Source organism: Desarmillaria tabescens (genome assembly GCF_030435595.1).
Source record: "Desarmillaria tabescens strain CCBAS 213 chromosome Unknown EV420scaffold_29, whole genome shotgun sequence".
Taxonomy (NCBI): domain Eukaryota; kingdom Fungi; phylum Basidiomycota; class Agaricomycetes; order Agaricales; family Physalacriaceae; genus Desarmillaria; species Desarmillaria tabescens.
In genome coordinates this window covers 1-129092 of record NW_026848328.1, presented here as the reverse complement: position 1 = coordinate 129092, position 129092 = coordinate 1, and the positions used below count along the sequence as shown (strand labels likewise).

Below are 129092 nucleotides of genomic sequence, written 5' to 3'. Positions count from 1 at the left end.
CTTCTATGGAGAAACCAGACAACGGGCTATCGGCTAGGTCGGTTATAAGCGATGGAACACTGCGAGATAGTCAGCTGGCCCAGCCGTGATACAGGTATTGACTTACCCGCCCAAAGAGATTACACCCTCTTCCTTACACAATCTGTAGTCGTGTTGTTGAATACGCTTCCACCTCAAAGTACAGTGGACAAATTAACCTTACAGCTACGAAAACCAGTGTTAAAAAGATGGTAAAAATGGTGATGAAGTCAGAGATCACCTTCTGCTACATTCCATTTTCTCATTAAGATAATCTTCGTTCCATAAAAGGCACCGGTGAGCTGAGGATAGATCAACTCCTGGTTACTTGGATATGAACTTTGCCTTACAGTCGCGCTGGTCCCAGTGGCATGGAACAGTGGTGATGGAAGTAAGATACCATTATTCGTGCCTGACGCGAGCGTAGAAGGGATTGGCACGCCTCGTCGAATGTAGTCTCTTCCGATGGTGGAGGCTAACTAACGATACAAATATAAGTGCAGGCATAGCACACAAAAGATGGACCACACGTTGAACATAAACGTCAGGAATGCTCGTTGTGTACTCAAGACGCCCTCTGCAATAAATGGATCAATAGAGCCATGGACAGATAAATCAAAGAAACCGCACTAGGTAGGCCAGTGGTTCCCGACGTAAAGATAATCGTCGCGTTATCCTCCGGTACAATGTGTGGATCGTCGCGTAGTATTTCTCCTGGATCCTTATGATACTTGAGGAATACTTTGCTCCAAACGTCCATGCCTTCCCAGTGGCCTTTTCCCTCGTGATCCTCAAGAACAAGATATCCGGACGCGCCTGAAGCGCGTTTAAGATCAGCGGCTATTGGCTCGATCTGCTCCGCCCTCTCGGGATCGAGGATGATCAATGTACATTTCGTAAGTGTGATACAATGCCTGAGGGCGTCCAATGGCAGCCACCTGTTGTGCGGATCAGAACACCAACTCTAGGAGCATATGAATACAGATCTTACGCATTCACAAGAGCAGTGACAGCGCCCAGAAGGTCTGCATTGCAATCTTCAGATCTCCATTTGTCGAAGAGTAACAGTAAAACGCACGGCAAGCCCAAAACACAACGTAGTAACTGGGAAGGTTTCGAGAACAAATGACGACGCGATCACCTGCATTGGAGATGAGTAGACTAGCGGTACCGAAAAGCGGCTGGACTTCCTTACCCTTCTTAACACCGTAAACATCTTTAAACATGGCCGCGGATTTAACAGCCATTTCTGACATCTGCTGGAAGGTATAGCGCTCCTTCTCGTATACGACACAGGTTTTGCCGGCATGCTCTTTGGTCGAATATAAGAAGAGTGCTCGTACGGAGGGCCAGAGATTCTTCCAAACTTTCAATACTCTCCCATCGACAACCTATGCCGTATTCAAACCATGCTCAGGTACGCTAAAATGCTAGCAGCTCACCTGTGTTTCAATTTCGAGCGGACTTCCGGGTGCTGTGAGTATTTTGTCGGCTAGTGAATGTAGTGTTCGAATCAGCGTGTAGATATCCTGGCAGGATAGATGTACCTTCCTGTATAGAGCAGCGCGGCGTCCAGAGCGTTGTATCTGTCATGGACGTGGGATGAAGGTTCTGAGACCGGGTATCAAGAAACCGAAGTTGACGGATCAGCAGACCAATGTTCTCAATGCAATTATTGAACTAGTATTATTGGGTATTAGTTCAATGCGATATGTCATCAGCGGATATGTCAAGTACCCGAAGCAATTGCCCTCCGTCTTGTTTCGTCATCCAATTTTACGTTGAAAGACATGGGAGATTCGGGCTTCTCATGGCACTGACAGTCAGACGCGGTTCGGTTTCTCGTAGGTATTCACCTACATATTTGCGTATGTCAGCGGGTATCTCTAGTATATAAGGTTGTAGATTTTGTAGTTAGTCCCCGGGCCCATGTTGTGTTTGTCACAGATGTAACTTCTTGCCACTCACTTTGTTTGGGAACGGCCCCGCCATTCTAACAAGACATGCCGATAGGAAATATATGGAACAGAGGGGCAGTGTCACCGCATGCTGTATCCCCAATGATCATGGTCCAGGTTCAAGCCGCTGAATTTTCATTTTCACGTTCAACGATCGTCCATTTTGAGGACGGGAAGTCACGTGAGCTATGATGCTGATTCCCGTCCTTTCCTGATTCGTACCAGCGACGCGTCTGACGCGCCTAACTGCGCACTAATTTGATAATTAGACGCGTTCACGCTTCACGATTGCTTTGATTACGCTTTGATATAATCCAATTGTCCGTTGTCGAGGGTTTTTCAATTTTATTCCCATGTCAGATGTGAACATTTCCGATGCTCAGCCAAAAATGCGTGCAACTACCTCTTTGAAACCGCTTCAAAGCCGTCAGTAACTTCCTTTGGACCTGAAATTGTCTCCACTTTGTCTCCGAATCGTTTGAGTTCACACAGGATCAGAATTTGAAGTTGAATGCTGATTACACGGACTTTGACCTCGCACTCACTGGGACGATCATCGCGGTAGGACTAGCAAACTCTAATATTGTAAATTGCAAACGAGTGGACAGATACCTCGAGACGGTAGCTATAAGTGATGGCCTGCTTTGATGGCTCCCGGCATAGCGCAGAGAGGTCCATCTCAAAGTCCAGTCTCGCTGTGCGGCGATCAAGGAACAGTCTGATAGAGTGGCAAAAGCGAGTTCCAAAAATCCTCGATCAGAAAACCGTCGTAGCCTCCCTGCCGGCTCCCCAACGACGCATAACAAAAAGATGGTATGTACAATACGATAGGGTTAGAAAAATACATATGGTTCATGCGCGGTGTTTGAAAGGCTCGGTCAGGATGGGATATCCTATGTACATGAGAGACGTCGGTTACTTCGCATCGAAACTCGCAGTACTAGCAGCCTCATCATGATGGCGATGATTCTTTCGGAAGAAACCTTAAGTCCGTCTTCAGTAGTGAAAATTTGAAACTCACTAACACCAAGTTCATAGTCTGCCAAAACTTCAATCTCGGTTTCTCGCTTGATTACAATGTGTTGCGGTTTCTAATACAAACAAGTGAGAAAGATAGCGTGACATAGAATCGACGGGGCTTACCGAACTATTCGCACTCGAAGTGAGGCCAGGAAGGGTCCGCCGTTCAACAGAAGTTGCGTCCAGGCTCACGGCCGCCATGAAGGATTCACCTTCTTGTTGTCCTCGAATTTTGAAACGCGCATTTAGGCTGAAAAGATCTATTAGTCATTGACATTCTAACCAATGCGATCGATGAACGAGACTGACGTTGCCAAAAAAGAGTTGGTGTACACTGTTAAGACATTAGTAACGAAGAGATGTTATAGTCATAACAAGACGTACAACGGCCCAAAAGAATGTAAAATGTAATATACAGAAAAGTGTCCGGACACACTAGGACCTGTCGACGAGTTAGTTGTTAGCTTGAAGATGAGGAACAAGTACGCACCAATACGAGGGACGTTATCGCACATATGCTACTCCTAATTGAGCACCTGTACAGCAAGTCTCATCGATTGATTGACTTACCTAGTAAGCAGGCCACTGTTGAGAGAAAAAAGAATAAGTTGGTTCATCATTGCGTCTGTTCTAAAACGGGCCTAAGTAAGATGTGAGAGATGCACCCGAATCGTCGTACCTTCTGAATCCGGACTTGGATCGCTGAAGTAGATAAATAAGTGATATAGTGATACACATATCGCCTGCTGCCCCGACAGCATTCATAGATCGTGACAGGACCTATATGCTTCTTGTCAATTAATCTGGATGATCTGCATAAATCCACACGAACTGTAAGTTTAGATGGAATCTCTGCCACAAGCTTGACGGACCACCTGCAAAGCGTTTCAGCGACAGGCGACATTAAGAGCGTGTTACACCTACCCTCGCACGAAGTATGCTGCGTAGGCGAAAGTGTGAGAGACGAAACGTAAAAGACGAAAAAGCTGCTGACCGACAGTAACTCCGAATTCTCCTAAAACAAGTGACCCCTACCGAAATGCTAGTCAGCCGGGTGTTGGTCAACGGTGAATTCGAAGCACGTACGAGGAATAACGTTATTGGGATATTTCTTCGACTCACTATCGATGTAATCAGGAAAGAATACGTCAAGACCAGGGGGAAAAAATTACAAATATATACTCGATACGTGAAGAAACTGCGAATAGAACTCAGAAAGAGAGAACACGGGGAAAGTATGAAAACATACGATTGTACTATCAGTGCAATAAGGCCCTGTAGATACGTTAATATCAAGATGTCAGGTAAGTTTGAAATGACATACGGAAGGGGCGACTTGAGCCTGCAATGGAGCATAAATCGATTACCATGCCAGACATGAGTATCTGAGAGCGTACCAGTAGACTCCTACCATGATATTATTAGCACAGTACAAATCAGGTTCAGAATCAGGTGTGCTCACCACTCAACAACTCCGAGGTTGGCGGGGTCATAGTAATGAACGACTAGATACTCATATAGAGTATGCGTAACAAATACTTGTTGCACGGTGTCGAGGAGACTGGAAGTATGATAAGAAATGGAATATAGATCGCAGAGAAATTATTCATACAAGACTATCACGACCTGGAAAATATAAGTTCTTGACACGCGTTCGATCACAATTCGCGCTCACCATGACTTTCAACCTCGGGTCATCCGTCTTCCTATACATCTGCGAGGGGATTGGCAGAGGCGATGGTTGAGAAGCACGTGTACGCACACTGAAGTACTGTGAATGGGACCACCCCTGTGAGAAAATGCGAAAAAATTGGAACAAGCCTCATACCTCGTATGTCTGCATGCAAGACACACCCCATAGCCTAGAAATCGCGATGAGCAAGTGAAAGACTGCTCGAATAGCGGATACATACACTGCAGCCAAGCTTCGTCACCATTTAACAAATCAGCATTTACTTCCGAAAAGAAGTACGTTCAAAGCTTACATGGTGCCAATCATCAATGCGCCCATCTATACAATCATCGTTAGTAAGAAATCGATGCTTGAGATGCGAATCGACTCACCGTGGTGTGTAGAGTAGGACCCTCTACTGAGGAGCTCATCGTTGGACTGTAGGCGAGAGGTGGAAGAGCTGGGGAAGCAAAAGGCAATGCGCCACCGCCAGGACCGGTATTTCATTGTTCGTATTACATGTACTTTATTTCTCGGGCACGCTTCAGGAAGCTTCGACCGTGGAAAGTTTCGAAATCGTTTCGCTTGGAAATTACGAGCAATCATAACGAAACGAGGCGATTCTTGACAGGATCCAGCGGTATTCGCATTGATCTGTGTTTGCGCGCGTATTGGGCCGGAATCAGTATAATACTGGGGTGTAATTTTAATCCCGTGGCCTTTGCCTGTGCCGCCGAGATGCATTAGCTCCGAATCTCAAAAGTTACCCTGCACTGCGGGCGAGGAGGTGGCGTGGCATCCATGTGGGTGGAGGAGGACCTTGAACGGATACCCATTTAACCTGTCAAATGACCCTTGAGTTACAAGAGTAATCAGCAAATCAGCCAGTTTTTTTAGCAAGAAAACAATCATGCAAAAGATGACAAGAGTACCCAACAATACGGTCCCGGCCAGGGTCAAGCTGTCACTCTCGGCAAATGGCGATATTGATGTCATAGCTTTCCTTATGTGGAGATCGGGCCGGCTGCCGTGTGGCCTGGACCTGGCCCTGGTTCCGTTCAACGCACCACTGCTTTCAAAGTTCAAACAGTTGAGCTTCGACGTCGTGCCAGTGATTTGTTGGCACGCCACCTCCTTGTAGAGGAACCCGGTGAACCTACACGTGCGCAGAAGGCACCGTTGCCATGATCTTAACAGTGATCCACTGTCCCTTTTGAACAGGAAGAGTATTCTCGTCTGTGTCCAACACAGCGGTCAGGAACTACTTCATTCCACGCTTCATTTTAATGACCGATTGATTCTAGATGACTGGATTGCCGACTTCTGTTAGCGCCGGCTAACCTCCAAACCGACCCGGCGGGTGAATTTTCTGGTATCCTAATCTAACAGAGTATCTAGGGCAAAACGTCGAACGAGACCCTTTCAAAGGAGAAAGCATGAGCATGTCTTGCTATCCGGGGACGAAGATTTCTATCAGACGGACTTCACCATTTTTCAATTTTAAATCTTTTTGATACCGACGAGAGGTCAAATGGTCTCTCGGTCGATAAAGGAGACTTTAAAAACTTTAAGACGATAGCATCCAGCTTCGGTACCTCTTAGTTGTCCTAACGAAATGGACGCCCCTCTTCTCATTTCACTTGTTCTCTTCGTTTACTTGGTCTATGCCTATTGTCGCAAGCAACGCGCTCTCTTGCCTCCCGGACCTCCTGGTCTTCCGTTTCTCGGTAATGCTCTCGACATGGCCGTAAAATATCCTTGGCTAAAATACGCTGAGTGGGGTCGGCAGTATGGTAGGCCACTTTAACAGACATATTAATTCGTGCTCACCTATTATTCATCCAGGCGATGTCATCTACCTCAATGCCGTGGGGCAGTCGATTATCGTGTTAAACACAGCCAAGGCAGTTTTTGCTCTGCTTGATCAGCGCGGCGGCATCTATTCAGATAGGCCGCGTCTGGTGATGGGCGGAGAGCTGTAAGCGAATCATTAAACGTACCAGACATATTTTTGACACCTGTAAACTGCACAGTGCCGGATACGTCCACAGTGTACCTCTCTGCCCTTATGGCACACGTCTACGGGAGTACAGGAAACTTATCCTTGAAGTAGTCGGACCCCGAAAGGTGCAGCAGTGGCGGCCTATCGAGGAAGAGAAGACAAGGATATTTCTCGGAGCCCTCCTGGAATCCCCGGAAAAATTCCGTGACCATATCCGACAGTAAGGGCTCTCTTGTTAACGCGACTTTTTAGTTCTAAAGTCATTTGTAGTCATATCGCCTCCATAACTTTCCTCATATCACATGGTTACAACGTTAGACCTGAGGATGACCCACTTGTCGAACTTGCCGATCGCGGTGATCAAGGGTTTTCGGAGTCTACCACTACCGGCGCATTTCTGGTCGACTCCTTCCCTATCAGTAAGTCCTATCAAATCCATCTCATTGGATGACTAAATGATGACGTTGATTCGCAGTGCTTTACCTTCCTCGATGGTTGGGCTTCAATTGGATGAAGAAGGCCGAGAAGTTCCACAAAGATATGGAGGAACTCCGAGATATACCTTACAACTCCGTCAAGGAGCAGGTGGTTAGTACTCTCACTACGTCTTTATCGTAACGTTAGTGACCGACTGAACGTCATTTAATTAAGGTCAAAGGGACAGCCATCCCATCCTTTACCGCCAATCTTATCCAACGATACAAAAATCCAACTCCGTACCAGGAAGACGTTAACAAGTGGGTCACGACTGGATTCTATTCTGGTAAGATTTCCGTGATCTCCTCGGCGCAGGCGTCCTAAGCTGACCACACATACAATTATAGCCGGTGCTGACACAGTAAGCAGACCCTATCTGTCTCTTTTCGATTGTAGCTGATCGGCAAATGGCTGCAGACCGTATCATCGCTATGCTCATTTTTCCTATATATGATGCTCTTCCCAGATAAGCAAAAGAAAGCACAGGAAGAGATCTCACGCGTAGTCGGGTCCGCACGATTGCCTGATTTCAACGATCGTGAAAGCTTGCCTTACGTTGATTCCTTGCTGAAGGAAGTTCATCGATTGAACCCGGTTGGACCTCTGGCAGTACCGCACAAGTCGACCAAAGATGATTCCTACAACGTACGTCTCAAAAATTATATTATCTTCGGTTCATATTCTGACGAACCCATTTAGGGCTACCTGATTCCCTCTGGCTCTGTCGTTCTGCCTAACACCTGGTACGTACCGCCAATCAAGAAGTTCTTAATTTCGGCTGACGATTTTCTGTAGGGCCGTAATGCACGATCCAGACACTTATCCTTCTCCCTTTGAATTCCTTCCCGAAAGATATCTGGAGCCCCACAATGACGCCAAGGGCATCAATCCAGATCCTCGCAAATTCGCTTTCGGATACGGGCGCAGGTCAGTGCTATTCGTGGCTCCGAATAGGAAAACTTACCAAGAAATCTGTTTATAGAATCTGTCCTAGACAACATCTCGCAGACGATGAATTCTATATCACTGTTGCCGCTGTGCTCTTCGTGTTCAACGTTCTTCCGGAGTCTGACAAGGACCAAGTTAGGCTTCCCGATTGGTCTCGCAGTGAAGGGTACCTCTCATCTACTATTTCGTGCGGTTTACATGTCTACCAGCTTTTCGCTTTCCTCACGAGTCATGATAGGCATCCTGATCCCTTTAATTGTCGTATTATACCACGTTCGCGTGAGGCCGAGCTACTGATCCGTGCAGGCGACCCTTCAAGACAGTAAATTATGACGCATTCTGTACTTTTCCATTTTATCGTTGTTACTTGGATAATATTTCGTTCGTGTATTGTTAATTAGTTACCCACCTATACCCGGCCTTGAGGCTATATAATTCGCTGTTCAATATATTACTAGTTACTGGAAGGGAACGACGATAATCTGAACAAGACGTGCGACCTTTTGAACACGTCGTTTTCATTATCAATGGTGATGGAAGCGTGGAATTCATGGCTGATCAGATACCCCGCAAGGTTCTAATTAACAAGAAACAAATGCCTTGCGATCATCAAATGTCGAGTGGCGGCTCCATGTTGCATGGACATAAATCATGATTCAATGTTCTGTCTCTTCATCGCTTGCTCACACTGGCGTTCAGCAGGAAAAGGAGAATTCTCAGCAGCCAAATGCAAGCGCCATTAGGATGTACGAGCACAGAGATGGGTCTTGCGTTACCGCACGTCGTCTTCAGCGTGCCTTTCTCCGCTGATTCACACCGGTTCACACCCCCACACTCAATCGCGAATCGAGCAAACTTTAAAGAGTTTCCGGCATCTAAGCCACCCTGCATGGGAGGCCGAGAAGAACCTTCGACGGGCCAATGACAAGCAAGTGATACTGGAACACAATTGCCTCATTCACATAGGAAAGATATTCCGGTGGAAGCAAGGGTTAACGTTCATGTCCAAGTGGACAGCGATGATGCCCCGGACAGAATCTCGAGCGTTCAAACAACAAGATTCAAGAAAAGGGTCTCTTGGACTGCTTTCCCAGTCCAAATCATCCCCACACCAACTGGACGTTCAGCACGTTCGGGCTCATTGACGTTAAGCGCCCCTTATCTTGAAGCCAATCCCACGGTTCCGGGAGGTGCATCTTCCCATCAGCTAACAAAGAAAGCGTCGCCACCGGGATGGCAAACAATTTCGCGTCCTGCTTTAACAGTGTTATCGAAGCAACGATGTCATCTTAGTACCCTCAAAAGAATTCCAGACTGACCGATAAAAATTGCCAAACCTTGCGGAAAAAATATACAGGCGTCAGAAAGTTTTTCAGAGTTTTATATATAGGACCGCCCCGGACTGGCCCGCCGCGTATCAATATTTACTAAACATTCTTGAAAAGAATGTGAAGATGCTCAGTCGAGGTAGTAGTAGAAGCCATCCAGCGAATTCAAGATTCAATGAGCGATTTTGAATCGTGTTACTTTGACCAGCCCGAAACCCATAGGGAAGGGTACAGGTATGGATTACCATCGACACTGCAATGCCAAGTGAATTCGTAATGAACAGAATCTAGATCGAACTCATCAAAGAAATCACACCAAGAAAAGTAAAATTTCAGCCGAATTTCTAATTGTCCAAAACTAAATAAGAAACTGGTGGGATACCATATATAGGTATGCGCCCTCTCCCGCCCCAAGGCGGGATGGAGCGGGATTCCTATATATGGGTTTTTCCTGGTTTTGGAATTAGTTTCTGACCAACAAAAACTCGGCTGAAATTTTACTTTTTTTGGTGTGAATGGATTGAAACAGTTCGTAGCGGTGGCGAATATGCGCCGGGACAAAGAGAAGCCATTGTTGATTCTCCAATGCAGATTTCGGATCCGCACTTGTCCATCCTTTTAAGAAGCCAAATCATGGCACATCGTTCCGTTAAATTTCTCCGAGGTAAACAAAGCACGTCCTGCGCTTGGGAGGGGAACAAAATCGAGCGTCCTGCAGACCAGCCTGACGGGTGGGCTACGTTGCCCGCCATAGACGCACTGATACGCGACAAAGATGTTTCGCATACTTACCAGTCGAGCACAAGGGCACGACGGCCTCGGTCTCCCTTATGTCTCGGAGACCACCACTGCGCGTAAAACGTCGCCGACATGTTTTTTTTTCACGCCCTCGTTAACGCCTGCAAAATACAAGAGAATCCTGGACAATGTCGTTAGCATCGAGTCGCGGAACATCTGTAATCCAGATAGCGTACATACAAGGTTGACATCCGAAACGCTCGAACGAATTTGTAAACTGCAGTCGCTGGGGCATAGAAACAAGCTCTTCTCACTCTGTCAGTTCTTTCGACGGCGTTCTCGTTACACGTACACATACATATTCTGGAAAAGCTTCATGATCATACTTGCTAGGTCCCAATCAGGACACGATATGGTTTATGCGGGCCAAGGATATGTCGAATGTAAGTTCTGACATATGTCATGTCGATTCTGAATATGCGACTGGGCATGATATATCGCATACTGGGAAGTCCGACGGGACATTTCGAAAAAGGGCTATTCATCAGATCGGATATGTCGCACGCATCGAAACCGACAAGGTCGGGTACAGCTTCCAGGGGATGAGGAAGTCGTCAAAATGGAACGAGATGATTGGCCCGTAGACGATGTCGAACCTGACGACCGGCTCTTATGCGGCACAAAACAATCTCAGAGCATACGCGAAATCGATGAATTGCTTGTCCGCATTGGCGCGTTCGATGCCCTCGTAGAGGACAGATATCGCTAGACAATTGTGCCCACAACTACGGTCAAAAGAAATCCCGTCGAAGGGCTCTTTCGATTCAATCCTCACCATCTGGCATGAACGCGATGATCGTTCCAAAGCGCAACCACGTTAATGTCGGGCTAAGCTCGTCGGGTGGCTGGCGATGATCCCGTAATACCCTACATCCGTCAATGTCTAAAAAGGCGCAGCCAGTCACGGTCAACGGGAGTTCCTAGTCCGATTTGCAGTGTGACACGCCCGCCGTCTGTCAAGAGCTTCCTCCAGACGGATGGTGGCGATGAGCGTCTCCTTGACTATAGCTGAGCTTATTTGGTTTCGAGGGTGGGGAGAAGCTTGGAAGTCATCACGAAGTGATGCTTTGAAGTGTCCTCAATGAGTTTGCCGATGATAGGGGACCAAAGACGGGTCTGACAAGCTCTTTTAGACAGCATCGCCAAGACCGTACACCTGAGTGTCTACGCCTGGATCGATACCACTGGTGGATTCCGTGAAGACTTGATGTTTTCGATACGATCATGATTTGCACATCTCTTGAAGAGAGAGTACTATGGCGCGTGTATATCCTTATGAGAGAGATGAGTATTGCGCGTAAAAGATTCGACAGTCGATAATGGTACGAAACCAGAAGACGTTGAACTCATCAGTACATTTCCAGCTTCTACGTCGGTCGCATCTTAGTATCTGGTGAGCATTAACCCTAACCCCAGTCCGGCCTTGGCTCGAGATTCCATAAAAGGATTGTGGGAAGTTCGTCGCTGTCATAACTAGGGCTTCGCACCGTACCGTATACGGTATACGGCCGTATAGCCACGGTACAGTGACGGGCGACGGCTGATCCGTAACCGTACCGTCAATGCTCTTAGAACTAGGTTGACGGTACGGTACGGGTATATAGACGGCCGTGCCGGTCGTCAATACGGCCGTTGAATAATACATACCTGATATTTGGGGCTTCGGAGCAGCTCCAGGTCCTGCCATGGGCACGTCGTCATCTGCATCGTGATAAAAATTGAATTTCGAGGGGGATTTCAAGTTTCCATTGGCATCGAGGGCACACTGATCTGTCATGATGCTCAAAATGTGGTTGTAAGTCTGCGAAAAAAGGACTATTATATACTCTTTCGTGAACTCCTCTGGCTTAAAATTCAGCAGTATTTGACAGGTGCACAGGCCAGCGGGGGGCAAATTATTGCGCAATATGTGTGGGTAGTCAAACTCAAAGGATGAAACAGTAGTAGAATAGAGGCAGCAGAAGCAGGAAATAGAAAGTATTCTATGCTGGTAAGGGTTAGAGCTTGAGTAGAGCGAGTGAAAGAAGATCGGGTGGTAGCGCTGAAGAGCTTGCGGTGCCAGCACATCGTGGTACGATGTTAAGTGTATGGCAAACGCGTGTACAGTGTGATCTGATGACAGTTATTTTTAGATACATACACGGCCGTCGATTTCCGTATGACGGCCGTGTTTATACGGTTGCTAACGGTATACGGGATGTCCGTATACCGTCCGTCTCTGGGCAAGTTATTTCGCCAGACGGAACGGGCACGGTACCCGTATGACGGCACCCGTATAACCGTACTATACGGTGACGGTGCGAAGCCCTAGTCATAACGGTAGTTCGACATCCAAGTCATTGTCCAGATGCCGGAAAGCTCACCCTCCGTTGACATTCTCGTTTCGTCCTTCTTGAAATCCCAGAAGATGTTTATTCGTACTCTGAAATACCTGACTCAACGTGTCGTAGACGTCGGGCCATCGACAGCCGTACCCATACTCACCCCTATATGCGACCTCGCCGCTAGGTTCGATAACTGTATACGACGCGTGACGGACCTCTTCTGTTCTCTGATATTACGCGCACAATGCTGCATAGCAACAGAAGAAAGTGGAGAATTACCCCCAAGCGAATATTTTCGCGAGTTGCTTTCTGTCTCCCAACAGGCAAGATACCAACTGGTCCCGGACATTGAGGGAACCCTAGTAGATATCCAGCCGGTTCTCGAGTCCAAGTTGCGTGGTAGACATGGCCTCGAACACTTTCTTCGCCTTTTCAAGCGATTTCCGGGCTGCTGGTCCGGGCGGATTGACCTTTTGGATGACATCCCGGACATTATGTCCTTCCTCCGTGGTTTATGTAGGACGATCGCGGATTGTTTCAGGGATTTCGAACGCTATGCGTGCGCCATGAGAGCCCGTTTTCTGGACGCGGATTGGGTGGCCAGGCACCAAGACCGCCCGGACTTGATTTGGTGCTTGGATGGCACCGCCCAGTTTGTGATGGAATCGTTATTTCCTATGTCCGGGTATGACAAGCTGATGCGATTCCTCCCAGAGTACGTCTTTCTGAGTTCCAGCACTTTTTAACTGTCTTTCTGAAGGGCATATACTAGCACGCGTAGCTTCTGGGAGAGGTTGTAGAGTTCTTGAGCGATAGGACTAGTGCGGCCTTTGGATTCCAAGGAAGGTTTACTTTACGGGCTCATTGCTAGAACCATGAACTACGGGCGAATCGACATAAATGGCGGGATCTCGTAAGGCCAACGTCGATATACCAGGAGCTTCGTGTTTACACTTTGGGACGGTGGTGGTGGATAGCGATAGCAAAACGCCCCCGTGGTAGATCGAATAGCCTGAAGACGCAGCGGGAGACTTTCGTGTTGGTGCTATGCTGACAAAATGACGCATCGCCCAACGTAGGAAGCGAGTCATGACACGTACCTGTAATGTAATGGCGAAGATACGTCAATGACGCTGTTCCCGGCGCAGCTCCTTCAGTTCAATCTGAATCTGTCGCGCGGTAGCGATGGCAGTCTTGGTGAGATTAAATTTCTGCTTCGACCAGGTAGTCGTAGTAGCCGTAGACGGATTCGTGATTTCGCGCGTGAGAGAAAGTCATGGTAGTGGAAGGGTCGCTCAAGAATTATACGCGGAGTCTTCTATCAAAATCAAGCTAGTCAACCAAAAATCAAAAGCACGAAAGGCAGTAACGTACCAAGAAGCTATGTGACGACACCCGCGACCACACGCGCCATGCAGGAGCGGGTTAAGTATCCTGGCAGACGACAAAGGACACTAGGACATTCGTTCTCGGCGGTATCCTCAATACGGCTTGCATCCGCAGGCCCATATCGAAGTCCCGAAGAGGAATTGCCGGTGATAGTACGAATCGAAACGCACTTCCAGTGTTGATATTCGGCTCGATATACTCGTACGCGTGAGACGCAATAAACAAAGTATATTCTGTGTGCGAAAGTACAGGGACTGTCTTCTGATGAGACAAGAAGAGTCCGGATAAGTACTAGGGTGAATTTTGCGGGGCATCCATCGAGATAGGTGCTCCCTGAGCAATCTGCTATATGCATAGAACGAGGAGGGGAGGGCCTCTACTGTGCTTTTAACAAGATCAATTTTGCCTTTACTTGAAGAGCAGTCGAACGTACATGGACGAAGTTAACTGACGAACCAATACACGCGCGCATACTAGGCCTCTGGTCGGTTGGAACTCTTAAATCTTGAGGTGACGTTGAGCGACAAAAGAACACGGTAGAATCAAGCAACGCACCTGTAGCACTTCAGATTCCCAGCGAACAGTTTTAGTACCACCACCCTCCCACTATCGTCCTACGAACACAAGGCATTTTTTAAGATCAATCTCGTCGTTTATTTCGTGATAGAACTGAGCTAAGGGTGATGGGAGACCCGACAAAAACTTGTAATGTGTTGCAATTACGGTGTTCTTTATGACCCCAGAGTTGTGTAGTTGTTCGACGTTGCTGTTGTCGACGAGTAGGCTTATGCTGAAGTGCAAGGTAGTAGCAGAGTGAGGTGAGCGCGTGTCGTGCTGAAGGAAACGCGACAGAGTTGAGGAGAAACTTTGTGGTACTGGTAAGAGCGAAAAAGGGAAATCAGTGAATTTCGAATCGCATCACCCGAAATTCGCAAATTCCTTCCATGCTCAGTGGGATTTTCATATTACTCTTGGCTTGCTTCAAGCATCAAACGATACCACACCATCCTAGGCTAAGAGCTTGGGAAATGTTTCCTATCCCTCTCTCGCCGTCCTCCTTTCCCACTCTCTCTGGGCTATTTCCCGTAACTGCGTTTTGATAATCTTCCCAGAGGACGTATGATCTGCAGCTTAATCTTCGATACAAAAACATCTTCAATGAAGCAATAAACATCTTCAATGAGGCAATACAGTACTCACCGAAATCATGATCATATATAATAATCATCACCGGAACGGCAAATTCAGGTACCCTGCACAAATGATTCATGTTGAGGAGAGTCAAAAGGGTGAGTATACTCACAGTTTCTTGGCAGTCACCATAAGCTTCTCCTCATTGATTAATCCATCATACCCAGGCTTGAGGGTAACCAACGCTACAGGCAACTCCCCCACATGCTCGTCAGGTACGCCAACCACCGCCGTTTCCAATACACCCGGTTCGGTGTACAGGGCGTTCTCGACGCAAACGGAATCCTATGTATTCGTTCGTTACTGAGATATCTATAAAGTATTCCACTGGCAAGGGAACTCACTACGTTATAACCATCCCTAATGATGATATCTTTGATCCTGTCCGTGATATACACATAACCGTCTTCGTCTATTCGTCCCAGATCACCAGTCATCAGCCATCCATCTTGAGTCATGACCTACATCAAAGCTTAGTCGCCACAGACAATCTGAGCACCTGTAAGTAAGTAAGGAATTTCACCTGATCAGTAGCAGCTGCAATGAACGTGAGCCTGTCTACCAGTGAAATATATGACCTCCAAACCAACCTTTATCACCATAATACCCTTTCATCACATTCGGACCACGAAGCCAAATCTCTCCTACTGCTCCAGCCGGAACTTTGACGCCATCTTTCATTATCAGAATCTCACCGACAGGGAACACTAAGCCGCTGCAGTCGAAACAGCTTAGATACAAGAGAAATGGAACAGAACGGACTCGGACTCGCCAGCTATCTGGCCGAGCGTCGTAATCCGGTCCACCTAGGAACAGATCAGCCTGAGGACGACGTTGTTTGAGAGAGAATATTCTCACCGAAGCCTATTGTGGTAGCATTCGTCTCCGTTAGACCATATGTTTGGAATCTAAGTACAAGATGACAAAAGTTAGTGCCGATTACTGGAGTGAAAGTTGGGACGCACTCACATGGTGGCGAGGGGAAAGGCCTGTTTAAACATCTGAAGGTGAGACGCTGCAGCGGGTGAACCTCCATATATGATGCGTTTTATCGACATTCTAGATATCGTGCTCTCAGCGAGCTCTCTAATGACTGAGGTCATGCTGCAACACTGTTAAACGATGTGGACAATGAAAACCTAAGCACGAACCCGCTCAATTGAGTGATATTTTCCGTTTTACAGAGTCTAGGATGAAGTATCAGTTAGTTACCATAAGCCATACTGAATGAAATGCACTCCGCAGCTGCAAATATCGAGTGGGAATGAGAACTTGAAACACAAGCAAAGTCAATTCTTGCCTTCACGCGTGTTCCATGCGCGTGTTAGAACAACCTTATATCCTTGAAGAGTGCCCACCATCTGAAGACGGGTGAACATTATGTCGTTACAATTCCAACTGCCGGTCTTACAGTCGAGAGAATTGAAGGGGTCTGCGATAGCATTCTTGGAATCAACAAACCTTCCTGAGGACCTGCGCTAGGTGTCGGAGGGAACGGCTCCCCTCGTCGAAGACAGTCTCTCCCTATCAACAAAACCGCCTAATACAATTCATGAGAGGAACGAAATGCTTCACAGAAAAGAGGACATACATTGAAAAGGGGAGTCAACAGTGCACGTTGCGAGCTCAAGACACCCTCTTAAGCAGAGCACAGAAATTGATAAACAGCACAAGTCGCCGATCCAACGAAATCTACGTACTTGGTAAGCCAGTGGTCCCCGACGTGAAAGTAATTATCGCATCATCTTCCGGTGAGATTTGAAGATCGTCACTGAGCACATTTCCGGGATCTTTGTTGTATCCGGAGAAGACTGTACCCCAAACGTCCATACTTTCCCAGTGACCCTTACCCTCGTGATCCTCGAGTACGAGATATCCTGATGCAAGCTTAAGCTCGGCACCAATTCGTTCGGCTCGCTCGGGGTCGAGGACGATCAGTGTGCACTTTGTGAGCGTAATACAGTGTCGGAGCGGTTCCAATGGCATTAATCTTTTGGTAGGATCAGAGAATGAACAAGGAAAGCATGTGGCAAGTTGATTTCACATGTTCACAAGAGCGGTGACAGCACCCAGAAGGTCTGTGTTATAGGATCGAGACCTCGTTATTGATTGAGATGGAAGATGGGACGCACGGCAAGCCCAAAATACAACCAAGTAGTTTGGACAATTTCGAGAGCAGATCGTTATTCGGTCACCTGCGTTGAGAGTGAGTAGTTGGTGGCGCCAAAATGATAGAGTACCTTTACCTTTCTTAACGCCGTAAACATCTCTGAAGATGGCCGCACATTTTACTGCCTTGTCCAGTATCTCCCTGAAGGTGTGACGTTCTCCCTCGTATACTACGTAGGTTTTGTCAGCGTGCTTCCCAGTCGAATGTAAAAAGAATAGTCGCAGGGATGGCCAGAGGTTCTTCCAGACCTTCAGGTCCCTCCCGTCGATGATCTATGTCCACATTTAGACCTTGACGGAGAGCGGAGCAGCACCAAGTACGCACACGAGTTTCAATTTCGAGCAGGCTTCCTGTTCCTGTCAGTATCCTATCAGCTGGCATTTTCTCAAATTAGCATGCAGATGTCCTGGAGATTTAGCAGTACGCTCACCTTGCTCGATAGAGCAGTGGGGAGTCCATGTTTTGCTGTCCGACATGATGGATGTCGATGAGGAACGGTCACGGCCATCTCAGGGAGGGCCACTTATAGCCTAGTCAAGCAGATTGATGAGAAAGTTCTCGTGGAACGTATATATATCTGCCACTCGTGCATCAACGCTCAGTGACAGCCGCACCAGAGTCGCTTTACCAAACACCAGGTATCAACGGGAGTTTCTGTAGGGACATGTGGATCCGGTCTCAGGACTAGAGATATTCAAATTAATAGTACGTGTTTGTTGAGAACCGAATTGCTTTACGGTACAAGGGAGATACAACTGATCAAGGCATCATATTTTTCAACCAATATTGGTGATATAACGGCTTCACCTTATCGACATGGACCACCTGTGTTACAGGATCACCGAGCTCGCTGTCCGGCTCGTGGAAGTTCACCATCTCAAAATCCACCATTACCATCTGCATATCCTCACAGTATGCCTCGGAGAGCAACGGACATCCGTCTGTCGAGCAGAACGGCCCTTGGTGGCGCCTGGGACGTAATATCATGTTCCTAGGTTGCATATCTACCTGTTCGACCCCCAATGCGTAAATGTCGAAATAAAGCCGGAGGGCGGCGTCGATCAGGGCGTCCTTGTGCGTGCTACACAGTGCCCCTGATTTTTCCCGAGGAACGAGGTCCCGGATGTCCCTGCCTTGGATGTACTCCAACAAGATGACGTTGACGGTTCTGTTGCGCTGAGCGGGTAGGGGAGCTATGAAGTGCCCGTAGAAATGCGGAACCTTTATGCTGTAAAGACTCTTGAGATGTTGGTATGCGTGTGTCTCCCGCGAGACGTATAGATCGAGCAAGATGAAGGGATCGAAGTACTCTGCCTCTTCGGAGTCGAAATAAACGGGGTCGTAGATTTTTGCGACCATGGTCGATGGGTATCCGGTGGCGTTGGGTGAAGAACCCTGGACATGAGCTGTCCAGACATGGGCGATACGGTGAGTGCTGGAGATGAGCCGCTTATCGAGGACAAGGGAAACCTTAGCGGACGTGGTCGGAGGAATGGGAACTCGGCGAGCTAGGGAGGCATCGAGGCGGTCTGCAATCTGGGTCATGACCAACGCGTCTTTCGCGTAGAAGCCCCGGTCATTTTCGGGACAATCTGGTGGCGGATGAGGATATAGCTGCAGGGAGGCGCCAGGGAAGTACGTGCTCTCTAGACTTGGGACGGCGTTGGAGGTTGACATTGGAATGACTGCAGGACCCCGACTGCAGCCGTGCCGGCCGGCCGCCAATACCGAGAGCGGCATATCGGCATCAGACATCCTCAACATTAACGCCATCACCTTCAATAGCTTCCTTGGGAGCAACCTTGACGGTGACGACATTGGTCGACTTTGCGTGTGTGGATCTTTGCTTTGACACTGTTGATGGCAGCCGCATATCCGGCATCTCTTGCGCACCAACTGCACCTAGTAACCGAGGACGTCAAGGCAGTCGTAGGACACACACCATCTCACAGGTGCATGGGCACCATTAGACTTGAGTGTTCCACTCCGCCACCCGTCAAAGCCTCGCATCTATTATCCTCACGCATATCGTGGCTTGTATAACGCCTCAAATGCTGGGAGTACTGGGTCATTGCGGACAGAGAGACGGAGGGATCAATTCGAATACGACGCAGAGGCGTATCAATTCATAGGCCATACCCTCGCAAAGACGCTGGAGGCAGACAGCATTTCCTTCGATGACTATGAGCCTCAGACGTGGTAGACTCGCTGGGGAAAATTCCTGCCGTGCGAATTTATGCTGGTCTTTGTCGCCTGCTCGTTTGCATCCTGGAAGAGGACAGCAGAGACTCGAAAGCAGGTAAAGCAGCGTTCATCGGTGATGTCGTTTTTTGTAGTGGTTTGGTGGCGTTGGGGATTTTGTCATATTGGTAATACACGAAGAGAAGAAAGTGGTGAGTACTCTATATTATTCCTGCATATCTTCTCTGATTTCGATGCTCAGATCTCAACCATCCTCTATTGCCGTGGTCTATTGTACGTGCCATCTACCTTACCTGTATCCTCTGCTCTAAGTTTCCTTCAGTGTACATATCTAGAAGCCTCTGTATTCGCCGCTGTTGCTGTATTGTGGACACCGCTATATGCTTCGTGTTGACTGCTCGAAACATGAACCATATACGTCCGCATCCCTCTTAAACGCCGAAGAATCCAACTATTTCGCTCAAAATGGTCTGCTGCCTGTCGATTTCACCAGGGACCCCAGCAGTCCGACGTTCGTAAACCTTGCATTGACATTATGTGGAAGACGACTGTTTACGTCCATCGTTCGAGTACCAACACTACCCTTATCGATCCAAGATTCCTGTGGAAGTATTTCAGAGTCTATATCCATCCCCTTCTTTGTACTTTTCATCATCTTTGTGATTACCGCTTGACCTCCCCCAATTGTTTATAGATGCCAAGTACATCAAGCTCGGATGTAAGGAAGCTCCCTCCTGCGTAATCTCTATCTCACTTCCCTCCAGCTAGGGTTGTCCCATACGAAGGAACTCATCGCCTCGGCTTTGAGCCCAGCAAATGATTATATTGGTGTTGCACCCCAGTTCATGCGAGACGAGATAAAAAAGCCAAAGCTGTAATTAATCGGTCCTTGATTGAGACCGTTAACTTTCCCGTCTACGGACCGGAAGACCTTACGATCGACTCATGCTTTCCATCAGCCATCGAGCGTCTTTCAAGTAAACATAGGCGTCACATCGTGATTGTTTGCCTCAATCTCCAGTATATGGGCCGCTGATCATACCGGAGAAGTTTTGGTATATCTCATTATGTGCAACGACTTTCCATCTCTTGACCGTCGTCCCTTCCCCTAGCTTGGATGGATACAACATGGGCTGAAGATCCACAACAGCTTCTATGACGGTATATTTTGGCCCGATGGACCGGGGTACGCCAGGCTTCCGCTGTAATCTGAAGGCGTAGTCTGAATAATACGTTCACAGGCCCTAGTATGTTGGATCTATCCTCGATGCAGATTCTTTCATTCTGACGTTAAACTGGTAGTATATGGACCCGCGAACGAATGGAGAAGGTTAATGCTGCTGACGGGAATAATTCGTTCACGTATTCCGCATTAACAACCGTGCCACAGTCTCACTTTCGCAGACCGACACTGCTTTCCCAGTCCATGTCTCTTCCCCTATCGAGCACTGATTCCACCACCGCGAGTGCCACTTCAGCTTCCACCTTTACACAGAGGGAAAGTTCGTCAAAATCTCCCAGTGCGAGGAGCCCAGTCGATGCACCCGACGAACACTCGGGAGAGTTGCCTGTAGTGTTGGTGGCCTGGATATGACAGATTAGTCGATGAGGAGAAAAAATTGTGAGTGTACCCACGCTCCGCCCGTTCTGGCCCTTAAAGTAATTGGTCTGGAAAGGCTACCCAAATATGCCGTTCCAGCGATGATTATTCTGTATGATCGTATATTTGGTGAGTGTTGTATTGGGTCGCTGAAGATGAATATGAATCGAAGAGACCACACGTCTTCTGGGAAGATTATCAAAGCACCGTTAAGGGTCATAGCCCAGAAGGAGTGAGAAAGGAGGACGGAGGAAAGAATAGGGTAGATACAGCACAACTCAAGTCAGTGCCATGTCGTTAGATGCTTGCGAATGAATTATATTCGAGATGTCGACATTTTTAGGTGTTTAATTCCATACCTTTGTATCCCCCTCAAATGCAATTTCTTTCCTACATCATATGCCCTCGTCTCTTTTCACTCCCTGCGAAGAGCCTCTACTCTACGAGACGCACTCAACGGTGTAATCGGTGTAATTAGAATATGAGCGACGGCGTCACCAACTTGCTTGCACAGCCACATCACTCACTGGTCTTTTTTTAACCACCACCGTGTCAATCAATATGAGCTAGAAATTGCCTGCACAGCCACATCACTCGTCTTTTCTTAACCGCCACATGTCAGTCAGTCGTGCTCTCCACCTAGTACCTTTGTGCCGCGTGGGTCTCAGTGCCACTACACCATATCTTTCCTGTGAGCGGTCTCTAAGTAAGGTCGAATGATGGAGGAACGTGAAATTGATGAAGATGGAACAGGAATTGGGATCAGGTCGGTGAGTATGCTAGCTACCTGGAACGCGAGAGATAGCTAATTAGGAATAGGCACTGTGACTACGTGTATCTTCGTCTGAACTGGTACCCCACATCTCTGGCCATGAATTCGAATGTGTTTCCGGAGTTCAATGCCGAGGCTGGAATCTGACTGCGGGAGAGAAAGGTTCGTTAAATAGAACATTTAAATGCTAATTTTGGTATTGTCAGACTATTGAAATACACCGCCGCATCCTGTCTATACATATGAGATGTGATCCTTGTCACAGCCTACAGGCCCTGGCCTAACCCCGAGTCAGCCCCAAGCCTTGTAGGGTTTCAAGGCGGGCTCGGGGGGTCTGAATTCGAAAGCCAGGCCCAAGCCCGCCCCTGTAAATCAATAAATTATTGGCAGCTCCGAGTCCATGGAGGCAATAAGTTTCAGAAGCCCCCAAATATCCGATGAAGACGTTCATTAGTGCCAGCATATATAATATTTTCGACCTTTTGTCGGTTGTCTGGATGTACTGAGGACCATTCAACGGAGGGTGCGATAGCTCTGGACTCGGTGTCTGACTCGCCTTCCAGACGGCTCTTCTCAACCACAGAGTATATATACTCCACTTCATGGTCCCAAGACGATACTTTTATCAATCATGGCGAATGCTAAAACACAAACCCCGCGCTGCTCTATCGAGGAAGGTGAGCTTACTGACAAAAAAAACGCCAGCATATTCGTATGCTAATTTGACTAGCCGACAGAATACTCACAGGACCAGGAAGTTTGCTCGAAATTGAAACTCGAGTCAGTGCTCTGAGCTGCCGTCTACTCTTTGAAGGTCTAAATGCAATTTAGGTCATTGACGGGAGGGTCTTGAAAGTCTGGAAGAATCTCTGGCCATCCTTGCGAGACCTCTTCTTGCACTCGACCAAGGAGCACGCGGACAAAATCTATATAGTATACGAGAAAGAGCGTCACACCTACCAGGAGGTATTAGAGAAGGCGGTCAAATGTTCTGCCATTTTGAGAGATGTTTATGGTATTAAGAAAGGTAAGGACATCCTGTTGTTTTTTTTTTAGTAAAACCACCTACTCACTCACTTTCGGGGTAGGGGATCGAGTAACCATCTGCTCTCGAAATTGTCCGACTTACTTGATCGTGTTTTGGGCTTGCCGTGCGTTGCATCTCACGTCTGCTTCAAAACTGAGGACTCAGTCTTGTAACAGATCTCCTGGGTGCCGTCACCGCTCTTGTGACCATGTAAAATTTGCTTCTGTATGCCTTTCATTGGTCGTTTGCTGATCGTACCAAAAGGTGGCTGCCATTGGAGCCGCTCCGACACTGTATAATGCTTACAAAGTGCTCACTGATCATCCTTGATACCGAGCGAGCTGACATGGTCGAACCGATTGGTGCTGAGCTTAGGCTCGCATGTGGTGCGTCAAGATGTCTCGTCCTCGAGGATCACGAGGGGAAAGGCCATTGGGAAGGCATGGACGTTTGGAGTAGAGTCTTCTCCGAATACGATGGAGATATTGGCTCGGTGCTTCAGGACGATCCTCAAATTTCACCTGAAGATAACGCAATGATTATCTTTACGTCGGGGACCACTGGCTTACCAAGTACGTAGTAGCTGAACCTGTTGCACAGCTCATCAGTGACGTTGTTCGTTCAAGAGGGTGTCTTGAGCACACATCGTGCATTCTTGACTACGTTATTTGATGTATGTCTTCTTTTCTATGAACTATTTCGTTGAGCTTGTAAATTGTACTAGATAGCTTTGTTGACAGGGAGAGACCGCCTTCGACGAGGCGAACCACTCCTTCAGGTACCAAGTACAGGTCCTCAGGAAGGTTTCCTGTTTCCAGGGGTGCTGTCACAGGCTTCTTTCAACCTCGCGACTGTAAGACTGGCAGCCGACATGGTAACGAATCAATATTCACCCGTTTTCAGATGCACTGTGCTGTTCAAGGATTCAAGGTCGTTTTAACACGCACATGGAATGTACCTCAAGGCAAGAATCGACTTTGTTCGTGTTTAAAGGTCTCATTCTTACTCAATACTTGCAGCTGCGGAGTAATTCCATCCATTTGATTTGGTACAGCTTTCTTGCCTGCTAACTGATACTTCATTCTAGACTGTGTAAAACAGAGAATATCGTTCGGCTCGGCGGGTGCGTATCTATGTTTTCATGCTTGCGTTAGTTAACGGTGTTGCAGTCCACCTTTAACCATCAGACAGCTCGCTGAGAGCGCGATATCCAATACTTCGATAAAAAGCATATTATATGGAGGTAACCCCATTGCACCGTCTCACTTTCAAAGATTTAGACAAGCATTTCCTCTCGCCACCGTGTAAGTGCGCCCCAACCTGGCCAGTAGTCGGCACTTACTCGGGTTGTCTTGTAGCTTTCAAATGTATGGTCTAACTGAGACGAATTGCGCCGCGGTAGGATTCGGTGAGGAAATTCTTTCGTAAACAGATTATAGCAGAGGCCTGATCTGCTCCCAGGTGGACCGGATTACGATGCGAGGCCAGATAGCTGGTGAGTCTGTTTGTTCTGTTTCTCTCATCCTTAAACTGTTTCAATTGCAGTGGTTTCGTGCTTCCTGTTAATGAGATTCTGATAATGAAAGATGGTGCTAAGGCTGCGCCGGGAGTGGTGGGAGAGATTTGGCTGCACGGTCCAAATGTGATGAAAGGGTATTTCGGCGACGGAGGTTGGTCTTAAGATCATTTATCTCACTGGTACACAGGCTTACACTTTTGGACAACGGTTGCAGCTGCTACTGATCGGGTGGGATCCCTTATTTACAGGTGCCTGTGGCGACTGAACTTTGATCCAGGTCCTTACTAAAGACGGATGGCTGATGACCGGTGATCTTGGACGAATTGATGAAGGTGGTTATGTTTCCATCACGGACAGGATCAAAGATATCATCATCAGGGGTGGGTATAACGTTGTGAGTGCCATTGTAGTACGTTATACAACTCTCAGTGATGAGTGAATTCATAGGATTCGGTTTTCGTCGAGAATGCCCTGTACACCGAACCGGGTGTATTGGAAGCAGCAATCGTTGGCGTACCTGACGAGTATGTGGGGGAGTTGCCTGTAGCGTTGGTGACCCTCAAGTCCGGGTATGGTGGATTAGTCGATGAGGAGAAACTCACGGCGACTACCGAGAGACTGTAAGTGTATCCATCTTCTGGATCTAGCTTTCCTCAAAGTAATCTGTCTGGAAAGGTTACCCAAGTATGCTGTTCCGGCGATGATTATTCTGTATGATCGTGGATTTGGTGAGTGCTGTATTGTTTAACTGACGACGGTTCTGAATCAGAGATTGGGCACAGATCACACAGATTCTGGGAAGATTGTCAAAGGGCCGTTAAAGGTCATAGCCCAGAGGGAGTGGGCAAGGAGGTCGGGGAAAGAATAGACTAACCTTCTCGTTATGAAATACTTAGAGCAGTGCTGTTCGTTCGGCGACTGCGAATACATTATATGCGGCTTTAACGAAGTATGAATGGTAAACATCGTCGTACAGTATATAGCATTTTATAAGTAACCTAAACAATCAAAGCTTGCCAAAAATGATATGTTAGTATCTGCTCTTGACTCCTTATTGGAAGGATTGAACTTACTTGTATTTCATCCAGAATCTATAACAGGACTGGCGACACCAGGCCTCAACCGACGCCCTCGAAATCGTACCTCCTCACCAAACGGTGATCTCATCAGAAGAGCGCGCCAGGCGTGGCAAGAATCCGGGGATGTCCAATCCAGCTAGGCGCATACCCGAAGAGCCGGTGGGTTCACCCACCACGACACCACCTGGTCGACATGGCTCAACCTTTCACAGCATCGTTGCCATGCCTCACATGAGACTGTCGATCCTGGCCTGTCTGCCAGGATACTCACCCCGCCTCTGCAGAACCAACGACATGCTCATACGATCCTAAGCATGGCGAAAGAACGTGTGGTCGCGGGTTTTTCGCGTCCCTACGAACCTTCCGGATATGCTACAGCCTTTCGTGGTTTTGATTTTCGGTTAACTGGCTTGATCGGTCTGAGACTTGGACAAGACTGCATACGACTATGTACATTGTCGAGCGATATACAATCGAACTGTTACAGCGGGCTTTGTGATGGAAAAACTTGTGATAGCGAAGGTAGCAATGTAGCGAGTCTTCAAAGGCTGATATACAAGAGCAGAGCGAAACCATACTTCAGGTGAACACTTTGTCAGGCCTGTGCGTTTCATTGGTTCTCCATTTCCTCCCCTAAGCGAGATGAGAGAAAAGTTGTTGAAGGAGATGAATCCACATACCTTCCTAGACTGAGTTTTGGTCAACATCGGTTGAAATTTGCATCGCTCTGCGTCTTGGTCCACCAGAGCTAAGTTGGTCTTGGCAAGTTCAGCTGCATCATATCGGTACTAGTCAAATAGATGTCGGTTAGGATATCAAAAAAGACATACTTGGTGAGAGTTGGATGCTTGACTCTTTCCAGATGGAGTCTATCAACCCTTCGACCGCTGCTCGATGTCGTCGAGCGATGCGGACTTAACTTTCAAGAGCGATGGTGCTATCGTGTACTCCGCTGGCTGTGGGAGCTTGGGCTGTAAAAGCCAGAATGAAGTTGCTCATCGGTCCTGTCTGGTGGTGCCCTGATATGCAGCTGGAATATACCGGAAGTTTCATGGACGCTGAGGAAAGCGGAGACATAGTAGTGATTTGAGAGCCTTGCGAGAGACAGCGTCTCAGAGAGGACCTGTGGAACGTGAGAACGTGCCAGTTTAGGTCTCTGTATACCTGAAATTTTCAGCAGAGAGTCTGAGCGACGCGGGTGAGCAATGGGCATCCGTCTGTCGAGTAGAGCAGCCCTTGGTGGCGCCTGGGACGTAATATCACGTTCCTGGGCTGCATGTCTACCTTTGCGATCCCCAATGCATAGATGTCGAAATAAAGTCGGAGGGTGGCGTCGATGAGAGTGTCCTTGTGTGTGCTACATAGCGCCCCTGATATTTCCCGAGGAACGAGGTCGCGGATGTCCCTGCCGTGGATGTACTCCAACAAGATGATGTTGACAGTTCTACTGTGCTGAGCGTGTAGGGGAGCTACAAAATTCCCATAGAAATGCGGAACCTTCGTCCCGTAAAGCCACTTTAGACGTTGGTATGCTTGTGTCTCCCGCGAGACGAAGAAATCGAGGAAACTGAAGGGATCAAAGTACTGTGCCTCTCCGAAATAAACGGGATCGTAGATTTTTGCGATCATGATCGATGGGTATACGGTGGCATTGGGTGAAGAATTGTGGACATGAGCTGTCCAGACATGGGCGATACGATGGGTACTGGAGAGAAGTCGCTTATCGAGGACGATGGAAACATTAGCGGATATGGTAGGAACTCGGCGAGCTATGGAGGCATCCATGCGATCTGCAATTTGGATCACGACCAACGCGTCCTTCGGGTAGAAACCCCGGTCATTTTCAGGACAGTCTAGTGGCGAGTGAGGATACAGCTGCAGGGAGGCCCCGGGAAAGTATGTGCTCTCCAAGCTTGGGACTGCCGTTGAGGGTGACATTGAAATGACAGGCTGCTGGACGCCGACTACAGCCGTGCCGGCCGGCTGCTCATGCTGGGAGCGGCATATCGGCATCGGACATTGTCGGCAGTCGGCTTTTATACCCATCACCCTCGTTGGCAGCGGGCTGCACCACCTTTACGGCGACGACATTGGTCGACTTTGCGTGCGCGGACCTTGCTTAGATTCGACTGCATTGCTATGATACCAGTTTATGCCGCCGGCATATCCAGCGTCTCTTGCAAACCAACTGAAGCCAGTACCTGAGGACGTCGAGGGAAGCATACCATACACACCGTCACCGGTCACCGTCGGACACGACTTTCACCGCGAATCGTTACATTCCCAGGCATCAGAATCCCACCCACCCGTTTCTGCTGTTGTGCCACGTTCACCCGCTCCTGCTGAAACGCTCGCATCCATTACTCTCACGCGTATTGTGGCCCCTCGTTCGACGCCTCAAATGCTGGGAGTACAAGGTCACTGCTGACATCTAACGTATGACGGAGAGGCGGGAGCGTCAGTAATGGTAACTCAAATACGACGTAGAGGCATATTAGCTCACAGGCTATACCCTTGCAAAGATGCTGGAAGCAGGCAGTATTCTCTTCGACGATGACGGCGAGCCTTAGACCCGCTGGCCTGTTCCGTTGGGCGCCGTTTGCAGGATAGCAGAAACTTGAAAGCAGCATTGGCCTCCCTGGTCGGTAATGTTGTTTCTTGTAGTGCTTTGGTGATCATCTTGGTGTTGGGGGTTTTTCCGTATTAGCAATACGCGAGGAGAGGAAAGTGGTGAGCACTCTTTATTATTCCTGCGTATCTTCTCTGATTTCAATGCCCATATTTCAACTATTCTTTATCGTTGTGATCTATTGTACGTGCCATCTATCTTACCTGCATGCTTTTCTCTAAGTTTCCTTCAGCGTACATATCTAGAAACCTCTGTATTCGCCACTGTTGCTGTGTTGTGGACACTCCTAAATGCTTCGTGTTGACTGCTTGAAACATGAACCATACACGTCCACATCCCTGGGAAACGCTGGAGAGTCAAACTATTTCGCACAACATGATCTACTGCCTGCCGGATTCCACCGAGGAACCCAGCAGTCCAACATTCGTAAATCCTGCATCGACATTATGTAGAGGACGACCATTTACGACCATATCTTTCATCGTTCGAGTACCAACACTACCCTTATCGATCCAAGATACCTGTGGAAATACTCCAGAGTCTATATCCATCCCCTTCTTTGTACTTTTAATCGCCATTGAGATTACCGCTTGACCTCCCCAATTGTTTATAGGTGCTAAGTATCTCAAGCTCGGATGTAAGGAAGCTCCCTCCTGCGTGATCTCTATCTCACCTCACTTCAACTAGAGTTGTCGCATATGAAGGAATTCATCACCTCGACTTTGAGCCTAACAAATGATTACACTGGCGTTGCACCCCAGTTTGTGCGAGACGAGAAGCTGTAAATAATCGGTCCTTCCTTGAGACCGTTAACTTCCCCGTCTACGGACTGAAAGACCTTATGATCGACTCATGCTTTCCATCAGCCATCGAGCGCCTTTCAAATAAACAGAGGCGTCGCATCGTGATTGTTTTGCCTCAATCTCCGGTATATAGACCGTTGATCATGCCAGAGAAGGTTTGGTATATCTCATTACGTGCAACGACTTTCCATCTCTTGATCGTCGTCCCTGCTCTTCCCTTCCCCTAGCTTGGATGGATACAGCATGGACTGAAGATCCACAATAGCTTCTATGATGCAATATTTTGGGCCGACGGACCGTGGTATGCCACGTTCCGCTGTGATTTGAAGATTTGAATTTTACACTCACAGGCCCTAGTATGTTCGATCTCTATCCCCAATCCAGTTCCTCCATTCCGACGTTAAACTGGTAGTACGTGGTGCCGCGAACAAATGAAAAAGACTAATGCTGCTGATGGGAATAATTTGTTCACGCAATGTACATCGACAACTGTGAATATAACCAGTAACTCGCTGTCAACACCGATGTCACTTTCGCAATTGACCCCACATTCCAAGTCCACGTCGCTTCCCTGTCAAGCACTGATTCCACCACCACGAGCGCCACTTCACTTCCACCTTTACAGTAACACAGAGAGAAAGCTCGTCACAATCTCCCAATGCGAGGAGTCCATTTTTGTCGAGAATGCCCCCTGTACACCGAACTGGGTGTATTGGAAATGGCGGTAGTCGGTGCACCCGACGAACACTTGGGGGAGTCGCCTTTAGCGTTCGTGACTCTCAAGCCTGGATATGGCGGATTATTCGATGAGGAGAAAACGAAATTGTGAGTGTACCTACGCTCCGCCCGTTCTGACCCTTAAAGTAATCGGTCTAGAAAGGTTACCTAGATATCCTGTTCCGGCGATGATTGTTCTGCATGATCGTGGATTTGGTGAGTGTTGTATTGGTTAACTGAAGATGAATTTGAATCGAAGATTGGGGCACAGATCACAGGTCTTCTGGGAAGATTATCAGAGCACCGTTAAGGGTCATAGCCCAGAGGGAGTAGGAAAGGAGGACGGAAGGAAAGAATAGGGTAGATTCAGCACCGCTCAAGTCGGTGCCATATCGTGAGATGCTTGCGAATATATTTTATTCGAGATGTCGACAACTTCCAGGTGATTAATTCCCTACCTTTGTACCCCCCTCAAATACAATTTTATCCCGACATGATATGCCCTTGTCTCTTCTCACTCCCTACGAAGAGTTTTTCTTCGGCGAGACACACTCAACAGTGTTAGAATGGTAATGGTGGTGGTGTTACCGGCGCCAGGTCCCAATAAGGAACGGCCGAGTAGTGTTTCGATGACGTGACTTGGCGCAGCTCGGCGCGACTTCATTCGGCTTCGGCTTCAACGGCTTCACCAAGTCATAATTTTTGATAGCTTTGAAGCCAAGTTGCCGTCACGCCGCTCCAGCCGGTCAAGCTATGACTTCATGCATTTCCTTTAAATGGCTCATCAGTAGATTTTCAGGTAACGTAATATTCCAGAAATTTTCGGAGAAACTGCGGGAAAAATTAAAGTCGACCTAAAATACAGTTATTGACAGGTCATTGCAACACCATCAGTCACTGAAACAGTTGATTTAGCCTCCTTCTCCCCAGTTCCGCTGCCTGACAGTGTTGCATAATCGGAGACATAGATATTATGGATTTTTAGTGATTTTTTGGGAATTTTAGCGCTACTGCTGACCCCGTGAAAAATCGAACAGTGATGCAAATTTGGCAGGGGTTTGCCACGTGGTCATTTACCAGTCAATGAAACACCGTAAATTACGGATATCTCAATACTAGATGCTTTGATCCAGTTCATACTTTGTATGGACATCACTGAGTAATATTAAAAATTTTGTGGCTACTTTATTTGAGGAAAAAGACAATGTGTGGTGGATGGGACAAAAAATATTTTTCGGCATTCCAATGACCGGTAAATAACTGTAGCATTTCGGTATTTTTTACTCAAGTCGAAGCTCGGGCAACTTCAAGTCGCGCTAAGCCGCGCCGAGCCGGTACTGTGGTGTGACTTTGCCGAAGTCATTCGGCAACATCGGCGTGACTTCGTTCGGCTTGACTGGCGTGGCGCGCGGCTTTAAGCCGAGTCATCGAAACACTACGGCCGAGTCCACAGCCCTGACATGGCGAACCATGCCGCGCTGTGGCTGCAAAGGCTCATACCATTGTAATCACACTGTTGAGTGCGTCTCGCGGAGTAGAGACTCTTCGCAGGGTACACGATTGAATGAAAAGTGATGGAGATGAGCACAATCGAACATGGAGAACCAGTTAGCATTGGTGTACACCTCGAAAATCCGGTGCGGTGTATGACTCTTTAATAAGAATCAGTGCCATCCAAAAGGAGGAGCGTTATGAAATGGCTCATGAGACATGTGCATCAACAATGACAGTGAAAGAACATGTGAACAAATGTGAAACGCGTAACGGGAGAGTGAGACATGGTCCATGGACCATGAGGTGTATGGAAGGTCAGCAGCAATGAGAAGATATCAAGCACAATGGGAGCATACGAAACAAAGAACCACAAACTGCAGGAACGAAACACAAGCATCGTGTGCGCACAACAAACGAGGCCCGTTGTTTCGCTCAAGCCTTAGCCCATATGAAACGGAAACTAAGAACAGCGAAACAGGCAAGCTCCTTCGAGAAAGAGACTGCCTGCGAACGAAACACCGAGTATCACCAGATTGGTGACATCCTTCACGAAGGACACCACCAGCGGACGTAACCACCGAGTACACAGGTGAGATCTTTCGGAAAGGATCTCATCTGTGGACGTAACCACTGCACAGGCGAAATCCTTCGCAAAGGACTCCATCTGCGGACGTAACATGGTTATGAGCCAGCGTCACGGTGTCGTCAAATTGTCTGCACAGCCACAATCACTCGTCTTTTCTTAACCATCAAGTCAGTCGTGCTGTTCACCTAGTACCTTTGTGCTGCGCGAGTCTCAGTGCCCCTACACAATATTCTTCCTGTGAGCGGTTGCTATGCAAGGTCGAATAATGGAGGAACGCCAAATTAATGAAGATGGAGCAGGAATTGGGATCAGGTCGGTGAGTATGCTAGCTACCTGGGAACGTGAGAGATAGCTAATCGGGAATAAGCGCTGTGCCTACGGTGGATCTTTGTCTGAACTGTCACCCCACATCTCTGACCATGATTTTGAACGCATTTCCCGAACTCAGTGCCGAGGCTGGAATCCGATTGCGGGAGACAAAGGTTCGTTAGATAGAACATTCCAGTGCTAATTCTGGTATTGTTAGACGATTTTAATGCACCGCCACATTTTTGCCGACGAGTATGAGATGTGTTCCTTGTTACGCTGCGGCCCTAGTCTAACCCCGAGTCAGGCCCAAACCCTGTATGGTTTCAAGGCGGGCTCGGGGTTCGGAATTCGAAAGCCAGGCCCAAGCCCGCACCTGTAAATCACTAAATTATTGGCGGCTCCGAGTCCATGGAGGCAATAAGTTTCAGAAGCCCCCAAATATCCGGTGAGGACGTTCATTAATGCCAGCATAGATAACATTTTCGACCTTTTGTCGGTTGTCTGGATGCATTGAAGACCATTCAACAGAATGTGCGATAGCTCTGGACACGGTGTCTGACTCGCCTTCCGGACGGCTCTTCTCAACCACAGAGTATATATACTTGACGCCATGGTCCCTAGACGGTACTCTTATCAATCATGACGGATGCTAAAACACAAACCCCGCGCTGCTCTATCGAAGAAGGTGAGCTTACTGACAAAAAAAGCCAGAACATTCGCATGCTAATTTGACTAGCCGACAGAATACTCACAGGACCCGGAAGTTCGCTCGAAATCGAAACTCGAGTCAGTGTTCTGAGCTGCCATCTACTCTTTGAAGGTCTAAATGCAATATAGGTCATTGACGGGAGGGTCCTGAAAGTATGGAAGAATCTCTGGCCATCCATGCGGCACCTCTTCTTGCACTCGACCACGGAGCACGCCGACAAAGTCTATATAGTATACGGGAAAGAGCGTTACACCTATCAGGAGGTATTAGAGAAGGCGGTCAAATGTTCTGCCATTTTGAGAGATGTTTATGGCATCAAGAAAGGTAAGGATATCCTGTTGTTTTTTTTTTAGTTAAACCACCTGCTTACTCGCTTTCGGGGAAGGGGATCGAGTAACAATCTGCTCTCGAAATTGTCCGACTTACGTGGTCGTGTTTTGGGCTTGCCGTGCGTTGCATCTCATGTCTGCTTCAAAACCGAGGACTCAATCTTGTAACAGATCTTCTGGGTGCCGTCACCGCTCTTGTGCACATGTAAAATTTGCTTCTGCATGCCTTTCATTCTTCGTTTTCTGATCGTACCAAAGGTGGCTACCAGTGGAGCCGCTCCGACACTGTATAACGCTTACAAAATGCTCACTGATCATCCTTGACACCGAGCGAGCTGACATGGTCGAACCGATTAGTGCTGAGCTTAGGCTCGCATGCGGTGCATCAGGATGTCTCGTCCTCGAGGATCACGAAGGGAAAGGCCATTGGGAAGGCATGGACGTTTGGAGTAGAGTCTTCTCCGAATACGATGGAGACATTAGCGAGGTGCTGAATTGCGATCCTCAAATTTCACCTGAAGATAACGCAATGATTATCTTTACGTCGGGAACCACTGGCTTACCAAGTACGTAGTAGCTGAACCTGTTTCACAGATCATCAATGACGTTGTTCGTTCTAGAGGGTGTCTTGAGCACACATCGTGCATTCTTGACTCCGTTATTTGATGTATGTCCTCTTTTCTATGAACTATTTCGTTGAGCTTATAAATTGTACTAGATACCTTTGTTTACAGGGAGAGACTGCCTTCGACGAGGCGAACCACTCCTTCAGGCACCTAGTACAGGTCCTCAGGAAGGTTTCCTGTTTCCAGGGATGCTGTCACAGGCTTCTTTCATTCTCGCGACTGTAAGACTGGCAGCCGACATGGTAACGAATCAATATTCACCCGTTTTCAGATGCACTGTGCTGTTCAAGGATTCAAGGTCGTTTTAACACGCACATGGAATGTACCTGAAGGCAAGAATCGACTTTGTTCTTGTTTAAAGGTCTCATTCTTACTCAATACTTGCAGCTGCGGAGTAATTCCATCCATTTGATTTGGCACAGCTTTCTTGCCTGCTAACTGATATTTCATTCTAGACTGTGTAAAACAGAGAATATCGTTCGGCTCGGCGGGTGCGTATCTATGTTTTCGTGCTTGCGTTAGTTAACGATGTTGCAGTCCACCTTTAACCATCAGAGAGCTCGCTGAGAGCGCGATATCCAACATTTCAATAAAAAGCATATTATATGGAGGTAACCCAACTGCACCGTCTCACTTTCAAAGATTTAGACAAGCATTTCCTCTCGCCACCATGTAAGTGCGTCCCAGCGTGTCCAGTAGTCGGCACTTACTCGGGTTATCTTGTAGCTTCCACCTATATGGTCTAACTGAGACGAATTCCGCCGGGGTAGGTTTCGGTGAGGAAATTCTTTCATAAACAGATTACAGCAGAGGCCTGATCTGCTCCCCAGGTGGACCGGATTACGATGCGAGGCCAGATAGCTGGTGAGTCTGTTTGTTCTATTTCTCTCATCCTTAAACTGTTTCAATTTGCAGTGGTTTCGTGGTTCCTGTCAACGAGATTCTGATACTGCAAGATGGTGCTAAAGCTGCGCCAGGAGTGGTGGGAGAGATTTGGCTTCGCGGTCCGAATGTGATGAAAGGGTATTACGGCGACGAAGGTTGGTCCCAAGATCGTTTATCTCACTGGTACACAGGCTTACATGTTCGGACAATGGCTGAAGTTGCTACCAATCGGGTGGGATCCCTTATTTATAGGTGCTTGTGGCCACTGAACTTTGATCTAGGTCCTTACTAAAGACGGATGGTTGATGACCGGCGATCTTGGACGAATTGATGAAGGTGGTTACGTTTACATCACGGACAGGATCAAAGATATCATCATCAGGGGTGGTTATAACGTTGTGAGTGCCATTATAGTATGTTATACAACTCTCCGTGATGGGCGAATTCATAGGATTCCGTTTTCGTCGAGAATGCCCTGTACACCGAACCGGGTGTATTGGAAGCAGCAATCGTTGGCGTACCTGACGAGTATGCGGGGGAATTGCCCGTCGCATTGGTGACCCTCAAGTCTGGGTATGGTGGATTAGTCGATGAGGAGAAACTTACGGCGACTGCCGAGAAGCTGTAAGTGTATCCATCTTCTGGATCTAGCTTTCCTCAAAGTAATCTGTCTGGAAAGGTTACCCAAATATGCTGTTCCGGTGATGATTATTCTGTATAATCATGGATTTGGTAGGTGTGGTATTGCTCAACTGAAGATGATTCTGAATCAGAGATTGGGCACAGATCACACGGCTTCTGGGAAGATTATCAAAGGGCCGTTAAAGGTCATAGCCCAGAGGGAGTGGGCAAGGAGGTCGAGGAAAGAATAGACTAACCTTCAAGTTATGAAATACATAGAGCGGTGCTGTTCGTTCCGCGCCTGTGAATACATTATATGCGGCTTTAACGAAGTATGAATGGTAAACATCGTCGTACAGCATACAAGGTAACCTAAACAATCAAAACTTGCCAAAATGATGTGTTAGAATCTGTCCTTGACTCTCAGTTGGAAGGATTGAACTTACCTGTTTGTTATCCAGATTATACAACAGGACTGGCGACACCAGGCCTCAACCGACGCCCTCGAAATCGTACCTCCTCACCAATCGGTGATCTCATCAGCAGAGCGCGCCAGGCATGGCAAGGATCCGGGGACGTTCAATTCAGTTAGGCGCGTACCCGAAGAGCCGGCGGGTTCACTCACCACGACACGACCTGGTCGACATGGCTCAACCTTTCACGGCATCGTTGCCATGCCTCACATGAGACTGTCGATCCTGGCCTGTCTTGCCAGGATACTCACCCCGCCCCTGCAGAACCAACGACATGCTCATACGGTACTAAGCATGGCGAAAGAACGTGTGATCGCGGGTGTCCACGCTTCACGTCCCTACGTACCTTCCGGTTGTGCTAAAGCCTTCCGTGGTTTTGATTTTTGGTTGACTGGCTTGATCGGTCTGAGACTTGGACAAGGGGCTGTGCATATGACTGTTTAATATAGATGAGCGATGTAAAGTCGAATTATTACAGCTGGCTTTGTGATGGAAAAACTTGTGATAGCGAAGGTAGCAATGTAGCGAGTCTTCAAAGGCTGATATACAAGAGCAGAGCGGAACCGTACTTCAGGTGAACACTTTGTCAGGCCTGTGCATTTCATTGGTTCTCCATTTCCTTCCCTAAGCGAGATGAGAGAAAAGTCATTGCAGGAGATGAATCCACATACCTTCCTAGACTGTGTTCTCGTCAACATCGGTCGAGATTTGCATTGCTCTGCGCCCATAGAAATGCGGAACCTTCGTCCTGTAAAGACGTTTTAGACGTTGGTATGCCTGTGTCTCCCGCGAGATGAATAAATCGAGGAAACTAAAGGGATCAAAGTACTGCGCCTCTCCGAAATAAACGGGATCATAGATTTTTACGATCATGGTCGATGGGTATCCGGTAGCGCTGGGTGAAGAATCTTGGATATGAGCTGTCCAGACATAGGCAATACGTTCAGTACTGGAGAGAAGTCGCTTATCGAGGACGATAGAAACATTAGTGGACATAGTCGGAGGAATGGGAACTCGGTGAGCTATGGAGGCATCAAGGTGATCTACAATCTGGGTCATGAACGCGTCCTTTGGTAGATGCCCCGGTCATCTTCAGGATAATATGGTGGCGGATGAGCATACAGCTCCAGGGAGACCCCGGGAAAGTGTGTACTCTCCAAGCTTGGGACTGCCGTTGAGGGAAAATGACAGACTGCTGGACGCCGACTACAGCCATGCCGGCCGGCTGATAATAGGTACGGCATATCGGTATCGGACATTGTCGGCAGTTGGCAGCGGTCTGCACCACTTTTACGGCAACGACATTGGTCGACTTTGCGTGCACGGACCTTGCTTAGATTCGACTGCACTGCTATGATATCACAGCGTCTCTTGCAAACCAACTGAACCAAGTACCTGAGGGCGTACACGCTGCCGCCGGTCAACGCTGGATTCACCGAAAATCGTCACATTCCCAGGGATCAGAATCTCACCCACCTGTTTCTGCTGCTGTCCCACGTTCATCTGCTTCCTTCCACCATCCGTCAAGCACACGCATCCATTATCTTCACGCGTATCGTGGCTCCTTGTTCGATGCCTGTCACGCCTCAAATACTGGGAGTACAAGGCCATTGATGGCATCCAGCGGGTGACGGAGACGCGGAAGCGTCAGTAATGGCAACTCAAATACGACGCAGAGGCATATTCACTCACAGGTTATACCCTCGCAAATATGCTGGAAGTGGGCAGTATTTTCTTCGACGACAACGATCCTCAGACCCGATTGCCGGCTCCGTTGGGCGCTGTTTGCATCCCCGAAGAGGATAACAGAGACTTGGAAGTAGGCGAAGCAGCATTGGCCGCGCTGGTTGGTGGGATTCGTTTTTTGCAGTGCTTTGATGATTATCTTGGCGTTGATGGTTTTGTCGTATTGACAATACGCGAGGAGAAGAAAGTGGTAAGTACTCTTTATTATTCCTGCATATCTTTTCTGACCCTGATGTTCAGTGTGTTCAGATTCAGCCATTTTTATTGTTGTAATCTATTGTACGTATCATCTATCTCACTCGCAATTTTTCCTTTCCTCTAATTTTCCTTTACAACTATCTCTCCCCTTCCAGTTCTCTTCGATCTCTCATTCCTGGCTCCTCGTCTGCTTGCGCAAGACCATATAGATAGCGGATCAGACTGGTATACGAATGCCGTGGGGGGAGACGCCGTGTAAGACTACTTGTGCTTCCACTCTTTGTTAGAACTTAACTTTTTGCCAGGCTGAACGCACAAGAGCCTCTATGGCGCTAGATTCCGGGCAGATGGATGCCACGCTTCCGTTGTGATCTGAAGACATAGTCTGAATCTTACATCCACAAGTTCTAGTATGTTGGATCTATCTTCGGTGCAGTTTCCTCCATTCTGACGTTAAACTGGTAGTACATTGTCCCGCGAACAAATGAAGAACGTCAATGCTGCTGACGGGAATAATTCGTTCACGCATTGTGCATGGACAACCGTGAATATAACCAGTAGCTCGCAGTCTCACTTTCGCAAACTAACGCTGCTTTCCCGGTCCACGTCGCTTCCCTTGTCAAGCACTGGTTCCACCACCGCGCGCGCTACTTCAGCTTCCACCCTTACACACAGAGAAAGTTCGTCATAATCTCCCAGTGCGAGGAGTCCAGTCGGTGCACCAGACGAACGCTTGGGGAGTTGCCTGTAGCGTCGGTGACTCTCGAGCCTGGATACGACGGATTTGTCGACGAGGAGAAAACTCATGGTGCACTACAGAGAAATTGTGAGTGTACCTACGCTCCGCCCGTCCTGGCCCTCAAAGTAATCGGTCTAGAAATGCTCCCTAAATATGCCTCTCTGGCGATGATTATTCTGCATGATCGTGTATTTGGTGAGTGCTGTATGGTCAACTGAAGACAGATTTGAATTGAAGATTGGGGCACAGATCATCTTCTGGGAAGATTACCAAAGCGCCGTAGCCCAGAGGGAGTGGGAATGGAGTATGGAGGAAAGAATAGGGTAGATACGCCACTACTGAAGTCTGTGCCGTGTCGTTAGATGCTTGCGAATAAATTCTATTCGCGATGTCGACATTTTCCAGGTGTTTAATTCTATACCTTTGTACCCCTCAAATACAATTTATCCCGACATGATATGCCCTTGTCTCTTCTCACTCCCTGCGAAGAGCCTCTACTCTGCGAGACGCACTCAACAGTGCGTTAGAAATTAGAATGGTCTGAGCCAGGGTGTCGCCAAATTGCCTGCACAGCCACATCATTCGTCTTTTCTTAACCACCATGTCGGTCAGTCTCGCTCTTCACCTAGTACCTTTGTGCTGCGCGAGTCTCAGTGTCCCTACACTATCTTCTTCCTGTGAGCGGTTGCTATGCAAGGTCGAATAATGGAGGAACGCGAAATTGTTGAAGGAATTGGGATCAGGCCGGTGAGTATGTTAGCCTTCCGGGAACGTGAGAGACGGTTAACTAGAAATAGGCACTGTGACTACGTGTATCTTTATCTGAACTGTCATCCCACATCTTTGACCATGATTTTGAATGCGTTTCCTGAAGTCAATGCCGAGGCTAGAATCTGATTGCAGGAGAGAAAGGTTCGTTAGATAGGACGTTTGAATACTAATTCTGGTATTGTTAGATGATTTCAATACACCGCCATATTTTTGTCGACAATATGAGATGCGTTCCTTGTTACAGGCCCTGCCCTAACCCCGAGTCAGGCCTAAGCCTTGTAGGGTTTCAAGATAGGCTCGGGGGGTCTGAATTCGAAAAGCCAGGCTCATGCCCGCCCCTGTAAATCAATGAATTATTGGCAGCTCCGAGTCTATGGAAGCGATAAGTATCAGAAGGCCCCAAACATCCGATGAGGGCGTTCGTTAGTGCCAACATATATAATATTTTCGACCTTTTGTCGGTTGTCTGGATGCACTGAGGACTATTCGATGGAGGGCGCGATGGTGTTGGACTCGGTGTCTTTCCGGGCGGCTCTTCTCAACCACAGAGTATACATACTCTACTTCATGGTTCACAGATGGTAGTTTTAATCACTCATGACGGACGCTAAAACACAAACCCCGTGCTGCTCTATCGAGGAAGGTGAGCTTACTGTCAAAAAAAAAGCCAGGACATTCGCATGCTAATTTGACTAGCCGACAGAATACTCACGGGACCCAGAAGTTTGCTCGAAATTGAAACTCGAGTCAGTACTTTCAGCTGCCATCTACTCCTTCAAGGTCTAAACGCAATACAGGTCGTTGACGGGAGGGTCCTGAAAGTCTGGAAGAATCTCTGGCCATCCATGCGGCACCTCTTCTTGCACTCGACCAAGGAGCACGCGGACAAAATCTATATAGTATACGAAAAAGAGCGTCACACCTACCAGGAGGTATTAGAGAAGGCAGTCAAGTGCTCCGCCATTTTGAGAGATGTTTACGGCATTAAGAAAGGTAAGGATATTCTGTTGTTTTTTTAGTTGAACCACCTACTTACTCACTTTCGGGGTAGGGGATCGAGTAACCATCTGCTCTCGAAATTGTCCTACTTACTTAGTCGTGTTTTGGGCTTGTCGTGCGTTGCATCTCACGTCTAATTTAAAACTAAGGACTCAATCCCGTAACAGATCTCTTGGGTGCTGTCACCGCTCTTGTGAACATGTAACATTTGCTTCCATGTTCAGTCTTCGTTTTCTGATCATACCAAAAGGTGGTTGCCATTGGAGCCGCTCCGACACTGTATAACGCTTACAAAATGCTCACTGATCATCCTTGACACCGAGCGAGCTGACATGATCGAACCGATCGGTGCTGAGCTTAGGCTCGCATGTGGTGCGTCAAGATGTCTCGTCCTCGAGGATCACGAGGGGAGAGGTCATTGGGAAGGTATGGACGTTTGGAGTAGAGTCTTCTCCGAATACGATGGAGATATTGGCGAGGTCCTGAATGACGATCCTCAAATTTCACCTGAAGATAACGCAATGATTACCTTCACATCGGGGACCACTGGCTTACCAAGTACGTCGTACTAAGCTGAACCTGTTGCACAGCTCATCCATCATGACATTGTTCGTTCAAGAGGGTGTCTTGAGCACACAACGTGCATTCTTGACTCCGTTATTTGATGTATGTCCACTTTTCTGTGAACTATTTTATTCAGCTTATAAATCGTACTAGTTAGCTTTGTTGATAGGGAGAGACTGCCTTCGACGAGGCGAACCACTCCTTCAGGCACCTAGTACAGGTCCTCAGGAAGGTTTCCTGTTTCCAGGGATGTTGTCACAGACTCCTTTCATCCTCACGATTGTAAGACTGACGGCGGATATGGTAACGAATCAGTATTTACCTGTTTTCAGATGCATAGTGCTGTTCAAGGGTTCAAGGTGATTTTAACACGCACATGGAATGTACATGAAGGCAAGAATCGATTTTGCTCGTGTTTAAAGGTCTCATTCTTACTCAATACTTGCAGTTGCAGAGTAATTCTATCTGTTTCATTCAGTACAGCTTTCTTACTGCTGACTGATACTTCATTCTAGACTGTGTAATACGGAGAATATCGTTCGGCTCGGCGGGTGCGTATCTATGTTTTCGTGCTCGCGTTAGTTAACGGTGTTGCAGTTCACCTTTTATCGTCAGAGAGCTCGCTGAGAGCGCGATGTCTAAAAATTCGATAAAAAGCATATCATATGGAGGTACCCCCATTGCACCGTCTCACTTTCAAAGATTTAGACAAGCATTTCCTCTCGCCACCATGTAAGTGCACCCCAGCCGGTCCAGTAGTTGGCGCTCATTCGGGTTATCTTGTAGGTTTCAAATATATGGTCTTACCGAGACGAATGCCGCCGCGGTAGGCTTCGGTAAGGAAATTCTTTCTTAAACAGATTACAGCAGAGGCCTGATCTGCTCTCCAGGTGGACCGGATTACGACGCGAGGCCAGATAGCTGGTGAGTCTGTTTGTTCTATTTCTCTCGTATTTAAACTGTTTCGATTGCAGTGGTTTCGTGGCTTCTGTCAATGAGATTCTTATAATGAAAGATGGTGCTAAAGCTGCGCCAGGAGTGGTGGGAGAGATTTGGCTTCGCGGTCCAAATGTGATGAAAGGGTACTACGGCGACAAAGGTTGGTCCCAAGATCGTTTATCTCACTGGTACACAGGCTTACACTTTTGGAAAACGGCTACAGCTACTACTGATCAGGTGGGATCCCTTATTTACAGGTGCTTGTGGCGACTGAACTTTTGATTCAGGTCCTGACTAAAGACGGATGGTTGATGACCGGTGATCTTGGACGAATTGATGAAGGTGGTTATGTCTACATCACGGACAGGATCAAAGATATCATCATCAGGGCTAGTTATAATGTTGTGAGTACCATTGCAATGCGTTATACATCTCTCAGTGATGAGCGAATTCATAGGATTCGGTTTTCGTCGAGAATGCCCTGTACACCGAACCGGGTGTATTGGAAGCAGCAGTAGTTGGCGTACCTGACGAGTATGTGGGGGAGTTGCCTGTAGCGTTGGTGACCCTCAAGTCCGGGTATGGTGGATTAGTCGATGAGGAGAAACTCACAGCGACTGCCGAGAAGCTGTAAGTGTATCCATCTTCTGGATCTAGCTTTCCTCAAAGTAATCTGTCTGGAAAGGTTACCCAAATATGCTGTTCCGGTGATGATTATTCTGTATGATCGTGGATTTGGTGAGTACGGTATTGCTCAACTGATGAGGTTCTGAATCAGAGATTGGACACAGATCACACAGCTTCTGGGAAGATTGTCAAAGGGCCGTTAAAGGTCATAGCCCAGAGGGAGTGGGCAAGGAGGTCGAGGAAGGAATAGGCCAACTGAAATAATTGGGGGTCAGGAATGTATTTCTATATAATTATGTTTCCGCACACTGGGAACCGCTGGTAGACGAGAGAAGACACTTCAAGTGGAGTGTTCGGCGATAACATCAGTCACCTCATACATTGTTCGTGTCGAAGCCCGAACAGCCTAGTCACATGCTACCGAAGAGTCTTGAGTCCGGCGTCTAAATAACCGTTTTTATAGTTCAACGTGTTAGAGGTGTCCTTCTATTGCAGCTATCATGACGAGCACGGCAACCTGGACCCCACGCTGCTCTGTGGATGAAGGTATGTCTACCCTACCAATGCAGGAGCTTGCTGATGTGTAATAGCGGACAAAATAATCACAAGGTCAGGAAGTCTATTTGAGATTGAGAATCGTGTGAGTGTTCAGCATTTCAGCATTGTGGCTTGCTTTGGATGTGATATAGGTCGTCGATGGGAGGGCCTTGAAAGTCTGGAAGAATCTCTGGCCATCCGCACGAGAGTTCTTCTTGAAATGGACCAAGAAGCACGCCGACAAAACTTATGTGGTATACGAGAAACAGCGCTTCTCCTTCCAGGAAATGCTAGAAATGGCTGTTAAATGTGCGGCCATGTTTAGAGATGTTTACGGTGTTAAAAAGGGTAAGTTAACGTCGAGTCGCTTTTTCAGTGCTACAACCCACCTCCAACTTACAGGTGATCGAGTCGTTATCTGCTCTCGAAATCTTCCAAGTTACTACGTCGTGTTTTGGGCTTGTCGTATGTTTTGCAACCATGCTTCAACAAAATTGAGATACTGAATTCTGCAACGCAGACCTTCTCGGTGCTGTAACTGCTCTCGTGAATGCGTACAATCCGAACTTGCTTCCGATGTTTCACGTCCTGATCCACCCAATAGGTGTCTATCTATAGACCGCCTCAGACGCTGCATCATGCTCACAAAATGCAGGCTGGTCATCTTTGATCCCGAGCGAGCCGATGATATCGAACCGATCGCTGCTGACATTAAGCGCGTGTCGGGCATTGAGGGATACCTGGTCCTTGAGGATCACGAAGGCAAAGGCCGCTGGGAAGGCATGGACGTTTGGAGCAAAGTATTCCTCCAGTGCCATAAGGATCCAGGAGAAATACTGCGTGACAATCCTCACATTGTTCCAGAGGATAATGCAACGATCATATTTACGTCGGGAACTACTGGCCTACCAAGTAGGTTTCATCAATTCATCCGGTCACGAAGGAGTCCTGATTTACTTTTTCTTGTAGAGGGTGTTCTAAGTTCACAGCGCGCATTCCTGACTCTCGTGTTAACTGTATGGTGTATATTCTCAGGGCGGTTCAGGTGGTTCTCATGGATTTTCTATAGTCAATGTCTTTGACTGCAAGGGGTCGTATTCGGCGAGGCGAACCATTCCCTCCATTACCTGTTTCAGGTCCTCAGAAGGGAGCTCTGATTTCATCGCCATTGTTCTACATCAGCGGAATCACTCTGAGCGTAAAGCAGCTTCTCACTGCTACCATGAGCAAGGGCTGATGTATTCTTAGCTTCTTGGTACTTGTTTCGGACTCAAACTTATTTTGATGCGGAAATGGAATGCACACGAAGGTGAGGATTGGTTCTATTTTGATCTGGATGGACCTTGTTACATCTATTTTCCCAGCTATAAGGTAACTTGTATCCGTCCCGTGCATGGAAGGTGCTTTACAAATTAATGCTTTCAGACTTTGCAGAGAAGAGAACATTGTCTTGACAGGAAGGTCTGTCTTTTTTTCCCTTGTTTCTTGCGACTCCTGCTGACCATCATGAGCATCTCAGTGCACCATCACTTCTGATTGATCTCCTCGATAGCCCGTCATCAGGTCTAACCTTGGAGAACGTTGGCATCGCAGGTGCCCCAGTCTCACCGACTCTTCTCCAGAGAACAAAGGAGGCTTTCCCCCTTGCAACAATGTGGATTCTTTAGTACGATCTGTTCTATCTTGGTCACTGATTTTGCCATTTCGTAGAAGACATTTGTACGCTCTCACTGAGACCAATGCCACATCGGTATCATTCGGTGGGAATTTCCTTTCAAAGCATCTTGTTGGGTTACCTGATGACGTCCTAGATGGGCCGGATTTTCTCGCCAAGCCAGATAGCTGGTGCAGTCCAAGTATACTGCCTTTCCTGTATCATTAAGCTAATCTGTTCCAGCGGTTTTGTATCTCCGGTCAACGAGATTTTAATAATGAAAGGCCATGTCAGAGCTGCTCCGGGGGAGGTGGGAGAGGTGTGGCTCCGTGGTCCCAACGTGATGAAAGGGTATTATGAAGATCAAGGTTCTGTCATATTCTGTTTGTTGCGGACCTGTGCCGATGATCATGATGCTACACAGCCGCTACTGACAGGGTATACAAAATGCGTATCCCTAGTATCTTTTCCAGCGACTCATTTTCGATCAAGGTACTCACCAAAGATGGATGGCTGATGACCGGTGATCTTGGCTACGTCGATGAAGAAGGGTATGTCTACATTAAAGACAGGATTGAAGACATGATATTCCGTGCCGGGGAGAGCATTGTGAGTAGCCTGTTATATCTTGCTATAACGAGCCAACCGTATGCAGGACCCTATTTCCGTGGAGAACGCCCTGTACACCGAACCAGCTGTTCTCGAAGCAGCTGCAGTGAGCGTACCCGATGATAGGCTGTGCCAGCTAGTGACGGCATTGGTCACCCTCAAACCTGGGTATCACGGAAAGATCAGCGAGAAAAAACTTTTGGAGACTGCGAGGAAACTGTGGGTGATATTCTCCGAATTGAGTTGCAGTTCCTCAGCCTATGAGTAGGTTACCACAGTCCGCCGTCCCGGTAATGATTATTTTGAAGGATGGGGAGTTTGGTGAGTCCTTATATATTTAAAACGCGCACATTCTAAAATGTAGGCAGATCATACGCCTTCTGGCAAGATAATCAAGGTACAGTTAAGGGCAATAGCGCAGGAAGAGTGGGTACGCAGAAAGAAGGAAAATACGCAGATAGACGAAGCGAAGTCCACGTTGTAAGATTGCAACGCGTAGCCCAATTGTAGTCCGTCATCAAGGCGAACATGTCATTCGAGAAGCAGAAATCTTTTAGATGAATTGGTACTACTGAACAGAGCGGCTCGGCAGAGAAAAGCTGTGTGGTCAGCTAAGGTTCTATGAAAGCACCTCATTTCATTCAACATCTCGACGCGGTTCGATACGACGACGAGGCCTAAGAAGCTTGGTTGGGAACAACACTAAAATGATATGTTAATACCTGTTCTTGACTCTTAATTGGAAGGACTGAACTTACCTGTTTGTTATCCAGATTATACAACAGGACTGGCGACACCAGGCCTCAACCAATGCCCTCGAAATCGTACTTCCTCACCAAACGGTGATCTTATCAGAAGAGCGCGCCAGGCGTGGCAAGAATCTGGGGATGTCCAATCCAGCTAGGCGCATATCCGAAGAGCCGGCGGGTTCACCCACCACGACACCACCTGGTCGACATGGCTCAACCTTTCATGGCATCGTTGCCATGCCTCACATGAGACTGTCGATCCTGGCCTGTCTTGCCAGGATACTCACCCCGCCCCTGCAGAACCAACGACATGCTCATACGGTACTAAGCATGGTGAAAGAACGTGTGGTCGCGGGTGTCTACGCTTCGCGTCCCCACGTAGTTTCTGGATATTCTACAGCCTTTCGTAATTTTTGATTTTTGCTCGACTAGCTTGATCGGCCTGAGACCTGGAGAAGGAGCTGTGCAAATGACTGCCTATTAGACGAGCGATATAAATTCGAATTGTTACAGGAGGATTTGTAGAGGAAAAACTTAGGATAGCGGATAGCGATGTAGCAAGTGTTCAAAGGCTAAGGTACAGGAAAGATCCTTGCTTCAGGTGAACACTTTGTCGGGTCTATGCATTTCATCTTTTCTCCATTTCCTTCCCTAAGCCAGATGAGAGAAAAGTAACTGCAGGAGATGAATTCATGTACCTTCCTAGACTGAGTTCTGATAAGTATTGGTCGAGATGTGCATCGCTCTGCGTCTTGGTCTACCAGAGCTTTGGTCTTGGCAAGTTCAGCTGTACGAGGACCAGTCAGAGAGACGTCGGTTAAGATATCAAAACAGACGTACTTGGTGAGAGTTGGATGCTGGACTCTTTCCAGACGGAATCTATCAATCCTTCGACCGCTGCTTGGTGTCGTCGAGCGATGCGGACTTGACTTTCAAGGGCGATGGTGCTATTGCGTAATCCATCGGCTGCGGCAGCTTGTGCTGTAGAAGCCGGAATGAAGTCGCTCATAGGTGTTGTCTGGTGGAGTCCTGAGATGCAGTTGGTATCTACCGGACGTTCCATGGACGCTGAGGAAAGCAGAGACATAATCGAGACCAGTAGTCGTTTGAGAGCAAGGGAGACCTGGCGAGAGACAGCGTCTCATAAAGGAGCTGTGGAGCAGAATAATGCGCTCATTTTGGTTTCGGTATACCTGAAATTTTCAACAGTCTTGGTGACGCGTTGGAAGTGGTATTAGCACCCAAATTTCCGAGGTCACCATCTGCTACGTGAACGAGGCATTGCTTGGGAATCGTGTACAGAGCCATACTCTAAGAGAAAGGTAGAGAGTAGAATGCCATTGTCTGGTAGCTGTCGTCGCTGCCAAGGCCGGTGTCGGAATCGTTCCTGCGAGGTCGTCGGCGTCGTAGTCGTTTGCGATGATGTCATATGGGTCGTGACTCGCTACACGCGTCATTTTAGTGAGCACGTGACGCTAACCTTTCTTCTCCGGAACGGCCAGCATCATTGAGCAAGAAGCGCCTAAAGGCGTATCATTTCATCGAAATAATTGCTGAAATCTGTCTGCGCACTCGGAATGACAGACAGAGCCACAGATCACCATTCAGATCAATCCTCGTAGCCAAGGATTCCAATGGAACTTCCGGAATCAGTCGTCGATATATACGGCAGGTTATTTTCTAGACGATATCTACCGTGTTGTTTGTTAATTTTTTTTTTTCGATAGATATCTACCGCTTCCCACCTCGCTTCTATGATGTGTGCACAACAGCGTGTCTGTACTTTAATCTACTTCCTCGCTCTTGTCGTCGTCAGATTCCTCGGATATCCAGGCACTCATCATGCACCCTACAACACGGACCGTCGTCGGGTTATTGTGTGAATAAGGTCCCCGGCGGCGTTCTGACCGAGTCCAGGGTATATAACAGGGGGGAATGAAGCCTTAGATAGGCGCCTGGTGGGTCTGCGGCCTGTTGAATGTATTCCGCAGCTCATATGGCTGATGCGGCGAGCGCACAAAAATGCGTCCCAGGGAAAGGAAACTCTTTCAGCCTTAGCGCGGTCTGCAATTAATTTCTGGTAGGGCTTGAATACACTCATTTTTGCAGTACAACTTAATTTTTTATAGAGGGGTGTCTATGACAGAACTTTTACACTCCCAGGTCATTTGGATAAATATGCTGCAGTCATTCCGACTGAGATGGTGGCCGCACTGAATGCGCTGAGCCCGAGCCTTGCTAGTCCAGGCCGTAGCTAAGGTACGGTGTCTTCGTTCCACTAGAAAGGCACCACGTCGAAACTGTCCGACACCCCGAGCGGCTCATCTCAATTGCCGGTTTTGTATAAGTGCTCAACGAAGCTCCTCAAGTGGTTGTCTCTCACCCATCATGGCGGACGCAGAAACCTGGACCCCATGCTGTTCTATCGAGGAAGGTGAATTTATTCGCAATATTCTAGAAAATTGACATGCTGATTCGCACTAGCCGATAGAATACTGACACATACCGGGGGCTTGCTCGAAATTGAAACTCGCGTGAGTATCCGGAGCTGATTTATAGCTTTTCAATATCTGAACGCGATATAGATCGTTGACGGGGGAGTTCTGAAAGTCTGGAAGAATCTCTGGCCGTCTCTGCGACTATTCTTCCTCCACTCGACCAAGAAATACGCAGACAAAACCTACATAGTATACGAGAAAGAGCGTTATACCTTCCGGGAAATCTTAGACAAGTCAGTCAGATGTGCGGCCATTTTCAGAGATGTTTACGGTGTTAAGAAAGGTAAGGGTATCTTACTGTTTTCCAGTGCGCCAGCCACTCACTTTCGGTATAGGGGATCGAGTAGCTATCTGCTCTCGAAATTGTCCTACTTACTTGATCGTGTTTTGGGCTTGCCGTGCGTTCCATCTCCTTGCGTCTCATTTAAAGTCAAGGACTTGATCTTGTAACAGATCTTCTGGGAGCTGTAACTGCCCTTGTAGACATGTAAGATTTGCTTTCATATGGTTTACATCATTCAAATTCTGATCCTACCAAAAGATCGCAGCCGTTAGAGTTGCTAGGATACTGTATCACGCTCACAAGATGTGCACTGATCGTCCTTGACCCCGAGCGAGCCGACATGATCGAACCGATTGTTGCTGAGTTGAGTCTCGCATCTGACGCGTCAGGATACCTCGTACTCGAGGATCACAAGGGAAAAGGCTATTGGGAAGGTATGGACGTTTGGAGTTCAGTCTCCTCCGGATACAATAAAGAACCCGGGGATGTACTGAGTGACGACCCTCAAATCTTGCCTGAAGATAACGCGTCAATTACCTTTACGTCGGGGACCACTGGCTTACCAAGTACGTAGGTTTCGTTAGATCGGTTGCACAGTTTATTAATTTCTTCGCTTGTTCAAGAGGGCGTCTTGAGCTCGCAGCGTGCATTCTTGACGCCTATCTTCAATGTATGGTGTTATCTTCTATGGCATTTGGAGTTGATCTTATGGATCTTATTAGGTTTTTTCTTTGGCAGGAAGAGATTGTTTTCGACGAGGCGAACCGTTCCCTCCGATACCTGATACAGGTCCCCAAGAAGGCACCCTGATTCCAAGGTCACTATGCAATGCTACTGCATTCAATACGGCTGTAAGACAGTTGATGCCGGAATAAATCGATATTCACCCGTCGTCAGATGTTCGGTACTTCACAAGGATTAAAACTTGTTTTAACGCGGACATGGAATATCGATGAAGGCAAGCATCGGCTTTAACGTCTTCATGTCCATTCACACTCAACCCTTGCAGCCGTAGAGTAATACAATTCGTTTCATACCGTGCGGCGGCGATACTAAGGAATTGATCATTCTAGATTGTACAAAACGGAAAATATCACTCGGCTAAGCAGGCACTTATCTATCTTCTTTTGGTCCGCCTCATTGCTAACCGTGTTGTAGTACTTCCTCGATCGTTAGAGAACTCGTTGATAGTCCATTATCCGAGATCTCGATAAAGACCATTGCATATGGAGGTACCTCTATGGCGGCATCTCACTTTCAGAGGCTGAAACAAGCCTTTCCCCTTGCCACATTGTGAATGTATTACTCATATTACTCAGGAATTGGTACTAACGTGAATTTCCTTGTAGCATACAAGTTTATGGTCTTACTGAGAATGGCGGCAGCGCGGTAGGCTTCGGTGAGAAAATCCCTTGAGCTTAAACTGCAGAGGCTTGATCCGCTCCTAGCTGGACCGGACTTTTCTGCGAGGCCTAATAGTTGGTGAATCCGCTCGTTTGATGTCTCGCATCTTGGCTGATTCGATTCTAGCGGTTTCGTGTCGCCTGTCAATGAGATCCTGATAATGAAGGATGGTGTCAAGGTTGCGCCTGGAGCGGTGGGAGAGATTTGGTTGCGCGGTCCGAATGTGATGAAAGGATATTATGACGATAGCGGTTGGTTACAAAGTCGTTTATGTTGCGGATATAGGCTTACGGTACGACACTCCAGCTGCTACTGATAAGGTGAGTGAGAGGTACCTTTCAGGTGTCCGTCGGCTACTGAACTTTTATCTAGGTCCTTACTAAGGATGGATGGCTACTAACCGGTGACCTAGGACGAATGGACGAATACGGTTATGTTTACATTAATGATAGGAGAGAAGATATCATCATTTGTGGCGGGAATAACGTAGTGAGTATTGATTATGTACGTTACGTGTGCCTCAATGTTGAACGAATTCTTTAGGAATCCATTTTTGTCGAGAACGCCCTGTATACCGAACCGGGTGTATTGGAAACGGCGGTAGTCGGCGTGCCTGATGAACACTTGGGAGAGTTGCCTGTGGCACTGGTTACCCTCAAGCCTAGATATCATGGATTAGTCAACGAGGAGAAACTCAGGGCGACTGCCAAGAAACTGTGAGTGTACCTTTCGTCTGGCAGTTCTGGCTCTCAAAGTAACACGTCTGGGAAGGCTACCCAAATACGCTGTTCCGGTGATGATTATTTTGTATGATCGCGGTTTCGGTTAGTAGTTTATTGCTTAAATCGAGATGTTTTTGAATTGAAGTTCGGGGCGTAGATCACACATCTTCTGGGAAGATTATCAAAGCACCACTACGGGATGTAGCCAAGAGGGAGTGGGCAAGGAGGTCGGGGAAAGAGCAGTCAAATCTCCGGGCTACACGATAAGGAGCGCTGTGGAAGTTCCATGTATATGGACCAGCCTGCACAACAAAGTATGAATGGGAGGCGTAGTGAACGTAAAATTTAAAGGGTAGTGGATTCCTATGGGGGTACTATCATGAACTTGCGGTCAAGGTCTAATTAAACTCCCGAGGTACGAAGGATGTGTCCTGCCTAGTAATCCGGCAGTACAGGGATCGGTCATCACAGGCATCGATGGTGGGCTTGGACGCACCCAACAATGACGCCGTAACTTTTTCTCGATTATTCCGATTGCTTTCGGATTCTTTTCGGTCGAAAATTCTTAGATCTCGTTCAAATTGATCGAAATAGTACAGGACTCGGAACTGCTACTTGACACTAAACAGTTGCATACGCAATCTTAGACTTCCAGATAAGGTACAAGTAATCTCCACCTCTATTCTCGTTAATGTCGCTGGTCATATCATCATACCCAAGCGATCTGATGTGCTCCCTCGTGGAGTATTTGCTAGAACGGAATAGCGCAAGCTGGTAGATCTTCTTGGAGTTGCGTTCATCTTTTACGGGGACAAGGTACCGGTAGTCACCACCCGCGTCTTTAGCGAGATCATCATGGCCAGCCCAGGCCGAGCTTTGAATGATAACATCGAAAAAGGTTGCCGCCTCACGAATGTCGTAAGTGTACACAGGGACAAGGCTGACATACCTGGAAAAGATAGGTTGACCATCAATTGTTTCTGTCATGTGACAAAGTACACTTACTTTCCCTTGAAACCGGCGTTGATATCATCATTTCCTCCGGAATACTCTCGGACTCTCTCCTCAGGCTTTCCGGAAGGCTGATCAGAGTAGACGACCTACAGGCAGTCAGTGGCTGTTCAGAGAAAGACCATCGTGCTAACCTTGACGTCCTTGATAAATTCTTGCTCTTCAATGACGACATCGATATCGACGATCTTGACTTCACTGCCCCTATCGGGGTTTGTACTGACGACATCACTCTTCAAGTCGACTCCGGCGGCACTGAACCACTGCTGGTACAAAATTAGCTTGCTGTATGGGCCAATCTCGACTAGCAAGGCATGAGCCACAATCCCAAGCAGAAGACAGTTATACGTACAACTTCTCTCGAACGTGCTCTTGGTTTCGTACGTCTCATCTGTCTGGTTTTTCGTTGTGCTCTCCATCAAATCGTTGATCTCTTTCGAACTCTCGTACTCCGCGGAGACGGAAGCAGAGACAGGGCCGTAGGATACACCCGCCTCTGATTTGATCTCCCCTCTCTCTATAGCCTTCTTCGTCTCGCTACTGACGTCTTGCCTAAAAGTACTGGAGGTGTAGGACGTCAATTTCTCCAGGGTATATTTTTCGGTGATTTTCCCTAAAACGCAATATATGGAACGTTCACGGGTGGCTGGCTTGGGCACATACCGTTGTTCTGGCTGTTGTCGTACTCCCAGACGAGCCTCCAGTAGATTTTTCCTTGAACTGTGATGGTATAACGGTTGGGGGCCATATTTCTCGTGATGCTGAAGGAACGATTGATGTGAACAGTAGAGTTGTTTGCGATGGAGACAAGCCAATAAATTGCGCGGTATTTATACAATTTCTTGCTGCGTGGACGAATACTAAATGTAAATTGCCTTCTCTCTCCCAAGCTACGGCAGATACGTGTGTTGGTCCCACTCCACTTCAATTCCATCCGTCAGTCTTGTCGTCGATTTCCTTGGAGCAGGAATGAATGGCTGCAGCCTTCTCTATGGCCACCCGTATCCGAGAGCTATTACGACAATTACCTGAGCATGACCCCAGTTGCGAATCACAGCGGCGTACCTAATGAAGGTTAAAGACAGAACTTGAATCGACGTGAAGAATGTACATATAATTGAACACTGCAGCCTTCTGCTTCTTACTTCTGCTATTCAAAACGATTTGGCAGTCACGCGTCACAGAGCCCTTTGACGTGCCGAAATTTGGTGGATGTCACTGGCCACAACAGGCCCTGACGAAATGATCCCTCCGTGATGACCAATTTTGGTAGGATTTTGGACCCAGAATTAGTCGAAAATGATGAAAATTTCTGTGTCACGGAGCATTTTTCTGCTTGCCGAATCCATTTTTTTGGGGCCTTTTTCTTCGTCAGCCTGGTCACAGTCACCCTAACTGTCTGTCGAACCGTTTTGAATACTACAGTACTCCACGGCCGCTCAGTGTCCGATAGCTATTACGACGATTACCTGATCATGAGTAAGCGGGCTTGGCCCCAGTCACGATTCACAGGTACCTCAACGAGAGAACACGAATTGACGAGAAGAATACACATATAATTGAAACTCGTGCATTCGTCAGAACATAACCATGGATCATACGATTGTACCACGTTACATAAATGAATATCCCTCATTCAAAATGTCCACTCCTGCCTGTCCGATTCATCTGGTGCTCAAATGGTCCTACAAGATGGTGCATTCCATGCCGTTGGTTTGTCAGAACTGGCTTTCAGGATGGCTACCATTGGTGCTTTCAGAGGAGCTTATCATCCTGCCAAACCCGTCGTCCTTGAACCAATTATGAACGTTGAGGTTATCACACCAGCAGAGTTCTTGGTTACGGGAAGAGAGTTAGTGTAGTAGTAGTAGTCGCACTGGCAACGGTCCCTGTCAAGGGAACGGCCAATGTTTTCTATGCCGTTGTTGACAAACAGGTCAACATCGTAGACCGCGAAGAACTCATGCCGCTGTAAGCATCGTTGGTTTTCCGGACCAAACACATCTCACGTCGGAGTTGGATGACTCCGAAGAGACAGGATATAGATGTGATAGAAGTGAGCGTTCTTTGGAATAAGTCAGAAAAAGATGCCAACAGAAGGATAGCATATATTCTGAACTAATTTTGAACGGCATACAAATAGACATTCCATCAGATCAACGTGTATTCAATATTCACGATTCCGCAACGTCAAATTTGCATCGGCCTTAAGCGAATTCCACATATCACATGGACAACCTATGAACGGGGTACTAGCCTGAATTGTGAAGTTCCTCAGTTATTTCGGGGCGGTGTCTAAGGTCAGTCTTCCCTGTCCCATAGCCCATTCATCCAGTCTTTGAATTGAACAGGAAATTGTGGGGCTCCTTTTCTCCCTTCTCAACTTTACTGTCTTTACGTTCGATCACTTTCTTTAGTTGAAACTCCCTCGTTCTATTCTTGCTTGATAGGTGTCGGAGGCCTGCAAGTACTGGCTGAAATCTGTCTGTTTGCCAAGTCATCTTGCTGCACTGGACTTGCCCACCATTGTGCACGTAAGTAGCAAGCGGCTTCGTCAAAGGGTTTATTGCGTACCGAGTACTCCTCTTGCTTACTTCTGGCCTCATCTACTAAATTGTGTCGCAAGATGCTTTCGGAGTCGCCCCTAACAAAGCAGCGATACTTTTTTTTGCTTTGTCTATTATTCTCAGCGGTGAAACGTTGTTTTGATACCATCTTGACTGGAGGTAGAATGATTCGACCATTACCTCATCGTGGGATTCCCCACAGCCTTGTTTAACCAACCTCTGCCACAGAAATTATTGTAAAAGAGGTATCGGTATAGACTGACGGCTCCTCTTCCTCCCATTTAACCACCACAGGTACCAGCCCACTATCCTTTTCCCCACGTTCCTCTCCCGTTCCTTCTTCCAATCATCCAGCGTCATCTGACGGCGCTGTCATAGCCAGTCGGGGTTTGACTCAGATTTCATCTCAGGGAGTGATTTTGATTTGTTTGGTGGAGGAGAATAGTTAAGACCGGATGCGGACGATGGGAATGAAGACGAAGAAATGTATGATAACGGCATCTTGGTTGATATAAGGACTCGGACCTGGTGAGGCACATTAGGTGAGGGGGTCATCACAGGCGACGGCGATTTACGACACATCTAGGGGTTCTGCATCCGGTTCTTTCGTCTTCTTTCTTCGATTCACGAATGGCTGGCTCGACTACCGGAACATTATATGCGAGCAGTGCAAAATTCCCATTGGGAGTTCGGTGCCTAGTGTAGAACCAGGCGATTCTCTAGCTTGCTGACTTCGTTTTGGTAGTGAAGGTTGTCGGGGAGCTTCGAGCGTAGTGGTCATCGTCGAGACGTTGCGGTAGTGTACTCTCGCCAGTTTGACTAGGTGACGCTGAGTGTGATTTTTTGGCTGTCCTTGCTTGGGAAAAGGAGGGCACGGACGTGTGCCAGAGATGGGTACGTGCGATAAGCCTGCCGTCGGCGGAAAATTGAAGGCCAGGCTCTCTGTCTCTGGACTCAATAAATCCGATGTGGAGCCAGGTGATTCTGCCTTCGCCTCAAGAGTGACAATGGTACTGGTGGAGTCGGTACGGAATCATGAATCAAAGATAAGGTTGTCGAATCTTCATTTCTGAGAATCAGAGACTTTAAGGACAGTTTTTACGAAGTCATCTGTAGGGCTCAAGGGTGATTGGCGATATTGGCGCTCGTGCTTGGCCTTTCCTCATTTGATTGGTACTACTCCTTCTTGTGTTCCTTCTCCACCGACAAGACCTCCCTCGTCACTTCCTTTTGCTTCTGCTTCCTTGTCCTGGTACAACCTCGACGCCACCTCGCTCTCTCGTCCTCGTCTTGAATCCGAACTAGAGGACGTAGATTGCCAGGCTTCCAATCATTTCTGTGCATTGCTTCGAGTGCACAGCCCATCCTACCGTTGCATGCGCATGTCATGAACGCTCCCTTCAAGGTGTCGACCCTTCTGTTCCTCGCCGCCATGTATGGGTGGGCGTCGTCCCATTCCTATACTAGCACTATCTCATCTCCGGTGTTTAGCTGTTGGATAGCATACACGCCCCATCCCCCGTCCTTGTTTGGCAAATGTTTTGGCATTAGGATAACAGCCTGAGCAAATCCAGCGGACGTCATTTCCCGCAAGCCTTGCACACCGCAATCGTCATACTAGTCATCATGTGAGGGGATGAGATGAACAAATACCATCGGGACCGGCGCGTATGCATACCCGTTGAGCGGATCTCTGACGTACGATCGGGCACTTGCGACCTTGAGAGAAGGGATAAGAAATGTCCCTGGACCGACGCGATGGGCGGTATGCAACGTATATACCGGTGGAACGGCGGAGTCTGGCGGGGAAGGCAACTGTCAGAGGTATATAAGGTGGGTCGGATGCCGCTGGGGGCTAGAATATGGTGTAGGCGACAAGTTGGGGGGTTCTCCAAGGCGCCCAGAGTTTTAAGCATCGTAGTGGATATAGTATCCTACTAGTACTATCAAATGAAAATGTTGGCCTTGGTTGTTAGTTGCACAAGTATTAAAACAGTAACTCACCCGACCGAAGAATCAATCAAATCAGGTCCATGCGGTACTGTACGGTCACAGTGAGAATAGACCTGAACTTCAAGGTAGAGGAAAGAGATGACTACTAAAGTCGTTATCAACAAGCAAATCTCGGCACTGGCGCGGAGGTTGGAAAAGGCAGTTCAGGTCGAGAAAAGCGTACTGTCAATCGCGATGGGAAGAGGATAGCGAGAACCAGATGCTCTTGCCAACATCGAGCACAGTGAGAATACATCGAGCCAGACAGAGCCCAGTCGCGATCATGATCTCGACACGGAGCCCTTGCCCAACACTCACGAGCTGAGGGAGTGTAAGTACCCGGGAGTGTAGTGCAGAATATTTCAATGAAGCAGTCTATATTGATATTTTTAAATTGATTATATCTGGAGGAACCAACAGGCTCACCTTGGCAGCGGTAATTGCCCCGCGCTCCTCCTGTGCATGCGCGGCAACCTAAACCCAGTTCTACACCCTCCCGGCCTCCAAAATCCATCCTTCTAATCTTCAGGGACTGCATCCATGCATATCGTCACATAAGTATAAATCCCGGATGCTAGATTCCTTAACTCGATCGCAAGGAAGGGAGCGTAGCGGTGCCGCTGGCAACACTATTGATAGCAAGAGAGACGACGTGAGATATAAGGAGCAGAGAAACAACAACGAGGCAACACACAATGTTCGACTGTTTATCGATATCCACCTTCCCTCGACTTCCCAGAGTTCGGATACTGCCCAATGACATGTTAGTCCATGATAACACAGTGAACATAGGCGCTGTACCTTGGAGAAGGAGACTCATCCTACCAAGTAAGGAATTTTCAGCGCTATTCCCACTTGAATACTCCCTCCCAATAATCACCTCCTCATCCCGTCCAAGTCCAATTCGAGAGTCCTCAGCTTGAGTAAGAATGACTCCAGCCGTGCTGTGGAGTGATATAACGTGCCCATTTTGGTGTCGGTAAATCTGAAATTTTCAACAGAGTCAGAGTGACGCGTTGAAAGTAGTATTGGTACCCGAATTTCCGAGGTCGCTATCTGCTAAGTGAAAGCGGGGCATTGCTTGGGAATTGTGTACGTGTCATGCTTGAAAAGAAAATTGCAGACCTAAAGGCCATCTTTTGGTGTTGTTTCTGCCAAGGTCGGCGTCGGAATCGATAGGCCAGTCATGACGGTCGTGTCATCGGTTGTGATGACGTCAGAAGGGTCGCCACGGTAGCTACGCGATCACGTGAGCACCTTGTGCTTGGACCACGACTATCTTTACGCCTTCCATCTGCCTTATCCTTCTAGCTCACAGTGACGGTACGTACTGCTCCTTATTTCTCGAAATAACCGCTAAAGTCCGTCTGTGCACTCGGAAGATTCACAGATCACCATTCAGATCGATCCTCGCAGTCTCGGATTGAAATGGAACTTCCGGAATCAGTCGTCGGTATACACGGTAGGTTATTTTTTAGACGATATCTTCCATGCTGTTTGTTACATTTTCTCGATAGATATCTACTGTTTCCCAACTCGCTTCTATGACGTGCGCGAACTGCGTACCTTCGTACTTCAATCTACTTCCTCACCCTCATCGTCATCAGATTCCTCGAGTCTATCCAGAAAAATGCCATGCATCCTACAACGCGGATCATCGTCGGGCTATTGTGTGGATGAGATGGTCAGCGGCCTTTTAACCGAGTCCAGGGTGTATAACAGGGGTGAATGAAGCCTTAGATAGGGCGCCTGGTGGGTCTGCGGCCTGCTGTACGGATTCTGCAGCTCGTATGGATGATGCGGTCTTTGAAAACCTCGAAACCATATGTCCAGCGCACGAAAATGCGTCCCGGGGCAAGGAAATTTTTTCCGCCTTAGCGTGGCCAGCAATTCATCTTTGGTAGGGCTTGAATGCACTCGTTTTTGCAGTACGGATTAATTTTTTATACATCGACGGGCTCTTATGACAGGGTTATTATACTGCCAGTCCATGTAGGTAAATATGCTGCAGCCATTCCGAGATGGCAGCCGCACTGAATGCGCTGAGCCCGAGCCTTGCCAGCCCAGGCCGTAGCTAAGGTACAGTGTCTTCGTTCCACTAGAAAAGCACCACGTCGAAATTGTCCTACACCCCGAGCGGTTCATCTCAATTACCGGTCTCATATAAATACTGAATGGCCCCCCTCAGGTGGTGGTTTTTTATCCATCATGGTGGATGCAGAAACTTGGACCCCGTGCTGTTCTATCGAGGAAGGTAAGTTTATTCGCAATATGCTAGAATATTGACATGCTGATTCGCACTAGCCGATAGGATACTGACACGAACCGGGAGCTTGCTCGAAACTGAAACTCGCGTGAGTATCTGGAGCTGATATATACCTTTTCAATATCTGAACGCGATATAGATCATCGGCGGGAGAGTCCTGAATGTTTGGAAGAATCTCTGGCCGTCTCTGCGACTATTCTTTCTGCACTCGACCAAGAAGTACGCCGACAGAACCTACATAGTATACCAGACAGAGTGTTATACCTTCCGGGAAATACTAGACAAGGCAGTCAGATGTGCGGTCATCTTAAGAGATGTTTACGGTGTTAAGAAAGGTAAGGACATTCTGTTGTTATTCGGTGCGTTAGCCCCTCACCTTCAGTATAGGGGATCGAGTAGCCATCTGCTCTCGAAATTGTCCAACTTAATCGTGTTTTGGGCTTGCCGTGCGTTCCATCTCCTTGCGTCTGATCTAAGGTCAAAGACTCAATCTTGTAGCAGATCTTCTGGGAGCTGTAACTGCCCTCGTGGACACGTAAGATCTGCTCTCACGTGGTTCAAATCGTTCTCATTCTGATCCTATCAAAAGATCGCAACCGTTAGAGTTGCTAAGATACTGTATCATGCTTACAAGATGTGCACTGATCGTCCTTGACCCCGAGCGAGCGGACATGATCGAACCGGTTACCGCTGAGCTGAGTCTCGCATCTGGGGCATCAGGATGTCTCGTACTCGAGAATCATGAGGGACAAGGCCATTGGGAAGGTGTGGACGTTTGGAATGCAGTTTCCTCCGGATACAACAGGGCGGAGCATAGATCACTCGTCTTCTGGGAAGATTATCAAAGCACTGCTACGGGATGTAGCCAAGAACGAATGGGCAAAGAGGTCGAGGAAAGAACAATCAAATTTTCGAGCTACACGATAAGGTAGCGCTGTGTCGTTCGATGCTATCATATGTACCAACCTGTAGGTATGAACAAAGTATGAATGGGAGGCATAGTAAACGTCAAATTTCAACGGTCGTAGACTCCTATGGGGTACTATTATGAGCTCGCAGTCAAGGTCTAATTAAACTTCCGGCGTCCGAAGGATGTGTCCCGCCTAGTAAAATAGAAGGACGACTTGCAACGGTGTTGAGCGAATGTCGACTTCCGACTACGATAACATACTACCACGGGAAAGAGGTGAAAGACGATGCAGACAGGGCATACATCGTTGGAGTCACCACTTGGGATTGCGACTTTGAATGCTCCTTGTTGGTACGAGTAGATATATTTACACCGTCCGGGGATCAACAACGCACTGTGCTATCGGATTGCCTGTTTTATGCTTCGTTTTGAATTGGCCACGGCACTTCGGTTGCATAAACTGAGAATGGAACAAAGGAGGAGCACATAATTTAGGACAGTTTTTCCACTCTCAGTGGTCCTCCTTTTCGCTGCGCCGACTGAGTCCTTACATTTGTTCTCCCATCTTTAACTGGATGCACAAAAACACTGAGTCTGAATTTGCTTGATCTTAGTTTAGAAAACCACGACGGCGTATGCTACGTGACCGGAACATCACCTCCGACTCTGGCAAGTCGTTTTTTCGAATTATCATCTACTCGCAGAACTCGTGTATGCGTCGTACCGGTGTGACTGTCCATAACAAGAGACGACGGCACGGACCTGGTGACAGGAGCGAGGGGGGGTCTTCGTGGCACTCAATCCGGAGAAGAGACACCGGAAATCAGAAAAAGCGAAATCATTCCGTAGTTGTGGGCGCTATGGGAAGACGGCATCAGGAAAAAGCCTTTTGCTACGTATCTGCCACTCAGGTATACATAGTCTATGTATATCCGGTAGTGGCTGTAGCAGGTGCTCAGTAGTACGTAGCAGTACATAGTGCTCCATATGCACTGGTGGGGACTACATAGATAGCAGTATCCTTGAGCAGGAGCTACAGAATACTACCATCATGGCCGGTATTTATGAAGTTTCTTCAGACCTTTTGATAATGAAAGCAGACAATGGTTGCCATGTCGGCTATCGGACTGGAGGAAGTTGTTTATCAGACCACAGCCGGGAGCAGAGGATTGGTCAATGAAGCTTGTAGTGGATGTTTGACCTATGCCCCATAACATACGGAGCAGTTACGATGGACTCTATCTAGCTAAGTCCATTTGAAACTCCGATTGTGCACGTGCATAATCAACAAGATCACGCCATCGGATTTCGATCAAATCCAACCAACCTTTCTTCCTTTCCTCCATTTCCACGCACTCTTCCCCCTTTACTCTTTCCTCATTTGTGGTTCTATCTTCTTTTCTCTTAGCGATGCAGCTAGCTGATCGATACTTGATGAATCTCCGTACAGAATTTGTGCTCCTTGGATCCATAAGCATGTCACACAGTTAGGCTTTGAAGATCATAGCTACTTTTCAACGTGCGTGCCCTTTCTCTGACACGCTCTGACATGGCTTGTATTTCAGGCAGCAACATCTGGGTAGGATGTCCTGTACTAAAGGTTGCTGGTAAGTGCCTCAACCATAATGCCATGCGTCGTCGCTGATTTCGTGCTTTTCATAGGAATCTTGTTCTATCGATGTCTTGGACTGGAACGTACGTACCTTGAACCGTTTTAGCATTGATTGTTCTCATCATTGTCTCCAGGGTTCAAACAAGCCATAGATGCCCAACGGCTGTAAGTGTAATGGTACCAAAGATCGGTGTCTCACATCGCCCAAGAACCGGCCATCATCACCCCCATCCCCGAAGCCTCCCCCAGCAAACCCGCACCATCGTAAGTTGTTCTGCCGAGCTTTTATTGACCGCTACTCATGCCTCTGTCGGTAGAATGAAAGCCTACTTTATGATGGCGGGATGGATCGAGATGGTACTTACATAGTTCGGCTGGGAATCAGAAGTTGTAAGTGGTCTAGTGCAGGTGACATTGTATACCAGTGTAGTAGCTAGTTCCAATCTATCGATTTGCATCGTCTTATGGGCTGTATTCACCAGAGTATATCTTGGTATGTAAGGATACAGTCGCAATACGGTAGCTTCAGTGAGGTGCTATCATCCGCTACAGGCTGCTACGTACTCTGAGTGGTCCGCTACAAGCCACTACATATGGGGGACTGTGCTACGGCGCTACCTGTGCTACATAGCCTACGTACCACAATGTAGCGAAGTGGGTTTTTCCTGATGGGGAATGACTGCCCGTTTCTGGAATCACAGACAAAAATAACAAAAGTATCCCAATCTGAGGATTGTAATTTGTCAATGAAGAAACGAAATAAGTCGAGGAAGTCTTGCTAGCAATGAGGAAGGTACTTGATAGTATGAGTACTAGAGTTTAGATGCAAGCAGGAAAGTTTGTTTCTACCATGTATGCTTACTTACGTAAATCAAGATGGCGATGCCGTGTGGCTGTACCACCCTTGCTTCTCAACGATGACCGTCGTCAACGTATGCACTTTTTCTAACCACCATGAAAGGCCAATTATCTGTCACAAAAAGGAGAATGACTCGTGCCTGCGATAGGTGCCGTGCCAGGAAAAGTAAAAAATTTCTGGACCTTTTTGTGTTGGGCTGTTTCTAACGGATATTCCTTCTAGTAAAATGTATAATCTGTTCGCTTCAAGCCAGATGATAGAGACGGCTGATTCTTGGAGGTTTAGGTTATGATATTGCTGAGCAAGGAAACCGCTGCTTAAATTGCATAGTACTTGGTGCAGAGTGCACGTATATGGCTCCGACGATGGTTCATTTCCCCGTTACTACTGCGAAAGGCTGAAACTTATCATAGCCCTCTTACAGAGACGGGGTCCGAAGTCTATGTTAGTTTTGTGTCACAACTCCCATCGTATAGACACTGATTTCAGTATTCCCAGGCAACACTCGACTGTATTACCACGACGAAAATACAATGCTAGGTGGGACAACTATAAACCAAGTGAATCCGTAATATACAGCTGATTCCTGATCAGCTACGTGGTAGACCTAGAACGACGTGCCGAGCAATTGGAGCGTATGCTCAAAGAGGTTCGGAAAATTACACCTACCCCACGACCTTTCTCAATCATCATAGCACAATCCGGATATCCTTCTGCCTGAAGGAACAAAAAGATATGTGCCGGGAGGTTCGTCTCGACATGCAAGTCTTGTGTCCGAGATTTCCGAGCTTGACGATGACTTTACGCGCTTGGACCTTGGGGAGGAAATGAAGAATCTGTCGTTGGAACACAGCAAGGCTCTCAGCGAGAGGTGTTTCGGACCCTCAAGTGCTTTAGCGCTTTTCATGAGTGCCCTTTCTACCAAAAAGAAGTTGGTCGGCAATTTGAATGCGATGCAACTACAAGACTATTCCGATTTATGTCCTGTGCGTCCTGCTTTATCGGCAAGTCACCCTTTCGCTAACCAATCTTAATGACTAGTGGGAGCGTGCTACGGCTGACGCCGAAACCATTAAACATGTTTTTCCTGACAACGATCTTATTACAAGCCTGGTCGCCATATATTTCGAACAGATCCATCCGATTCTTCCAATCATGCATCGACCCACATTCACGAGAGACGTCGCCGACGGTTTACATCTGCGGGATGAGAATTTCGGTGCTACGCCTACTTTCCGTTCTGGCTGTTGCGTCGCGTCATTCGGACGACCCAAGGGTATTGGCCGATCCCAGTTCGAGGCTTTCTGCAGGATGGAGATTCATCGAGACTGATTCCTATCTCCAAGAAGGTAATACTGCGACCTCCATCCTTGAATGATATTCAGCAGACTGTCGTAAGTCTATCTCATTTCACTTCTCATTCAAGCTCAAGATACTTTCGGAAGCTTGGGGCGATATACTTTCTAGGAACTTCTGCTCCCGATTATAGCTGGACGCCAATTGGGCTCGGGACTACGCTACGCAGTAGAAATTGGCCTGCATAGGAAGAAGCCCCAGGGATACGAGCCAACAATCGACGACGAACTCAAGAAGCGATCCTTTTGGTATTTTTACCCTCCTTTGTTTTGCTGGGGCATTGATTATAACTATATGCACTAGGGCGCTTGTCACGCTTGAGAGACTGTTTAGTCTATTCGACGGGTTGCCTATCATGATGCAAGAGGAAGAGTACGTAGTTTTGGGATATCCTATTGCGTCTACTGAATATACTTTGGCATAGTCTCGACTTGGAGCTACCAGTTGAATGTGACGACGAATACTGGGATATCCGTCCAAATGGAGCAGTACGGTTTTTCCAACCGGCCAACAAACCTTCCATAATCAGTTATTTCAATGCGCAAATACGGTTAAGCGGGATAATGTCAATTGTCGCGAGGAACTTGTATTCTATCAAGAAAAGCCGAGACATGTGGGGTCTTACCAGAAAGGATGAGCAGCGCATCGTTTCTGACATAGACTCTTCCATGAATGCTTGGATGAACTCCGTCCCCGACCATTGTAGGCCTTCCATTATGTCAGTCCAACATTTCCCTGACTATTTCATTAGTACGTTGGGATCCCGACAACGACAATATGCTGTTCTTGTATCAATCATCAGTTCTTTATAGCCACTACTATATGCTGCAGATCAATATACATCGACCCTTTCTACGCTCTGGCTCTTCCCTGTCTACGCCGTCCCTCGTTATGTCTACAATGGCAGCCAGATCTCATTCTCGAATCCTACAAGTTCATCTGACGAGAATAAAGATTATCTCACCCTACATTCTGGTGAGTTGAACATCTCTACCTCGCTATCCGTTAACGAGAAGTCGGTTTAGACGATAGCCTTCATGTCTGGTGCTGTACTGGCCATGAACATCTGGAGTAGGAAGCGGGCGGGCTATCCCCCAAACGCAGAAGACCTGAACGGTTATAAACAATGCCTAGATACCTTCATAAATGCATCCGACAGGTGCGTATGCGTCTATTTCGTGCCATGAATAAATTGACGTCTGTTGATAGGTGGTATATTGCGGGTTGCTCACTGTGAGTAGCCGTTTCGAAGTATCACATTTGCGTCAGGGTGACTACAAGGGGACTTCTAGGGGAATGTTCAAGGACTTGGCCTCCTCTGAGACGGCCAGCATTTTAGAAGGCATGTCTATTCACGCTTTACGCCTTCAAGAAACCACCACCCCTGTGCCAGCCCCCGCTTTGGACTCGTATTGGGCTATACCTGATGCTCCACCTGAATTAGTTCAGCAATATGGTACTGGTGGCCTTCCTTCCTTTGGTCTAAATCTTCGCTAACAAGAGCCCGCTTCTACAGATCCAGCGTACTTGAATGACTCTTTACCAACCGGCACAGGCCTACCCTTATACCGGACGAATGACAACCCATCGGGTTCGTCCCAGCCGTTAGTTCTCGATATTTCGGAATCAGAGATGCCTGGCGGGCTAGAAGCCATCAATATGTGGACTTCTGCACCTCCAGGATTTGGGTGAGCAGTCGCAGTCTTCTCGGGCGTCCGTTTGCTGATATGTGGACTTGTAGCTTTGCGGCATGGGACACATACATTACCAACATGGGTTTCGAGAATAGACACTCTTAGTCATTTCGAGTTCTGTAGCAATGCTAGTGAACAAGTCGGTGTTCATTGCAAAATATATACTTGGCCTGTATCTTAAACGATTCCTGAAGAGAAGGATGTAAGCGAGAGTACACAAAATGTGAGGGATTGAACATACTCGGAGTGTCGGCATCGTAGGTGCCTAGAATTCACATTAATGAATACTTCGGAGCCTACATATCAGGGAAAGAAACGAGATCTGTAGGAAAGACAGTTCCGTCACCTGAGACTTCGACCTGGATACAACCAAGGTAAACCAGAACTCCTTCATACCTAGTTAGACCGAAAGCACAGTTGTAAATAGACCCAAGATATTCGTATGCTGTCTGGAAGTAGCACCATCGACCGGAGTATCCTGAAAGTCTGGAATAACTTGAAGGAAGTGAGTGACGATGCAGGGCCTAAGCACACATTCCATGGCGTCTGCAATATTAGGCTTCAAAAGACTGAAAGAATGAATACAGAGGCCTACATCCGAGCAGGGATCGGTGGTAACCGAAGCGAATCATATCGGCTTCTCCCGGCTGTTTCGCAGCCACACGAGCACGTGAATAGCTTTGTGCCCGTACCACAACGTCGACAATTCGTACCGTCCTCCATCCATCCAACAACGATATCCATTAAATTGTTATTTTCCATTAGTACCGTTTCAATATGGTGGACGAATGCTTCTGTCCTATTTTACGCCCAGACGGAGACCGTCATCCACAATTCCGAGTCCCATAATGCCAGCTATAGGTCACGTCCTAAACATCGAAGTATGCCTCTTCTAGCGTCACCAGACTGTATTCACTAGGTAAGGCTATATCTGAAGATCACTGCTATGTCGTTCATTCGCTTGAGATTGACGTATTTCAGGCACACGCCTCGTTTAATTCTATCACAACCGACGAAGTTTTTCATTCCAGCTTATCCGTGAAATAAAAATTTCGGCGGCTATCGGCTCTGGTGTTACTTGTGCGTATGAATTTCCAGAAAAGATTTGCCCGCCAAGTAGGCTCCAGGTGCACTTGCTTTAGGGAATCGTAGCTTTCAGTTCGTCCCTGTAGTGTGGTTATCAGATGCTTGAGCCCATAACCCTTATAGCAGTGATCACACGACAAGACATCATCGGACTATGCGGGCCGGCAGTCCCAATTGTCGTTTTTTATCCACGACTTCTCCTTGGCTTCTTTCACGTACTCCAACTTCCATGGCATCGATTCGCATCGATATCGAGCGTATTATCTCTCCCGTAGACCCCCGCATCTACTCAGGCTTCACTGAGCATATGGGCCGATGCATCTACGGTGGGATCTATGAGCCTGACAATCAGCACGGTCTCGCAGATCCCAAAACAGGCTTCAGAAAAGACGTTATGGCCGTTTTGAAGGACCTCAAGATTCCCATCGTCAGGTACCCCGGAGGGTATGCCACCGACTTTGCTGTTAACCATGTTTCTCTTTGATCATGCTCTCCAGAAACTTTGTGAGCAGTTACCGATGGCAAGATGGTGTCGGACCCAAGGAGCTCAGACCGCGTCGTCCCGAACTGGCGTGGTTGTCGGAAGAGAGCAATCTCTTTGGAACCGACGAGTTTATCGACTTCTGTCGTGAGCTCGGGACGGAGCCCTTCATATGCCTCAATATGGGAACAGGAACATTGGAGGATGCCCTAGCATGGCTCGAATATTGCAACAGGCGGGTTTCATTTAAATTCCCACCTCTTTCTATCTTTTAACCCGTCACAAATAGCTCAGCCGATACTTACTATGCTAATCTGAGGCGCAAGAACGGCCATGAAAAACCTTACAATGTGAAATACTGGGCGCTCGGTAAGCTCCCGATAGGCTCCTTTTATTTCATGCTTTGATCATCCCTTCTTCAGGCAACGAGGTTTGGGGCCCATGGCAAAGCAAGTATTGTCTCGCGTAGGTGGAAGCTATGCTTACGCGACTCTCACAGTCGGTCAGCAAGAATCGCAGGACTATGCCAAGAAAGCGTACCAGTGGGCAAAGGCTCTTAAACTCCTGGATCCTACCATCAAACTCGTCTCTTGCGGCGGTACCGTACTGCACTATGTCGCGTAGATGGATGTACTCATACGCTGATTCAGAAACTGGATATGCTGACTGGGATCGTGTGACCCTCCGCAAGTTAGCCCCCGTCGTCGATTTTCATTCCATACATAGTGAGAATCTGGTATTTGTTTCAATTCACTCTCACTGAAATACAGATATACAGTATATACCGTCAGCGAAGGCAAACACGCAGTTAATGTGATTGGTCGTACGTATGGTGTTTTGCCTGACATTGCTGTTACTGACCCCTGGTATAGCTGCAGCTGCAGAAAAAGCGCTAGATATCACCCGGTCGCTCATCGATCTGGCCAAGATCGAGGCAGAGTTAGAAAAGGACCTAACTGTGTAAACCTAGCTGTCTTTTTTCCAATTTCCTCTACTGATTATTGTCTACAAGTTGCTTTGATGAATGGAACGTCTGGTAAGAACAGTTGACGCCCTGATCTGGCTGGTTGCTCACGATTACACTAGGGATCCAGTTCGCGGTAAGCCGCCCCTCCTTGCCAACCGGCTCATCCTGGTTTCCGCTGATACGGCCTCTGTCTAGCCCCGGGAGAGAAGGGTGCCGAAGAACATTATGACCTTTCTGATGCCATCGCTGTAGCATCATGGCTGAATGTATTCGTCCGGAAAGCGGATATCGTGAAGATTGCGTGTATCGCACAGTAAGACCTCCCCCTTGCGACGAACTGATGATTGACTGCTTTGCAGGTCAGTCAATGTCATTTCTCCAGTAGGTTTAGTGCCAAGCTAGGTTCCTTATCGTTAAATTGCTTCTTATCTAGATCATCACCTCTCCCCAAGGGCTCTTCAAGCAGGTCAGTCGCATCATTAAAACTTCTCCCATCTTACGTTATTTCTAGACGACCTACTATCCACTTCACCTGTTCACCAATCTCATGCGGGGAGCTTCTCTTGCGGTGCATGTAAACTCGCCCGTGTACACTGGCCCCACCGTGCCGACATGGATCAAACAACTAGACACCCACACGCCCGATACGGCCAAGTTGACCAAATACATCGACGTGAGTGCGGTGTATGTGGAAGAGAGCAAGGAGGTCCGGATCGCGGTAGTCAACCGGCACGAAAGTGAAGACTTTACGGTACCCATCATCTTCGCGCAGCTGGTTGGGGAGAAGAAGGTGAAGGTCTATGAAGTCTGGAGTCCGCAGTTGGGCGACAGGAATGGTTTCGAGGGGGAGAAGGTTAGTACTATTCAGAAGGAAGTATATTGGGAAGGAAGCTATGTCTTCAAGAGGCATTCGTTCCAAGGTAGGCTCCTGAGGTTGTTCTGGGGCGCTCTCTGACATGATTCGTTCTTCTAGTGTTAGTATTCAAGTTGACTTAGGATAACAGTGCCGGTCGGTGTATGGTTCTTCCTGTAACTTGGCATCTGTTTGTTCCTCGTTGCTCTGACCTAGATTGACCTACCTAAGAACACGTTCGTATCAAAGATCTACAAAGTCATTGACATGTTTTCCAGACCTTTCTACCCTGGTCATCGCACTAACCCTTAACGTCCACATGCATGCAGAGCTGCGGACACGAAGTCGCTCTCTGTGCCGTTTCAACCTAGACATTCCAAAGAAGCACGGGATCCAAGCACCACCTTTACTAGGAGATTGATATCTCCTTCTTGCCTTCCGCCGGGATTCCAACGCCTGTAACTGATGACGGACAAACTGCGGGAAAATACTACTGACATCAACCCCCACAATCTCCCCACACGCAGGGACATTCGCGTTCTCATGACCCCATTTTAACAACCAAGCGGACCGCCTCATCCCGGTAAGTCTACAAAAACATGCATAGTGTATTTTTTGCTGAGCTTTCCCTCAACTTTCACGAACATGATTATAACGCTCTCACCGAAGTGGTATACTTGGCTTTGTGGGCTATTTGCTAGTGAGTCTGTTCACTGCTGGGTGAAGGCTTAGACACTTATTCGTCCTAGGTCTGGGCAGTATCATCTTTGGATACGACCTTGGTGTCATCGCAGGAGTGTTGGCAGCAACAGATTTTGCTGTATGATTTTGGTCGTCCTATCGATTGTATTTTCTAATGTGGTTAAGGACACTATGGGTTCACGATTCGGGAATGAAGGTTTGAAGGGTTTGATAACGAGCATATTCGGTTCGTGTTCTAACCTTCGACCGCGTCGATCTGTCTGTTAACTACTCGCCTCTTTTACCAGTGCTGGGGTGGTGCGTGCTCTTGGCACTACATCGGATGTCGAATATTTGAACCTGTGACTAGCTTCTTCGGCATGTTCCCCGTCGCGTATGCCGCAGACATGCTTGGACGTCGCAAGACAATTCTCCTCGGCGGCCTTATATATATGTCAGCTCCTCTTCTTTAACTTCGCTTCTATAGCACTAAGCCGAGGTCTTTTAGTCTTGGCGGGACTCTCCAAACCTCCGCCCCGAACATGGATATGATGCTTACTGGTCGGTTCTTTGCCGGTACGTCGCAGTGATTTCGTTGGCTTTGTCGTAGGGAGTTCAACTTGCCAGGCTTTGGTTCTGGAATCATGTCGGATTTGGCGCCATTATATCAGGTAGCACGGTTCTCTTGTTTGTTTGCATCCGCGCTCACTGGCTTTGTGAAGGCCGAGATTGCTCACCCCAGTATTCGAGGTCGGCTCACTACTTTACAACAGGCAAGCGCGACTTACGGACACTGGAGTGTACAGACTAACTTTTCTGATAGTTCATGTTGGGAATTGGAGGTATGGCGCTTTTTCATTATCCTGGCCGCGTAGTTATGAACCCGTGTAGCATTCGTCGCTTCTTGGGTGGTAAGTCTTCCTTCCCCGGTGCCTAACCTAGCTAATAATCGTAGACCTACGGGACCGCCCAAGGACTTCCCGGTACACAGTCGGAATGGAGGATCCCTTTAGGAATTCAAGTGAGACAGTATCCATTGACTTGTACTCCATCAATTCATGAGAGATACGATGTAGATTATTCCAGCTATTCCTTTGGTCGCGTTCGTCATGCTCTTCCCCGAATCGTGAGTGGCAGTCACCATCATTTTGTGCACACATATTGAAAATGTCGAAAATATCTATCTAGACCTCGGTGGCTTGCCGAGAAGGGTCGTATGGAAGAAGGTAGGAAACTGATCCATTTACCATTTCGTTCGCTCATGATATACAGCCAGGATCTGTTTAGCTCGTCTGCACGCCCATGGAGATGTTAACGACCCGTTCATCACTGCCCAAATGGAGGACATCAGAGCTGATATACATAAGGCACAAGATATTGGGGAGTCTACGTATGAGCGTCTTCTCTGTGTATGTGTTAAGTCGTTTACTGATTTCTTACAGGTGGTCCGAGCTATTCACCGTTCCTAGCAACTTCCGGCGCTTAAGTCTGGGGTACATTCTGCAGTTCTCCGTTCAGATGACGGGTGTTAGCGTGATTCAATACTACTCGACCACTGTGAGTATAGATTTTATTTTTCATACAAGTTTCGATCATTCATTGTCCTTCTAGATTTTCACGACGGTAGATTCCCAACTTGCCTCTTTGTCATCTCTCCGCTTGATCTTTCCTTACTAGATGGGTTTCTCCTCAACGCGCATTCTTCTCTTTCAATCCGTCAATAGTATTATAGCACTTATCGGAGAAGCTTGCTGTGTGCTCTGGGTGGATCACTTTGGGCGACGAAGGCCGCTCATCGTAGGCAATATCGCTTCGGGACTATCTTTCGTCGTTGGCTGTGTCTTAATGGCTCGATATCCTGGTTCTGTTAATAAGTGAGTCTTTCTATATTGTATTTTGAGTCTGTGTGTCTAATGACTCGTTAGTAACGCGGTATGTATACTTCTTCTATGTCAAAACCCAGGATTCTGAAATGTGTATGACCTATTTTTAGGCCCATTATGTGAGTTTTTGTGTCCTCAACATTTGACGCGTCTGACACTCTCCTAGATATTTATTAGTACGTGGTTTCTTTCTAATTTCGTTCATCTTTCCTACGAATCTTTTCGCAGTAACGTATGATCTTTCAGCCGCATTTGAGCAAAACGGCCCTAACAGTGCCTACCAGGACCTGGATCTTCAATTTCTTCTTCAGTTCCTGCATCGGACCGCTATCTTGGGCGTACCCCGTCGAAATATAGTGCGTTTCCTTCTTGAATGTGATATCAGACTCAATGATATAATTCAGTTCGACACGAACGCGTGCAAAGGCAACAGCACTGACGAGTTCTTCTTCATGGCTTTCAAACTTGTAAGCGCAAGATATGCTCTAAGATTTTCTGCGCTTAGTTGCCCTCTAAGCTTCATTGCTGAAGTTACTCCTAAAGCGTTTAGTGCAATCGGCTGGAAGTAAGTCTCTTGCTCTTATTCACATGACACGGTTTTAATGTTTCCATTAGATACTGTACGTTTACCGTCTATATCGTCCTCCGCCGGTATCTTCACGACGATATTAGACCTGGTCTTTGCCATCTGCAGTCACACCAAGTACAAGTTTCATCATGCCGTTAGTGATCCTTACTGACGAAATTAGTGCCTTGTGTATTTGGGCATTCTACCCCGTAAGTCACCATCTCGTCTACCATGTTCAAACCCACTTACTAAGGGTTACACATAGGAAACAAGCGGGCGCCGACTCGAAGAAATGGACGCTCTCTTCGAGGACTCTCCCCTCTTCGTACCGGGAAGCGAATACACCAAGGTCTGCGATAGACATGCAGCAGAGAACGATCTTCGTGCAGGTAAGCTTGTTGCACTGTTCGAAGCCATGAAATGCTGATGCTGTCAAAGGCAACTTTGTTCCGGGTGAGCTTACGGGAAGAGAGGCATCGGGAAAGGGGGACGAAGAGTCAGCTGAACATTACGAGAAAACGGCATAATCGTTGATGGTGAATTTTCTAATAACCTTTCATGTAAGTAATCGGAGGGAGCTTTAACTATCAACATGTCCATCGCCTACATTCGGCATGTCTTGAATTCAAACGGAGCGTGGAAGCCGTCTAATGCCGGATTCTCGGCATCTTTCCGGTCAGCCGCGGCATTTCCCACTTCGGAAATCATCGGCGACTCTTGTCCTTTACCAACCTTGACTGCGATGGACTCGTCACCTCAGCCCATAGGGAGTGGCAGCTTCGGGTCTGTATACATGATCCTCTCTTCTCTCGTTGCTTTCAAGGAGGTTCAGCTGGAATCAAATGCAGCCCAACTCCACGCTGAGTTCGAGGCCCTTGAACAAATCTACAAAACCTGCCAAAGTTCCGACGCTTTATTTTCTCTGCCCCGCCCACTTGCATACAAAGACGCACAAAAATTTCGGGCACTAGCATACCGTTCTCCTCGAACAGGACATCCCCGCCCCCTTGTAGCATCTGCCTCGTTCGCTGCATTCGAGCGGCCTACGTATGCAATGGATCGTATCCAGGCTTTATCTACAGAAGTAGCTGCTCGTATTCGTTCACAATTTTATCCCTCTGGCGTACCTGCTAAAGGCCCACTGTTGTTTCGACTCTACTTCGGGAAAGATTTTACGGACAATAGACCGTCCCGGTTTATCAACACGTCTCACTTCTTTCTCGACGTAGCACGCTACCGCCAGCTCGCCAGCTCCGAAGGGGGCACTGCTGGTGATCTTCCGAGCACAGAAATTGTTGCAGAAGCTATGGGCAACATGCTAGGGCGTATTCACATTTGCGGAGGCTACGACGCCCGTGATATTGAGTTTGTACTTGGTGGGAACGGCTTCTCTGGATTTGCGTTCTATGTCATCGACTTCAATCAGGTTCGTACTTCTATTGATACTCACGTGGACTCGCATTAATACCTAGTTATAAGATGCGAAAATGGAAATCTGTTAATGAGCTCGTCGATGCGCACATCGCGAATGATCCATATTTTCCTGTAGCACGAAGGGGTGAACAAGTATACGAGGCTTTCAGGAGCGGCTATCGCGCAGCCTACGCTACGCGACTAGACATTGCTGATGAGTTTCTTTCTCAACTCGAGGCTCTGCAAGATACGGATGGTCGACAAGCGCCTCCTTGACATACTCCAGTGTTAGGCGGAGAAAAATCAACCAGGTCATAGTTTCTGTTGTAACCCAGATGCAACGATGCAATAACGGATATCTTTGAACGACGTTCGGTGCGCATCAATTGTAAAGTTATTCTTTCTGACGAAAATCTAAGGGAAGCGCATTTTGGCCTAGTACCATCATCATTCTTGGTGAGACGTCGACCCATCAACTGGACCTACCCAACCGCTGCTGAACCAGTTATCAGTTTACCTTGCCGCCTGAGGGCCTAATGTGAAGCTCTTGTCGAGGATTGCCTATTGAGCAGTCTTAATCGCAAGGCGTCAGCAGAAGTTCTCAGCTTGCCTCTCCTAGAATTGTTCCTAAATCGCCACCTGCAACCACAATTCTTTTCTGAATTTGAAAAAGCCGGGCGGTGAATTCCTCTTTGGGACCTGGCAGTGATATTCGATTTGCATCCGCGGATGCTTTCTCTCACAGCGTTGAAGACACTATCAAGAGGGGATAAAAATATGGTGCGATCAAATCTAAACTCAAGAATGATATGTTAATATCTGCTCTTGACTCTTAATTGGAAGGATTGAACTTACTTGTTTGTTATCCAGATTATACAACAGGACTGGCGATACCAGGCCTCAACCAACACCCTCGAAATCGTACCTCCTCACCAAACGGTGATCTCATCAGCAGAGCGCGCCAGGCGTGGCAAGAATCCGGGGATGTCCAATCTAGCTAGGCGCATACCCGAACATACCCGAAGAGCCGGTGGGTTCACCCACCACGACACCACCTGGTCGACATGGCTCAACCTTTCACAGCATCGTTGTCATGCCTCACATGAGACTGTCGATCCTGACCTGTCTGCCAGGATACTCACCCCGCCCCTGTAGAACCAACGACATGCTCATACGGTACTATGCATGGCGAAAGAACGTGTGGTCGCGGGTGTCCACGCTTCGCGTCCCTACGAACCTTCTGGATATACTACAGCCTTTCGTAGTTTTGATTTTTGGTTGACTGACTTGATCGGTCTGAGACTTGGATAAGAAGCTGTGCCGCTGCGCACAACTTTTGAATTTTAGTATTTTATTTATCATTGTTGGATCAGGGTGAGAGTTTGGAGTGTAAGAGTACTGGATGGCTCTAGTTGCGGAACTGTGGAGTATTGTGATACTTCAATAGAAACAGCTACTTTCTCGGCTCTTGTCTTCTTGTGTTTGAGGCGAGTAGCATTTGCAGTGCGGGCCGCTCTCCGAAGGTCTGCTATCGTCCAGATCAAGATTGACTAAATATTAGGTGCACCTTTACGCTTTGACTTTCCGGAGGAAGTGGAGATCGACCGGTATTCTGAGATAAGCCAAGCCAGCAGGGAGGTACGAGCGGATGGCTTATCGGAGGAAGAATAGGCAGACGGCGAAGCCCTTAGATATACACTGCCACAAATAAGCTGTTACAATGTTTTTTTTTTTTTTTTTTTGGTGGAGCCTTATGAATCCCACAACTAACAACGTTAGTCTGAGGTTCAAGCTGGTTTTTGAGGAGTTTCACCTCTATTTTAGAGCCACCCCAGGGAAATGCATTACGCACTTTGTGTGGGGCTCCCATCTTGTTTATGATATGGTATACCCACTAAAACCCTGGGTTGCCTTATCCAATTGTCAGGCAACTTCTCTTCATTTTCTAAACACCCACTCCATGTGTGGAGTACTATTTTAGAGTTTAGATTATGTTTTCCATTTTTCTGTACTTTTACTATTTGGCAGTCTAGTGATAGTCATTGATTGATGCAGGATACCCAGCGGTTATGGATTTCTACTTTAGAGTGCCATTTTGTTTCATCATCTTGTTTGCTAATTCTCCATTCACAGCGAAGTCTCCATATTAGAGCAGCAGATTCTGATATTAGAATATGGTATAACCTGTTTTTTCCATGTAGGGGTTGGTTGTTTTTGTTTCGAAATTGTGCAAGACCGCAAGCAAGGATTTTTCCATATGAGATTTGTGGCCATTTGTTTCCAGTTTTTTCCCATAGTTGTTCACATAGTTTCCAGATGATATCTTGTGTTGGAATCTGTCTGCAATCTATTAAAATGTGTTCGAGTGACTCATCTGCTGTACATTTAATGCATGTTGCTCGATATGTATAGTTGGGGATGTTGTCCCAGTATTTTCCACATTTGTATGCATTGTGTATATTTTTCCATAAGAAGTTTTGTATGGTTTTTGTTATGTCTTTATTTTTTATTGATAGCCATATACGTTTATCTGTTGGTAGGTGGCCGCTAAGGTCATTTGCAGCATATCGGGCTATTTCAAGATTAATCATAGTTGATTTACGTTCTTTTGTTATTTTTTGTTGGCAGATTGTTTTATATGCAATTGCTTGTGTTAGACAGGATAGTTTTGCACCTTGAAGGTTCAGATATATAGGTGTTTGTAGATTTATCTTAGGGTTATCTATCCTTTGTTGTCCTATTGTTGCTAATTTATCTGCTTCATTGTTTCCAATATTGTTTGCATGTCCTTTTATCCATTCAAAAAGTGTATCTGAACCTCTGTGTCATAACCATGCAACTACTCTTTTGATTTCATAGGCATTTTCAACTCCAACCCATCCTTTATCTTCAAAGTATGAGAGTGAGTTGGTAATAGCATTTATTGTATATTTGGAGTCTGTTCCTATTTTTAGTTGATATGTCTTTGGAGTTTTACATGCTGTATATTCTACAGCATATAGTTCACCTGTTTGATTACTTTGATTAAGACCTGGGACTCTACATGCTATATTCATATTGTTGTCCTTGTTGAACCAGATTCCACTTCCTGCTTGAGCATTTATATCACCATTTAATTGGCATCCACCATCTGTGTATGCTGTTATAATATTGTCTTTAGTTTGGTTTGTTTTACATGTTTCAGACAGGTTGTCTTCTGTAGTTGTAAATATACATAGTGCATCATGTATGTTATTTGATGTTGGTAGTTCATGTTTAAAGATTTTTATAGTATTACTGTTTTCATCTTGTGTGTTCCCATTTGAGCCTATTTTAATTTGTTGTCTATTCTTGTTCTGAGGATTCCAATGTGCTGGTAGATCATTTAAGAGCTTTTTAGCTGTTACAATGTTACAATTAAAGAACCGCCTGCGCTAACTTAAGCTGTTTCTTTGGGGCAGTGCTACACTCGTCCTCTTCTCGCTGTCTGACTCCCTCTGGCCAGTATTAGGCCACTTTCCTTCTTTCTTTCGTTCCACCCACCTACTCCCTAGGACCCTACAGTGTTCGGTACACCAGATTCAGCTTCCTCTCGCCCTTCTGGTTCCCGGGCGCTCAAGACTTGGGTCCGCCGCGTCGTATTTAGGTTTCTGTCTCGTCGGACCGCGTCCTTACCGACTGACTCGCACTTCGAGTTGGTTTCTCCTTCTCTGACACCAACCCAAGGAAACTCGCGGCCTTTTCCAGGCCTTGTCTTTTGACAACCACTCAAATACATGTCAGTATTTGGGTGGCCTTCTCATTGCCATACTAAATACGTAGCCAGCTAATCTACCTTATGCACGATTTTTCTACTATCATTGCTCACCCTTCATCCAACCAAGATTAGGATCGCTCTGAAATAATTGTCGACGAAAACATCGGTATGTCATCGGATAGACGTTTTTGCTTTATAGAATCTATTCAAGATCGACAAGCTAAGAGGGAGGAGAGTGAGAAAAGAGACAAAATGAGGAACAAAGCCAGAAAGGAGGCATTGCTAGCAGCTCGCAAACAGCATATTCTTCCCCTAGTTACCATCTCCGCTCTCTCTGAGACCGGACAAGCGGAATCATCGATTAAAGTTCCAAAACAGATGACGTACACCGCACGAAGACCTGTCATACCGACCTCCGTTGCATCCATTCCCTGTGCGAGCCTAGGCACTACTAAGCTCTTAGATCGCCTCAACGCTACCCTTGGAACCTCATACACCTTGGACACCCCATCCCTGTCCTCTCTTCTCGAATCCTGCATCTCGAATGACTACGACTTCGGTACTGCATACGCCCGACTCCGTCCACAATGGCTCCGCGACCTGATGACTATGCAGGATGAACTACGCACCCAAGAAGCTCGGGATCGAGAGATGCGGGAAAAGGCCCTTGTTGGTAAACGGATCCTCACCCCGTTCATGCCACCTCGACGCGTCTGGGATCTGTACAGTAATCGGGTGGTGCCGCTGTGGATTATCCGCGGGCAGCCATGGGCAATATCGCATGCTTGGATGGACATTACGGATCGCATCAACGTGCAGACACCCATCAACGGATACGAATGGCCCGTACCCATTCCGAAAGACACCAGCCTGGAACTCATTCGGATCGAGATGCTGAATTTAGGAGCAGAGTATGTGTGGTTGGATGTTCTCTGTTTGAGACAGCAAGGCGGGCCCAGGGAGGATCTGCGTGCGGATGAATGGAAGCTCGACGTGCCAACTATCGGACACGTGTATCACCAAAACCAGATGGTGGTGTACTACTATAGTGGTCTGGGGAGGGCTTTCAGTTTGAAGGCAGGCGACTTGGATAGTCGTCGTTGTTGGTTTAATCGAGCGTGGACGTTGCAGGAGATCAGCGAGAATAGCATTATTGGCGGGGATACGGATGACGGTCCGCTGAAAGCCATGCCGATTGACGAGGATGGGAATTTTGTGGACGAGGGTAGTGCTGAGGTTTTACAAGCAACTGGGGTCCTTGAAAGACATTGCGCAAGAGGTCTATAACGTGTTTAACACGCTGGCGCACATGCGAAATCGGGCATCGGAGGGTGCTATAGATAAGATTGCCGGGATGGCCTTCCTTCTGCGGTCGAAGACGATACCAGCCTATTACGAGACGCAAACTGTGGAGGATGCCTGGACCGAACTGGTGAATGCGATGAGGGAGCAGTATCGGGGGGATATGCTCTTCTTGTATCCTGCACCTGGGAACGGGAACAGAATGTGGAGACCGTCGTGGGATCAGATCTTAAATATGGAGCTTCCGTCAACAGGCGGCATCTATCTGTACGAGGAGGTTATGCGACTTGACGCGACGGACGCCGACTGGCACTATGGATACTGCATTGAAAAGGTCCTATGTGCGGGGACTGGCTGCGGGAAACTCAAAAGGGGCCACACGACGGGGGGAGATGTGTGTCAAAGACGATACTGGACAGAGTCATACGTTCGAAATCGTCGCCTCCCACCAATACCCTATACCTGAAGACTCGTATACATTGATAACCGGTGCATTCACACAAATGGAGCACTGGGTAGTTGGACGAAGACTGCCATTTTGGAGGATCGAGAAAGTGTCAGTGTTTAGAATATCAGACCAAAAGGAATCACGGCGGTTGAAAGAGCTGGGAGTAATTGACGTTCAACATAGGTCAAATAACTACTTTGTTTGATGCTCACCTTAGAAACACGATGACTGATACCTATTATGACCCAGCTTTGGGACCTTGGGGGGGACACTTTGAATTGGTAAACTCGAACCTTGCGAAATATCTAGGTCTGGATGAGTTTTCCGAATAACAGCAGTCAATATACACACCTGACCCGCTTCTCTCCCAGACAAAGAATCATCAAGACGGTACAAATTATATGCCAAAACTCCCTGACAATGTATCGACGCTCCTGGGTCACGCGAATGAAGCAGCTGCATCGCGGCTTTAAAAGGGCGAGGTTGTCTTGATTGAGTGTAACAAGCAGCTTCACTTCTACATCATGCTTGGAGTGATATTTCTGGTGAACTCTGCGAGGTCTTGATGATGTCTTCGACACGGTGATATGCGTATTTCTTGAAGGAGAGGAACGGACAGGTTGTTGTTACACGTACAAGCATCGCGCGCCTAAAAGACTCGACATTCGACCCGGTATAAACCAAAAAAAAGAGCAATTAACTCACTAGTCACTCCAGCAGTTTGTCAGTCGGATTTTCTTCGTATTTTCGACCAGCGTGATCTCGAACTGTTGTTAAGGCCACCAAGCGCTCTTTTAAAATTCCCGCCCAAAGTGATGAAAGATGAAATGAAATTGGAAAGAGCGTCATAGAATGCTACTTGGTACTTCGAACCCTAAGAAGCAAATCTCCTAGAGGCCAGCTCAAAAGAGAAACTGCAGTGTCATAATCGCCGACAAGAAGTCCTCAGACACTCCATATCTGACATCTATAGATGGGTTCAGAAACAGATATTAGGCAGAGGATAAATGGACGTACACTCGCTTCCGACTCTTCCTGCTAGTCCTGGATGTACTTCGGGTGAACATCGATCATCGACATAGAGGCAAAAGGATCCGGGACATCGAGATATAAAGCGCTTTCTGGACGCCAAACTTCTACACTGCTATCGTACTCCTTCGTGAATTCATCGCGGGTATCATCGGTTTGAACAGGCTATGAAAGAAGGACGAGTTAGACTCGATTGCACACCTTGAGAACAGAACAGACCACATCTGACTTGCTCGCACCGCGACTCAGCTTCGTGCGGACAGAAGAGAATAGCTTCTCAGAGAGCGTAGCATTTGCTGGGCCAAGAGGATGCGAATGGTAATCACTATAATATCCTTGAACAATCGGGGTGTCCGGATACGTCTTGACTCTGACGGAGCAGAAACAATTGTCTTCGATGGACTTGGACTTGTTAGGACCGACGTATTTGGGTATGCATCGTTTGTGACGGGAGCAGTAAAAGATATGCTCCGCCAGCCACGTACGCTTCCTGGGAGGAGCCACGTTCTCAAGGCTGGTAAACACGACGAACTTGATGCCATGAACACGTTGTTCATTCAAAAGCCAAGTCTGGAAATCCTCGATGGATGCCCATTCTCTCTCGTAGAGGCCGGGACAGTGCCTCTTGTCGTAGTCGAACCCTCTGCTGTTGCTTTTGCCTCGAATTTTCTCGACGGGATGTTTCGACATGTTGGGAAGACTGGGAGGACATATTGAACAAGCTGGGCTTGTGGAACAGCAAGACAGGGCAGCTTTGAGGACAGTCGAAGGTGGCATCGCGTTTCAGCTGAAGACAGCAGGTTCTGTGTTGGACTCGGATTGCAAAGAACGTGGTTGGGAGAAGGTTATTGGGCGAGCTTCAAGCTACGCGATGAGATGGAGGAAAGAATGAAAAGGTACTGAAGAATCGTCGAAACGTCTGTCACTTATATACACGCCTGCAGAGGAGATTACGGCAGATACAAAGGATTTGCTGGTGCTTGGAGCTGAATCGAAACCCTTTGTTGGCCATTGTTGGCTAGCACTCATCGTATTTTCATGCTATGAGGAAGAATCGGAACAAGAATAGATCCCATGTGCGGTAACGTGCACAGCACAATGACAGTAATTTCACCCACGGAACTGAGCGTCGCTAGCAGCAAGTCACATTCAGTTGCCAAAGCAGTTCGACCAGCACGTACAAGATAGACAATAGCCCTGGCCTGTCGCCGTCGCTGATAGCTTCGTGCAAGATAAATATGCAATTACTTGAATAAGGATGAATTTCTGTAGGCATGAACACTGAGAAGGAACAAAATCGTTAGTGTGACTGTGGATGCTCGTAGAGCTTTTGACACAGGCATGTCCATTCTAGAGAGTTACGGGCATCGTGAGTGACAGAACTAAAAGAGGAAGGGGTCGTGGGAAAGTATGTCAGATTCATCCATTGGCGGCCTCTGCGGCCCGGTTCCGCTTTTCTTCCTTGACATCTTCCATCTTCCCGGGGCTTCAGTTTCAACACGTCAAGGTGAGTGCTGAAGCACTAATAATAAAGTCAATAGCTTATGAGCCTTACTCTAGGGAAATAACTGGAATTGTCGCAAAAGAGAAAAAGGTCAGCAACCAAGTTAATAGTAGTTCCATCAACAAGTGTGTATCGTCGTTTGTTTATCATATACTATTTAAGTAGTGCCCTCCAGGCGAAGCGCGGGCACCCCCTCCACACATAAGACAAATAAGATCACTCAGCTTGACTTGGCCCAAAGGCATGTCAGTCGTCCTACCGACGCTACAATTGTAACTCATTCAAGGCCAGATAGTTTTTCTACCCCAATGGGCACCAAAAATCATTCTATCAAAGAAGGTGCGCTCATTCACTGACGCGTATCGCTTGCTAATAAGAAAATATCCAGTGGATCAAATACTCACAGCACCTGGAAGTCTTCTCGAGATTGAAACTCGCGTAAGTGTAGCCTACTTAGTTGTAGCACCACGCCTGAATATCCGCACTTCAGGTAGTTGATGGCCGGATCTCGAAGGTGTGGAAGAATCTCTGGCCCTCGATAAGAGTGTTCTTCTTGCAGTCGATGAAAAAACATGCCGACAAGACATATGTAGTGTTTGAGGAAGAACGGTACACCTTCCAGGAGATACTCGATAAGGCAGTGAAGTGCGCTGCCATCTTTAGAGATGTTTACAAAGTCAAAAAGGGTGCGTCAACTAAGCAACTGTGGAGTCGCACCCAGATTCATTTCATATGCAGGTGATCGTGTAGTAATCTGCTCTCGAAATTTCCCGAGTTACTACATTGTCTTTTGGGCTTGCCGTACGTCGATATCTAGGCTTATAGGAGGCGTATTAAAGCCCTATCTCAGATCTTCTTAGTGCTGTAACTGCACTCGTGAACGCGTAAGACTTTTGGTATGTGTTTACACAGTTTTCTTACTCGTATGCATGATAGGTGGCTACCACTTGGGCCGCTTCAACACTGCATCACGCTCACAAAGTGCTCGTTGATAATCCTAGACCCCGAGCGAGCTGATAGGATCGAACCGATTGCCGCCGATCTTAAGCACAGCTCAGGCACGTCAGGATACTTCGTTATTCAAGACCATGAGGGCAAAGGGGTTTGGGAGGGCATGGACACCTGGAGTACAACGTTTTCCCAGTACGACAAAGACCCTAACGGAATACTGCAAGACGATCCCCAAATGTCGCCTGACGATGATGCGATGATCATCTTTACGTCGGGAACCACTGGCCTTCCGAGTACGTCTTGTCGAATTTCCTGTATACGAGCTCGTTAATTACATCGTTTGCTACAGAGGGTGCACTAAGCACGCAGCGCGCACTTCTGAGCACCCTTTTCAGTGTATGATTTACATCCGTGAAGTACGGTCCCATTTTCACAGATACTCGATAGAGAGCTGCTATGGTTGCAAGAGACCTCATTCGACGAGGCACGCCTTACCCGCCTCCGCAGCCTGCTTCGGGTCCGCAGAAGAGTATCTTGCTTCCAACACCTCTGTTCCATGTCACCGGAATGAGGATGAGCGTAAGGCGGTCTTTCCTCCTAAATGTACTACAGCCAAAGCTGATCTGTGTTCAGTTTACCGGCACTTCTCAGGGATCTAAGCTAGTTTTAATGCGTAAATGGAACGTAGAAGAAGGTAACGAATGGTCCCATGACAGTATTATTGTCCTTTTGACTCTTCTTTGTCTCAGCTATCAAGTAATTGTTTGTATTCATCCCCGAACTGTTGTTAATGCAGTTTGCTTAGATTGTGCAGAGCAGAGGGTGTAACCTCTTTGGGCGGGTTCGCGTCTGTCTGCTGATTTTGGCTTCCGCTAACATGCCCGCAGTGTACCCTCAACCATAAGCGATCTTACCGACAGCCCCTTATCCGGGTTCCCTATAGAAAGTATCACATTCGGAGGTGCACCAGTAGCACCGTCTCTGGTCAAGAGATCGAAAAAAAGCATTTCCCCATGCGGTATTGTATGTGTTCCGACAAGTTGCTTCTATATATAGGGCTCGACTAATGTTTGTTCTGCTCAGTGGACAGGCGTATGGTCTCACTGAGACCAACGCTGCCTCGGTAGGAGTCGGTGAGAACCATTTTCCCTACCTGCTCTTATCCAAAGCCTGAATTTTGTCGTAGTTGGACCCAATTATACCGCAAAGCTGGATAGCTGGTGACGCGCTGCTCTCCCTCTCTAATGTCCTTCTTGCGAGCTCACAAAACTTCCAGCGGGTTCATTCTCCCTCCAAATGACATTCTGATCATGAAAAATGATGTCAAGGCAGCCCCGAGAGAGCTGGGAGAAATATGGCTCCGTGGTCCGAACGTGATGAAAGAGTACTTTGGAGATCAAGGTTTGTTCCATGTCGGTTGTTCAATTTCATGGAGCACACTGGCTTATTGCGTTGTCGCAGCTGCTACCGACAAGGTAGGACATATCTTGCTTGTGCGCGTTCGGGGACTGATCTCCGGCAAGGTTCTTACAAAGGATGGGTGGTTCAAGACTGGTGACCTAGGTTGCATTGACGAAGAAGGTTACGTCTACATAAAAGACAGGATCAAGGACATCATTATCCGTGGCGGAGAGAACGTCGTGAGTGCTAGTGATCGTGAATGCCTTCGATTATTAACGATGGATACGAAGGACTCCACTTCCGTCGAGAATGCATTATACACTGAGCCGGGCGTACTGGAAGCAGCAGCGGTAGGCGTACCCGACGAACGGCTGGGAGAATTGGTGACCGCGCTGGTTACCATCAAGCCTGGATATCATGGAAGAGTCAACGAGAAGAAACTTTTGGCGATCGCAGAAAAGCTGTACGCGTGTCATTTATTTCATGTTCGGCTCGAGTATATGACACTAACACGCGGGTAGGTTACCCAAGTTTGCTGTTCCGGTGATGATCGTTTTGCACGATGGGGAGTTTGGTATGTTCTTTTTGATGCTATATCAAGATATGTGTGAGATTGAAGAACATGAAAAAAGACCATACGCCCTCTGGCAAGCCAGTCAAGCCGCACCTGCGACAGATAGTGAAAAGGGAGTGGGAGCGGAGAACGAGGCAAGCAAGGGGTTTTGATGGGGAAAAGTCCAAACTATAGGATAGGGTAATACCCGTAATAGGTCGACACTCTGGATTCAGTGATAGGTCGAAATGACACTCTTTGCTACCTTCGAACCGTAGTATCATAGGGTCTAAGAGACGCAGTGCTGATCATGATCGGCAGCATGAAGCAACAATTGGTCCGGTACGTATACATTCACGGCTTTTCTACCGAGCCCGGACTCCAATTTAAAACAATGGGCGTATCCAACAGGTGGAACAGGGGATGACGTTAATAACAATAGCATTTGAAATCGCCGAGTTTGAAGGTGTCTGATGTGGAGCCCAACTGCCTCGTGGCACGCTACCTGGCTGGCATCGAATCTGGTGCACAACACATACTTACCGAGCAGGGGAAGTTGCCACCCTATATTATACCTATGCGTTGTACTCAAAGGGGAGGATAAGCTGCATATTTGCCTCAATAGATATAAAGTCGACAATGACATGGTCAGCGCGTCCGTAGGTTCGTAATATTTGTTTCGCAAATCGGAAGACACAACGTTTAGATTCTATCAGGGAGGATACCTATCTTCCAGACATGTATTCGACCGTGCCATGTAATACTACCTAATTATAAGGTCATCATAACAACTCCCAGCGCCAGATCCCCCCTGGAGTTTCCTTCAAACAGGCACGATTCAACCATACACAGCGAGCACAGTCCACGGAGTAACCACAATAGGAATAGCACAAGACGTCGGCGGCCTTACACGTAGAGCAGGCATATTTATACTAGGGATCTCTATCAAAACGAGGCCATCAAAGCAACACAAACTACAGACCGGATGACCGCAAGCCTCGACCAGAAAATTTTCACGGAAGTAGGCGCCATGGATCTTGAGGATGGACCCGTAGTCCTGCTCAACAGGGATACAACCGCGGATCATCTTGCGTGGAACTTTTGCAGGAACGAGCTTGCCATGGTAAGTCCTGCCACCGAGGCCCAAGGTATCAATCTCCTGCGAGGGTTCTTCCTTCCCCTCCCCTTCAATATCCTCTTCTTCATCCGTCACGGTAGCATTCTGTACCGCCTGTCCCTTATCAAAAGTATTACAGCGGTGAGGACGAGGGATATTGGCACGTGAGATCAGACATACCTCGGTGAGAGCCGACCCGATTGTCTTCTCGTCATTGTTTAGTTCTCCGTCGGCCGATCCTTCTGAGTACATCTCAGTCTCCTCATAAGCACCTTTATGCTCCGAGGATACATTGAACAGGCGCTAAGCAATACGTCAGTCAGCGACAAACAGGAAGGAATTATACCGTACAGTCATTTCGTTATAATCTTGCTGTAAGTTATCTACAGCCCTACGCCAGCTTTCAGGGTCAAGTCGTCGAGATGCATTGCACAACACGTTGGACCAGTTCATGGCCTCGCTGTAAGAATTGTTGTCACAATACCCAGTAGCCATGATAGCATCCTGATTGAAACCGTTATTAGCGCAAAAAAAAAAGAAGTTATTGAGAAGTTACAGGGTCACCCACATAAGTATGATTCCCATACCGAGTGCATTCTTCACGTTTTAGGCCTTTATCGCTGGCTTCAGCAAGCTGAAAGGTGATCTCCTTCATACAGTCAGTTAGGAGGATTGTTTGGGTTTTGGGCATCATAGATAAACAGAGGGATAAGGGAAAGGGATGCGAGAGGAACGGAGCAGAACTAAGTTATGGGAACAAAAGCTCAACCATTCAAGCGGAAAGCAAGGAAAACGAATCGATGCGCCCCCAATATGTAGTGCATGTCCCGGCTTCACAATCTGGGAAAGAAACATTCCAAGAAGTTCGACTCTCCATTTTGACAGGGCACACCTACCGATATTCCCGTAGATCACCATGCCCGTTCAGGTCCAGCCTAGGATGGCCTAGGATTGTACCAGAGGTCCAGATGCGGCGAATTCGCTATCGGTAAATCTGCATTTAATGAAGGTCCGGAAATGCTTCCAACATCCACTCGAGTGGCAGATGCTTCTGTAAGGTTTTATGTCTACAAATTTGCAGTCAATACAAGTCGATGCTACTCCAAACACACAAAGAACCGGTACCTGTTCAAGTTCGCTGACTCGGATGCGTGTATTGGAACGGAATGCCAGGATTGTCCCTTACGAAGTCAGAACGTGCTTTCCATATGCACCATTCGTTCGAAAAGATGAATATTCTTCAGCGATAGCAGCCTTCCGAGGCATGTGGTCTGACTGGGACCTTGACGGCTACAATGAAAATGTAAGTAATTTAATATTTGCCCTGGTCACAGGTCAGAAAAGCGCAAGGAGGGAAGATACGGGACCCGTACGATAGATCGACATCAAAGAATACACAAAAAATGGCAACACCACCGGCAAAGAGCAGTGTCGCACGATATCTCCTCGGTATTTGCATGTCCATGGGAGCAGGAATATCCAATTGGCGAAGTGCTTCATATAAATTGTCTGGAATGCGTCCACCAAGAATAGAGCATGAAACAGTAGTAGGAGCGGCATGGAAACAGCAGGAGAAATGAGAAACTGGACGAAGGGTAACCAAGGTGTCCGCAGCATCCGCCATTTAAATACAAGCACCGATGCCAACTACCCAGCAATGCCGCTTTAGCATCTCCGGGAAAGGCTTATGTTGCTGCTTCCAGATATCCAGCATGTCGTATACTTGAACAGACAACACAGAAACACAAAGGAATAGTGAAAACCGTCTGCCGAGTGCGACGCCGGTAGCTTCTGGTCTTCAACTTATATAGGCGTTGTCAATGCTAGAACGCGAGAGAAGGACTCGGACTCGGACTCGGTGAGGACCATTGTTCAAGGGTGTTGCGCATAGCTGAGTTTAGTGCTGTGCGAGAGCAAGACTTGGACTTGCAGGAAAAGAAACACATATGACCGTATTATGACGTTGGCTTCATCGCAAAGGACTTGGTATCAAAGGAGTGTTCGGTTTCGTCCTCCTTCGTTCTTGAAAGAGAGAATGAATAGCATTGATAGTGCGTATGGTAATAACGACGATATCGTGCAAATGTAGGCCTGCAATGGAGTCAATTTGAGTAGTATATATGCACCGAGAAGCAACTTAGCGTCGAGCGAAAAGAATCGCGACAAAATACGTTCCTCCTCTAGCTGATCCAAGATGGCTTTCAGTTGTTCTATATATTGGGCATGTATGGTCCTAGCTGTCTGGTTAGCGATGAATGTAGAAAGCTAGAGAGCCAGTGAAAAGTACTACGTACCTCGTTCATAACTTAACACGAGTGGAAGACCATGGTTATGGCTGGAATGAGCAGACACGAGAATATTTAGAGAGACGACCGATGTGCGTGTTCCTAAAGACGTCTATGTGGACAGGGCACAAAGGCGGCGTAGCCTCCAGGCACAAAGGACCAGAGACGCCGACGTCTGACTGACAATGTACTATCTTCAGCGACCCTTTGCTCTTCATGCCTCAGGATGCAATTTGACGCCTTCCGCAAAGTTGAATTCACCGCTCCTTCGAGTGAGAACACATCTGTGAGTGGGTATTCTCTTTTGTGAGAGGGGGGATTGAGGGGAGCGTATGATTGCGTATGAGAACCCATTTCTGGGGCTATCTGAATATAGTTACTTAAATCAATCCTTCACATTGTAGGGGCCTTAGCTCAGTGGTAGAGCGTGTGATTCCAGTTTTCGGATGTCCACAAGGTCGTGCGTTCAACTCGCTCAGGCCTCAAGTTTTTGTACGTGGATGGGCCAGCATATCTATTTTTCACAAGGACTGAGACTCACTACTCACCACTAGTGAGTCCTGGCCGGAGATCAGGCACCAGATTTCCCAATGTGCATGTTGTCTTCTCTGGGTGATGTAAATACCAAAATCTTACACGGATGCCCAAGGTTGCATTGTGAGTGTAGGATGTCACTCTTCTTCACCTCTTCAGGCTTCGAACCGAGTGTATGGTTTGCGAGAACCTAAGCATAAAGTCCTAATACTCATGGTGAAACCCCTGGCACGCATGCCGTTGAATGTTCAACTGGTCATAGCAGCGGCCAATTGATGTTTACCATGATACGGTTCGGCGTATTCAACACGATATCTCATTCTCTTTCAATTGTATGACCTTGCCAAAGAGTCATGGAGCACTTCCATGATGTGGCCTTCTTCATTGATCTTGTATTTCATTGTTTCCGTCGATCACCATCTCAGGTTCTTGTCAATTAATTATCAACCTGCGACGCACACGCGATGGTCAATATGCCACCATTACTTTTGTTCCTTTTTTAACTGTTGACTCAAAGTGTCGCGGAAAATCCCCACTTCCCACATTTCCACCCATGTCTACAACACAGCGAACCGCGTACAGTATTGTTTTCGACAGGGAACTCGAACTTCGCCCCTTCCAATCCAACTTCCCGGAGCTTCTCATCTCTAGCGACAGCAATTTACGGCGCATATTGTGGCAGCTCAACAGCGGAGAACTCCCCGATGTCGACTGTTTTCAACTCCCCGTCATGCTGAAGCACGCGCAATTCTCCGACGTGGACCAGATGATGCACCTGCTCTCCCACTTCAAGTCCTTCGAGAGGCTCTCCATCAGCCGAGTGGTCTTTGACGCCAATCCTAATTCAAGCAGCGTCTGACACCCCCTCGATGGAATCAAGCACCTCTGTGTGGATTACAGGGACTCCTGTACTATCTCTCGCCACAGCCTGATTCGACTTCTTCAATGCTTGCCGGACCTCACTTCCCTGGCATTCCGTAATGTCATCTTTCCACCGCGCTACACCGTCTCGTACTCGGACGACGACACACTCCCGCTCTCGCAACGAGCCCAACCAAGAAAAATCTCTATCAGCACTGTCCACCCCATCAATTTTCGGTCTACCCTCACGTGTATCTGTGACACGCTCAACCTCCAGGGCCTCCGACAACTTCAACTCAAAGTGGAATCCTCTGCGTCCAGCGATGAGTACAACAGCTGCAGGGGGTTGTTCGAACTCTCGGAGCTCCTTAAAGGGAGTGAAGGTCTTCAGTCGTTGGACATTGGGTTTCACATGGATGGTGAGCCGATATTTTGTCATCATGGCTAGCAACTTGACCGAGCATAGATCATCTCAACAAATACTTAACCAAGCCTGACAAACTTGGTTTTCTCCGGGTGAGCATACACTCCAAGGCTTCATGCTCCCAACAGCTCCAGTGGCTCCGCTATTCGCTTCAACGAAGCTCTCGGAGAAACAAGACCGTCAAGATACAGCTTGCACGAAGACAGTCCCTCCAAGATTTCGAGGAATTCTATGACGATTGGTTCGACTTGGCCAGGGAGACGACAGCGACGATAGAAATTCCGTTCCCGGTGCAAGGCGAGGCGAGGGAAATGATCAAGGGTTATCTAGCGAGAGGATTTAAGAAGAGCAGATACACGGAAAATCAGGTTCGTGTGGGGTGGCTGTCGAGCTTCCACATTCAGGTGCTCCCTCAATCTTAGTGATGTTCGTCGGATAAATTCATTGTCGAATTCCATATCGGATTAAATTGGATGATCAAATCGTGTGGATACATTGGAGGTAGCCATTGTAAGCCCACCGTCACAAGAACTACTATAGGAACATTTAGCCTTGACGTTCAGTCCGGAAGTTGGATGTACGTACAGCGTTGTTCACTTGACCGTAGGCTCTTGCTTCCTCTCGGTCCGACTCCTAGCCTGAAGTACATTCCCAACGTTTCCGGAACTGCTTCGTCCCGCGAACTCCAAGAAACAGATCCGAATACCCACCCGTGCACAAGATGACCACCGGAAAAGGTAGCTCGAAGCAAAACACTGTTGGCAAGGGGGAGCAGCACCCATCTCTTGTAATAGTGATAAAGGAGGCGCGCGGGGGAGTTGTTGGTAAGTCTGTCTGTTACGTCCTGTTTGGTGGTACCGTAATATTCATTGGCAGCGACGAATCGATTATCTTCCCGTCAGAGTTTCTAGAGGCGGGATTTCTGGTGTGGTTCTTTCGTTCGTGACTGATGTTGGGGTTGTGAAGGTTATCGAGGAGCCTTGACAAGCAAAGATTGGTCGCTGTCAGGTCTTGGCGGCGGTGGATTTCGAGTCTGGTCAGTTTGGATAGGCGGCATTGAGGCCGACTATTTTTGTGTGAGAAAAGGAGGTCATGGAGGTGCGTCGGGTGGGGGCATCTGATGAACTAGCCGGATAAATTAACCGACAGCCAGCCTATGAAAGCCTGCAGTTGACACATCCGAATCAGACCACCTCAAGTCGGCGAGACTGATGAAGTAGAGAGCAAATCATAGGTCGAAGGTAATGATGTAGAATCTTCTCTGCTGCGGATCGGAGAAGTTAACGAAAACTTTGCGAATGCATCTGGCGGCAGCGACGCTGGAACACGGCATCAAAGCTTGTTCTTTCGTCATCTTTGACCCTCCTCGTTCCAACCGTTGCTCCGCTGGCACGACCTCCTTATCTTCCTTTCAACATTGCCCTCGAGCGCGCGACCCATTCTATCATTGCTTGCACATTATGAACGATCCCCCCAGGGCATCGGCAGCTTCGAGTTTCGTAGTGTTGGTAGCGGGTGTAGCACTAAGTGAAAATGCTAGGTTTTAGCCACACAAGCACCAGAAAGGCGATCCACTGGAAGAAATTTATCAGGTCAAAGCGTGCTCCCTCCGCAGCTCAGATATGGATTTGAGTTCCTCAGTATATGGAACGAACCCGGCCGAGAACGATGGCTATAGAAAGCTGGAGATAAATGAATACCGACACAGGCCAACGAAAACTACTATAGACGCACCTGGTTCGTCTTTCCAGGATCCCGCATAACTGAATACCGGCTAATGGCTTTCATAGTGACAAGATGAGGAGACGTGTTGCGCTGAGCGGAGTCGACGTCGCACTGTGAGGTCGCAACCATTCAAGTGACTCTCTCATAGAGCCCTGCTGTTGCTGCGAGCGAGAACGAGAACGCTATCGTGACTCGGGTGTGTCGGATGTGTGCCAACTGGATGCGGTCAGGGATCGACGCGTCCAATCATGCCAGCCAAACAACTTGAAATAAACCCGGACGTAACAACGGCCATCATCGGGGCGCCCGGGGAATGCATCTAAGATACCGTATCTTCACCTTTAACCCTTTGCTCCACGCTTCGAGCTCGTTTACTTCTCACTGGGACCACCCGTCCGTGCGCAATAGCCATGGCAAATGAGGGAGGGTTAGTTCATTTCATTCTTCTGTATTTTCTGCGTTCATACGTCCTTACAGGAATCGCCGGACCCTTTTCATCCGTGGTTAGTGTCATTCTACTCTTATGTGCTTAATCCAACGTTTCAAGTGTTGTATAGACATCGAAATCGTTACGATTGCACCCACAGAAGAATCAAGGTTTCGTTTGAAAATCATCGCAGGCAATATTAAGCGAAAGACGAAAATAATCAAGATGAACAGAGACGACGTCATGCCAAAGTGGACCATAAACATGAAGCTGTAAGTTGCATACGCATACACTCCCGTCCTGGTAGACGAATCATGGTGGTAGTGACCTCAACTCACAAACTGTGGTTTCATGGAGGCTATATGGTCGTCGGAGACTACGTTTCGAGGTCCTCGGCAGCGTCGAGAAGACGCTTGGCGAGCTGCTTGAAGGGAGAGATACAAGTGCGTGCGGTGTTCATTGCTTTGCTCTTATATATACTGATTTTTCTCTACAGGTACTGAGATACATCTATTCAATGGATCTTCTGAGGTCGCAGTCCTCAAAATAACCGGCTCAGAAAGCGCCAAGACAATCATGGACCAACTCGTCCCGAGCATCAAGAAACCCTCAGAAAATTCCAAGTACCTAGACAACATTGACGCTCTGCAGAAGGTGTTCGGTGCTGCGAAGCAGATGGTCGATGCTCTTGCGGGGGTAGGTAATACTTGACAAGTCGATTTGTATGGCTTGACGAGCCTTTTCCCAAGGTGCATCCCGCAGCTACCATCGCTTGGGGATTTCTGTCTGTTGGATTCGAGGTGCGTTGTCAATGGTGTTCCTAGCGCGCGATATTTTGACGGCATATATGCAGGCAGTGAAGAACCAACGCGACGCGAAACAAGCAATACTCAATCTTTACACCGAAATGATATCAGTCTACGAAGAGGCCAGCAAGGACAGTGTCTTGCAGCAACGCGACGGTCTATATGGAACGTATAGTTCCTTGTTCAAGCAGACCATCGAGTGCGCCATTTTCATTGAAGGCTATGCAAAGAAGAGTGGGATAGGTGTGTTTTTGAGTCTCAGTTCTCTTATGATGGATAACTCACGACTCTTTCAGAGCATCTTTTCACGATGGACCTATCGGGCCAAGCTGAAAATTTTCGTCAGGCCTTCATCGACCTGAAAGGCCAGCTGAGTATGGGATTCGCAAGGGAATCAGCCATTGTTACTCTCGGTGTCCAGGAGCTTGTGAACATTCAGAGTGCGCCGTTCTTCAACTGCAATCAGTTATAAGCACTGACGATTGAGGCCTTTAGTTATGAGAGATCGATTGCAAGATCTCCGACCACCTCAAGAACTGGGGCCAAAGTCGCGTTGTATGCCCGGAACGCGTGTTGAGACAATCAACGCGATGATGTCATGGATTGCCCAGTGTAACGGCGGGACAATGTGGTGCAAAGGATTGGCGGGGACGGGGAAGAGCTCTTTGATGGGAACCCTCCACGACTTGCTCACTGCGGACATCGGGGGACGGAGTCGGCTTGTAGCCTTCATTCGCTACGACCGTATCGAGTATTCAGATGCCAGCAAGCTAATCAGCAGCATCGCATATGCCTTGGGAATGTTCGATGACCGCATCGGGATGGCAATCTCCAAAGTTATCCAGACATCGCGATCGGTGCCGACCATGTTAGACCTGTCTGCTCAGTTTCGGCTTCTACTTCGTGATCCGCTTGAATCCCTCCCTAGTCTTGTTGATGAAGGTCCCCTGGTAGTCATCATCGATGGATTGGATGAGTGCGATGCATCTAGTGAAATGTTAGATGTACTCGCCGAGGGATTTGGTCCGAAACTTCCCTTCATGCGGCTCATTGTTTCCAGCCGACCGATTCATCGCATAGCTACGGTGTTCGAGGAACGGGATTGCATATCCATGCTCCATTTAGATACCTCCTCAGAGGATGTAAACCGTGATATTCAGTTCTACCTGGAAATCCAATTTGCAAGTATACACGAGGATGCGTTTCAGGAGAAGTGTAAAAAGCTGGATGCCATCAATAAACTGACGGCACGGGCGAGCGGTTTATTCATTTGGGCTGCAACTGTTGCGAAATTCATCCTTGCATTTCCAGGGATATCAAGGCTTCAGGCTCTCCTAGCCACGGATATCCCTAGTGATGCGACCGAGGCTCTAACATTCTTATATCGCACTGCTTTGAATACTCTCTCGTCTGAAATCCCGGGTACCAATGCGGACATTAAAAAGTGTGTGCGTGATGTTCTCGGCGCTGTGCTGGCAGCCGAGACGCCTCCAGGGATGACAGAGGAAATCCTTGATAACATTGTCCTAGACCAAGGCAGCCCTCCGTCGCATCGCATCGTGTCTATGCTAGGAAGTATAATCAGTCCTGAAACTGAGGACTCGCCCATCCGACTCATACACAAATCCCTCGATGATTTCTTACAGGATCGGAGCCGATGTGGGGACGATTGGTTCGTTGATGTCACTTTGCACCGCATGGCACTAGCCAAACGGTGTCTGACTTCATTGACGCCTTTTCTTCTGGAGTGGTCCAAAATCAATACACATAGCTTGGATATCATCGCTGTACCAGAGTATATTTCCCGATATGCATTGTTTGGAGCGTTGTGGCATATTAACGTCTTCGACAAGACTGGCTTAGAACTCTTCGCTTCCTTTTTCCGTCGCCACTTTCTTCCTTGGTTGGATGTACATCTATGTATTGGATCTGATTCTGTCCTTCAAAACATGGCGATGTTGCTGAACTGGTCTAACGTACGTGGCATGAAAGTGAGCTTTATTTCCCGAACTAAATCACCTTGGTCCTAGCAATTTGACGGCATTGAGCCACGCACTTTATTCTACCACGCTTATCTGTTTGCGTACAGAGCAATAGAGGACGGAGGGCGATCTAGGTTAGGACCATCATATGTTTACACTCGCGCGATGTGTCTTTCACCGTCGAGTAATGTCATTCGCAAGGCCTGGGATTTAGAGCAGTCCAATGCTTTGGGTGAACCTGTGTTCCCCGACAGAGAGCGCCTTCTCTCTTGCATGATAGGTGGCCAGCATCTCCACTATTACACTCTTCCAGACTCCAACACTCTCATGACCTTAAGTACCTCATCATCATCCGTATTCATCCAGCAATGGGAGATCGATACGGGACGACAGAAATCATCGCCAGACGTGCACCATATTATTCAAACTCCATTTTTCAATAATTCCGAGTCTTATACCGTCTACACGGATGGACGGTTAGTACTTTTGTTTGAAAAAGAAACTTTGACACCTCCGCCGACATCAGAATGGATAATGCTACCCCAAATCCCTAACTATGCTTCACAGGGGACCATCGGTACTGCTTCATGGCGTTACATCGGTCTCTTTGACTCCCGAACTCAAACGTTCAAAACGTACCTGTTGTCGTTGCCTAACACTGAGGCCATCTCAAACGAAGTATACGACAATGGCATTGTCCTTACACATAACGCTGGATTTTTTATGAAGATTACCGTCTGTCAAGAGGACAACTTTGCGTGGACATCAATTCCGGCATATCGACGATTACAAATTAATCGAGATGGATCAACAATTCTGTTGAGGCACCATGATGACACTATACAACTATACGATGCACGGACAGGTGCTGCTGTCTTTGACTCCCTTCACAGTGATAAATACCTGGTTGGTGTCTCTGATGATGGCACAAAAACTGTGCTTCGTAGCACGGAGGCTGATAATGTGGTGAGCATCCTCGACATGGCTCTGGGTGGGAAGGTCCTTGCTGTATTAGGCGACATAGGGAGTAAGGTCTGGTTCCTTGGAGAGTCAAAGATTGCCTATAAAGTCCGCCAATGCTTAATTGTTCAAAGTCTGGTGACAGGTAACATTCTGTTCTGCCATGGCATTTCCAAATCTTCCGAGGAGCTACATTATTCTGTACACGCTACACTAGATGGAACGAGAGTCGTCAGTCATGGACGTGGTACATGCATGGTATGGGATGTCGAAGACTTATAGTATATCAGTACCTATTTTTAACAGTGTATACATTTTAATTTTTGATCGGATGTTCACAAAGATTTGGAAATTTTGAAAGGAAAATCATCATTAGCACCGTTCGTTCTTGTTGACGCCATCCATCACTAAACACCGGTGGTACAGTATACAGCTGAAAGTTACATCAACAATACAGTCAACCTCCGCTAGGAAGAATAACTGCAGTTAACGATGAGTATAGCTATCAGTATCGGGATTCAGACCTCGGTATAGGTATTATCCTCAATGATGGCTCCTCTTTCTCTCGCCTACTACAACAGGTGTTGACCCATCCCCATTCCGTTTTCTTCTTCTCTCGCACACTGCAGACCAGTGAAGGTCGTCATCAACACTTCGCGGTTGTAGACTCTCATCAGTGATTAGGTGACGCTGAACGTGATTTTTTCGCAGTCTTCACTTTGGCAAAGGAGGTCGCAGACGTACACTGGAGATGGGCGCATGCGATGAACTTGCTGTCGTGGAGAATCGACGGATATCGAGTGAGATCGTGCATTGCTTTTGGGTGCGCGGTCCTCCTCTAGTACACACCCTTCCCTCCCGAAAGACACACGAATCGAATAGTCTGCGGTTGGAAAGTCTGCCGGTCCTGAATGAAATCAGGCGTGCATTATAACGACGGGTTTTGCCCTCTTCTTAATTCAAGCTGTATCCCATCCCACATGCGGGGCTAGAGAGCAGCTTAAAGTTATTTTCCCCCGGCGTGACGGCAAAGATGAACTTGATTCGCAGTGGGTTCATGGACCACTGCTCTCTTCCCGCAAAATGGTTGAAGATGGGAGAAGTAGGTACATCGGTGGAGTTGGTGACAAGTTTGGCGTGTTAACCTTCAGTGGAAAGTCAAAATATAATCTCTGGCGCCAGCGACGGAACAGAAATGGGAGAGGGTGGATCCCGGCTGGTTCATGATATCATGATAGTCGAAAGTACTGGGGAGACTCGGAGTGGGTGAAGTTAGCCGCCTGAAACATATTGGGTTACGTGCAAGCACGTTAAGAGTTCGGCAGGCGGTAAACTCGGGCCAACATCAAGAACATACTAAGACAGACGAGCTCCGGCTGCTAGGCCGTGATAATAGTTCCGACGCAGAGCAGCCTATATTCATCAGTCCAAGTAGTAGGGGCCGAGCGTCGACAGCTAAAGACTTTGAACAACACAAGCTATGTTTTATCTGCTTTTTAGATCAGTTGTATCTGGAGGGATCAACAGGCTTACCTTGGCAGCGGGGATTACAAGGGTACATACCCCCGACACGGTTTCCAGTCAATTTCCTCCTGCGTGCACAATGGCTCACATGTCGACCCACAGTCAACCCGCCTAAGCCTCGAGAGAAGCGTCAGCGTCAGTCGTGATGCGAGTTCAAATCCCGAAGCTGGATTCCTGGCTTCAATCGCAAGGCGAACGACCCTGAATCCACAAAAGTAACCGTGTTCCGTCTCGATGACGAGCTTGAGAAAGTGTGGGAGACAAGGAGAGGAGAAATTGCAACTAACTCACCATGTTCAACTGTATCCAGTTACCCTCGACGAGTACCGAATCCTGGAGTTCCGGAGCGCTACACAAAGACGTGTTATCTCGCGAAAACACAGTGAAAATAGGCAACGTACCCTGGAAAACGCGGTTTGGATTACACCAAGGTAACGGCCATGATGGTGGCATCCAGTTGTTAGGTGTTTCGTGCCAAGCGAGGGATTTCCAACGTTATCCCAGTTTGATTACTCCCTCCCCATCATCACCTCCTCATCCCGTCCACACATGACGATTCGCATCCAATTCGGACTCCTCGACACAGGTAGACCCTTGGCAGCGATGGGCTCTCGTCAGTTTGAATAAGTGGCGTTAAGGGCGATTTCGGTGGCATAAAGGAGCCGCAGAGGTGTGTCATTGATGAACTGGTCGCTGTCGACGGGGAATCAACGGATGTGCGCTTGAATGGCTCTGCGCTGTGTCCAGCGTCGAACCAGGTGGTTTTTGTCCTCCCTTGAAAGCGCTGGTGGTACAGGCGGAGTTGTGCATCGAAGGAAACGTTGTCGAACTTTCCCTCCTGAGAATCGGGAACATTAACGACAGTTTTGCGACAGCGCATTGGCATCCTTACTTGGCCTTCCCTCATCTTTGGCGGTACTATCTCTCATTGTTTCGTCCTGTTCTCAATGACAAGATCCCCTTTGCTTCCTGTCAGAATCGCCCTTGAGTCGTACGATCGCATGTGCAAGTGCTCTGACGCCTTTCAGTAGCACGGTATACGGAGTGAGTCCAGTATCGACCTGGACAGTGATAGCTGTAGAGAACTGGAGGTAATGAGCACTGGCACAGATCAAGAAAAACTACTATGCACCTGATTCGTCTTTCCTCCTGCAGCGAACGCGGACATGTGGTGCTGAGCAGAGTCGCTGAGAGTCACTATTCGAGGCCATTCTGCAACTTGCTTGCGAGCAGGCTGAAATCGCGAGTTTCTTTCATTCTGACGAAGGAAAATAGATAAGGTCAGTCTCGACGCGTCAAAACTAACGTGATTGGACCAAACAAACAAGTCGGGCCTTCCGGACCTGACTTCGTTCCACAATGACGACCATCATCTTCTAACCAACAACTTAGGGTACCTGGGGAACATACTGTACTGCCGCTTTTACTTTTCACTCCGACCGTGGCGAAAGATAAAAAACAATCAAGCTATATAGACAGAGCCAGTATCATGTCAAAGTGGACGATAAACATGAACCTGCAAATTGCATACACACCTAGTTCATCTTCGTCTGTCTTATACTTGCAGAGGCGATCTCGACCACCAAACTAACTATGGTTTCATGGAAGCTTTACGGTCGTCGTAGGCTGCGCTTCGAGGTCCTTGGCAGTATCCTGAAGACGTTGATTTTTATAAGGACTGATGTAAAGGTTCTTTTGAGTTCGTCGTTATACCCAGCTCACACAACTCCAAGACACTCATGACCTATCTCATCCCAAACATCAAGAAACCCCCAGAAAACTCAAATCTAGATGCCAAGTTTCTAGGTAACTTGAAGATTGACGCTACGCCACGTAGAATGCATTCGATGATCAAACTTCTCGCAGGGGTAAGTCATATTTTACACGTCGATTTATACTGCTTGACGAGCTTCTTCCCAAGGTGCACCCCGTGGCTACTGTCGCTTGGAATTTCTGTCTACTGTATTCGAGGTAAGTTGTCAACAGTGTTCCTAGCGCACGGTATCTTCATGCATATATGCAAGTAGTGAAGAACTAACGTGACGCAAAACAAGCCATACTCAATCTTTACACAGAAATGATATCAGTCTACGAAGAGGCCAGCAAGGACAATGTCTTGCCGTAGCGCGATGGTTTATATGGAACGTATAGTTCCTTGTTCAAGATCGTCGAGTGCGTCATTTTCATTGAAGGCTATGCAAAGAAGAGTGGGATAGGTACGTTTGAGTCTCAGCTCCCTTATGATGGATATCTCATGACTCTTTCAGAGCATCTTTTCACGATGGACGTATCGGGTCAAGCTGAAAAATTTCGTCAAGCCTTCATCGACCTGAAGGGCTAGCTGAGTATGGGGTTCGCAAGGGAATCGGCCATCATTACTCTCTGTGTCTAGGAGCTCGCGAACATTCAGAGTGCGCGCACCGTCAGAGTAGCTAAGAGACTCATCGACGGACGGGTACCAGGATGTCTGTAACTATTTTGAGGACTATACGGCAATGCCCTTCAATAGGACGGTGTGGAGTCCTCAAATGTTCTCTTACCCACGCTCGACGAGATCGCACTCAATGAGGTCAGTGGAACTATGCTTGCAATAGACGAATTACAGATCTTATACAAAATTTGCCCCTGCGTATCTCTTCGATGTTTTAGTCAACAGAATTTACTACTTGTCCGCCTCACTGCGAATCTCAATCTAATCCTCGCTTTCAATCAAAGGTTCGCCATATACGACACCTTCGTCGGACCACTCCACATAAATCACGTCGGGGCCACTTGCGTTAGCGTCAGCCGTCGCCTCATTCTCCACAAACGCGTGCGCAATGGCTACGCCGGTGCCCTCTGGCCACTGGTTACTCACCACCCAAGGCGGGGGTTGACGTTTCGCCAGAGTCGACCGAGGAACAGAAGGTGGGGTGACGGGCTCAGGATATCCCTTAGGGTTACTCGTATTCTCACGTCGTTCGGGACCGTAGGAATAGATTCCATCCCGAGAGACGACAATGCCTGGCATTCCACGAGCGTATGCGTTTGTCATGTCAGCTCGGGATGGTTGAGGATCACCCCCGACGCTGCTTGAAAGGGGATGGGTGTGGAAGTTTGCCGCTATTAACGGTCAATGTTAGCGCCAGCCGTTGATTCGTATCGCTAATATATCCTTACCCAAGATGACGTTGTTCATCTGAATGCCTGGATTGTTCAAATCTATTGCCGCGTTCGGCCCCGTCGTTCTTTGATTCATAGTCACTCCCTTTGGAGCCCGGGTGACCCAGGCTCTGGTTACTGTGCTGGGCACTGGGAAGTCTACAGGGAAGTGTAGTGAAGATCGGTAAACATGACTTTACGAATAGATGCGTACCAACGTAGATGAAACCGCCTTGTTCGCAGCAATGGTATGCATCAGGGAAGGAGTCGCTCCATGCAGTTTGGAATGTGCCATCGTTCTGCCTTGTTAAGGATTTTACACCGTTAAGGAGCTCTGCAACAGATGGACACTCATTCTGAGCCATGGCGAAGAATGCTACATTTTGCGTGTGTCTATTGACGCTATTTTTAAGCCCACAGGCCTTCCTTTACGATTAGATACGTAAGGCGCACGGAATGCTAGATGATATAGAAGTGGGGTCTAATGAATGGCGTTCTTTGGAGTAAGTCAGAAAAAGAAGTCAACGGAAGGATCACATATATTCTGGACTGATTTTGAACGGCCCACAGACAGAAAGTCCATGAGATCAGCGTGTTTTGAATAACGAGTCCGCAATGTCAAGTTTGCATCAACTTTACGCGAATTCCACATGTGACTATCACATGGGACAACCTTATGAACAGGGTACTACTAGCCTGAATCGTCAAGTTCTTCAGTTATTTCTACTAATTTTCTAGGCCTGAGACCAGTCTTCCCCGGTCACATTGCCCATCCATCGTGTCTCCGAATTGAACAGGAATTATGGGGCTCCTTTTCTCCGTTCTCGACTTCGCTGTCCTTATGATCGATCACGTTCTTAAGTTGTTGAAACTCTATCGTTCTATTCTTGCTTGGTAGGTGTCGGGGGCCTGCCAATACCGGCTGAAATCTGTCTGTTTGCTAAGCCATCTTGTTGTGCTGGATTTGCCCACCATTCTTCACGCAAGTAGCAAGCGGCTTCGCAATATACTTTTTATTGCGTACTCTTCATGTTTGGTGTTGGTGTTGGTGTTGGTACCGGCACAAGGTCCCAATCAGGAACGGCCGGGTCCACAGCCCTGACACAGCAAAGCCATGTGCTGTGGCCATGAAGGCTCATACCGTTTTGATCGCACGATTGCGTACGTCTCGCGGAGTAGAGACTCTTCATGGGGTACAATGAAGATGGTATTTACTTCTGCCCTCATCCACCAGATTATGCCGCAAGCCCAAACGCCTTCGAATTTGCCCCTGACAAAGGAGCGATACTTTTTTTTCGCTGTCTATTCTTTCTCAGTGATGCAAACATTGATTTGATACCATCTTGACTAAATGTGTAAAATTCGACCATCACGTCGTTCTGGGAAAGTTCCCCATAGCCTCATCATGGGATTGCTCGCAGCCTTGTTATTAACCAGCCTCCACCACAGGAATTATCGTGAGGGAGATGTCGATATAGAGTGACGGCTCCTCTTCCTCCCGCTTAACCATCACTGGTACCGGTCCACTATCCCTTTCCCCACCTCCTTCTCTCGTTCCTTCTTCCAATTATCCAGTGTCATCTGACGGCACTGTCATAGCCAGTCAGGGTTTGACTCGGATTTCATCTCGGGGAGTGACTTTGATATGTTTGGTGGAGGAGAATAGTTGAGACCAGATGCTCACGATGGGAATGAAGAAGAGGAAATGTATGATAACGGCATCTTGGTTGATATAAGGACTTGGACCAGGTGAAGCATATTAGGTGAGGGGGTCATCACAGGCGACGGCGATTTACGACACATCGAGGGGCTCTGCATCCGGTTCTTTCGTCTTCTTTCCTTGGTTCATGGATGGCTGGGTCGACTACCGGGATATTATGTGTGAGCAGTGCAAAATTCCCATTAGGGGTTGGGTGCCTAGTGAACCGGGCGATATAGCCTGCCGTCGGCAGAAATTTGAAGGTCATGCTCTCTGTCTTTAGACTCAATAAATCCGGTGTGAAGCCAGGTGCAAATCCAGTGGACATCATTTCCCGCAAATCTTGCACACCGCAATTGTCGTAGTCATCATGTGAAGGGATGAGATGGTCAAATACCCTCGGGCCTTGCGCGTACGCATTCCCATTGAGCAGATCCTCGACGTACGATCGAGCACTTGTGACTATTGAGAGGAGGGTTAAGAAACGTCCCTGAAGCGACGCGCTGGGCGGTATGCAACGTATATGCCGGTGAAAAGACGGGGTCTGGTGAGGAAGGAAACTGCCAGAGGTATGGTCCGACGCCGCCAGGGGCTGGAATATGGCGTAGGCGAAGGTATGGGGGAATTCTCCAAGGCGCCGAGTTTTAAGCACTGGTAATAGATATGGTATCTTACCAGTACTAAGTGAAAATGTCGGCCTTGGTCGCAAAAGTATCAAAACAGCGACTCATGCGACCGAAGAATTAATCAAGTCAAAACATGCTCCCTCCGCAGTTGCTCTGGCATGGCTTCGTGGTATTCGGTGTATGGAGTGAGCCCAGCAAGAACCGATCACCACGGCCAGGAGATAAACGAGTTCCGGCACGGAGCAATGAAAACTGTTATGCACCTGGTTCGTCTTCCCTCCAACCGAACACTGGCAGATAGATTTTGAAGCAATGAAAGGCGAGGCGACACAGAAGACTCGTTGTTTTGAAAACAGTCGACGTTCAATGGCAGGTAGATGAGGATGTCGTTACGCCGGAGGTCATTGTCATTTATAAGAAAATGTAACCTTGACTTTCAGTCTTAAAGTTGAGCACACCTACAGGTTATCCACTTTGACTATACAGCTCTTGCTTCCTCTGGACCTGATACTCAGCCTGTCGTACGTTCAGAAGATTTTCCAAAGTACTCGTCCCACAAACTTGAAGTACCAGATCTCCATCTCCATCTGCGTAGTAGACGGACAACTTGAAGTGAATCACTGTCGGCGGAGAATCGAAGGACGTGCCCTCGAATGGCTCTGCACTCAGTGCGTCCGGCGTCAAATTAGGTGGTTTTCATCTCCTCGAGAGCGCTGGCGGTACTGGTGAAGCTGGCAGCGAATCGTGGACATTGTTGAATCCGTCCCGAGAATCGGAGAGGTTAACGACAGTTTTGCGAATGGGTCTGTTGGGCGAGAGGGCGACGGTGACACTGGCATTCGTGCTTGACCTTTCCTCATTTTAGGGGGTGCAACTCCTCCTCGTTTTTCGCTGTCTTCTCCACCAGAAAGAACTCCCTCTTCACTTCCTTTCGCTTCTGTTTTCCCTTTCCTGATACGATCTTGACTCCGCCACGCTCCCTGGCGCTGGTCTTGAGTCCTCTCTGCTTCCCCCACCAGCGGACCGAGCTTTCCGGCCCTCTGCGCATCGCCTCAAGTGCACAGCCCATCCTACCGTCGCATGCGCAAGCCATGAACGCTCCCTCCGAGGCGTCGACAGCTCCAAGCTTCCCATCCTCGTTAGTTTTGACTTTAAGGACGGAGGCTTGAGTAAGGATACCCTTAATAAAAGCCTTAATTAGTAGCCGAATACAGTGAAAATAGGCGGTGTACCTTGCAAAATAGACTACACGAAGGTAACGGCCGTAATTAGCACTGACGATCTTTTGTTGGTGCATCCTGGCCAAACGAGGAATTACTCCCCCTCTATAATCACCTCTTCATCTCGTCTACACACGACGACTCGCATTCCATCTCAGTCCAATTCGAGACTCCTCCTTGGCGCGTGTTAGCCCTTGACGAGGGCGGACTCTCGCCGATTTGAATAAGCGGCGGCATAGGAGGCTGCAGCGGTGTACGCCTGATAAGCTGGTCGCCGTCGACGGAGAGTCAACGAATGTGCCCTTGAGAGGTTCTGCACTCAGCGTGTCCGGCCTCGAATCCGATGGTCTTCGTCTCCTCCTCGAGAGCGAGGCTGATACTGGTGACGTTGGAAGTGAATCATGAGTACCAAAGGCGATATTGTCGAATCCTCCGACTTCAGAATCGGGGACGTTAATGACAGTTTTTCGAACGCATCTATTAGGCTCGAGCCTGTAGGGTCATTGGCACGAGAGAATATTTACTTGGTTGAAGTATAGTGGGATGTAATTGTGGCGCTGTTACCATTCCCTGAGATTGACGAGCTCGTCGACTAGCCATGGAAGTTGTTCATCATGCGGCAAGACCTCCTTCGCCTCCTTTTGACATCACCTCGAGTACACAACCCATCCTACCATCGCATGGGCAAGACCATGAGAACTCTCTCCAACGCGTTGACAGCTTCAAGTTTTGTGGCATTGCTGAGTGGAAATATAAGTCTTAGTCACACACGTACGAAAAAAGAGACTCACGTAGAGAATCAAGTCACAGCGTGCCCCTTCTGCGGTTGCTCCGACATGGTTTTCGGTTGTTCGGTACACGGAGTGATCCCAACAGCGCCATAGAAAGCTGGAGATGATTGAGTATTGAGTACTGGCACGGACCAATGAAAATTACTACGTACCTGGTTCGTCTTCCCTCCCGCATAATCGAACACTGGCTGATGGAATGCAAAATGAGGAGACGCATTGTGATGAGCAGACTATGAGTTACCGTTCGATGGACGAGTAGACGACACTACAAAATTCCAAGATCGCGTCAATGGCCCTTTAGAAAACAACGGTGAGTTGCCGCGGTTCATTCGACCTCTTTTATTCTCTTACCTCCATCCTTCTACCTGCCTCATCCACACCGGGACGTTTGATGCAAGTGCGCTACGCGTCGCAGAGCACGCGTCTTGCGAGATGGGTGTTGATGCAGATGACCGAAATAGCATGTTTGGCTCGCCGGCAAACAAACAATGTCCGTTCCATGCTTGTGTTTCTTATCTCCCTTTTTACATCCGGCAACATTGTCCAAGGTCTCTCGTATCTAAACATCCTATGATTACAACTCGACATCGATATTACAAGATGATTAACTTTCATTTTTTCCTCAAAGCTCAATATGCATTCCAACTCTTCAAAAATGTTTTGCCCCGGCGAGCGAACCCCTACTTACAAGGAGGGCTTGAACGGCTAGGCATGGAATGTGGGCGAGGGCGGTGAAGATACCTGCTCGCAGATTTTAGAGTGAGTTCACTTACGCGGTGGACGATGCATTTTAACTAAAACATTCCTCTCCCAGTCCAGATATCTTACACCTGTCGTCTTCCCCAGACTCTCCCTCGACAAATGGATTCAAAGCCGAAGACGACTAATCCAAGGGTGCGATTTTGGGCTAAGAGGACGTACCCATCCCGCGAGTAGCGTGTCCACGTCGTGGAGGAAAGACCCTATTCATTGCACTTGGGCAGGAGACGTGCAGCACGGCAAGTCTCCTCATACTTATCACTCACACTCAGGGATGCTCATCCTTTCCATAGTCCAGATCTCTCTCTCTTCCAATCCCACCGTCGGATGAGGGTGTACTGTGAATGGCAAGTCTCTCTGATCACTTGCATTCATTGGGACTCACATCTCTGTAGCCCGATCTTACCTACACGGCTCTCTCCTTTGCGCCACGACATCAAGCACAAAGTCTTGGCCAACAACGACCTGTCGAGAGCAGCCGAAGAAAGTTTGGGCCCACACGATGTATCATCGAATCATCCGGCGAGCAAGCAACATCACCAGATAGGTACAGACAGACACGGGTGCAGATGGTAGGTGCCTTCTGTTCACTCACAGAGCCCGATCTTATTTCCGATTGAAGAGTATATTCAAGAAACATATCGAGCCCTTCCAAATACAAAAACAGCTTCGTTTGGGACGCGTTTTTATCCCAATGCAACGCGTGAGCATCTGACGCTTTCGGGAGCGTGGATTTGATGCTATGCAGGTATGGAAGTGTAGCGAACTAAGGCGAGGATTGCGGATGTGTATCTGTAGGGTGGCGTAAGTTTTTCTCTCCGACAATTCTGTAACTTTGGCTAAATTGCGCCCTTCACCAGTACGTTCAATGCCGGCATCCCTGCCAGTTACTGTCTGCAAGCGAATATCGCCACAGGGAATGGGGTGGGAGCTAAGAACGTGAGGAGTGGATATGGTAGGATGCGGGAAGAGATGCGAGGGGAGGAAACAAGCAGGGGACGTTCAGGAGGGCGGGTGTGTGAGGGATTGGGCGGGAGCAAGGTTGGGACCCCGACGGCGCACGATAAAGGCGACCACAAGTAAGATCATATTCGGGTTACGTTTGACGATGTATGCTAAGGTTAGTCATATGAAGCATCCGGCGTTTAGTAATGAAATGACCTTGGTTCCCAATAGATTAATATGTGGGTCAGAAGGGAAGAAGCGAAAAATGACACATAACAAGGATCCGATGATTCGCTACTAACTATACACATACCAAATATGAAGAAGGATAGCACAAGCGACCACTAGCACTGGTCGGAGTTGGGGAATCATTACAGCGCAAGACAAGAGCTACTTTCTTCAAAATGGCCACGCCGTGTGGAAGTCGACCACTCGCCACCACGTCTACCATCCTGTCCCATTTGCCCCGTACCGTAGAATTGGTAGTCCAGCAAGACCCTCAGTTCCATTTCGAATATCTCAGGGTAACTAGAACGACGACCGTGTCAGCAAACCCAATGGTAACCTTTGAAGATCAAGAATGTACTCTGATAAACTTCGAGAAGATCTCCGTAACAACGTTTCTAGGCTCGAGCTGAGAGTGTAATTGTCGAATACGTGTTTCTGGAGACCTTGATGGTTGGTCTGAAACATACGGGTTCAGATACTCCGATAGGCGGAATGACCAACATCGTACATTGACTGCAAGGTGATACATTGGTTTCGGAGAATATCCATCAACAGCATCCACTGCTGGATTTGAGCGAGATGAAGCCAACCTCTTTGGTATACATATATACTATCAAGACCCGAAAGCTAAACGGACAATGGATTGATGTCAACTGATTATTGCGCAGGCAGAAATGTAGGGGTACATACATCCTGAAACTTTTGTCATTGACAAATGTCAGGTGTCGGGGCTTTCTCTTCAGCCTCTATTGTGTCCCCCAGGTAGTCTTCCGCATGGTGATTCGTAACCCCCGCTAACTGACCCGTGTATTCCTCGAAGATGGGGGATTCTACCTCCGTAGGATAGAGTGTCAATTGAGTCACGAGAACGAAGGCTTTTGCAAGGTGACGTTTGCAAGGTGAGACAGAGAAGGGTGCAGGCGAATCAGTGTCTACTTCGAAAATCGACGCAGCAGATATCTTTTCATCGCTACGAAATTTGGGTCGCGCAGACTAAATGCTGCTGCTTGCATAAATGGGGCGGCGGTTGCATACGGACGTTTCCCCGTATTTACGCGTAAAAAGCATAAACTTGACGTCAACGGGAAAGCCACCATCAAGTGTGGCTCTGATGGCTTTGCACATCGACACAGAGATTGCTCAAAGGACTTCAGAGGAAGGCTCTGAGTCCGAAGATGACAGGGTGATGATCAAATCAATGAGGATTTCGCCCAATGGAAGAGGGACGTCGCTGCGTCGCTGCTGAGGATTGAGCTGTTAGCGAAAGTGAAAAAAAAAAAAATGAAAGAACAGTAGCTTACCGTATTGCCTCGACTTTTAAAGTCTATCTGAAGACGAATAGCATGTTTTGCGGGATGAAGCCACTTGGCGAGAGTACGGGAGATCCATCACTGTTATAGCTGTTGGACAGAGAACGACTGTGGCGAATTTAAGATGGCGGGAAAGTAAATTAAAGGGTAGAAAGCGCACCTTGAGAACAAGAAGTTCCTGCCAACATCAAGAACACACCAAGCCAGATGACGTCCAGCTGCTAGGCTGTTGTAATGATCCCGACGCGGAGTACATGCCCTACATGCATCAGTCCGAGTGGTGGAGGGACCGAGTACCGAGGGCTGAAGACTGTGATGATACCACGAGCTATGTTTTATGTGCTTTTTAGATCAGTTGTCTCTGGAGGAGTGAACAGACTCACCTTGGCAACAGAGATTACTAGTGTGTATACTCCCAACACTGTTTCCATCCAATTCCTTCCCATGACTTGCATGTCGACTCTGACGTTCTGCCATTCCTTCCTCAAGTGAGGAATTTCCCAACACTATTCCCGTTTGATTACTCCCTCCCCACAATCACCTCCTCATCCCGTCCACACGCGACGACTCGCATCCCATCTCAGTCCAGTTCGAGACTCTACAACGCGTATCAGCCCTTGGCGGCGGCAGACTCTCGTCAGCTTGAATAAACGGCGTTGGGGGCGATTTTTGCAGCGGTGTATCACATAGGCATGCCTGATGGGCTGGTCGCATTCGATGGTGAATCGACGACCATGTCCTTGCATGGCTCTGCACTCGGCGTGTCCGGCGTCAAATCAGGTGGTTTTCGTCTCCTCCTCGAAAGCGCCGGTAGTACAAGCGAAGTCGTCAGCGAATCGTGGGTCAAAGGAGAGATTGTTGAACCCTACATCCTGAGAATCGGAGACGCTAACGATAGTTTTTCGAATGCACTGAAGGCAACGTTCGCATCCGAACTTGGTCTTTCCTCATCTTTAGCGGCACTACTCCTTGTTCCGTCCTTTTCTCCACCGGGAAGATGTCCTTCGCTTCCTTTCAGCATGGACCTCAGGCATACAGTTTCACAGCATTGGTAGCGGGAACGATGCTAGGTGAGAATATGGGCATTAGTCACACCAGTATCAAAAAAGAGACTCACCCAAAGAATCAAGTCAAAGCGTGCTCCTTCCGCCGTTGCTCTGACATGGCCTTAGTTACTCCATATACGGAATGAGCTCAGCAGTGACCAGCTAGGGATAAATGAGTGTTGGCATGGACCAATGAACACCACATACCTGGTTCGTCTTCCCTTCCATAGCGAACACTGGCTGATGACTTATTGCAGCAAATGCAAAACGAGGAGAGGAGCTGTGCTAAGCGGAGTCGATATCGCACTGCGAGGTTGCTATTCGAGGTGATTCTCAAGTAAAGCTCGCCGCGACCTGGTTTTCTTGGATGAAGCCAGACGAGATGGCGTGATGGCAAGCAAGCGCCGCCATCAATTTACATTGATTCTGCGAATAGATTTTCCTACGGTATTTGGCAAAACTTAATTGAGGTACGCAACATCATTTTCTCACCAAGAGCTTAGGTCGCTTGTGGATTGGATGCATTCAGATGCTGTGGTACTGCTTTTCTCTCGTGCCACCATCTCTGCAGTAGTCAGCACCAACAACCATGGCCAATGAAGGAGGGTTAGTTTCGCTTTCACTGTTTCTTTCTTGATTTATGTGCTCATATGTCCTCGCTGTAGTCGGATCCTTTTCATTCGTGGTTCGTGCCATACATATGAATACTTGGTCCAGCCTTAATGTGCTGTATAGAGCTCGAAATCGTCAAGATTGCGCCTACAAAAGAGTCAAGGTTTCGCTTGAAATTTACTGCTAGCGACAAGAAGCAAAAAACAGAAGTAATAAAGATCGATAGGGTCGGTGTCCTGCCGAAGTGGACCCAAAATTTGACACTGTAAATTGTATATGCACCCATCTCATCTTGGTGGATGTCTCACGATTTCACAAGTGACTTCGACCCGCAAGCCGTGGTATTATGGGAGCTTTACGGTTGTCGTTGGCCAGTGATCCCGCGTTACAAGGTTCTTGCCAGCGTCGAGAAGACACTTGGAGAATTGTTTGAAGGGAGTAATAGTACGAGTGCGTTTTGTGTTTATTTCTTTCTTCTGAAATCCTGATTTTTTCTGTAGGTGCTGATATACATTTATTCAACGGATCTTCCGAGGTCGCAGTCCTCAAAATATCTGCCCAGTTGGATAGTCCCAGCAATGTCATGATGGCTGTCGTCCCAAACATCGAGAAACCCTCAGAGAGCTCCAAGTTTCTGGATCCCAGTACTCTGCAGAAGGTGTTCGATGCTACGAAGACGATGATCGATACTCTCGCAGGGGTAGGCGACATTTTACAAATCAATTTATACTGCTTGACGAGCCTCTTCCCAAGGTGCACCCCGCGGCTACCATCGCTTGGGGATTTCTGACTATTGGATTTGAGGTGGGTGTCAACGGTGTTCCCAATGCACAATATCTTCACATCATAGATGCAGGTCCTGAAGAACCAGCGTGACACGAAAGATGCGATATGCGATCTTTACAAGGACATGATATCGGTGTATGAAGAGTTCAGCAAGGATGATATCTTGGAGCAGCGTGATCGGTTACAGGGAATCTATAGTTCCTTGTTCAAGCAGACCATCGAGTGCGCCATTTTCATCGAAGGCTATGCAAAGAAGAGCGGGATAGGTACGCATTTGAGTCACAATCATCTCATGATATCTCACGGCTTTCCCAGAGCGTCTTGTCACGATGGACATATCGGACCAAGCTGCAGAATTCAGTCGTGCGTTCGCTGACCTGAAGAGCAAGCTGAGTCGAGGATTGATAAAGGAATCAGTCATTGTCACTCTCGGTGTCCAGGAGCTTGTGAACATTCAGAGTGCGCCATTCTTCAGCTGCAATTTGCTTTAAACGCTGACCATCGAGACCTTTAGTCATGAGCGATCGACTACGAGTTCTCGAACCACCCCAAGAGCTGGGCCCAAAGTCACGCTGTATGAAGGGAACTCGTGTTGCGACGATCAACGAGATAATATCGTGGATTTTCCAATGTAATGGCGAGATGATGTGGTGCAAAGGCTTGGCGGGAACGGGGAAGAGCTCTTTGGTGGGAACCTTCCACGACTTGCTCACTGCGGACATGGGGGGACGCAGTCGGCTTGCGGCCTTTATTCGCTACGACCGCATCGAGTATTCGAAGGCCAGCAGGTTAATCACCAGCATCGCCTATGCCTTGGGAATGTTCGACGTGCGCATTGGGATGGCTATCTCCAAGGTTGTCGAGAGATCGCGATCAGTGGTGACTATGTCGGACCCGTCTGCTCAGTTTCAGCTACTCCTTCGTGGTCCACTTGAGCGCATTCTTGATCTTGTTGATGAAGGACCCCTGGTTGTCATCATCGATGGATTGGATGAGTGCAACGCGTCTAGTGAACTGTTGACCACACTCGCCGAAGGATTTGGTCCGAAACTTCCCTTTATGCGGCTCATTGTGTCCAGCCGACCAGTTCATCACATAGCTACGGCGTTCGAGGGACGAGACTGCATATATCCACTCCATTTGGATACCTCCTCGAAGAGTGTAAACCATGATATCCAGTTCTATTTGAAGCAAGAGTTTGCAACCATACGCGACGATGTGTTCCTGGAGAAGTGTAGAGAGCTAGATGCTGTCAATGAACTGACAGTACGGGCGAGTGGTTTATTCATTTGGGCAGCAACTGTCGCTAAATTTGTCCATGCATTTCCGGGGATATCCAGGCTACAGGCTCTCCTAGACACGAAAATCCCTAATGACGCCACCGAAGCTCTAACAACCCTATACCGCACGGCTCTGGATACTCTCGTGTCTGAACCAGGTGCCAATGCGGATATTAAGAAGTATGTGCGAAGCGTTCTAGGTGCTGTGTTGGTGACCCAGACACCTCCAGGGATGACAGAGGACATCCTTGATAACATTGTCCTACTAGGTGAAGGCAGCCCTCCTTCGCGTCACATCGTGTCTATGCTAGGAAGTGTACTTAGCCCTGAAACTGAGGACTTGCCGATCCGACTCATACACAAATCCCTCGATGATTTCTTGCAGGATCGGAGTCGATGTGGGGATGAATGGTTCGTCGATGTCAGTCTGCATCGCAAAGCAATAGCTGAACAGTGTCGGGTTGCATCGAAATCATTTCTGAAGACATGGTCTCCCAAAAGTGACGTGGCCATCGGAGACGTACCAGCGTACATATCCAAATATGCATTGTTTGGAGTGTTCTGGTATTCCGCTTTTGACCAGAGTGACGTAGAACTATTCACTTCCTTTTTCTGCCCCTACTTTCTTCCATGGTTGGACATTATTGTCACGGATGGCGGCGTTCTCCATTTTGAAATCATGGACACGTTCTGTCGACAACATGGGCTAACACGCATGCCAATCGAAGTCGATATCCGTGACTCGGACACTATCCACCGTGTTCTTCAAAGTTCCACTGAGTTTTACTGTCACCTTCACCATTCTAGCGAAGAGAGCCCCCTCACCGGAAAGGTCACACTCGAGTGTATGAAACTGAGAAATGGCCCCTTGGAGCCTACTGGCGATAACCTGAACATCGAAGGTGTAATTCTTGTTGATGCCGATACACAGACAGATTATGGATTCAAAATTGCCAATACCACATCTGTGCCTCTTTATGTTTCGATGTTCCTTTTTGATGTCAGTGATTTGTGCATTCGTACGTAGTCCTGTTGATCTTCACCCCTTGCTCTACTGACCAGATCCTGCCTTTTCTAGAAGCAAACTATCAACCGGAAAGTGCGGAAGGTGTTGACACCCCCCTCCCCCCTGGAGAATCATTGACCTTCGGGTACGGCACCAAGGACCGGGACCGTCCATGGAGCTTCGGCGTAACAGAGGGACAAGATGTCGATGTTGGCTTCTTGAAGCTCTTCTTCTCGACGGAATATCTAGACTGGTCGGCCATCGTCCAAGAGTCACCTTTTGAAGGCCATCGCCAGAGTGTTGCACCTTCGGTGAGGAAGATACCTTCCCTATGTCATACAATGTGTGTTCCAGTTGTTCAGAAATGGGTAGTGGGTGCCCCGCGAGGCTCCAGACGCAGGTTTCAGTAGCCAGGGCCACTAGTATGATTTCCATTTTGTTGATTTGACATTGTTCCCAAGTACTCCCCACAGTAGTATGTACTGTACCTGGTGTACCCCGCAGTCCATTATTCTTATACAAGGTTCGGCTTCCTTTGATAGTACCTCGTCCCTTGTCTTCACTAGCCAAAACCTGAAAATACCTCTCTTGAGAACCTGTCTTTCCGTACTTCATTTGCGTTCAAGCCCGAATCCGTGAACGTAGTCGAGAGTCTACTTTATTGCTATTTTCAAAAATGATGAGATTCCGAAAAAGAAAAAAAAAGTTTTGACACGACGTCCAATGCCGTGGCCAGCCCGATCTCAGCCTGCGCCATCTGAGACAATCCACGAACCCTATGACGTCGATCATCGTAGCGGCTCAGAGGCCTTTTAGCGAGGCCCAAAACTTTTTAATTATTTTTTCGGAATCTCATCATTTTTTGAAATAGCAATAACAGTCTGGTTTGATCTATCGGTCGAACCTCACCCTCGACATAGAGGTTACACTCCCGTTTCAACCAAATCCGCTCTTACGTCTGGGTCAAGGATGTGTGGTGAGCTTGAGGGCAAGACACGGGTCATTAGATACCAGGAGAAGAGAACTAACAATGAACCAACTCACCATGGTTTGACCGTTTATCGATATCCACCATACTAGTGACCCTTGACGAGTACCAAATCCCAGAGTTCGGATACTACCCAATGACGTGTTAGTCTGTGAAAACACAGTGAACACAGGCGATGTACCTTGGAAAGGGAGACTCATCCTGCAAAGTGGGGAATTTTCAACGATATTCCCATTTCATTCCTCCGTCATAATCACCTCCTCATACCGTCTACACACCCGACAACTCGCATCCCAACTCAGTCCAATTTGAGACTCCTCGATGCGTGTTGGCCCTGGGAGGACTGGATAAGTGGCGTCGAGGGCGATGTTTGCGGTAGAAAGGAGGGAGGCCGGCAAGGTGTATCACATAGGCAGTTCTGATGAACTGGTTGCCGTCGACGGAGAATCAATGGACGTGTTCTCGAATGACTCTGCACTCAGTGCATCCGGCGTTGAACCAGGTTGTTTTCGTCTCCTCAAGAGCATTTGCGGTACTAGTGAAGCCAGCAGAGAATCATGAATCAGAGTTGGATTCTCCGTCCAGAAAATCGGGGATATTAACGAAAGTTTTGCGAATGCGTCTGCTGGGCTCAAGGGCGATGGCGACGTTGGCATTCGTGCTTGACCCTTCCTCATTTTGGGCGGTACTACCCCTCCTTGTTCCGTCGCTTTCTCCACCGGCAAGACCGCTCTCTTCACTTCCTTTCGCTTCTGCTTTCCCTTTCCTGGTACAATCTCGACGCCGCCTCTCTCCCTTGCCCTGGTCTTAAATCCTCTCTGTTTCTCGACCAGCGGACCTAGGTTGCCAGCCTTCCAATCCCCTCTGCGCACCGCCTCGAGTGCACAACCCATCCTACCGTCGCATGCGCAAGTCATGAAGGCTCCCTCCAAGGCGTCAACAGCTTCGACCCTCCCTTCCTCACTGCCATGTATGGGATGGGCATTGTCCCCTAGCACTATCTCATCTCCGGCGCTTAGCTCTTGTATAGCATGCACGTCCCATCCGCCGTCTTCGTTCGCAAGTATTTCGGCATTGGAATAACAGCCTGAGCGAATCCAGCGAGCGGCACCGCTCACAAGTCGATCATCGGGAGCCGCACCACAATCGTCGGAGTCGTCATGCGAAGGAATGAGATGAACGAATACCCTCGGGACCCGTGCATATGCACACCCATCGAGCGGATCCTCGACGTAAGACCGCGCACTTGTGACCACTGAAAGATAAGGAATATGAAATGTTCCTGGGTCGACGCGTTGGGCGGTATGCAACGTATATGTTGGTGGAAGGACGGAATTAGACGAGGAGGGTAAATGCAATAGGTATGTGAGGGTCCGACGCCGCTGAGGGGCTGGAATGTGGTGTGGCGAATGGCTGGGGGAATGCAGCTGAAGGATATCCTGCTCGATACGAACGTATGTCTGCCGTTCTTCTTCTTCGTCGACCTCATCGCCTCGTCGCCTGCTCCCACCTTCGCCCTTGCATACCCAACAGCTCCACTCGTGGGGCTTGTTGACTCCGGCGTAAATCCCAAAGCATGCGGCATGGCACCATCTAAGGCAAACGTATTGGTAAACCAATTTCGCAATTGAGTTTGCAGAAGAAACTTTTTACCTTGAAGGTAAAAGAAAGGGCTTGTGAGCCGACGCTGGACGAAAATGCGGATGCTACCTCAAGCAGCCCTCGCAGACAATGTTAAACACGAACCCATCATCATGCGGCAGCACGCATATGCACTGGAGCGTAGGGTCGTCGGGAGAGAATATTTGCTTGGTCGTCATCGAAGTAGAAGCACAGGGAGACGAAGAGGAAGCACAGGGAGATGAAGAGGAAGCACAGGGTGGCATTGGTAGCAGGTATGGTACTAAGAGAATATATAAGTTTTGGCCACAAGTACCAAAAAAAAAGAGACTCGCCTGAAGAAATCATGCCAAACATACTCATTCTGCAGTTCCTCCGGTAGGGTTTTCGGCTGCTTGCTCAGTATACGGCGTGAGCCCAGCAGTGACCAATGACAATAAGAAGCTGGAGATAAATGAGTACCGGCACAGACCAATGAATACTGCTACGTACCTGGTTTGTCTTCCCTCCCTCATAACCGAGCACTGGCAGATGGATTTTATCGCAATACAAGATGAGGCGACATGTTGCACTGAGCAGAGTCGATGTCTAGCTGTGATTTTCCATTTGACAGGCAGATCGCACTTGGTGGACGACGCGTCGAATCGACCATGCTCGAAATAGAACCTTAAATAATAAGAGAAGGGGTGAGTTGTCGCGGTTCATTCGACCTCTTTTACTCTCTCTTACCTCCACCTACCCAGCCTTGTCCATACTGGGACGTTTAGTTTGTGTGTGTTACGCATTAGCACGCGTCTTGCGAGATGGGTGTTGTTGACCAAAATAGCATGTTTGGCTTGCCGGCATTGAGTCAAACAAAGCGAATACTCCGCACCACCATGCTCGTATTTTTGATCTCCCTTTTTTGTCCGGCAGCATTGTTCAAGGCCCTTCAAGATTCTCGTGCTGTAGGTTGATTTCAAAGCATCCTGTTAGTAGAAGTCGACATTGATTTTAGATGATGATTCACCTTGATTTTCAGCTTTTTCGATTGCTCCAAAGCTCAAGTGCTCGACATGAACCGCAACTTGTTCAGATTTTTGTTTCCGGAGAGCGAATCCCTACCAACGAGGAGGACTTCAACGTTGGCACAGACTAGACGTGGAATGTTGGCGATGGTCGTTTTAATTGTCCACCCTTCCCCTGGTCGTCGTTCCCAGACAGACTCTCCCTTGGCCCCTGGATTCAAGACGACCAATCTCAAGGACCTGATTTGGGCTAAGACAATTTGTCGCCATCCGGCATGTGGCGCGTCTACGTCGTGAAGGGAAAGACCTGTTCATCGCACTCGACGATGATGGGAACCGGGAGACACGCCATCCTCTCCATAACGACAGCGTGGAGGTAGGGTGTGCTAGGAATGGTAAGTCTCTCTCATTACTTGCATTCCTTGGCACTCACATCTCTATAGCTCGATCTTACCCACACGACTCTCTCCTTCACGGATCTCAAGCCTCAGGTCCAGACCTCAAGCTCAAGTATCGAGTCTTAGCCACTAACGATGTGTCGAGGGCAGCTAACCATTGTCCGGCGAGCATACAACGATACTGGGAGTAGATGATGCGGGAAGGAGAATAGCCGCAGAATCTCACTCTCGATTGAAGAATACGCTCAAAGGACATATCGAGCCCTTCCAAATACAAACGCGACATCGTGGCATTTGGCGCGCTCGGGAGCGGGAATTTGGCACTATGCGGCGAAAGCAGACAGGGACTATGGATTCGTGTCTGGAGGCTACCTTAGCAGAATCAGAATTGATTTACTGATGGAATCTCATCCTCGAGGTTATGGTCCCTGTTATGGATCTGCCGAAATCCGGAGATGCGAGCACGAGGCGAGGAGTGATGATCGAGGCGAGGTATGATTAATTAGAAATGATGTACGTCGTTAGGGAATATAATGGATTCCGGTGAGGGTTCGTGAGGAGACCTGAGAGGTCCGGTTTGCGAAATAAAGGAAATCAGTAAGCGCGAAGCAATTACTGAGGGAAATAGCCGGTAAGCGCGGAGCAATTACCGATATAGAAAGCCTGTAAGCGCGAAGCTATTATGGGCTGAGGGTGAAGGCAAGCGCTAAGCGTAACCTTCGGGTTGGTGTCAGAAAGCGCTAGGCATATCCAACGAGTTGTTCAGCAAGCGCTAGGCGTAACTGAGGGTTCACGCAGTGAAGGTGTCCTGAAAGTGGTAGATTGATCAAGTATCCCTAATACAATGTTATCTACAAGTTTATATACTAAGGAAAGGTTCGAGTCATTATTATTCTACAATGTTCTATAATATTCTAGTATCAGTACGAAGAATAGAGAAAGTAACAGAAAGTACGAGCGAGTCAGTATTAAGACCGAGAAGGCCGAGTACGGGCATATGTTGACTCATGCACCGAATCAACGGATACCCAATATCCATAACAGCCCCCCCAGTCTACATATGCCGGAAAGAGGCAAAGGAAAAGGTAAATGAAACGTATGAAAGGAATTAGTAAAAGTAAACCCCGTAAATTTGAATTGTTCTGTGGCTGCCGGTCATGCTGTAATTTCGAGTAGATGGGAGTAAAATTTATCCCACACCCTGCACATATGGAGGGCAGGGTTCGTCATCTTCTGGACTTTCATTGCGTGCAGGCATTTTACTGCTAGATGAGTCGAGGATCAGGAAGTCGAAATCTAGCAGATTTGGGGCTTGACTAGACAAGTCGGCGGATGAATGCCCTTGGATGACCCTTATAGTAAATCCGAAACTATTTCCGACATCGGGGACCTCCAATTTTCGTTCAGGAGATGCATGAATAGAGGGGCAAAGCTTTGCGCGATGATCAAAAGGGTAATCGGCAGATTCCGATGCTGGCGAGCTGTTTCCAAAACCGGAATGATATTGATGATGGCTCCCATCATTTCGCCGTCTCATCGATACCACTATTCCCTCATTCGCCTTCGAGATTACGTCTAGGTTCTGGTCTTGCATTGGTGTCCCAGGGTCCTTCCCTGAATTGATGTTCAATGTTATCCTCATTTGAACTGTGGGTTGCATGTTTACACCCAGATCCCGAATCTGATTTTCAAGTCTCCTTATTGGTCCGACATGCTGGTTTCTTTCCTGATCGCACCATTTACTACTTGCGGAGGCTTCTCTGTCCGCGGTTATCCCTTTCGCTTCAAATTCCGATACTTCGTCGTTATGTTGTTTAGTTATGACAACATTTGAATCAATTTCCGGCAACGCAACACCCGAATGCACGAACTGGCTGGCTTGGGCGTTTTCGGATGCGATAGTTGGGAGGATGGTGACAGGAATGATATTAATGGAACCGGGTACGTCATTTGAACAGGCTTTGAGTTGAATGCTCTGACTTAATCGTCCGCATTCAGTTTTCTCCGGAAACCTGTGCTTCAAAGATGCTGCACCGAGATCCGTACCTGGTGTGGTATCTCCGACCAGTTTAATTGACTCCTTTCCAGTTACAGGGACTTCTGAGAACGCCGCTTCTGCCTCCCTGCGTGTTTTCTGTTCTCTTTCTAAAGCACGTCTCATTTTTCGACTTAGCTTCTTCTCTTTTCCGGCTCGGGCTACAATGAGTTTCCTCTCCATGGAATCGACTATCTGGCACACTGTTTTCGATGTTTTCGGTACCATACAGTTCCGCTCTTTCATAGCATCCTTCTCACTCTGCTGCGCTCGAGTCGTATCGGCTTCCGGAAGTATGTACTGGTTTCGTTCTCCTTTCGATGGTTTCAATCCGGCAGCAGGATGAGGTTTCGGCATGATAATGCTCATGGGAACATTTGTTGAAGATGCAAGGGAGGTATCGAGAGATCCGTTACCGGGACCTGTAGATGGCTGGAAATTAGGTCTAGGAGACAGGTGAGTTGGGATTGCGTTGCATGATTTCACTGAATGACTGTCATTTTCCAGTTCTGTATGCAGCTGAGAATCATGATGTGCAGTTTCCGGCTTGATTTCCATGGCAGCTACTGCGGTGAGGTCGCAAGGACCGGAGGTACGGCTCGCAGCTGACTGGAGGTGCGCCGATGATAGTGTTAATGCTGACTTACTCAAAGTAACAAATTGATTGTCTTCGGTTTGGAGATTTCGTCCTGTATATATCAGAGAGGAAGATAAATCCTCCAGTTTATAGTTGCTGGTATTACGACAATTGGAAGTCTCGTCGTCGAGCTCGGGAATGTTGGCAGATTCATGATTCTGCTGGGATTGAGGCCATCCTTTGTCCTTCATTATGGCCTTTAACGAAACGTCTCCTGGCTCATTGATACGGTTCATAGTTGAACGGGAATTCGCAGTTCGATCCATCGGTGTCGATATTTTCAGCATGGTATAGTTCTCCTCCTTTGTAGCTTCTGTCCCCCTCTGCTGTGTCTGAGCCGCAATTCCTTCTGGAAGTATACTCTGATTCCCTCCCCCTTTCGACGGCTTCGAACCAATGGCGGAAGGGACCTTCAGCATGGGAGGAGGTGTCGAAGTTGTGAGGGATATTCCGAGAGATCCATTAGCAGGACTTGTAGTTGACTGGGATTTCATAGGTAGGTGAATCGGATTCACGTCTCGTATGGCATTTCCTGGATGACCATCATCTCTTCGCAGATCCGTATGTAAGTGAGACTTGCGATGAGCGACCTCGGGCTTGGTTTCCTGAGCGGCTATTGCATTAAAGTCGCAAGGACCAACAGTACGGCTTGCAGATCGTTGGAGGTACGCAGATGAAAGTGTTGGAGCTAACTTATCCGAAGTTATAATTTGATTGCCTCCAGTTTGAAGACTTGGCCCTGTGTATTTCCGAGAGGAAGGCAGATCCTTCGATTCCCTATTGCTATTATGACCACCAGAAGTCTCGTCATTGAAGTTGGGACCGCTAGCCGATTGTCGAGATTGTGGCCGGTGTTTACTTTCAGTCTCGCCCTTCATGGATATTTCGCAAGGACTATCCAGGAATCCCATTTCCCGCATCTTCGCTGATGGTTGAACGGGGTTATGCTTGAGTGAGAATAAGGATTCGCTCACTTTGCTTTGAGGATGGTGTCCGACGGCTGAGGGTTTCGGTTGTTCTGATTTCTCTGCTACCGTCTGCATTGAGTGAGTCAGATTTCGGCCATGCTTTCTCCATTCGTCAAGTGTGGGCCAAGGTTTTCCGGTTTCCCAATCGTGCTGATTATCCATTTCTGCCAGAAAATGCTCAACAGATACCCGATAACAGAGGGCGTACAATTCGAAGTCATTCTCTGTCATAAAAAGGCGGATATCCTGGCCCCAAGTAGGACAATTAAGATCTATCTTGTGTATAACAAGTGAACGGCTGGCTTCCCGCTTTCGCCGTTGTAGTGCAGCTTGTAACTGGGAGAAGATTGATGAGTCGATGCGCACTCCCAGGTCGCCGTTTGATATATGAACGGCCCATGTCTGTCTCAATAGCCTTTCTAGGAGTTCGAACTCGTATCGGAATGTCTTCTCATACTGGTCACGAGTGACTTCTAGTGCATGACTAGGTCCGAGGTCAACATTCAAGCTGCTCTTCAGTATTCTCAGAGCTCGCCTTTTGCGAGATACAAGTGCTGGAGATCGTGTAAGCTCAAAAGATGGGATGGATGTGCAGATAGCGTTTCCCATATTAACAGGGAATTCTTCGTCGTTGTGAAAGGTTCCATATGAAAATGGTCCGTCAAAAGGATGAAGCTTCATTTGGAGAGTACTGTATTCTTCATCTGAGCGTCGCAACTGCTTCTTTCTGGTATTAGTCCGACTGATGGGCAAACCATTCAAAGAGCTGCAAGTATGCCTTTCCCGAGAGGAGGGAGCAAACAGTTCCTGATGGCGAGTCATGTTGTGGAAAGTGCAGGCATGGCAAGAATGACATTTCCCACCGGGGTCAGGGCTGAATGAAGATTTTGGCCAGGTCATTTCAGAACAACTGTTTTAGCCAAAGGGGATGAATACAAAGTGGTACAAGCTACGTTGCTTCGCAAGCAATGAGGTATAACAAACGGGAACCTATACTCAGGTCCCAATGTGTCCACCAATGTTATGGATCTGCCGAAATCCGGAGATGCGAGCACGAGGCGAGGAGTGATGATCGAGGCGAGGTATGATTAATTAGAAATGATGTACGTCGTTAGGGAATATAATGGATTCCGGTGAGGGTTCGTGAGGAGACCTGAGAGGTCCGGTTTGCGAAATAAAGGAAATCAGTAAGCGCGAAGCAATTACTGAGGGAAATAGCCGGTAAGCGCGGAGCAATTACCGATATAGAAAGCCTGTAAGCGCGAAGCTATTATGGGCTGAGGGTGAAGGCAAGCGCTAAGCGTAACCTTCGGGTTGGTGTCAGAAAGCGCTAGGCATATCCAACGAGTTGTTCAGCAAGCGCTAGGCGTAACTGAGGGTTCATGCAGTGAAGGTGTCCTGAAAGTGGTAGATTGATCAAGTATCCCTAATACAATGTTATCTACAAGTTTATATACTAAGGAAAGGTTCGAGTCATTATTATTCTACAATGTTCTATAATATTCTAGTATCAGTACGAAGAATAGAGAAAGTAACAGAAAGTACGAGCGAGTCAGTATTAAGACCGAGAAGGCCGAGTACGGGCATATGTTGACTCATGCACCGAATCAACGGATACCCAATATCCATAACAGTCCCTTTACAACCAAATCCCGCTCTTACGTCTTCGCATGGGACGTCCCATCTGCATCACGACGGGAAACTGCCTATTGATCTCAAGTTCATCATATGCATGCGCATATCACCTCGTGGGCTCCGGGGACCAGAGGCGATTTTTGCGGGTAGCACATTCTTGGAGGGCTACACGCTGTTCGTGGATATATGTACGCACACCATCGTTGTGAAGGGAAACTTACTGACACTCTGCTGTTAGATATTAGGACGGGTGTGAAAGCAGTCAACGTCGATTTCGACGATTGCGAGTCGGCGATATGGATGACGCAGATAGTGATTTCGACGAGGATGATGGTAATCAGGGTACGATGGACATCGACGTTGCACCGGCGCCGCCTACGACAGGTAATTTCTCCTTGTGCTTGGTGCGTAATTATTGACTAATAGCTATCAGAACCGTCATGGCCAGATTTTGAGTGCCAAAACCTTCAACGAACGTATAAGGAGCCGTATTCAGCAGGCCATCCTTTACAAAACCCCTCGGTAATGGCTTCCCCACTGGGATCATCACCACAAACAGCATCAGCATCTCTGTCTGTCGATGACATTGACCCACCAGCAGAAGAAACCACAGCCGAGCCTCTTGATGGAGCGTTATCGCCAGTTTCATACGGAGAAAATCCATGAAACAGAAGTACAAGGGGCAGAGCCCTTGGGTCTATCTGGCATATGAATGACGCCGCGTATAAGACGTGCGTCGCTTTCATTGAATTCGCGATCCACTCTGATTATATGCTAGTTGGAAAGCCCTTCTGGCGTATTTGTACACTCGCGATCTCTCTTTGGCATCTCTCAAGCCCAATGAGATCGCAACAACGGATGTATATTCGTCCAAGTCGATGTATCGCTCCACTGTGAAGGCTCGCGATTACAGGCACAAGCTTATTTTATTTCTTCTGGTTTCCCAATCAGGCTGGACGTTCGTACGCAGTTGACGCCGAGTAACATCATCGGCGAAGCTTCAGTAGCCGGTACGTTCTCGGTTAGTTTTACGGCCTGGTTCTGATAATGATCCTGCTTAGGTACCCCGAAATACTTGATATGGTTGGTCGACCACATCGCAAACCCTCTTATATATCCTCAATGGCAAAGGAAAATGGCATAGGTCGGGCATGGCGGGTGTCCTCGTGGAATTTGTTACACATATTAAGTAACATGCAGGTATCAGAAATTAAATAATGTCTTGTATCCCTTTAGTCGGCGACGTAAATTCAACGGATCAGCCCAGGCTATTGAGTCTGGGATCTCAGGCTTACGGTGTCGACTGAAGCTTTTGGACGGTCCTTGTGGGGGTTGCGGAAGTGTACTTGACGCGGGCATCTCGCGATGGTGGTACTCGTGAAGTCGACAGCGAATCGTGGTTCAAAGGTGATGTTAGTAATAGTTTTGCAGAAGTGATGGCGATGTTGGCGTCTGTGCTTGGCCTTCCTTCATCTCCGGTAGCACTAGCCTCCTTGTTCCGTCCCGGCAAGATTTCCTTCACTTTCTTTCAGCGTCGTTCTCGCGTGCACAGCCTATCCTACCATCGCATGGGCAAGTGCTCTGACGTGATTTCCAGCTTCTCAATATATGGAGTAAGCCCAGCAGCGACCTGGACAGCGATGGAGCTGGAGATGAATGAGCGCCGGCATGGACTAATGAACACTACTACGTACCTGGTTCATCTTCCCTCCGCATAACCAAACACTGGCTGATGACCGGACCTTCGTCGCAAACGCAAAACGAGGAAAGTTATGCTGATCGGACTCGGTGTCGCGATGTGAGGTTGCAATTCGAAGTGATTATCAAATAAGGTTTGCGAGCAAGAATGACTCGAGACCGCTACCGTGACTTTGTTTTATTGGAGTAGACCGGACATCGACACGACAAACTGCCCATGCTCGAAGTAAAGAAATATGCTCAAGGGCAATTATCATCCCACATCTGCCAATTTCAAAGTTGGGGCCGAGCTAACCTCCTTGATTTCCCATCTACCAAGGACCTCACTCGCCAACCATCACCTCAAATCTCTCTTCATGGGAAAATGGCGAGGAAGATAAGGAAACCGCTCGACGAGGACGTTTGATAGGAAAAGAGTACACGGTTTGACTGCGCATTTGGAAATTGGCTTCCCAGTGGCGCCTGCCATTGACTCCGAGGTTGTTGTATCCTTCCCGGTCGTAAACGTGGGGCCGGGAAAGCCGCACTGGTCATCGACGACGACGACGATCTCTCTCCCTCCCTTTCTTTATACCCAAGACCGGTCCATCGTACAGCCACAGACCACCTCCCTCCGAATGACGTCTTCGTCCATCTGTGCCACTTCTTTCCCTCGCATCCTTTACTTTTCCGGAGCGATGTCTTCTTTTCTTTCAGTACAGAACGCGCGCATGCTCTCTCCGCGTGTCCGCACGCCGCTCTCCACCTCTCATCCACATGCGTGCCCCGTCCTCCCCGCACGTACATTCGTCCCGACTACAACCGCCCTCGCAACCTCTCTAATCAGTGCTACCTTGACTGGTGCACATCGCGTTAACTATAGACCATCAGTTTGTATTCGTACAATACAATGATTATCCTTGCTCTTGAATCCTCGCTTCAAGTCTGTCTCAAGATGAACAGCAACATCTTGCGGGATGTGTGTGTGCGGAGGGTATAGACCTGGACGAGACAACCAGCAAATCCCGGCACTGACAGGACTGATATTGGGAAAGGTGGTTCTTCAGTCAAAAAAGGGAGAGGTCTGGCCATCGCCGACTACAGCAACGAGAAGATAACAGCGAGAACAAGACGCTCTCTCCAACGTCGAACCCATCAATCATGCATCGAACCAGGGAATGTCCAGCTGCGATGACGATCCCGACGGGAAGCACATGCTCTACGCTCATCAGCTCGAGTGGTGAGGAGAGTGAGCGTCGAGGATCTTAATGAGACGGCCTGTATTTATGTTTTTAGATCAATCATATCTGAAGGAATTAACTGACTCACCTCTGCAGTAGTAATTACCAGTGCGTACACCACATTCATCCCGTGTGTGCGCGGCAACCTAAAACCAGTATTGATCCAATTGACAACCGTCGATGCGCCGCCATCCCTCCCAACTCTCGAGGAAAGCATTGACACCTAGTCGCGCAGATGGGAAGGGAGCATGGCCGTGTCCCTGGCAATCCTACCAAGGGGTCGTTGAGTTTGTGTTAGTGGTCGTGTGCCGATCTTGAGGGCGTGATAGACGACGTTAGATGCTAGAAGAGAAACAATAATGAACCAACTCACCACGTTCGGCCGTTTATCGATACCTACCATATTAGCAACCCTCGACGCACGCCAAATCCTGGAGTCCTGTAACACCTAACGACGTGTAAGCAGGTGAAAACGGTGGAACGAGGTGACATTACTTCGGAGCGTGAGATTGGGACCACACCACTCAAATCGCGAAGCTTGCAGCCAGGAGCCTTGCATTTGATCATCCTACCCAGCAAGAAACAGTGTCAACACATACGATGGAAAGTATATCATTGAATACGTACTTCGTGCCTATTCAACAAGCCTATCGCCATTTGAAGAGAAATTTCATGTAAGCTGAAGCCAATATGAGCAGCCGCAGATTGAAATAAGCCTAGGGGCGGCGCTCATATCTCCTGATGATGATAAAGGAGGCAAGCGCGAGAGTAATTGGCAAGTTCTTCTGTTACATCCTGCTAGATAAGACTGGGATGGTACTCATTGGCAGTAGCGTTTCCGTGGAGTCGGGAACCCATGCCATGTTGGATTCCAAGCTCGTGGCTCGCGTCTTAATTGGTGGTAGGTCACGTGTACGTACCGGTGAAATTTCGTATTTAGCTACTTCTTTACTCAATTGACTACGTACTCTTCTGCTCATGTACTCCGTCAATCCCGTATTCGTGCTCTGATCCCTCGTGTGCTTCCATACTCGCAAGGATTATTTCAACATCATGGCCTTCATTTAGGCTGTCAAGGACCTTCTACATGTGTAGAGTGATTGTTGTGGACCCCAAGGGGGTACCGGAAACAATATAAATTACAGTGGGTCGAATAAAATATTTCGCGCATGCCTGTGGACCCTCCCTCCCTATCACATGATTTTTATGACGTCATATACTATATATGGTATGATTTGACATCGGTTTATCGGCATTCTCAGGAGCCGCTGACATGTCCTGCTCCCATCGCTCTGCTCTCATCTCCTCGCCCGTTTCCCCTTCTTGCATGCGCCGCACATCCAACCATTTGGAACATACTCCACATCAAGGCACTCAGCATGATACTATATTACTTACAGGTCAGTCTGACATCTCTCAAAATTGAGACTTGCAGGTCCAATACCAAATGGTTGTAGACATGTAGGACATCGCACATGAGTGGCATCAATCAATTCAATGGGCGAAATAAGATCTGGTAGGTCGTGTTCATGAAGCTGTAGAGTTTTAGTTGAAACATCGCTTAGCAGGACAGAGATTCCACACACCCTTGGGAAGGACATTGAAGGCTAATGTAGAAGAGGGAGTTGACGAGGAGCGCAATTACTTTGCTCGCATCCAATTTACCTATTTTGTCTCGTAGTTTGCAGCTTGTTTGTCTGTTTTGGGAAATATTATTCGTTATTCAGAGCCAAACAAGCATTGCACTTGATTCACTGTTAATAAAACTACTAGAAAGGTCATAGAACTAGTCAAAATAGTCCCTTAAAAAAGGTAGGTAAATTTTTTATTTTCGAGCGCTCCTGTTGACCCTCCCTCCCTACCCGGTATTCCGGTCCGACATTCCGGTACCCCCTTGGTGGACCCTTGGTGGCGGCGGACTCTCGTCAAATTGAATAAGCGGCATTGAGGGTGATTTTGGTGTCCAACGGAGGTCGAGGGTGCATCACGTAGGCCTGTTCGCCATCTAGGATCAACGGCCATACCCTCGAATGATTCTGCACTCGTGTCTGGCATCGAACCAGTTGATTTTCGTCTCCTCGAAAGGCTGACGGTACAGGAGAACTCGGCAACGAATCGTGGATGAAAGGTGACATTGTCGAATCCTATTAACGACAGTTTTACGAATGCGTCCGCTGGGCTCAAGGTTGCCGCAAGGCAACGTTAGCATCCGAGATCGGCCTTTTCTCATCTTCGGCGGCACTATCCCCCCTTATTCCGTCCTTTTCTCCACCGGCAAGACTTCCTTCGCTTTCTTTTGGCATCACCTCGAGTACACGACCCATCCTCCAAGGCGTCGACAGCTTCGAACTTCATAATATCGGTAGCGGGTATGATACTAGGTGAAAATACAGGCCTTAGTCGCACAAAGTACCAAAAAAACGAGTCTCACCCAAGAATCAAATCAATGTGCTCCCGACATGGCTTTTGTCCAGCAGTGAACAATGGCCATAGCAAGCTGGAGATGAATGAGAACCGGACGGGCTAATGCACTACCACGGTTCGTCTTCCCTCACTGTCAAATAAATTTACAAGCTAATGCAAGATGAGAAGAGGTGCTGAGCGGACTTGGTGTCGCACTGTGAGCGAGGTGACCTTTCTTGGAAGAGGTCGGACGAGATGACGTCCTGTGGAGGTCAGATAACTTTCCCATGGTATTTCACAGTGACGGAACCTTCATTTTCTGGCTTAGAAATGATCATTCAGCGTGCCAATGCTACGGGACTTCCATACACGTGTCAGCCTTGCTTTTCCCTCGTACCACCACCATCTCTGCGGCAGTTAGCACCAAGAAAACCATGGCCAATGAAGAACGGTTAGCTTCGCTTTCACTTATTCTTCCTGTATTTACGTGCTCATATGTCCTCGCCTAGACGGATGCTTCTCATTCGTGGTTCGTGTCATCTACATTCGAATACTTGGTCCAGCGTTGATGTGCTGCGCAGAGGCCGAAATCGTTACCATCGCAGCCACAGAAAAGTCGAGGGTTCACTTGAAGATCACGGCTAGTAACAAGAAGAAGAAAACAAAAGTAATCAAGAAATCTGATAGAGGTGTCATGCCCGGTGGTGCGTTGACCATAAACATGAACCTGTAAGTTGGTATATGTGCTTTTTCATCTTAGTGGATGTCTCATGATCGCAGTGACTTTGCCCCGCAAACCAAAATTTTATGGGAGCTTTACGGTTGTCGGTGGCCAGTGATCTCGCGTTTCAAGGCCCTTGCCAGCGTCGAAAAGACAATTGAAGAATTGTTTGAAGGGAGTAATTGTACGAGTGCGTGCTGTATTTATTTATTTCTTCTGATAAATCCTGATTTTTTCTGTAGGTGCTGATATACATTTATTCAACGGATCTTCCGAGGTCGCAGTCCTCAAAGTATCTGTCCAGTTGGATAGTCCCAGTAATGTCATGATGGCCGTCGTCCCAAACATCGAGAAACCCTCAGAGGGCTCCAAGTTTCTGGATCCCAGTACTCTGCAGAAGGTGTTCGATGCTACGAAGACGATGATCGATACTCTCGCGGGGGTAGGCGGCATTTTACAAGTCAATTTATACTGCTTGACGAGCCTCTTCTCAAGGTCCACCCCGCGGCTACCATCGCTTGGGGATTTCTGTCTATTGGATTTGAGGTGGGTGTCAACGGTGTTCCCAGTGCACAATATCCTCACATCATAGACACAGGTCCTGAAGAATCAGCGCGACACGAAAGATGCGATATGCGATCTTTACAAGGACATGATATCGGTGTATGAAGAATTCAGCAAGGATGATATCTTAAAGCAGTGTGATCGGTTACAGGAAATCTATAATTCCTTGTTCAGGCAGACCATCGAGTGCTCCATTTTCATCGAAGGCTATGTAAAGAAGAGCGGGACAGGTATGCATCTGAGTCACAATCATCTTATGATATCTCACAGCTTTTCCAGAGCGTCTTGTCACGATGAACATATCGGACCAAGCTGCAGAATTCAATCGTGCGTTCGCCGATCTGAAGAGCAAGCTGAGTAGGGGATTGATAACGGAATCAGCCATTGTTACTCTCGGTGTCCAGGAGCTTGTGAACATTCAGAGTGCGCTGTTGTTCAGCTGCAATTCGCTTTAAACGCTTACTGTCGAGACCTTTAGTCATGAGCGATCGACTACGAAATCTCGAACCACCTCAAGAGCTGGGCCCAAAGTCACGCTGTATGAAGGGAACTCGTGTTGCGACGATCAACGAGATAATATCGTGGATTTTCCAGTGTAATGGCGAAATGATGTGGTGTAAAGGCTTGGCAGGAACAGGGAAGAGCTCTTTGGTGGGAACCCTCCACGACTTGCTCACTGCGGACATGGGAGGACGCAGTCGGCTTGCGGTGTTCGTTCGCTACGACCGCATCGAGTATTCGAATGCGAGCAAGCTAATCACCAGCATCGCTTATGCCTTGGGAATGTTCGACGTGCGCATTGGGATGGCTATCTCCAAGGTTGTGGAGAAATCGCGATCGGTGGTGACTATGGCGGACCCGTCCGCTCAGTTTCAGCTACTACTTCGTGGTCCACTTGAACGCATCCTTGATCTTGTTGATGAAGGACCCCTGGTTGTCATCATCGATGGATTGGATGAGTGCAACGCATCTAGTGAACTGTTGATCACGCTTGCCGAAGGATTTGGTCCGAAACTTCCCTTCATGCGGCTGATTGTGTCCAGCCGACCAGTTCATCACATAGCTACGGCGTTCGAGGGACGAGACTGCATATACCCACTCCATTTGGATACCTCCTCGAAGAGTGTAAACCGTGATATCCGGTTTTATTTGGAGCGAGAGTTTGCAAGAATACACGACGATGCGTTCCAGGAGAAGTGTAAAGAGCTACATGCTGTCAATGAACTGACAACACGGGCGAGCGGTTTATTCATTTGGGCAGCAACCG

The 129092-nt window shown here is 47.9% G+C and overlaps 38 protein-coding genes and 1 non-coding gene across 39 annotated transcripts in view; 23 read left to right on the top strand and 16 right to left on the bottom strand.

The window, feature by feature from the left end:
• Positions 1-1611, bottom strand: part of EV420DRAFT_1645415 (uncharacterized protein) — a gene marked incomplete at both ends in the record, with an annotated part of 2780 nt that extends 1169 nt beyond the window's left edge. The window contains 12 exons of the mRNA XM_060477779.1: positions 1-59; positions 107-142; positions 198-204; positions 260-320; positions 369-497; positions 549-595; positions 649-956; positions 1010-1043; positions 1097-1159; positions 1214-1409; positions 1461-1510; positions 1566-1611. The exon at positions 1-59 is cut by the window's left edge and continues 76 nt beyond it. Coding sequence (XP_060328228.1) covers positions 1-59; positions 107-142; positions 198-204; positions 260-320; positions 369-497; positions 549-595; positions 649-956; positions 1010-1043; positions 1097-1159; positions 1214-1409; positions 1461-1510; positions 1566-1611 — 1036 coding nt within the window. The remainder of the gene's footprint in view (positions 60-106; positions 143-197; positions 205-259; positions 321-368; positions 498-548; positions 596-648; positions 957-1009; positions 1044-1096; positions 1160-1213; positions 1410-1460; positions 1511-1565) is intronic.
• Positions 1612-2757: 1146 nt separating this feature from the next.
• EV420DRAFT_629148 (uncharacterized protein) lies at positions 2758-5261 on the bottom strand. Its single transcript, XM_060482847.1, has 23 exons — positions 5061-5261; positions 4982-5007; positions 4910-4921; positions 4825-4858; positions 4672-4767; positions 4609-4622; positions 4459-4557; positions 4394-4403; positions 4321-4338; positions 4246-4271; positions 4169-4194; positions 4083-4117; positions 3991-4027; positions 3921-3936; positions 3829-3871; positions 3676-3776; positions 3567-3626; positions 3487-3514; positions 3381-3438; positions 3306-3330; positions 3120-3246; positions 3002-3067; positions 2758-2945 (listed from the first exon to the last, which is right to left on the bottom strand). Exons 1-23 carry the CDS (start codon positions 5097-5099, stop codon positions 2892-2894), a joined length of 1050 nt encoding a protein of 349 aa, XP_060328227.1. The 5' UTR covers positions 5100-5261; the 3' UTR covers positions 2758-2891.
• A 1022-nt stretch (positions 5262-6283) lies between these two features.
• On the top strand, positions 6284-8421 carry EV420DRAFT_1273520 (cytochrome P450; the record flags this gene model as incomplete). Its single annotated transcript, XM_060467768.1, has 12 exons — positions 6284-6461; positions 6514-6646; positions 6702-6890; positions 6941-7089; positions 7146-7258; positions 7322-7433; positions 7495-7508; positions 7565-7792; positions 7847-7890; positions 7943-8074; positions 8130-8282; positions 8334-8421. 12 exons carry the CDS (start codon positions 6284-6286, stop codon positions 8419-8421), a joined length of 1533 nt encoding a protein of 510 aa, XP_060328226.1.
• A 6812-nt stretch (positions 8422-15233) lies between these two features.
• EV420DRAFT_1645412 (uncharacterized protein) lies at positions 15234-17771 on the bottom strand (the record flags this gene model as incomplete). The annotated part of the gene is made up of 17 exons (XM_060477778.1): positions 15234-15410; positions 15470-15586; positions 15649-15662; positions 15716-15931; positions 15984-16033; positions 16095-16229; positions 16277-16312; positions 16364-16370; positions 16432-16486; positions 16537-16665; positions 16717-16763; positions 16826-17115; positions 17170-17203; positions 17258-17320; positions 17372-17567; positions 17620-17669; positions 17726-17771. The coding sequence occupies 17 exons, from the start codon at positions 17769-17771 to the stop codon at positions 15234-15236; spliced, it is 1662 nt and encodes a 553-aa protein (XP_060328225.1).
• A 499-nt stretch (positions 17772-18270) lies between these two features.
• Positions 18271-18688, bottom strand: EV420DRAFT_1337034 (uncharacterized protein; the record flags this gene model as incomplete). Its single annotated transcript, XM_060468883.1, has 1 exon — positions 18271-18688. A coding segment is annotated over exon 1 (384 nt), but the record flags the coding sequence as incomplete, so codon positions are not given.
• Positions 18689-22286: 3598 nt separating this feature from the next.
• Positions 22287-25465, top strand: EV420DRAFT_1765982 (uncharacterized protein). The gene is made up of 20 exons (XM_060480856.1): positions 22287-22546; positions 22600-22649; positions 22701-22896; positions 22958-23020; positions 23073-23106; positions 23161-23468; positions 23523-23569; positions 23621-23749; positions 23800-23875; positions 23916-23922; positions 23984-24019; positions 24066-24200; positions 24255-24304; positions 24358-24391; positions 24442-24566; positions 24603-24643; positions 24693-24809; positions 24863-25035; positions 25091-25143; positions 25198-25465. Exons 1-20 carry the CDS (start codon positions 22501-22503, stop codon positions 25281-25283), a joined length of 1806 nt encoding a protein of 601 aa, XP_060328223.1. The 5' UTR covers positions 22287-22500; the 3' UTR covers positions 25284-25465.
• A 374-nt stretch (positions 25466-25839) lies between these two features.
• On the bottom strand, positions 25840-27507 carry EV420DRAFT_1765981 (uncharacterized protein; the record flags this gene model as incomplete). The annotated part of the gene is made up of 5 exons (XM_060480855.1): positions 25840-26127; positions 26175-26266; positions 26325-26381; positions 26443-26740; positions 26779-27507. 5 exons carry the CDS (start codon positions 27505-27507, stop codon positions 26074-26076), a joined length of 1230 nt encoding a protein of 409 aa, XP_060328222.1. The 3' UTR covers positions 25840-26073.
• Positions 27508-32400: 4893 nt separating this feature from the next.
• EV420DRAFT_1765980 (uncharacterized protein) lies at positions 32401-35453 on the top strand (the record flags this gene model as incomplete). The annotated part of the gene is made up of 20 exons (XM_060480854.1): positions 32401-32717; positions 32769-32818; positions 32870-33065; positions 33127-33189; positions 33242-33275; positions 33329-33636; positions 33691-33737; positions 33789-33917; positions 33968-34028; positions 34084-34090; positions 34152-34187; positions 34234-34368; positions 34423-34472; positions 34527-34560; positions 34612-34736; positions 34800-34813; positions 34863-34979; positions 35033-35205; positions 35261-35313; positions 35368-35453. The coding sequence occupies exons 1-20, from the start codon at positions 32672-32674 to the stop codon at positions 35451-35453; spliced, it is 1764 nt and encodes a 587-aa protein (XP_060328221.1). The 5' UTR covers positions 32401-32671.
• A 781-nt stretch (positions 35454-36234) lies between these two features.
• EV420DRAFT_628501 (uncharacterized protein) lies at positions 36235-36939 on the bottom strand. The gene is made up of 2 exons (XM_060482844.1): positions 36347-36939; positions 36235-36299 (listed from the first exon to the last, which is right to left on the bottom strand). The coding sequence occupies exon 1, from the start codon at positions 36732-36734 to the stop codon at positions 36351-36353; it is 384 nt and encodes a 127-aa protein (XP_060328220.1). The 5' UTR covers positions 36735-36939; the 3' UTR covers positions 36235-36299; positions 36347-36350.
• A 447-nt stretch (positions 36940-37386) lies between these two features.
• EV420DRAFT_1645406 (uncharacterized protein) lies at positions 37387-37694 on the top strand (the record flags this gene model as incomplete). The annotated part of the gene is made up of 2 exons (XM_060477777.1): positions 37387-37611; positions 37662-37694. The coding sequence occupies 2 exons, from the start codon at positions 37387-37389 to the stop codon at positions 37692-37694; spliced, it is 258 nt and encodes an 85-aa protein (XP_060328219.1).
• Positions 37695-37926: 232 nt separating this feature from the next.
• On the top strand, positions 37927-38818 carry EV420DRAFT_628492 (uncharacterized protein). The gene is made up of 4 exons (XM_060482843.1): positions 37927-38029; positions 38085-38169; positions 38226-38553; positions 38608-38818. The coding sequence occupies exons 2-4, from the start codon at positions 38104-38106 to the stop codon at positions 38718-38720; spliced, it is 507 nt and encodes a 168-aa protein (XP_060328218.1). The 5' UTR covers positions 37927-38029; positions 38085-38103; the 3' UTR covers positions 38721-38818.
• Positions 38819-39726: 908 nt separating this feature from the next.
• EV420DRAFT_1645405 (uncharacterized protein) lies at positions 39727-42508 on the top strand (the record flags this gene model as incomplete). Its single annotated transcript, XM_060477776.1, has 20 exons — positions 39727-39772; positions 39826-39875; positions 39927-40122; positions 40181-40243; positions 40296-40329; positions 40379-40686; positions 40748-40794; positions 40846-40974; positions 41025-41075; positions 41141-41169; positions 41208-41243; positions 41290-41424; positions 41479-41528; positions 41583-41616; positions 41667-41791; positions 41828-41868; positions 41919-42035; positions 42089-42261; positions 42317-42369; positions 42423-42508. The coding sequence occupies 20 exons, from the start codon at positions 39727-39729 to the stop codon at positions 42506-42508; spliced, it is 1803 nt and encodes a 600-aa protein (XP_060328217.1).
• Positions 42509-42758: 250 nt separating this feature from the next.
• On the top strand, positions 42759-46224 carry EV420DRAFT_1645404 (uncharacterized protein; the record flags this gene model as incomplete). The annotated part of the gene is made up of 19 exons (XM_060477775.1): positions 42759-42804; positions 42849-42898; positions 42948-43143; positions 43198-43260; positions 43316-43349; positions 43400-43707; positions 43765-43811; positions 43865-43993; positions 44044-44104; positions 44160-44166; positions 44230-44256; positions 44315-44449; positions 44506-44640; positions 44693-44817; positions 44874-45058; positions 45105-45277; positions 45327-45379; positions 45427-45488; positions 45832-46224. 19 exons carry the CDS (start codon positions 42759-42761, stop codon positions 46222-46224), a joined length of 2229 nt encoding a protein of 742 aa, XP_060328216.1.
• A 1861-nt stretch (positions 46225-48085) lies between these two features.
• On the top strand, positions 48086-51158 carry EV420DRAFT_627954 (uncharacterized protein). Its single transcript, XM_060482842.1, has 19 exons — positions 48086-48241; positions 48292-48341; positions 48393-48588; positions 48641-48703; positions 48759-48792; positions 48847-49154; positions 49212-49258; positions 49311-49439; positions 49486-49550; positions 49662-49697; positions 49747-49881; positions 49938-49987; positions 50037-50070; positions 50119-50243; positions 50299-50312; positions 50365-50481; positions 50536-50708; positions 50764-50816; positions 50872-51158. Exons 1-19 carry the CDS (start codon positions 48196-48198, stop codon positions 50979-50981), a joined length of 1785 nt encoding a protein of 594 aa, XP_060328215.1. The 5' UTR covers positions 48086-48195; the 3' UTR covers positions 50982-51158.
• A 177-nt stretch (positions 51159-51335) lies between these two features.
• Positions 51336-52517, bottom strand: EV420DRAFT_1749699 (uncharacterized protein; the record flags this gene model as incomplete). The annotated part of the gene is made up of 5 exons (XM_060480296.1): positions 52389-52517; positions 52078-52338; positions 51860-52029; positions 51720-51814; positions 51336-51663 (listed from the first exon to the last, which is right to left on the bottom strand). The coding sequence occupies exons 1-5, from the start codon at positions 52471-52473 to the stop codon at positions 51336-51338; spliced, it is 939 nt and encodes a 312-aa protein (XP_060328214.1). The 5' UTR covers positions 52474-52517.
• A 701-nt stretch (positions 52518-53218) lies between these two features.
• EV420DRAFT_1557231 (uncharacterized protein) lies at positions 53219-53713 on the top strand (the record flags this gene model as incomplete). Its single annotated transcript, XM_060473692.1, has 1 exon — positions 53219-53713. A coding segment is annotated over one exon (168 nt), but the record flags the coding sequence as incomplete, so codon positions are not given.
• A 1315-nt stretch (positions 53714-55028) lies between these two features.
• EV420DRAFT_1697454 (uncharacterized protein) lies at positions 55029-57362 on the bottom strand (the record flags this gene model as incomplete). Its single annotated transcript, XM_060479443.1, has 9 exons — positions 55029-55658; positions 55800-55909; positions 55995-56147; positions 56469-56509; positions 56603-56659; positions 56711-56816; positions 56979-57033; positions 57165-57269; positions 57298-57362. 9 exons carry the CDS (start codon positions 57360-57362, stop codon positions 55469-55471), a joined length of 882 nt encoding a protein of 293 aa, XP_060328212.1. The 3' UTR covers positions 55029-55468.
• Positions 57363-58492: 1130 nt separating this feature from the next.
• On the top strand, positions 58493-59482 carry EV420DRAFT_1765972 (uncharacterized protein; the record flags this gene model as incomplete). Its single annotated transcript, XM_060480853.1, has 5 exons — positions 58493-58538; positions 58589-58638; positions 58690-58996; positions 59052-59085; positions 59140-59482. The coding sequence occupies 5 exons, from the start codon at positions 58493-58495 to the stop codon at positions 59480-59482; spliced, it is 780 nt and encodes a 259-aa protein (XP_060328211.1).
• Positions 59483-61009: 1527 nt separating this feature from the next.
• EV420DRAFT_1645398 (uncharacterized protein) lies at positions 61010-65086 on the top strand (the record flags this gene model as incomplete). The annotated part of the gene is made up of 19 exons (XM_060477774.1): positions 61010-61067; positions 61123-61155; positions 61207-61237; positions 61282-61336; positions 61390-61429; positions 62345-62375; positions 62430-62471; positions 62526-62580; positions 62627-62917; positions 62973-63207; positions 63421-63535; positions 63591-63659; positions 63712-63989; positions 64039-64262; positions 64313-64446; positions 64497-64520; positions 64580-64743; positions 64804-64975; positions 65029-65086. 19 exons carry the CDS (start codon positions 61010-61012, stop codon positions 65084-65086), a joined length of 2109 nt encoding a protein of 702 aa, XP_060328210.1.
• A 1006-nt stretch (positions 65087-66092) lies between these two features.
• Positions 66093-68920, top strand: EV420DRAFT_627601 (glycoside hydrolase family 51 protein). The gene is made up of 15 exons (XM_060482840.1): positions 66093-66511; positions 66565-66783; positions 66838-66917; positions 66971-66997; positions 67048-67146; positions 67199-67273; positions 67327-67371; positions 67421-67508; positions 67561-67584; positions 67635-67648; positions 67711-67828; positions 67875-67896; positions 67949-67981; positions 68027-68435; positions 68489-68920. The coding sequence occupies exons 1-15, from the start codon at positions 66222-66224 to the stop codon at positions 68509-68511; spliced, it is 1566 nt and encodes a 521-aa protein (XP_060328209.1). The 5' UTR covers positions 66093-66221; the 3' UTR covers positions 68512-68920.
• Positions 68921-69013: 93 nt separating this feature from the next.
• EV420DRAFT_1273506 (general substrate transporter) lies at positions 69014-71927 on the top strand (the record flags this gene model as incomplete). Its single annotated transcript, XM_060467766.1, has 22 exons — positions 69014-69068; positions 69118-69164; positions 69236-69300; positions 69420-69503; positions 69558-69625; positions 69677-69720; positions 69772-69847; positions 69941-69960; positions 70005-70070; positions 70126-70175; positions 70238-70275; positions 70322-70439; positions 70492-70606; positions 70661-70672; positions 70727-70923; positions 71190-71288; positions 71337-71399; positions 71450-71497; positions 71548-71552; positions 71605-71635; positions 71682-71709; positions 71766-71927. The coding sequence occupies 22 exons, from the start codon at positions 69014-69016 to the stop codon at positions 71925-71927; spliced, it is 1491 nt and encodes a 496-aa protein (XP_060328208.1).
• Positions 71928-72003: 76 nt separating this feature from the next.
• EV420DRAFT_627649 (uncharacterized protein) lies at positions 72004-73416 on the top strand. Its single transcript, XM_060482841.1, has 2 exons — positions 72004-72926; positions 72980-73416. The coding sequence occupies exons 1-2, from the start codon at positions 72093-72095 to the stop codon at positions 73187-73189; spliced, it is 1044 nt and encodes a 347-aa protein (XP_060328207.1). The 5' UTR covers positions 72004-72092; the 3' UTR covers positions 73190-73416.
• A 353-nt stretch (positions 73417-73769) lies between these two features.
• Positions 73770-75969, bottom strand: EV420DRAFT_1630316 (uncharacterized protein; the record flags this gene model as incomplete). The annotated part of the gene is made up of 5 exons (XM_060476113.1): positions 73770-74035; positions 74805-74919; positions 74974-75485; positions 75516-75731; positions 75933-75969. The coding sequence occupies 5 exons, from the start codon at positions 75967-75969 to the stop codon at positions 73983-73985; spliced, it is 933 nt and encodes a 310-aa protein (XP_060328206.1). The 3' UTR covers positions 73770-73982.
• A 1058-nt stretch (positions 75970-77027) lies between these two features.
• EV420DRAFT_1621583 (uncharacterized protein) lies at positions 77028-78684 on the top strand (the record flags this gene model as incomplete). Its single annotated transcript, XM_060475716.1, has 4 exons — positions 77028-77360; positions 77415-77864; positions 77896-78228; positions 78649-78684. 4 exons carry the CDS (start codon positions 77028-77030, stop codon positions 78682-78684), a joined length of 1152 nt encoding a protein of 383 aa, XP_060328205.1.
• Positions 78685-79318: 634 nt separating this feature from the next.
• EV420DRAFT_627077 (uncharacterized protein) lies at positions 79319-80466 on the bottom strand. Its single transcript, XM_060482839.1, has 3 exons — positions 79648-80466; positions 79417-79593; positions 79319-79366 (listed from the first exon to the last, which is right to left on the bottom strand). The coding sequence occupies exons 1-2, from the start codon at positions 80203-80205 to the stop codon at positions 79438-79440; spliced, it is 714 nt and encodes a 237-aa protein (XP_060328204.1). The 5' UTR covers positions 80206-80466; the 3' UTR covers positions 79319-79366; positions 79417-79437.
• Positions 80467-80879: 413 nt separating this feature from the next.
• On the top strand, positions 80880-84246 carry EV420DRAFT_1557142 (uncharacterized protein). The gene is made up of 20 exons (XM_060473691.1): positions 80880-80935; positions 80989-81057; positions 81108-81173; positions 81224-81271; positions 81321-81370; positions 81423-81670; positions 81845-82176; positions 82233-82279; positions 82331-82462; positions 82517-82587; positions 82680-82724; positions 82771-82844; positions 82876-82906; positions 82967-83016; positions 83070-83103; positions 83160-83358; positions 83407-83523; positions 83575-83747; positions 83806-83858; positions 83917-84246. Exons 4-20 carry the CDS (start codon positions 81241-81243, stop codon positions 84030-84032), a joined length of 1803 nt encoding a protein of 600 aa, XP_060328203.1. The 5' UTR covers positions 80880-80935; positions 80989-81057; positions 81108-81173; positions 81224-81240; the 3' UTR covers positions 84033-84246.
• Positions 84247-84591: 345 nt separating this feature from the next.
• Positions 84592-85682, bottom strand: EV420DRAFT_626935 (uncharacterized protein). Its single transcript, XM_060482838.1, has 3 exons — positions 85306-85682; positions 85135-85257; positions 84592-85074 (listed from the first exon to the last, which is right to left on the bottom strand). The coding sequence occupies exons 1-3, from the start codon at positions 85447-85449 to the stop codon at positions 84676-84678; spliced, it is 666 nt and encodes a 221-aa protein (XP_060328202.1). The 5' UTR covers positions 85450-85682; the 3' UTR covers positions 84592-84675.
• A 1960-nt stretch (positions 85683-87642) lies between these two features.
• Positions 87643-87724, top strand: EV420DRAFT_t175. The gene has a single exon. It is a non-coding gene; the product is annotated as a tRNA-Trp (tRNA).
• Positions 87725-91065: 3341 nt separating this feature from the next.
• On the bottom strand, positions 91066-91818 carry EV420DRAFT_1557130 (uncharacterized protein). The gene is made up of 4 exons (XM_060473690.1): positions 91707-91818; positions 91341-91653; positions 91261-91286; positions 91066-91210 (listed from the first exon to the last, which is right to left on the bottom strand). Exons 2-4 carry the CDS (start codon positions 91474-91476, stop codon positions 91103-91105), a joined length of 270 nt encoding a protein of 89 aa, XP_060328201.1. The 5' UTR covers positions 91477-91653; positions 91707-91818; the 3' UTR covers positions 91066-91102.
• Positions 91606-94300, top strand: EV420DRAFT_626870 (uncharacterized protein). Its single transcript, XM_060482837.1, has 6 exons — positions 91606-91653; positions 91707-91906; positions 91960-92010; positions 92064-92259; positions 92313-92456; positions 92512-94300. Exons 2-6 carry the CDS (start codon positions 91787-91789, stop codon positions 94044-94046), a joined length of 2046 nt encoding a protein of 681 aa, XP_060328200.1. The 5' UTR covers positions 91606-91653; positions 91707-91786; the 3' UTR covers positions 94047-94300.
• Positions 94301-98221: 3921 nt separating this feature from the next.
• On the top strand, positions 98222-98823 carry EV420DRAFT_1481861 (uncharacterized protein; the record flags this gene model as incomplete). The annotated part of the gene is made up of 4 exons (XM_060469819.1): positions 98222-98350; positions 98404-98453; positions 98634-98698; positions 98750-98823. 4 exons carry the CDS (start codon positions 98222-98224, stop codon positions 98821-98823), a joined length of 318 nt encoding a protein of 105 aa, XP_060328199.1.
• A 306-nt stretch (positions 98824-99129) lies between these two features.
• On the bottom strand, positions 99130-100160 carry EV420DRAFT_1557110 (uncharacterized protein). Its single transcript, XM_060473688.1, has 3 exons — positions 99838-100160; positions 99642-99782; positions 99130-99584 (listed from the first exon to the last, which is right to left on the bottom strand). Exons 1-3 carry the CDS (start codon positions 99986-99988, stop codon positions 99175-99177), a joined length of 702 nt encoding a protein of 233 aa, XP_060328198.1. The 5' UTR covers positions 99989-100160; the 3' UTR covers positions 99130-99174.
• A 9725-nt stretch (positions 100161-109885) lies between these two features.
• EV420DRAFT_1337008 (uncharacterized protein) lies at positions 109886-111133 on the top strand (the record flags this gene model as incomplete). The annotated part of the gene is made up of 3 exons (XM_060468882.1): positions 109886-109908; positions 109958-110104; positions 110160-111133. Coding segments are annotated over exons 2-3 (1104 nt in total), but the record flags the coding sequence as incomplete, so codon positions are not given.
• A 96-nt stretch (positions 111134-111229) lies between these two features.
• Positions 111230-112341, top strand: EV420DRAFT_1273558 (uncharacterized protein; the record flags this gene model as incomplete). Its single annotated transcript, XM_060467771.1, has 2 exons — positions 111230-111944; positions 112004-112341. The coding sequence occupies 2 exons, from the start codon at positions 111230-111232 to the stop codon at positions 112339-112341; spliced, it is 1053 nt and encodes a 350-aa protein (XP_060328196.1).
• Positions 112342-112941: 600 nt separating this feature from the next.
• Positions 112942-114739, bottom strand: EV420DRAFT_1697326 (uncharacterized protein; the record flags this gene model as incomplete). Its single annotated transcript, XM_060479442.1, has 2 exons — positions 112942-114512; positions 114666-114739. The coding sequence occupies 2 exons, from the start codon at positions 114737-114739 to the stop codon at positions 113324-113326; spliced, it is 1263 nt and encodes a 420-aa protein (XP_060328195.1). The 3' UTR covers positions 112942-113323.
• Positions 114740-117462: 2723 nt separating this feature from the next.
• Positions 117463-118545, bottom strand: EV420DRAFT_1557067 (uncharacterized protein). Its single transcript, XM_060473687.1, has 4 exons — positions 118487-118545; positions 117943-118435; positions 117638-117885; positions 117463-117593 (listed from the first exon to the last, which is right to left on the bottom strand). The coding sequence occupies exons 1-4, from the start codon at positions 118535-118537 to the stop codon at positions 117498-117500; spliced, it is 888 nt and encodes a 295-aa protein (XP_060328194.1). The 5' UTR covers positions 118538-118545; the 3' UTR covers positions 117463-117497.
• A 2635-nt stretch (positions 118546-121180) lies between these two features.
• EV420DRAFT_1557065 (uncharacterized protein) lies at positions 121181-121749 on the top strand (the record flags this gene model as incomplete). Its single annotated transcript, XM_060473686.1, has 3 exons — positions 121181-121407; positions 121458-121603; positions 121653-121749. Coding segments are annotated over 3 exons (466 nt in total), but the record flags the coding sequence as incomplete, so codon positions are not given.
• A 1522-nt stretch (positions 121750-123271) lies between these two features.
• EV420DRAFT_1481854 (uncharacterized protein) lies at positions 123272-125166 on the bottom strand (the record flags this gene model as incomplete). The annotated part of the gene is made up of 9 exons (XM_060469818.1): positions 123272-123664; positions 123702-123773; positions 123801-123898; positions 124069-124174; positions 124226-124360; positions 124511-124585; positions 124628-124705; positions 124765-124784; positions 125106-125166. The coding sequence occupies 9 exons, from the start codon at positions 125164-125166 to the stop codon at positions 123272-123274; spliced, it is 1038 nt and encodes a 345-aa protein (XP_060328192.1).
• Positions 125167-128434: 3268 nt separating this feature from the next.
• Positions 128435-129092, top strand: EV420DRAFT_1273555 (uncharacterized protein; the record flags this gene model as incomplete). Its single annotated transcript, XM_060467770.1, has 1 exon — positions 128435-129092. A coding segment is annotated over one exon (658 nt), but the record flags the coding sequence as incomplete, so codon positions are not given.

Coding starts and splice junctions, on each gene's coding strand:
- EV420DRAFT_629148 (XM_060482847.1), bottom strand. CDS start 5,099: ATGAGCTCCTCAGTAGAGGGTCCTACTCTACACACCACG. Junction 4,768..4,824: donor CTTGCATGCAGACATACGAG/GTATGAGGCTTG, acceptor TCCCATTCACAG/TACTTCAGTGTGCGTACACG. Junction 3,068..3,119: donor CTTCGAGTGCGAATAGTTCG/GTAAGCCCCGTC, acceptor TGTTTGTATTAG/AAACCGCAACACATTGTAAT.
- EV420DRAFT_1765982 (XM_060480856.1), top strand. CDS start 22,501: ATGGCGAATGCTAAAACACAAACCCCGCGCTGCTCTATCGAGGAAG. Junction 23,021..23,072: donor GATCGTGTTTTGGGCTTGCC/GTGCGTTGCATC, acceptor GTCTTGTAACAG/ATCTCCTGGGTGCCGTCACC. Junction 24,201..24,254: donor GCATTTCCTCTCGCCACCGT/GTAAGTGCGCCC, acceptor GTTGTCTTGTAG/CTTTCAAATGTATGGTCTAA.
- EV420DRAFT_628501 (XM_060482844.1), bottom strand. CDS start 36,734: ATGACCCAGATTGTAGATCACCTTGATGCCTCCATAGCTCACCGAGTT.
- EV420DRAFT_628492 (XM_060482843.1), top strand. CDS start 38,104: ATGAAGAACGTCAATGCTGCTGACGGGAATAATTCGTTCACGCATTGT. Junction 38,170..38,225: donor GTGCATGGACAACCGTGAAT/ATAACCAGTAGC, acceptor TTCCCGGTCCAC/GTCGCTTCCCTTGTCAAGCA. Junction 38,554..38,607: donor TCTGCATGATCGTGTATTTG/GTGAGTGCTGTA, acceptor ATTGGGGCACAG/ATCATCTTCTGGGAAGATTA.
- EV420DRAFT_627954 (XM_060482842.1), top strand. CDS start 48,196: ATGGCGGACGCAGAAACCTGGACCCCATGCTGTTCTATCGAGGAAG. Junction 49,440..49,485: donor CTACTGCATTCAATACGGCT/GTAAGACAGTTG, acceptor ACCCGTCGTCAG/ATGTTCGGTACTTCACAAGG. Junction 49,882..49,937: donor GCCTTTCCCCTTGCCACATT/GTGAATGTATTA, acceptor ATTTCCTTGTAG/CATACAAGTTTATGGTCTTA.
- EV420DRAFT_627601 (XM_060482840.1), top strand. CDS start 66,222: ATGCGGGCCGGCAGTCCCAATTGTCGTTTTTTATCCACGACTTCTCCT. Junction 67,897..67,948: donor CAGTCAATGTCATTTCTCCA/GTAGGTTTAGTG, acceptor CTTCTTATCTAG/ATCATCACCTCTCCCCAAGG. Junction 67,982..68,026: donor CCCAAGGGCTCTTCAAGCAG/GTCAGTCGCATC, acceptor CGTTATTTCTAG/ACGACCTACTATCCACTTCA.
- EV420DRAFT_627649 (XM_060482841.1), top strand. CDS start 72,093: ATGTCCATCGCCTACATTCGGCATGTCTTGAATTCAAACGGAGCGTGG. Junction 72,927..72,979: donor ATGTCATCGACTTCAATCAG/GTTCGTACTTCT, acceptor CCTAGTTATAAG/ATGCGAAAATGGAAATCTGT.
- EV420DRAFT_627077 (XM_060482839.1), bottom strand. CDS start 80,205: ATGCCACCTTCGACTGTCCTCAAAGCTGCCCTGTCTTGCTGTTCCACA. Junction 79,594..79,647: donor GTGCGAGCAAGTCAGATGTG/GTCTGTTCTGTT, acceptor CTTCTTTCATAG/CCTGTTCAAACCGATGATAC.
- EV420DRAFT_1557142 (XM_060473691.1), top strand. CDS start 81,241: ATGGGCACCAAAAATCATTCTATCAAAGAAG. Junction 82,907..82,966: donor GCATTTCCCCATGCGGTATT/GTATGTGTTCCG, acceptor TGTTCTGCTCAG/TGGACAGGCGTATGGTCTCA. Junction 83,104..83,159: donor ACCGCAAAGCTGGATAGCTG/GTGACGCGCTGC, acceptor CAAAACTTCCAG/CGGGTTCATTCTCCCTCCAA.
- EV420DRAFT_626935 (XM_060482838.1), bottom strand. CDS start 85,449: ATGGCTACTGGGTATTGTGACAACAATTCTTACAGCGAGGCCATGAAC. Junction 85,258..85,305: donor AAGATTATAACGAAATGACT/GTACGGTATAAT, acceptor CGTATTGCTTAG/CGCCTGTTCAATGTATCCTC. Junction 85,075..85,134: donor TCGGGTCGGCTCTCACCGAG/GTATGTCTGATC, acceptor ACTTTTGATAAG/GGACAGGCGGTACAGAATGC.
- EV420DRAFT_1557130 (XM_060473690.1), bottom strand. CDS start 91,476: ATGTTTATGGTCCACTTTGGCATGACGTCGTCTCTGTTCATCTTGATT. Junction 91,287..91,340: donor AATCGTAACGATTTCGATGT/CTATACAACACT, acceptor AATGACACTAAC/CACGGATGAAAAGGGTCCGG. Junction 91,211..91,260: donor TGAAAAGGGTCCGGCGATTC/CTGTAAGGACGT, acceptor AAATGAACTAAC/CCTCCCTCATTTGCCATGGC.
- EV420DRAFT_626870 (XM_060482837.1), top strand. CDS start 91,787: ATGGACCAACTCGTCCCGAGCATCAAGAAACCCTCAGAAAATTCCAAG. Junction 91,907..91,959: donor TGGTCGATGCTCTTGCGGGG/GTAGGTAATACT, acceptor CCTTTTCCCAAG/GTGCATCCCGCAGCTACCAT. Junction 92,260..92,312: donor TGCAAAGAAGAGTGGGATAG/GTGTGTTTTTGA, acceptor CGACTCTTTCAG/AGCATCTTTTCACGATGGAC.
- EV420DRAFT_1557110 (XM_060473688.1), bottom strand. CDS start 99,988: ATGGCTCAGAATGAGTGTCCATCTGTTGCAGAGCTCCTTAACGGTGTA. Junction 99,783..99,837: donor AGGCGGTTTCATCTACGTTG/GTACGCATCTAT, acceptor ACTTCCCTGTAG/ACTTCCCAGTGCCCAGCACA. Junction 99,585..99,641: donor GATGAACAACGTCATCTTGG/GTAAGGATATAT, acceptor GACCGTTAATAG/CGGCAAACTTCCACACCCAT.
- EV420DRAFT_1557067 (XM_060473687.1), bottom strand. CDS start 118,537: ATGGAAATCAAGCCGGAAACTGCACATCATGATTCTCAGCTGCATACA. Junction 117,886..117,942: donor GCACAGGTTTCCGGAGAAAA/CTGAATGCGGAC, acceptor CAAATGACGTAC/CCGGTTCCATTAATATCATT. Junction 117,594..117,637: donor ATGTCGGACCAATAAGGAGA/CTTGAAAATCAG, acceptor CATGCAACCCAC/AGTTCAAATGAGGATAACAT.